Source organism: Prunus avium, chromosome 7 (assembly GCF_965620075.1).
Source record: "Prunus avium chromosome 7, drPruAviu1.hap1.1, whole genome shotgun sequence".
In the NCBI taxonomy this organism is placed as follows: domain Eukaryota; kingdom Viridiplantae; phylum Streptophyta; class Magnoliopsida; order Rosales; family Rosaceae; genus Prunus; species Prunus avium.
The window spans coordinates 7,625,568-7,769,746 of NC_142290.1; the positions used below are offsets into that span (position 1 = coordinate 7,625,568).

At 40.4% G+C, this 144,179-nt stretch overlaps 5 protein-coding genes, 2 long non-coding RNA genes, 1 other non-coding gene and 6 pseudogenes across 13 annotated transcripts in view; 7 read left to right on the top strand and 7 right to left on the bottom strand.

The window, feature by feature from the left end:
- The first annotated feature begins 15,315 nt into the window (after positions 1 to 15,315).
- LOC148292949 (putative pre-mRNA-splicing factor ATP-dependent RNA helicase DEAH5 pseudogene) lies at positions 15,316 to 17,731 on the top strand (annotated as a pseudogene).
- A 4-nt stretch (positions 17,732 to 17,735) lies between these two features.
- LOC110768234 (putative pre-mRNA-splicing factor ATP-dependent RNA helicase DEAH5 pseudogene) lies at positions 17,736 to 18,581 on the top strand (annotated as a pseudogene).
- A 1,748-nt stretch (positions 18,582 to 20,329) lies between these two features.
- Positions 20,330 to 22,037, top strand: LOC148292950 (uncharacterized). Its single transcript, XM_088244516.1, has 2 exons — positions 20,330 to 21,515; positions 21,589 to 22,037. The coding sequence occupies exons 1-2, from the start codon at positions 20,330 to 20,332 to the stop codon at positions 22,035 to 22,037; spliced, it is 1,635 nt and encodes a 544-aa protein (XP_088100642.1).
- A 51-nt stretch (positions 22,038 to 22,088) lies between these two features.
- LOC148292951 (uncharacterized) lies at positions 22,089 to 22,667 on the top strand. Its single transcript, XM_088244517.1, has one exon. It carries the CDS (start codon positions 22,089 to 22,091, stop codon positions 22,665 to 22,667), a length of 579 nt encoding a protein of 192 aa, XP_088100643.1.
- Positions 22,668 to 27,650: 4,983 nt separating this feature from the next.
- Positions 27,651 to 29,824, bottom strand: LOC148292952 (uncharacterized). Its single transcript, XR_015825867.1, has 2 exons — positions 29,718 to 29,824; positions 27,651 to 27,969 (listed from the first exon to the last, which is right to left on the bottom strand). It is a non-coding gene; the product is annotated as an uncharacterized LOC148292952 (long non-coding RNA).
- An 18,234-nt stretch (positions 29,825 to 48,058) lies between these two features.
- LOC148292953 (uncharacterized) lies at positions 48,059 to 48,923 on the bottom strand (annotated as a pseudogene).
- A 2,772-nt stretch (positions 48,924 to 51,695) lies between these two features.
- On the bottom strand, positions 51,696 to 57,913 carry LOC110768235 (GPN-loop GTPase QQT1-like). Of its 6 annotated transcripts, none has more exons than XM_088244291.1 (12): positions 57,522 to 57,913; positions 57,179 to 57,382; positions 56,958 to 57,002; positions 56,784 to 56,863; positions 56,323 to 56,397; positions 55,599 to 55,702; positions 55,332 to 55,488; positions 55,119 to 55,206; positions 54,964 to 55,036; positions 54,751 to 54,882; positions 53,254 to 54,289; positions 51,696 to 51,982 (listed from the first exon to the last, which is right to left on the bottom strand). In XM_088244291.1, the coding sequence occupies exons 2-11, from the start codon at positions 57,268 to 57,270 to the stop codon at positions 54,218 to 54,220; spliced, it is 918 nt and encodes a 305-aa protein (XP_088100417.1). In that variant the 5' UTR covers positions 57,271 to 57,382; positions 57,522 to 57,913; the 3' UTR covers positions 51,696 to 51,982; positions 53,254 to 54,217. The 6 variants fall into 6 exon arrangements, with proteins under 6 accessions (XP_088100417.1, XP_088100415.1, XP_088100416.1 ...); XM_088244289.1 differs by having other exon boundaries at positions 57,179 to 57,391; XM_088244290.1 differs by having other exon boundaries at positions 57,513 to 57,913.
- Positions 57,813 to 58,364, top strand: LOC148292954 (uncharacterized). Its single transcript, XR_015825707.1, has 2 exons — positions 57,813 to 57,954; positions 58,078 to 58,364. It is a non-coding gene; the product is annotated as an uncharacterized LOC148292954 (long non-coding RNA).
- A 312-nt stretch (positions 58,365 to 58,676) lies between these two features.
- Positions 58,677 to 59,714, bottom strand: LOC148292955 (uncharacterized; annotated as a pseudogene).
- An 86-nt stretch (positions 59,715 to 59,800) lies between these two features.
- Positions 59,801 to 74,439, bottom strand: LOC148292956 (uncharacterized; annotated as a pseudogene).
- Positions 74,440 to 99,791: 25,352 nt separating this feature from the next.
- LOC148292957 (small nucleolar RNA R71) lies at positions 99,792 to 99,898 on the bottom strand. Its single transcript, XR_015825971.1, has one exon. It is a non-coding gene; the product is annotated as a small nucleolar RNA R71 (small nucleolar RNA).
- A 6,040-nt stretch (positions 99,899 to 105,938) lies between these two features.
- On the top strand, positions 105,939 to 107,204 carry LOC148292958 (uncharacterized). The gene has a single exon (XM_088244518.1). It carries the CDS (start codon positions 105,939 to 105,941, stop codon positions 107,049 to 107,051), a length of 1,113 nt encoding a protein of 370 aa, XP_088100644.1. The 3' UTR covers positions 107,052 to 107,204.
- Positions 107,205 to 124,356: 17,152 nt separating this feature from the next.
- LOC148292959 (uncharacterized) lies at positions 124,357 to 125,861 on the top strand (annotated as a pseudogene).
- Positions 125,862 to 143,028: 17,167 nt separating this feature from the next.
- LOC148292960 (uncharacterized) overlaps positions 143,029 to 144,179 on the bottom strand; it is a 1,254-nt gene continuing 103 nt past the window's right edge. The window contains exon 1 of the mRNA XM_088244519.1: positions 143,029 to 144,179. This exon is cut by the window's right edge and continues 103 nt beyond it. Coding sequence (XP_088100645.1) covers positions 143,029 to 144,179 — 1,151 coding nt within the window.

Below are 144,179 nucleotides of genomic sequence, written 5' to 3' on the forward strand. Positions count from 1 at the left end.
TTACTTGATCTTTCTCTGCCAAAGATTGAAGATTGATCGATTCCTTTTCATTTTTGTTTATTATTGTGTATTTGTTTGATTATACTCCGACATTTTGGTTTTGATGGACGGATCTGATTTGATTTGGTTTCTTTTTGTGTTTCCAGATCATCAACGACCGTGAGATCGGGAGGTCCAGGGGCTTCGGCTTCGTCACCTTCAGCAACGAGAAGGCCATGAGGGATGCGATCGAAGGCATGAACGACCAGAACCTTGGCGGTCGTAACACTGAGGCCTACATTATTCATTAAACTTCTAGTGGTGTACTACTGATTACGATTTGGGTTCCATTTTCATAAAAAAAGTTGCTGGATAATTGGACTTGGTTGACATGATATTCTGAGCCTAAGGTTGAGCCCTCTTTCAAGTTGTAGCATTTGAACTTAACTATCTTTGTGCTCTAATGTCTTGGTCATAGAATCCTGACTTCGTCGTATTTGCATTTCAGGATATTATATATATATGCCTTTCACCATCTTAGGTACATGTGGCTGTAGAGTTTGTACTAATGTTAGTTGAACTAAATGCTTGCTTATCAGTTGCAATTGGGAGCACTTATCGCGCAGAATCTGGATGGGAGTGAGACTTCTACTTTGGTTGTGGTCGTGGTATAATATGTTTCTTTCTATTTCATTGGTGTCATTCCTTGTTTCCCCTGTTTGTGCTTTAATAGCCACACTAGTCTTTTCTTATGGTTATAAATCTGATAGAAGAAGATGCAATAAATGAGAAATGATGCATACAAGTGTTGGCTGCTGCTTAAAAGTATTATTTATTATTGTTCATGTGGTCTCCATGTCATATCTAATTCAGTCCATCACAGAATTGCAAATTCTGTTAAAACATCTGGGACTCTAAGGGAGAGACTGTTTCAAACTGCCTACAGTTCCAAGAAGCAATCCATAATGAGTGGTAATATACACTAATAACTTCACCTTCTCATAGACTATTACTTAATTCATGCTGTTGTTAAATTTCTCTATGTTAAACAATTATTTCAGGTTCGAATGGATCGCCAATATGGGACAGATTGGTGTTCAACAAAATAAAGGAAAAGCTTGGAGGACGAGTTCGTTTTATGGGATTCGGTGCTCCACCCTTGTCCCCTGATGTCATGGACTTCCTTAGAGTGTAAGTTGGCTATATCTTATAGAATGCAATTTAATAATTTGTTCATTTTTTTTTCTCAAGTGTTAAGGCCAATGAAATTTTTGCTGCATATGTAACGAAAATCGTAGGTGCTTTAGCTGTCAAGTAATTGAAGGATATGGTATGACAGAGACTTCTTGTGCCATAAGCATGATGGATGAGGGTGACAACTTATCTGACCACGTCGGGTCCCCTAATCCTGCCTATTGTGAGTTTACCAGACTTATCATACACAAATGTATATAAGAATTTGCTGTTAGATAGCATATTATCTGATTCTAAGTGTCACATTTCAGATTCTTCAATGTTTATGGTATGTGGAGTGATGAAGGATCAATTATTTATGCAAATGAAATGATTTAATTGATTTTGAGTGGTATGAAGTTGTACACTTTTATCGTACCGATTATGTAAATGAAATGATGTAGTTGTTAACTTCCAGTGACTGGTATGAACAGTATAACAACAGTTCATATCTTGCAACTGAGTTGATTTCTATGACATGGTATTAACAGTGTACTTCTATGACATAGTATTAACAGATTTTCAGTAACAAAGCATGCTCTATATTTTGCTCTATATATATGGTTGTGCACTTGAAGTTTATGATATGCAGAATGTGATTTCTACTAGGAAGATAGTTCTATGACATAGTATTAACAGTGTAATTTTTTTTTCTTGTAGAGGTATTTCCTTTTGCCTTTGCGATTGTATCTGGTGAAACTGTAGACAATTGGAGATGGTTTCTTCAAAGGATATCAGATGTCTTGCTGGGATTTTTTGGGTTTTTTTAAAATATAAAATGGTATTTATTTTTTATTTATTTTTTGTATGAAATGGTATTAACAATGGTTTTTTGTATGAAATTGTATTAACAATGTTCTGTTTGTATGAAATGGTATTAACAATGTCTTTTTGTATGAAATGGTATTAATAATGGTTTTTTTTTTGTATGAAATGGTATTAACAATGTTTTTTTTTTTTGGGTATGAAATGGTATTAACAATTTGTTTCTATGAAATGGTATTAACAATATGTTTCTATAAAATGGTATTAACACTGTACTTCTATGATATGGTATTAACACTATACTTCTATGACATGGTTTGCAGAGGTTCGATGGAGAAGGAAGAGTTGTGGGGACATGCCCTTGGTTTTCGTGTTTTTTTTTTTAATACTTAAGTTTGGTTTTTTTTAAAAGTCTGAGTTGGGCTTGTTTTGGGTCTTTTTGTGATTTTTGTATTGGGCTTCTTTTAAGTTAGTTAGTGGCAGTCATGTAATTTATAAGAAATTCAACACTCATTTTGTATGTAGTAAATGATTTTTGGGTATGTTTCTAAAGTGCATTTCACGTAGGGTTTTTTTTTATAATTTCAACCCCTATTTTGGGTATATTACTAAAGCTCCCTAATTTTTAAGGGACCAAAGCTGCATTTCTCATCACTTTAGGCTTTCACCTGATTATGTGCAATCCGGTTCAATATAATTTCATAATCCGGTCTAATGGAATTTCATAATCCGATCCAATGTAATTTTGAGTAGAAATATGAATTCAATCCAATTAACTAACTAAACCCACCAAAGAGGCCCTAGGTCTCGTAGTCGGCATGCAAACATATCCCAAACCCGATGTTTAAAGGACTTGAAACAAATTATCCATACCCAAAAAATAGGACTAAAACAAATTCAAAATCTCCTAAACTCGCTAGGTAAGTCGGAAAATTTAATCCTGAACCCGATATGTAAAGGACTAAAACTAAAACTAAATCTCCTAAACTCACTAGGTTTGGTTGAGAGCAGGCAAATATAAAATCCTAAACCAAATAGGCAAAGGACCATAAAAAGCCTTGAATCAAGTTCCAAAATCGTAAGTGTTCCGCTCATAACTCAAAATTTCCCAATTTTCTATTTCTAGCAAACCATCGTACGTGACCTTTTTCTTTTTCAAATCGATCAATCTCCAGTCAACAAGTATGACTGCTGCCACTGAAGATATTTTCACGAAGCTCGACCACCTTTCCTTGCTCTCCAAGGTAGTTTTAGAGCTCAAAACTCATACAGGGTTGGGGGACGTTGTTCTTGCAGAATTCATCACTGACTTGGGACGAAGCTGCGAGACTGTCGACGAGTTCAATTCCAAATTGCAGGAAAACGGTGCCCAGATGGCGGATTACTTTGTCTGTACACTCTTCACCATCATTCACGCAATCCGTCGTCCGAAGCCGCCGAAGCCAGAGAAGGTCTCGAAGAAAGATAGTGTCTTTGAGCCCGTGAAGTAAAATAGAAATTGCAGAGAAGTAGATGAAGAAGATAGACGTGGAGGCAGGAGGGATAGATATAGAGATAGTGAAAGAGATAGACATGAGACGCGTAGAAGTGATGAAGACAGGGAAAGAAGAAGGAAAGCGGATTTAGGCAATAAACGTAACAGAGATGGGTGTGAATTGTATACTGTTCACAAGGGTATGGTGGCTAGAGTGGTGGACAACGGTTGCTTTGTTCAATTGAATGATCAGGGAGGGAGAGGGTTTGGTTCTGTTGGAAAAATGGCTCACATTAAGTATGCAAGTGAAGGAGGAAGCGACCGGTCGCTGGGTATTTGCGACCGGTCGTTTTGAAGCAGATTCGAAGTCTGGAGGAGAAGCTGGAAATCGTGACCAGCGACCGGTCGCAAGGTGCAAGCGACCGGTCGCTTTCAGACAGATTGCAATGCGACCGGTCGACCGGTCGCCAGACGTGCTGTGTCGTTTTTCCATGCATTTTTCAAGGTGCATTTCACATGTGTTGGTTCCCTACCTAATCCCTCGAGCTTCCAAGAGTTTTATGGGTTCTAGGAAGTTTGGCAACGTGCCTTAGAAGCTGGAACACCATTTAAATGTTGTTTGTTGTCTTGTACCAAAGGGTTTTCTAGGTGGGAGACAAGGGGACAAAGGGTGCATGCTTTATGGCTTGTTTTCTGGTTTGCCTAGCCTTGTGTTTAGTTTGGTAGCTGAAAGCAAGAACGTGAAGGAGTAATTGCAGCCCTCTACTAAGTCCAAAGGTCTGCTTACAAAAGTAAACTAGATGCAAGACAACAAGTGTGTGGTTAAACTCAAAGTTGTCAAGTAGCTGGTAGCTATTGTGTTCAAAGGGAGGTTATCTCACCAAGGGAGGAAGAGAGAGAGGGCAATCAGTTCAAGAGAGAGCTGAGTTGGGTCTTGAGAGTTTAGACACCAAAGAAGGGAAACACCAAGTGTGAGAGAGTGTTCACAAGTGCATCAAAGTGTTGAGCAAGGGGTGAGAGAGAAAAGAGAGCTTGGGAGAGAATAGAGTTCTAAGGGGGTTTCTTTGTAAACCAAAGTTGTAACTTATTCTTTCATTAGTGAATTTCTCAAGGGGATCACCAAGAGGATGTAGGCAATTGCTGAACCTCTATAAATTCTTGTGTCACTTTGTGCTTGGTTGGTTTCTCAAGTGTGTGTGTGTGATTCATCCATTATTTTGTTTGTCACAAAGTCCATCAACAACAAGATCATTAGGGGAGGGTGAGTTGAGTTTGTTGCGTAGATTTAGCTCCACCAAAATGGATTAAGCTGCATCCTCAACTTGTGATACTCGCAAGTGCACGAACCGTTGGTAGTATAGCATATGTAAGTGCGAGGTCGATTCCACAGGGATTGGTGATTGAATGATCCAATTTAGTTTCCCTACACAAAACAGAAACAAAAACAAAGAACATAAAACAAGGAAGAAAGAAATAAGTAACTCAAGCAAATAAGTTCCCAAGTTCAATTTAGATTAATGGATTGATTCTAGCTAAAGTATGATTAAGCCATGGTGTGTGGTCATAACCTTGTGTTCCTAATTCCCTAATTTGATCATTTGTTGTCTAACCTAAAATTAAGCATTAGGAACCCATTAAGCATAGAAGAACATTTTAAACAACCAAGTATGTATCTAATCCCTGTTGTCGAATGTCCATACATACTCTTCCTATTCATAGTTCAATTCGAATTAAAGCATGGTGTATACTCTTAATTCAAACCAAGATAGCTAACATGCAAGCCTAAATGGTGATCAATCATTCAAACTAGCATATTAACTTATAAGCATAATGAATAAGAACAAAAACCATAATTGAAACTTGGAAACTAATTCAACTTGAAAACTTAAGAAAAGAATTTACATAACAAAGAAAAATAAATTACAACTAAGAAAACATTAAGGAAACTAAGAGAACTTTGAGGAAGAAAGGAAGTGTTTGAGAACTTTGAGGAGGGAGAAGAAAGTGTTTGGGAACTTTAGAGAATTTTGGAAGAACATGTGTTTGAGAGCTTTGAGGATTTTGGAAGGGAATGTGTTTAAGACATGGGGAATTTGGAAGAGAGTGTTTGAGAACTCGGAGGATTTGGAGAAGAAAGTAGAGAGGTGTTTTGAGAGCTTTGTGGATTTTGGAAGAGAGTGTTTAGGAACTTTGAGAATTTGGAAGAGAGTGGTTGAGAACTTGGAGGATGTTTGTGAACTTGGAGAATTTGAGAACTTAGGGAAGGAAGAGAAATGTGTTTGTGAAGTGTTTGAGACATGGAGACTTTTGGAAGAGAAGGGAAGTAGAGAGATGTTTGAGAACTTTGAGGATTTTGGAAGAACATGTGTTTGAAAGCTTTAGAGAATTAGAAGAAGAGAAAGGAAAAGTGTTTGATATTTAGTACAAAGAAAATTTAATAGAATGATCTTATTACAACAATTGAGAACTACAAAGGGAAACTAAGAGAATTTGAGGGAGAGAAGGGAAGGGAGCTCTAGAGAAGTGTTTGAGAGCTCCCCCCCCTTGGGGTGTTATTACAAGCTTAGAGAACTTCCCTATTTATAGGCCTAGGGGAAGTGAAAATCAGAATTCAATAAGACTAATGCATACAACACTTGAATTATAAAATCTGAAATGGTTGATGCACTTGTATTAGAAAATCTGAAATGGGTGATGCACTTGTATTAGAAAATCTTGAATTGGTTGATGCATTTCACCACTAAATCCCACCAGCAGCCCTAGCTCATCTTCATGTCACCATGACCAAGCTTCCAACCAGAAATGATAGCTCATACCTAGCTCACCATGACCAAGCATCCAACCAGCACATGCTGAGGTCAGCATGACCAGCAACTTCAAGGGCTTACAACTTGGGCTTCTCTTAATCAAATTAGGACTTTAAGCACTCTAAATTGAAGTTCAGAATGTCCGCTTTCCATCCATATGTTATTTGGGCCAATCCAAGGTCGGAGGAAGAAGTTAAGGCCGAAACAAATTGCTAACTCATTTTCCGCGCTGATAAGATCCATCCTGAGCATGGTTCTGTGTTTGCTAGGTAACGGACTCCAGATTTATCCAATGGGGCTGAATTTTGGATATGTTATAGTACACACCAATTGGAGCAACTTTCATGAAGAATGTGGCCTCATCCGAGCTATGTAGGTTGCTGAAACAAAGCTTGCAATATGACCTACGGAACTGGACTGGCAGGGGGCTGTAGCCATAATGAATTTATCTTTAAGCTCTTCATCAATTCATCCAAATTAGGCCTTAACATGCTTGAATTGCATGAATTATGTTCTCCAAAGCCATCATTGTTACCTAAAGCTCAATTAACTGAAAGATAAACACAAAAAGGATTAAAAGCACAAGTTTAACTCAAAAACATAACCAAATCATAAGCTAGAAGGGTAAGAAATAATATACAATTATGAACCGATCAAATACCCCCAAACCTAGATTTTGCTAGTCCTCGAGCAAAACAACACAAAACAAAGTTAAAAACAAAACTAGAAGTTAACTAAACCACTTTCGTAGGTAACTCGATTGCATTTAGCATATGCAACAAGCCTTTAAACCTCTAGGCATCCCTAGTAGGAGGAGTTGTGTCTCCTGAGGGTTTAACAGATACGATACCCACAAACGTTTTACTGACTCTGTAAAACAAAGTAATTAGAAAACTTAAAGATTGTTAGTCCTTAAGCAAAACCAAAAACAAAAACAAACACAAAAACACAAAGAACTTAAAACAATTTTTCCGAACATTTTCTGAAGAGAAATGACTCATGCACATGACTTAAACGTTTTAACAATAAAAGCTCAATTTTTAGACATTATTTACAAAGCGGCAAAGTTCTAAACACAATATGCTCAAAGTGTAGTAGTGTGATAGCCAAATGCAACAAATTCCCCAATCTTAGTTTTCACACAATTTCAAAAATCATACAAAGCATAAGTTCAACTTCAAATCTCACCAAAGTTGTCCTCTCACAAATGAATCACTCAGAAGAGGGCTATAATGCACACTCAGTTATAAACATGAGAATAGAGTTAAACCATAAGGGACTTAACTCGCAATAGAAATATGAAGAACTTGCATTAATATGATCTCAAGAAGGATGTCAAACACTTAAAAGTAGAAAAATGAATGCAATTCAACCACATGACATTTAAGATCAATTTAGGTCTTTAACATGGGTTGTAATGGGGCCAAGGGTGTAAGGTGAGTAAGAAATGAAGGATATGGATAATACAAAGTCCAAGGAACTCGCAATGCAAGAGCATAAAATAATTGTTTACAAGACTTCGAATCATCACGATTAGATTTTTTTCTTTTACCTGATCAAAACTCCTTATACCCTTCATTTACATTGATTCACTCCTTTCCTGAACAACCACCAATTTATTTTGAAGGCCCAAAAATGAAATTTCATTCAACCACCACTTAATCACAACTTTTCTCTTTTCTTTCACCAATTGTGTGAATTTTTTTTTTCTTCGAAATTCCCAAACTTAGTATGAAAAACACATCCCAATTCAAGCTCATGAGTTCTTTAGAAAGGTAAATATTTGTTTTTCAGGCTAAGGCGAGGAAATATAATTGGTTAAATGAAAGAAAAGGTTTACATGTAGGTTCAAAATAGTTAACAATGGAAAATCATGCTTAAGCATGCATAAGGTTAGCTTAAAAGGCACAAACGATCCAAAGAGGGCCTTAATATCACTTCTTAAATGTCGTGAAGTCAAATTGCATAAGAATGAATGACTTTTAAGTGTTCAACCAAATCAATAAATAATGAGATCAAACAACAACTTTGATGACAAGAAAATAAGAGTATGTATATAACACTCATGAATTGAAGTACAAGGCTCAAAAGCTCACTTTATATGGTTATATAAGTCTAATTTGTGCTTGATACAATTCTTTGGATCATGCAAATCCTTTAATTGGAAAATTATGAAACAAATGGCAAGTGTAAAGAAGGTTTCAAACATATCATGCTAGAACAATGCCAAATTTTTTTTTATTTTTTAATAAAGAAAAAAAAACACTAAAATAAAATGAAATCCAATTTTTATTTAAGTCATGCAAACATTTATCACTATCTCATCATAAGTGTTCGGAAAGTGACTCAAAACAAAAACAAAACAAAACAATACTTAAAATAAAAACAAGCAAAAAAATAAATATATTTTTTTTTTTCAATTATTATTTTTTTTTAATTTTAAGAAAAACCAAATTTACTTGCTAAACTCCAATACCCCCAAACCTAGAAATGAACATTGTCCTCAATGTTTAAAAATTAGCCACAACCAATGTCATAACAACAAATGAAGGGTATTAAAGCAAATAAAAATCACAAAACATACAAAAATAAAATAAAACAATTACAAAATAAAAATTACAAAACAAACAATCAAATAAAATAAAATAAAATAAATAAATAAAAAAACACGAAACAGTAAAACACTCAAAACAGTAAGCCCTAACAGATAGTCTTACACAAACTGAAACCCAAACAATTGAAAGCCCAACCCAAAATGAAATTAACCCAACAACGGTAAAACCCGACCCAACATGAAATCTGAAGCCCACACGTTTAAATTTAATTTTTTTCTTAAAAAGATAAAACGTGAATTATGAGCGCAAAGCGGGATTTCTAAAAAGAGGGAATGTGGTCCCTGATGTCGTTTCATGGATAGTCACGGGCAGAAAGCAGGAGCCACGTGTCGACGCATAGAGGCGCCGCAGATCCACAAGCGAAAATTACGGGCTCATGGAAAGGCGCGACAACTTTGCTGAACGCGTCCGTTCAGACAAAGCAAGTCGTGACAAATGTGTTGGAAACGGTTGGAAAGTGAGAAGGTTGTGGGACTCGAGGAACGCTGGATATTCAGAAAACGCTTAGACGCTGCAACGGCTAGGGTTTGTTTGTCAAAGACTACATCTATAAGAAGGAAAAAGAAGGGAAAAAAAACAAAAAACAAAAAACACACAAACTCAGAAACACAAAAGAGAAAAGAAGCAAGAAAAAGAAAAAAAAAGTGAGAAATCAAATGGCTTCTTCCTACCCCTTTTCGTTAGATCTCAACCTAGCTCCACCGACTCAGACACGAGGCCAAGCAGTAGCACCAGTATGGATGCCCTACTTTGCCTCCGCACGGGGGCCTGTGACTGTCAATGACTCAATACTCCTGGACAACGATGTTGCCATTGGAGTTTGCAGAAATTTAGTGACTCCCAAAGATATACGTGTGTTCGGGACAAGGGATGACAACCGGGTCACGAGTGATGCCCTGGCACTGAGCGTGCAGAGTACAGCATGTGTCGCAAGTTTGGGTCATCGCCTACTTGCGAAGTCCCATGAGGTAGAGGTGCTTAAAGCTCAGTTGGCGGCGGAGCGAAGTTTGGTTGAAGACTGTCAGAGTGCTATAAAAAGCTTGAAAAGGGAGAGGTCAAGGATTGTGGAGGTGAATCGACACCAGCTAGAAGTATTGCGAGACGAGAATAAAAATCTATCAAAGATGGTAGAGTTGTACTCTCGCGACATGAGAAAGCAACTGGAGGACCTAGACCGACCGGGTAAACGCAAGCAAGCGGATCGCGAGAGTAGTTACGCTCAAGCTAAGATTGCGATCTTTGGGAGCTCAAGTGATGAGCCCCAAGAGGCTGTGCGTGAAGCCCCGGAAGAGGACAGCCAGAGGGCCAAACTCAAAGCTCCTATGGTCGAGACACCGAGCGCCAAGAAGAAATGATTTCAGTTTTTATTTATTATTTAATTTTAAAGTGTATGTGTGTTTTTTTTTTCTTTAATTGGGAAATAAAAACGTTAGCTATCTCAAAGAAACGATTGACCCTAAATGTAAAGAACGACAATCAAACAAAAACACGAAGACCCAAACAAGATTTTTTTTTTTTATTTTTTTATTTTTAGTTAAGTAAATACACAAATAACTGCTTCTTCTTTTAAGAGAAAAACTTAAGGATGACCAGTTAAGGGCCTCAGAAAACACAGCCAGGGGTTCCGGGAAGGTTGGAGGGGTCACAATGGTCCCGCTTAAAACCCTAACTTCTTAGACACCGAAGGTGTCGCCTTAAAGAACTCCTAGACACTGTATAGACTGCGGTTGCTCACTGGAGTTACCAAAAATTTAGCTCCTTCAAAGAATATCCTATGAGTTTTAAATTATACTACCTAATTAAATAAAAAAAACAAAATAAATAAATAAATAAATAAACTGAAATAAACACGCAATTCAAACAAGAATTTAAAAGAAGAGTTGGGATTCTTGCACCAGGTGTCCAAGACGCATCTTTAATTTTGTCTCTTCTTCCAACTACATTATTAAGAAACCTGTCAAACAAGAAGAAAATAATTGAAAATAAAATAAAATAAAATAAAAACTGAAAAAGCAAAAACACAAACATCAGAAAACAGGGAGGCAAAAGTAAGTGAAAGTGTAGACATGCTCCCTTTTAAAAAAAAACGTGCTCGCAATTTGCGCCAGAAATGAAGGGATCCGAGAGAAAAGAGCACAGGATAGCACCCTCGAGATCCGAAGTGCTTTCGGCTCCCTCATCTGCATAAGTCTATTTAAACTCATCTCGGTGAAGTAGAAGAGCACCCCGCATTTCTTCCTGCAAATTTAGAGAAAACATCAAAAAATCCAAAAACAAAACAATGGCATCCTCATGCACTCACCTTGATGATCTTAGCCTTGAACTGTCCCTTGCACCACCGAATGCGCAGATAAGGGCTCCTCAAAACCATGTCTTCCCAAACTCCACATATCATCACGGTACGGCCTCAAACTTTGCTGAGGTAATACCGAACTTTTCTGAGGCAATGCCGAACAGAGCAGCGCTGCTTGGAGGCATGATTGGCAGCAAGCTCACACCGACAGATCATCTGCATGTAGCACAGAGGTCTGACAAAGCAGCGGTGGAGGAGTCCAATAATTTAACTGTTCTCCATGCGGTCTCGGCTACCAATTTGGGTATGCGATTGCTGGCGAGAACACGGGAGTGTGCCGCGATGAGCGAGGAAATAACTTCCTTGAAGGCTATGGTGGCGGACTTGCAGAAGCGGCTCTACTGTGCCAATCAGCACGTGGAAGCACTGCAGAGAAAAAATGAGGACCATGTGGAGCTGCTGCAGATTCTGCAAGTAAGAGACAATAGAGGCATGCCATGAAGATGAAGATGAAGATGAAGAAGTTGTTTTTATTTTTAATTTACTTGAATGTTTTTTTTGTTTTTTGTTTTTTTTGTTTTTTTTTTGTTTTACTTTTTTTTTTCTTTGTTTGTAATGTTTGAAATGAAATAAAAATGTGTTTTTAACACTCAGAAATAAACTAACTAACCACACCACGTAAATAAATAAACTAACCTAACAAAACAAAAAAAAGAACATAAAAGAAAACAAAGAACTTCCAAATTGATTTTTTTTTTTTTTAAATTTATTATTATTTACAACTAACTGACCACACAAAGAAAAAAAAACAACAAAGAAGTTCCAAATTGCAATTTACAAGGAAAATTAAATAAAAACTCGAATTTCAATTTTTTTTTAAACTTTTTAATTTTTTAATTTTTTAATTTTTTTTTTGTTTTTTTTTGTTTTTGAAAAAAAACACACAAATATACAAGCAACTCATGGATGACCAGTTAAGGGCCTCAGAAAACACAGCCAGGGGATCCGGGAAGGTTGGAGGGGTCACAAAGGTCCCACTTAAAACCCAAACTTCTTAGACACCGAAGGTGTCGCCTAAAGAACTCCTAGACACTGTATTGACGGAGACGCTCACTGGAGTTACCACGAGTCAGCTAATATAAAAAATCTTTTTTAATTTTTTTTTAATAAAAGAAATAGAAAATTAAAATTACTGAAGTAATAACAAAACAACTAAAGAGAAAGGATTGGAATACTCCCCATTGAAGCGATTAGGTCGAGCATGATGCATTTGGAGGTCGCGACTTCTCCCACTGCTCCACACTCCCCATTCTTATGATTGAGGTTGCCATCTCTCTCCATTTTTATTAAGCTATCATAAATTGCTAAAACGAACACAAAAAACTTGAAACAGAATTAAAGGATTACGAAATATAAAAAAAAACTAAAAATGAAAAGGAAAAATCAACACATGTCCAATTCCATGCTTCAAAGCAACAAGCACCAATGGGTTGTGTAAGCTGGGACTTAAACCCAGTTCTCTTGCTTGTTGGGCAATTGTCCTTTTCTGTTGGACTACAAACACAACTTGTCCATTAATGTCATTAACTTTAAAACTTGAAATTGTCCAGTTAAGAAAAAAAAAATAAAGTAGGAAAGCCAAATAGAATCAAACAATGTTACCGATCCCCGGCAACGGCGCCAAAAACTTGTTGCGTAGATTTAGCTCCACCAAAATGGATTAAGCTGCATCCTCAACTTGTGATACTCGCAAGTGCACGAACCGTTGGTAGTATAGCATATGTAAGTGCGAGGTCGATTCCACAGGGATTGGTGATTGAATGATCCAATTTAGTTTCCCTACACAAAACAGAAACAAAAACAAAGAACATAAAACAAGGAAGAAAGAAATAAGTAACTCAAGCAAATAAGTTCCCAAGTTCAATTTAGATTAATGGATTGATTCTAGCTAAAGTATGATTAAGCCATGGTGTGTGGTCATAACCTTGTGTTCCTAATTCCCTAATTTGATCATTTGTTGTCTAACCTAAAATTAAGCATTAGGAACCCATTAAGCATAGAAGAACATTTTAAACAACCAAGTATGTATCTAATCCCTGTTGTCGAATGTCCATACATACTCTTCCTATTCATAGTTCAATTCGAATTAAAGCATGGTGTATACTCTTAATTCAAACCAAGATAGCTAACATGCAAGCCTAAATGGTGATCAATCATTCAAACTAGCATATTAACTTATAAGCATAATGAATAAGAACAAAAACCATAATTGAAACTTGGAAACTAATTCAACTTGAAAACTTAAGAAAAGAATTTACATAACAAAGAAAAATAAATTACAACTAAGAAAACATTAAGGAAACTAAGAGAACTTTGAGGAAGAAAGGAAGTGTTTGAGAACTTTGAGGAGGGAGAAGAAAGTGTTTGGGAACTTTAGAGAATTTTGGAAGAACATGTGTTTGAGAGCTTTGAGGATTTTGGAAGGGAATGTGTTTAAGACATGGGGAATTTGGAAGAGAGTGTTTGAGAACTCGGAGGATTTGGAGAAGAAAGTAGAGAGGTGTTTTGAGAGCTTTGTGGATTTTGGAAGAGAGTGTTTAGGAACTTTGAGAATTTGGAAGAGAGTGGTTGAGAACTTGGAGGATGTTTGTGAACTTGGAGAATTTGAGAACTTAGGGAAGGAAGAGAAATGTGTTTGTGAAGTGTTTGAGACATGGAGACTTTTGGAAGAGAAGGGAAGTAGAGAGATGTTTGAGAACTTTGAGGATTTTGGAAGAACATGTGTTTGAAAGCTTTAGAGAATTAGAAGAAGAGAAAGGAAAAGTGTTTGATATTTAGTACAAAGAAAATTTAATAGAATGATCTTATTACAACAATTGAGAACTACAAAGGGAAACTAAGAGAATTTGAGGGAGAGAAGGGAAGGGAGCTCTAGAGAAGTGTTTGAGAGCTCCCCCCCCTTGGGGTGTTATTACAAGCTTAGAGAACTTCCCTATTTATAGGCCTAGGGGAAGTGAAAATCAGAATTCAATAAGACTAATGCATACAACACTTGAATTATAAAATCTGAAATGGTTGATGCACTTGTATTAGAAAATCTGAAATGGGTGATGCACTTGTATTAGAAAATCTTGAATTGGTTGATGCATTTCACCACTAAATCCCACCAGCAGCCCTAGCTCATCTTCATGTCACCATGACCAAGCTTCCAACCAGAAATGATAGCTCATACCTAGCTCACCATGACCAAGCATCCAACCAGCACATGCTGAGGTCAGCATGACCAGCAACTTCAAGGGCTTACAACTTGGGCTTCTCTTAATCAAATTAGGACTTTAAGCACTCTAAATTGAAGTTCAGAATGTCCGCTTTCCATCCATATGTTATTTGGGCCAATCCAAGGTCGGAGGAAGAAGTTAAGGCCGAAACAAATTGCTAACTCATTTTCCGCGCTGATAAGATCCATCCTGAGCATGGTTCTGTGTTTGCTAGGTAACGGACTCCAGATTTATCCAATGGGGCTGAATTTTGGATATGTTATAGTACACACCAATTGGAGCAACTTTCATGAAGAATGTGGCCTCATCCGAGCTATGTAGGTTGCTGAAACAAAGCTTGCAATATGACCTACGGAACTGGACTGGCAGGGGGCTGTAGCCATAATGAATTTATCTTTAAGCTCTTCATCAATTCATCCAAATTAGGCCTTAACATGCTTGAATTGCATGAATTATGTTCTCCAAAGCCATCATTGTTACCTAAAGCTCAATTAACTGAAAGATAAACACAAAAAGGATTAAAAGCACAAGTTTAACTCAAAAACATAACCAAATCATAAGCTAGAAGGGTAAGAAATAATATACAATTATGAACCGATCACCCAGCAGTTGATTGCCTCTGGTGTTTTGAGCGTTACAGAGTATCCAATGTATGATGAAGAAAAAGCAAATGGTATGCTTTATCAAGAAGAGGGAGCTGAGGAAGAGACTGAGGTTGAAACCAGGGAGGACAAGCTAGGGTTTTTGGAATATTCTTTGGACATGTCCCCTGTGAAGATCTTGAAGAATCTAGAAGGGTCATTGAGCCGCGCAGCTGCACTTCAATCTGTACTAGCTAAGGAGGATAGAGAAGTGTCCTTGGGAAGATCCAATGCCAGAGGCTAGTGAGAGGCAATTTGCACAAGAACTTAGAGGTGTGGGTTTGTCAGGCTATGAAATGCCCGAGTGGAAGAAGGATGCTTCAGGGAAAACCGTCAGTTTTGGGCAGAGGTCAGAGCTTTCAATTCAGGAACAGAGGAAGACCTTGCCTGTCTACAAGCTGAAGGAACAACTGATTGAGGCGGTGCGTACTAATCCAGTGCTCGTCCTCATTGGTGAGACTGGTTCTGGTAAGACAACCCAGGTAACGCAGTACCTTGCAGAAGCAGGTTACACGACAAAGGGCAAGATTGGATGTACACAGCCACGTAGGGTGGCTGCAATGTCTGTGGCCAAGAGGGTTGCTGAAGAGGTTGGTTGCCGTTTGGGAGAGGAAGTTGGCTATACAATTCGTTTCGAGGATTGCACTGGACCAGATATCATCAAGTACATGATTGACGGTATGCTTCTTAGGGAGATTATGATTGATGAGAACCTTTCTCAATATTCCATGGTCATGCTTGACGAAGCTCGCGAGAGGACGGTCGCTACAGATGTGCTTTTTGGTTTACTTAACCAGCTTTTGAACCGGAGATTAGACTTTCATTTGATTGCCACATCTGCTACTCTGGATGCAGAGAGGTTTTCAGAATATTTCTGCGACTATAAAATCTTCACCATCCTCGGGATGCCTTTTCCCATAGAGAAATTATACACCAAGCAGCCAGAAAGTGATTACCTTGACGCAGCTCTAATCACCGTCCTACAAATCCACTTAAAAGAACCAGAAGGTGACATCCTTCTCTTCTTGACTGGAAAAGAAGAGATTGATTTTGCATGCCAGACTCTATATGAGAGGATGAAAAGTCTTGGTAAAAATGTTCTTGAGTTGATTATTCTACCAGCATATAGCACCCTTCCAAGTGAAATGCAGTCGAGGAAATTTGATCCTACTCCACCAGGGAAGAGGAAAGTAGTTGTGGCTACTAATATTGCTGAGGTATCACTGACCATTGATGGGATATTTTATGTAATTGATCCGGGGTTTGCTAAACAAAATGTTTATAACCCAAAGCTGGGGCTTGACTCACTGATCATTGTTGGAAAATGGCTCACATTTAAGGATGCAGGTGTCTCAGGACGCGACCGGTCGCAAGGTTTGGGCGACAGGTCGTTTAGAAGCAGAATCGAAGTCTGGAGCAAATGCATGGGGCGACCGGTCGCTAGTTATTTGCTACCGGTCGCAGGAAGCATGAGCGACCGGTCGCGTGACATTTGCGACCGGTCGTAAAGAAACAGAATCGAAACTGAAGCTTCAGTCCAAAAGCGACCGGTCGCCAGTTCCTGGCGACCGGTCGTCCCAGTCGTGTTGTGACGTTTTCTTACGTGTTTTCAACTGTGTTTTCAAGGGCTATCGCTTTCCACAAGATTTCAGAGGCTTAGTGGGTCACTTCTGAGTTAAATGAAGGCTGACTACCTGCTGGATAGTTGGGAGAGCACTCATGGCTAATTGGTTATCTTATTTTGAATATTCTTCTCTCCATTTTCTGGTTTAATGGAGGTGGCTGAGTTGGATTCTATTTACCTACTTGATCTGACATTTAGTCTAAGTGGTGACTAAAGGGAGGAACGTGGAGGACAAGCTGATATCTTATCTCTTGTCCATTGGCTTGTGTAGGTAATGGGGTGAAGTAAGATAACACAAGAAGAGAAAACAAGTTGAATAAGAGGAAGTGGCTGAAGCAGAAACAAGGGGTGGTTAATCTCAAGGTGGTCAAGTAGCTGGGAGCTATTGTGTTCAAAGGAGGTTAACTCACCAAGGGAGAACGTGAGAGAGAGCAATCAGTTCAAGTTAGGAGCTGAGTTGGGGTCTTGAGAGTCTAGACACAAAGGGGGGAAACACCAAGGGTTGTGAGAGTGTTCACAAGTGCATCAAAGTGTTGAGCAAAGGGTGTGAGAGAAAAGAGAGCTTGGGGAGAGAATAGAGTTCTAAGGGGGTTTTTCTGTGTAAAACCAAAGTTGTAACTTATTCTTTCATGAAGTGAATTTCTCAAGGGGATCACCAAGAGGATGTAGGCAATTGCTGAACCTCTATAAATTCTTGTGTCACTTTGTGCTTGGTTGTTGTCTCAAGTGTGTGTGTGTGTGTGATTCATCCATCATTGAGTTCTTTGTCCAAAGTCCATCAACAACAAGATCTTAAAAGGGCAGTGAGTTAGTCATTAATTCACAACAATCATAACTCCAATTTCACAAGCGTCGGCTGAGCAACGAGCTGGGCGAGCAGGGCGTACAGGCCCTGGGAAATGTTACCGCCTCTACACTGAAAGTGCATACCGCAACGAGATGTCCCCAACTACAACTCCAGAAATCCAGAGGATAAATTTGGCATCGACTGCACTTATGATGAAAGCTATGGGGATAAATGATCTCCTGAAATTTGATTTTATGGATTCTCCTCCACGCCAAGCACTCTTTTCTGCCATGGAACAACTGTACAATTTAGGAGCACTATATGAGGAGGGGCTGCTGACCAGATTAGGTAGGAAAATGGCCGAGTTTCCTCTGGAACCACCCCTGTCTAAGATGCTACTCGCCAGCGTCGACCTTGGATGCAGTGATGAGATGTTGACCATCATTGCAATGACTCAGACAGGCAATATGTTTCACAGGCCAAGGGAAAAACAAGCCCAGGCAGATCAGAAGAGAGCCAAGTTCTTTCAGCCAGAGGGAGACCACCTAACTTTACTTGCACTCTATAAGGCTTGGAAAGCAAGTAACTTTTCATGGCCATGGTGTTTTAACAACTTTGTTCAGTCTCGATTCTTGAGGAGGGCACAGGATGTGAGAAAGCAGCTTATGGGCATCATGGACAAGTACAAACTGGATGTTGTCAGCGCAGGAAAGAACTATACAAAGATCAGGAAGGCGATTACCCCAGGGTTCTTCTTTCATGTTGCTAGAAAGGACCCGCAGGAGGAGGGTGGCTGCTACAGAACCCTGGTGGAGAACCAGCAAGTTTATATCCATCCAAGCAGTGCTCTGTTCCAGAAACAACCAGATTGGGTCATCTACCATGAGCTGGTTATGACCACAAAAGAGTACATGCGCGAGGTAACAGCCATAGACCCAAAATGGATGGTGGAACTGGCACCAAGGTCCTTCAAATTTGCAGAGGCTAACAAGATGAACAAGCACAAGTGTCATGAACGCATCGAGCCACTATATGACAAATACAATGAGCCCAACTCTTGGCGCCTCAGTAGGTGTCGTGCTTGAAGATATATATATTGATTTCTCTGTAATGTAAAAGGAGACTAGCACATATGCTTTGGTATATAATGTATAATACATTACCACATCTTGAAGTTTGAATTTCAAAGCTTAGTAGTATATTGCATTGCCATCATTCATCAAAATATGTAAAAGGACATGACTGGTTGTGGATCTTTAAAACTGATGATTTTGGAAGAAATGTGAACACCCCCAACCAATCACCAACTGTTTACTCTTTGTTAATTGCATGTCTAATCTGATTTCCATATTTCAAATCTGAATAAATCAATTTTTTTTGTTCCTTTTTCATATTTTAAGCAATATGATCTTTGAAGGTTGATTAATTTAATTGTTGTGGGCAAGAATTTCCTTCTTAAATTCCCAAGAAAATTTCATATGGTTATTACCATTAAATAATCGTCGTGGTACGCAGCATCTCATGGTAGAGGAGAAACGTGAAAATTGTTTGTTTAAAATGAAGAGGAGAAACGTGGAGTGGATTTAGTTAAGTATATTATAGCAAGGCCAAAGGACCTCCAGATTTCTCAAGGATTTGCATTCAATAAAATAATCTGTTGTAGCTCTCAGCTTCATCACGATGCGATTACGATATATTTTGTGATGAGCTTGATATCTAATTGTGGTAATTCTCATTGTTACACCAACTTTTATCGTAGGTGTATTGACCCATTGTAAGAGTGTCGTCGTACATCTCTTAATGTTTATCCAAAAGAAAAAAAGGATATCTGACCAGGCACGAATCTACATAGTGGGCTGTATGGGCTACAGCCCATGCGGATTTTTTTTTTATATGTAATACCATGTAATATCTTAAGAGAAAAAAAAATTAATGAAAATCGCCCATGCCAAAATTTAAAGCACAGCCCTGCGGCAGCCCACACATCAAACCTTTAAGTTTAGGGAAATAGCCCAAAATGCCACTAATTTTTTAGTTTTAAGTGGAAATACCAAGCCTCCCCAAAAATTTTGCAAATACCACCTATAAATATATATTTATTGTCCACTTACAGCCCACATAACACTTTTTCTGAAATTTAGTTCTCTCCCACTCTCTATTCGTTCTCTCTCTCTCTCTCTCTCTCTCTCTCTCTTAGGTCTATATTCGCTATCTCTCTCTCTCTCTCTCTCCCTCTCTCTCTTCGCTCTCTCTCTCTCTCTCTCTCTCATGCAGTTGTACCTGTTCTGAATTGTCCCCATCTCTCTGTTGTGAATCTGGAAACCCTACATCGACTCCATCTTCTAGGTAAGTCTTTTGAATAACATAAGGTCGCAGCTGCTTGCAACCTTGAAGCTCTACTCCATTGCTGACCTCCAATAGGCATTCTTGATGGTCATTTTCTTAATCTTTGTGGAATTCTGTGAAATTGGTTTACTTTTGATTGCTTGGGTTGCCATGAAATTGGTTTTATTTTAATTGTTTGGGTAATGTTTTTTTGAATCTTCATGCTCATCGATATGGGTTTTTACCAAATGCATTTAGATTGCTCTGGATATATGAATGTTGAAACTTCGGATTTTCCATTTGATGTAGTAGATTTGTATAGTTTGATTGTGATGAATCCTTGTTCAGTGTTGTGTTAGTGTTGTTTTAGTGCGGTTGTGTTGCTGTTATATTGCTATTGTATTGATGTTGTATTGTCATCGTGTTGCCTGGTTATTGTTGTTGTATTGCAGTGATTTGGTCGTGGCTTCAAATGTGTTAATGAAATGTTGTTTTGTGATGGTCAGAAATGGAGACAATTGTTATTCTAGTTTGCTACAATGGAAAATGGGTGACCTCAAAGAAGATGTGCAAATACGAAGGGGGTGACTCAAAAGGCTTAATAGTACCACGAAGCATCACATTTTCTGAACTGTTGGATCGTGTGCATCAGATTGGTAATACAAACAACAAGGAAGACAAGGTTTGCTTAAAGTTCTCAGTTTTGGTGGCCTCGAATGAGTGGAAGCATATAAAGATTGAGGATGATGATGATGTCAAATTTTTTATGAAGTACAATTGTGAGGTAACACCTTCAAAACTAGCTCCCTTACTCGTGAGTATAGAAGATAAAGGACTGAGAAATAATGTAGTTGATAGTATGCATATGACGACAAATAGTAGTCGGATGGGTCATTCTTCAGTTGCCATTGTTGAAAGCAATGTGGGAGGTGATGTTGAGACAGATTTTATGGACATGATTGATTTTAGCGAGGTGGAGGAGATGCATGGTGGTGATAATGGTACTGAAACAAATGAAGTGTCAGTGTACTCTACCCCTCCTATTTTGGGCCGCTTGAACACATCAGCCCAGTTGCCAATAATGCGTTTAGGGGGAGAATCTGAACCCACTCGTGAACATAATTTGAGTGAAATGAGTGAACAAAACCAGTACAATGTGGCTGGTGTAAATGATGGAGAAGCATATTTGGACACAGAGTATTTGCGAAGTGATTGGAATCGGAAAATTAAAGTTGGGCAAATTTTCTCTAGTAAGGGAGCCTTGTTGACCAACTTACGGTTCATGGCATTGAGAGGCCACTTTCAATTTAAGGTGCAATTCTCTTGCACTAAGAGGTTGCTTGTGGTTTGTTGTCAACGTCCATGCCCATGGCGGGTCCGAGCATCGAGAATTGGAGAATACAACTTCATGATTGTGAGGTGTACAACTGTCCATGAATGTGATTTGAGGTTCGTAAATGACAACCATCGTCAAGCAACCGCATCACTTGTAGCCACTTCATTGAAAAGGAAGTTGAAGGATTGTCGGACAATATACACACCAAGTGACATAATGAGAGATGTGAAACACAACTTTGGTTTGACCATTCATTATTCGAAAGCTTGGAAAGCGAGGGAGTTAGCTCTAATGTCCATTAGAGGATCAGCCGAGGAGGCATATTATATCCTTCCAGCATTTTGCTATGAATTGGAGCGTATGAATCCCGGCACAAAGACACACATCCATACTGATGAGAACAATCACTTTGTGTATTTTTTTTATGGCAGTTGGCGCATGTATTAGAGGGTTTCGTTCTTCCATGCGCCCAGTGATAGCAGTGGATGCCACTCATTTAAAATCCAAGTACAAGGGTGTTATGTTTGTAGCAAATGCATTCGATGGTAATCGAAATATATATCCTCTTGCTTTTGGGATTGGGGATTTGGAGACGGATGCATCATGGCATTGGTTTTTCACTAAACTTCATGAAGCCATTGGTGAGTGTCCCAATCTTGTTATCATTTCTGATCGCAATGTTAGCATAGAGAATGTGTGGAACAAAGTTTTTCCAAGAGCGCAACATGGCATATGCTTTTATCATATGAAGGGAAACATGAAACGCACTTGCAAGTTGAAAAAGCATGATCAAATGCTGATGCACTTTGAGCAGGCTGCGAAATCTTATTCAATGGCTGAATTTGATTGTCATTTTCGTAAGATCAAGAGAAAGGAATAGGTTGCTGAATATCTTGAACAAGCAGGGTTATACAAGTGGTCTAGAGCTCACATGGATGGACGCCGCTACAATGTAATGACAACAAATATTGCAGAGTCAATAAACTCAGTCCTTAGGTTTGCAAGGATGCTGCCAGTGGTTCATTTGATAGGGGAAATTATTAATCTGCTTGTGAAATGGTTCACCGAACGTCGTGAGTTGGCTTTGAAATGCACAACAACATTGTGCCCCAATTTTGGCGAGAAGAAGTTGAGGAATAGGTTGGATGATGCTTCAAGGATGAATGTCATTAAACTAAATAACGTACAGTATAATGTTGTAGATGGTGATACGGACGGCCTCGTACATATGACGAACAATAGTTGTAGTTGTAGGAAGTTTCAGCTTGAGCAGCTACCTTGCAAGCATGTAGTTGCAGTTTGTCGCTTCTTGAACCAAAATGTATACTCCAAGGCTTCTCGGTATTACACTCGAAATACCTGGTTGGATGCTTATTCGGATAGCATCTACCCGGTACAGCCTCAGGGAATGTGGGTTATTCCTGAAGATGTCCGAAGTCGAGTTGTGCTACCTCCCATGGCAAAGGTCATGCCAGGCAGACGGAAGAAGCTAAGAATTCCCTCACAATGAGAGAGCACCATTACAAGAAAGTGCTCAAGGTGCGGTTCCACGGGCCACAATAAAAGCACATGTAAAAACAATATTCCACTGCGTAATGTATCTTAGACAATATGATTTGTGTTGGTTTGTTAGGTACCGTTAATTTGAATTTTATTTAAGCTGGATTTGGTGTTATGTGGAATGTGAATTCTGTTAAATATGCGTATTCGGGTTGCATTGCTATAGAGCATGGCGTGTTCCCTATTTATATTGACAGTACAGCTATCGTATTGTACCTTTATTGCTTTCAAATTGCTATTATATTGTACTTGTATTGCTCTGGTATTGCTATTGCAATGTAAACTGTGTAAGTATGAAATTAATGGGCCTGAAATGTAACTTAATCAGAATCCACAATATTAAAGTCCTTACAATGCAATTATTACGTAATTACCGTGATACTTCTACTACACCTTCTTTTGTGATTACAAATTCAGACGATGCATGGGGCAAATACAAGGTGAAATGTCCTATGTGTTTGACTGGATATACCCAATTTCGTAATATATAGACTTGTCACTAACTCCTTCAACACAATATAAATTAGACAAGTTCCTATATATAACAGAAGCATAGGCACCATCTTCACGTCAAGTTTGGAAGAGACAAAGAAATATGTTGTCCAACAATTCACAAAATCTGAAGAATATAACCATGAAATGGTTGAATGTTTCAACAACGGCTTCTAGATGTTCCAAGATTATGCTTCGGTCGTCTCACCAGACTTCAATTGGAGCGAAATTGATGTAGCTAGTCTCTGGCAGGTGCTCAATACGGGTGGAGAGGGAATGGCTCATCATAGTCTCGTGCATGTGTTAAGCTCATAATTTCATACATATACATGCCCAATTTACTTACTTCTTTTGCTTAGTTTCCTATAATTCTGAGTTATTTGCCTCTATTTGTGTGTTTTGTAGGCCAATAGAGCAAGAGAGCATAATTCATGCAATTCAAGCATGTTAAGGCCTAATTTGGATGAATGGAAGAAGAGCTTAAAGACAAACTCATTTTTCCTACAGCCTCTTGCCAGTCCAGTTTCGTGGGTCATATTGCAAGCTTTGTTTCAGCAATCTACACAGCTCGGATGAGGCAGCATTTTTCATGAAAGTTGTTCCAATGGGTGTGTACTATAACATATCCAAAATTCAGCCCCATTGGATAAATATGGAGTCTGTTACCTAGCAAACACAGAGCCATGCTCAGGATGGATTTTATCAGCGCGCAAAATGAGTTAGCAATTTGTTTTGGCCTTAACTTCCTCCTCCGACCTTGGATTGGCCCAAATGATATATGGCTGGAAAGAAGACATTCTGAACTTCAAGTTTGAGTGCTTAAAGTCTTAATTTGCTTAAGGGAAGCCCAATTCGTAAGCCCTTGAAGTTGCTGGTCATGCTGACCTCAGGATGAGCTATTGTTTCTGGTTGGAAGCTTGGTCATGGTGAGCTAGGCATGAGCTATTGAGCTTGTTGGAAGCTTGGTCATGGTGACATGAAGATGAGCTAGGGCTGCTGGTGGGATTTATTGGTGAAGTGCATCAACCAATTCAGATTTTATAATGCAAGTGTTGTATGCATTAGTGAAGTGCATCAACCAATTTAGATTGTATAATGCAAGTGTTGAATGCATTAGCCATATTGAATTCAGATTTATCACTCCCCTCTCCCTATAAATACCACATCCATTCCACATTCAAAACACAACAAATCCTGAGATTCACAACCCCCACAATTCACTCCAACCATCCTCAAACACTCTCACAATCCCAAACACTCCAACAATCACCAAAACAACTCCAGCAAACTTCTCTTCCATTTCCCTACGAATTTCATCTTCCTTAGCCATCACCACTCACTCAAACTCATCCCAAATCACCTCCATATTCTTCATACATCTTTCTAGAAGTGGGGAAGCTCTTGGAGAAGCATTAGAAGTGGAGAAGCACTTGGAGAAGCCTTGGACACCACAAGAACTTCAGAAAAAGGGTTTTTCTACTCTTATTGCATTCATTATGTTTTCTCATTTCTGTTCAAGTCTCTTTTCCATTATGAGTAGCTAAATCCATAACTAGGGCTTCGATGTAACCTAACATGAATATTCTGGGTTTATAAGTTTGGAGTTTCAAGTTTGATTCATGATTCATGTTCTTATTCATTATGCTTATAAGTTAACATGCTTGTTTGAATGATTGATCACCATTAGAACTTGTTTGTTAACTATCTTGGTTTGAATTAAGAGTATACACCATGCTTTAATTCGAATTGAACTATGAATAGGAAGAGTATGTATGGACATTCGACAACAGGGATTAGATACATACTTGGTTGTTTAAAATGTTCTTCTATGCTTAATGGGTTCCTAATGCTTAATTTTAGGTTAGACAACAAATGATCAAATTAGGGAATTAGGAACACAAGGTTAGGACCAAACACCATGGCCTAATCATACTTTAGCTAGAATCAATCTTTGAATCTGAATTAGACTTGTTACTTGAATCTTTATAACCCAGAATTGAATTGTTATGGTGAATCGAATGCCCTAGTCTCCAAACCTGTGTTTTAACTTTCAAAATCACCCTTTGTTACTTTTGTTTACTTGCTTTCCGTTGCAATTTCAGTTTGTTCATTTCTTTCTATAATCACAAGCATTCTCACTTCAAAGTTCATTTTAATCTTGCTGCATTTGTTTTCAAACTCACTCTTGCTTTAAATTCTGTTTTAGATTTAACTTCCTAACTTCTTGAATTTGGTAATCTAAAGTACATAACTAATTTGAACTTCTCAGTCTTCGTGGGTACGACCTCGTACTTGTCTTGCTATACTACTAATTGCCCCGTACAATTGCGAGTTAACATATTATTAACAACAGCATGCAGCGAGGATGAAGGCCAAAACATGAATCTTTTGATGGACCTCTAATAATTTGCATTTGCCAGGGTTTGTGCAGCTGGATAAGGGTCACTGCTGGATCTGTTGATGTTGTGCTGGGTGATGCGATGCGAAAGTGTTGCCTTCGTTTTCCCTTCGCGGGATAGTATTGTTAGGGTTCGGTGGTGATTTATTTTGCATGTATAAAATGTAGTCTCAAAAGGATGTCTGGGTATTGAATGTATAATGACCTAATATTGCAATCCTATCGTATGTGTATTGTAGTAATATTGCCACTATATTGTCTATATAGTGTACTCATATTGTTGCCCTATTGCAAGTAAATTGGCTTATTATTGATATCCTATTGCAAGTATATTGCCCAGATATTGCTACGCTAGTGTATGTATATTGGGTCCTCAATGAGTTTAGGATTTAGGCAACCTCATTCGAAAAGAAGAACGAGAGGAGAAAGAAACAACATGCCTTTGAAAACAAGAACACGTTGTAAGAGATAATAAAACAAAAATACTAACTATGAAAAAATTATTTACAAAAAAAAGTATGGTATCAATAAATATGAAAATGCTTGGTGATGGGTTCAAGAAAAGCATGTTTATATTTGGTGGTATGATTATGTTTGGTGATATGATATGTTGTTCATCTTATTCTTCGTATATGTAATTGTTGTAGTAATAATTTACACAACTTAATCTCCTAATCATCCAATCATAAACTAGTAATGAGTAAAGAAAAGTACATGAAATGAAACAAAAGAAGAAACCCAAAATAAACACAAACAACAATTTCTAGAACCCTTTTATTGCCACTGTATCGCAATGGTAGCACCAGTTTATCGCGTTTTAGGCAGAAACGAATTATGCAATTCCTCAGTTTTTCAGTTTTGCCATATGTCCATTTTTTGACCTTTAACTTGTCAACCGATAATGACAGGTAAGTGTAAAAATGAAGAAAACTACACGGATGAAATGTAAAAAATAGATAAAAGAATGAGTAGAATTCAGTGGAAACAAACACAACGTTTCAAACAAGTAAATTGTTAAACCTCCATAAAACGCAAGTATGTTTATATATCGAGCTATACGAAATAGTTCACTTCACAATCTACATAATAAGTATGCTAACCACAACGGCAACTCAAAAACAAAACCCCAATTTGAAAACCGAATGAGAAATACATCCCTAGTGGTATTGATTAGACGTACAACCCAATTTATTTTGACAAAATTAAAATTGATGCATATTCCACATTGAGTACAAGTTATCTGCCATGTCTACAAAATGGAAACAATTTAGGGTTTAGGGTAAGAGAATTAGCCACCGCCACCACCATTATGGATCACCATAAAAAGCACCTCCACCACATCTTCCATGTCTGCATATTCATTTAAAGGATTTTCTGAAAGAATTAAGGAGCAGAGTGAATTCTCAAGTGATAAGTGAAGACTCAATTCATAAACAGTGCCACATTTACCTCATATATACGCGTCCCCCCTTAAAGCCTCTACAGCAAGCTTCAAACGGTAATATGCGATCTTCGCTAGGTCAATTTTATCCAACGAAATGCGCGCACTCAAATGCTCGATGAATTTCACAGTCATGATTCCGCACGAGGTGCTGTCGGGGCAATAAATATAATTTGTTTATTGCTTTTTGGTTGGCTTTCTTAATTAATATAATTTGTTGCAGGGAAAGCAACTATGAGTTTGATTTATAAAAAGGATGTGACTTCCTTAATGGAATCACATTCTTACAATAATAAATCATCAATAAAAAAGAAATAATAGAATCACATTCTTACACCTTAATGGAATCGCATTCTTACACCAATAGCTGAACACGAATCAATCATATTGAAGAGATACATATACGGTGCTTGTTGTACCTTATTTATATGATAATGAATAATGATTTGACATTTTCCTTTACAAATAAACTAATACAATCAAGCGTTTTCTTTTACAAAATATCCTTATAAGTTCCTTAACAAGACAGACTTGAAAAAACATGTGATAAGAAACAAATTTAAGTGCAATAACCAGGCAATACCACAACACTACAATGGCAATACGATGACAATACAAATCAATAGGGGAGCAATACAATGGCAATACAAAAACTCCACATTTCCAGTATAATTTCATTCCACATTCCCAATATATATTCATAATCTACAACATATTACAAAAAGGACACGACATCCTTAATGGAATCACATTTTACACTCCTACATCGTCAAAATACCCTCGAGCAAGGAATGGGCGGAGAGGCTTCTGTAAAAGTTGAGGATGTAAAAGATGTTCTTGACTTGAAGGTGGATTAGTTACTAGCCAAAGGCTTCTTAGGAAATTATTTTCCTTTCGCAACTCTCCCAGAGCTAATCCAGCCTGAGGGAAAAAATAGAGTCAGAGATACATAGGCATAACCAGTGACACTTGAGTACATTATGAACGACAAAGAACTCAAATAAATCACCAACATAATTATCCTTCATAGATTAGGCCTAACTCTATCTCAGCACCTTAACATGTTGATGGCAGGTGGTTTGAGCTTCAACCACTTCGTGAAATTAACCAAAATAAAAACCATTCTCCAAAATTGATACTTCCTCTTCCGAAATTAGAAAACTTACAATTTTGCTAAAAACGATTAACATTAGAAAAACGAAAAGCTGCAAACAAGGAATAACAACAAAATTTAGCAGGTTTTATAGCACAAGGAAGAGAAAAATCCCACGCCAATTAACATTAGTATTTCAAAATCACATAATTAACCATTAAGACTAGAATGGTGCAAAATATCCTACTAGATGCTGAAACAGCAATGATAACAACAAATTTACTTCTGCATTATTAGTCAACAACTAATTTAGGGCCTAGTGAGGTAAAGCTGTGTTATAATGGAATAGCCATTGCCACCACAATAAATTCCCACACTAAATATGCATCATAAAATGGAACTGAAAACGCGCATCACAAACGAACCAATCCTAGATGACAAATAGCAAATTGAGGCACTTCGTCATCCATAGAGCAAAATCAATCAGACCAATAGAAGTTTCATCCAAGCATGAAGTAATTCACAGTTAAAATACAGAAATTTCCAATCTCTCTAATTACTAAACTTCACAAAATCAGTCACATGTTAGTGAAATTATCCTTCTCAAATGAAAATCATACAAAAAGACAAACTAGTCAATAACAAATACAAAGCCCACCTTAGAATCACTCGTTTTGCGCACAAAGCCCACCTTTTGTCTGTACATATCTCAAATAAACCGAGTTCTCTACTTGAAAATACCTCTATGTTCTATTCTTGTTATTCTTATATATTTCAAAAGGTTTTATCTACAATGGTCGGTGATGCAACAACATCCAAAAAATATAATGTAAGGTTGGCTTATATCTATTTAATATATCTGTCACTTGTCAATGCATATGTGATTGTATGTGAAATTTAATTCTTCTAGGTAGAAATTCACAAAGAAGTTGAGACACTTGAAAATCACGTTATTATTCTCATAATTAGCGTCAATCCTTGCGTTGAGAAGAGGGCAAAAGCTGTTCAAGAATTTTAGGAAGGGGGAAGTTTGTCGCTGCCAAAGTAATCTTGTGCAGTATGTAATTCTTGAACAGCTTTTGTCCTCTTCTCAACGCAAGGATTGACGCTAATGATGAGTTAAGGTTCAGGTTCAGCCCCAAGAACCCTTTCCCACCTCACTCCATATCGATGGATTAAACTAAATGATTCATATCTTAAATTGAAGTCCAATTTCAAGATAGCAAGGGTGACTACTTCAATTATAGCCACTCTTCAATGGCCAAAAATTACATCCAAATATGCAGCAAAATGCAAATACCATCTTAAAACAGAGTAAAACATACCTCTCAAACATACCTCTTCAGCACGAAATTGAGAAAAACTAAGCAGCAGTCCTTACAACCATCACAGGAGAAACCCATAAACCCTAAACCAATTTCAGACTAACCCCTAAACCAATTTCAGAGAAAACCCTAAATTGTAAACCAATTTCAGAGAATCCTAAAATTTTTTTGAATAAACACCTAAACCAATTTCATAGAAACCCATAAACCCTAAACCAACTTCAGACTAAGAAAATGACGATGAACAGTACCTTTTAAAGGTGAATGATGGAGTTGAGCTTCGATGAACACACACCGCTGAGGGAGAAAGAGCACTGCATCAGAGAGAGAGAGAGAGAGAGCTGCGTAAGAGAGATTGAGAGCAATGTGCGATAAAGAAATATCGAAGAGAGAGAGAGACCTGAGCAATAGAGAGAGCTGAGAGATAACTCAATTTCAGAAAAAGTGATATTTGGGCAATAAGTAGATAATAAATATATATTTATAGGTGGTATTTGCAAAAAAATTGAGGAGGGCTGGTATTTCCACTTAAAACTAAAAAACTGGTGGCATTTTAGGATATTTCCCTTAAGTTTAACCTTTGTCAAATTTTGTGTCTGATAGAAACAGACAGCAAAGCTTCCTTCCTTGTTCCTTCCCTGAGAGAAGTGTGCACTGTTCGAGTTGCAGCAAGAAGAGAGCGCATCACAGATTCACAGCAAGTTACGAAGCCAAAACCTTCTCTGTTTTGTTTGTTGAGGTAATTTTCTTAACCCATAACTTGTTTGGGGCTGTTGAAAATCACAACCGAATTTAAAGCTTGCGAAGAGATTGCGGCTGGGATTAGAGGAGTTCACGGACGAGGTTGTTGGAAATCTCGGCTGGGTGTTGTAAGAGAATGAGTTGCGGCCGAAATCTTGAAAGGGACCTGCCAGAAGCAAGAGGAGTCTCAAATAGCAGAAGATGTACCTTGGCAACGTCTTGAATAGGGACGACCCCCAACCAGTGATACTCTTGGGTATCCTCAGAACCGTGGAGAAAGTGGAGAAAGTTGAGCAAAACAGCTCAGCTTGCATTGAGAGTGCTAGACAGAAGGAGCGGCCAAAGACATGTGGCTGAATGATTTGCATGGCCAAAGCTAATTACATTATATGTATAAATGCAAGTGGAGCTTAGGTTGGAGAAAGTGTGCGACTGAAGCTCCCTACTTTAAGTCCTCCATTCATGCTTTATGATAAGGTAATATAATATAATCTATATTATATTATATTATATATATATATATATATATATATATATATAATAGATAGATGAATGAGCAAAGTATGGCTGGAATCTCTTGATTATCTGCCTATTCGGTTGAAAAGCTGCGGCTGAAGAAAATTGGGCAGAAGGTTTTTGGAGTCCACCATATATATATAAAGTTGCGACAGAAGGGATGTCTGTTCAAAGCCTTCCTCATTCTATTGTATGCTTATATATATATATATATATATATATAGATAAGTATATATAAGAAAGCAAATGCAAATGTGCGGCCTAAGTCTTGGTGACATGCAAAAATGGGCTTATATATATATAAGCCCATTCAAAAAACTACCCAAGTCCTACACACAGCAGTCAATAGTCAAAGGATGGGGATTCAGTTTAAATTATCTAACGCTGATGTGCTTAATCAGGGTATTTGCTTTGAAACCCCTTTTGTCTTGGTGAAAGGATTAAACCAGTCCCTGATATTAGGAACCCATTTCATTAATATGCTTTATCATTTCTCTGTTTCTGAAGAGGGAATAAGAACTGAGGTAGAAGGTCAACCTATATTAATGAAATTCAAGAAAAGATAAAGAAGAAAGAGAATTATCTATATCACCTGAAAGAAGAATTGCAGTACAAAAGAATAGAAGAACAACTGCAAGAAAATAGGGTAAAAGAAAAAATAGAGGAAGTCCAAAAGATGTTTGAAAGTCAAGTTTGTGCTGAAATACCCAATGCTTTTTGGAATAGGAAAAAACACATAGTAGAATTGCCGTATGAGCCTGATTTTGATGAAAAGAAAATCTCAACCAAAGCTAGGCCAATTCAAATGAATGCTAGGCTAATGGAAATTTGTAAATCTGAAATTCAAGATTTATTAAGAAAAAAGTTAATTAGGAAAAGCTCATCTCCCTGGAGCTGTTCTGCCTTCTATGTAGAAAACGCAGCAGAATTAGAAAGAGGGGTACTTAGATTGGTGATAAACTACAAACCTCTTAATAAAGCCTTAAAATGGATTAGATATCCAATTCCTAATAAAAAGGACCTTTTGGATAGATTGAATAAGGCAGTAATTTTTTCTAAATTTGATATGAAATCGGGATATTGGCAAATTCAAATCGCAGAAAAGGACAGGTACAAAACAGCCTTTAATGTCCCCTTTGGACATTACAAATGGAATGTTTTACCGTTTGGATTGAAAAATGCTCCCTCTGAGTTTCAAAATATTATGAATGATATATTTAATCCTTACACAGCCTTCACCATTGTTTATATTGATGATGTTTTGGTTTATTCTAATTCTTTAGAACAACACTTTAAGGGCTCGTTTGGTACACCGTATTAGACTTTGGATAGGAGTAAATAGTCTATGTCAGGTGTTTGGTGTCAACTTGTATTATTTAATTACCCGACTATTTTATACGGGTTGGGCTTTTAATACTCTCCTTACTGACTAACTAATACAACCCACACACCCCGGATTAGATAATACACGCTTAATTATACGGCTAGGGAATAAGAACACGCGTTCTACGAAAAAAGACAGACGCTCTTTTCATCTTCTTCTCCCTAGGGTTCTCTGCTATCTTCTCCACATGTTATTTTCTTCACTCTTCTCCAGGTATCCATCTCTCACTCTCTCTCTCTCTTTTTCATACTCTCTCCAATATGCTTCTTCTTTCTTCTTCTCTATTCTTTATATATTTCAATTTTTTATTAAATTTTTGTGGAAATTAGGTTATTAATTTTTCTTTTTTGACATTTTTTTAATAAAATGTTTTCTTTGTATGTGATATATTGATTCAACGTTGTATGAATATTTAGATTGTTGGTATTAAACAGAGTAGTGGTAGTTTTCGTCCAAAAGCAAACAACTGTGCTAGTGTTGGTAGTTTAGTTGAATACATACATACCTGACGATTAGGTAGCAAAATTACAAAATTAAAATTGTATGAACTTGAATTCTAGGTACCTTTTTTTTTTTCTGGGCGACCATGGGCCCTTTATGATGTTTTCCTCTTGAACCATTTTCTTGATTGATAAATTTTCTCTCTTCCTTTTCTTTTTACAATTCCCAAGCTTGTGGCCTTGGCTCTTTTGATTGCATTGCTTCTGTTTTGCTGCTACTTTCTCCTTCTTCTTGTTGGACATGGAAACTTTGATGTCCAATACAGACATATGCAGATCAATATTCATAATACAATTCTAATAGTTAAACCACATATATTTATGTATATGCAATCGGGATGGTATTTTGTAGCCTTTTGTCATGTGTAGAATTCTACTTATTGTTGTATTATTCTAATTTCCAAAAAAAATATATATGAATCTTAACAAAAAAAAATTCATATCATTTGAATCTCAATTTCCATTAAAATTATCAAAGATTTTTTGTTTATTTTTAAAATAGTTTGATATGATGTTATCCGGAACATCACCAAACACAGTATAACTTAGTCAGACTATTTATCCGGAACAGCACCAAACGCCTTATAATATTATGGATAAATAGTCAGTACTCTCCGGAACAGATTAGTACTATCCGACAGAAATTAGTCAGTACAGTCCGACGTACCAAACGAGCCCTAAACATCTGAATATCTTCTTTAAAGTTGTGAGGCATGCAGGGTTAGTGGTAAAATTCATTTTTTGGGACACAATATTAATAAGGGACTGATAGTTCCTATTGATCAAGCAATATCCTTTGCTGAAAAGTTCCTTGATGAGATAAGGGACAAGCAACAATTACAAAGGTTCTTAGGAAGTCTTAATTATATAAAAGATTTTTATAAAGATTTGGCTCAAGATTCAAAATTGTTATACCAAAGGTTGAAAAAGAACTCAATTCCCTAGTCAAAAGAACACACTAAAGCGGTGAGGAGGTTGAAAATTAAAGTCAAAGAACTTCCTTGCTTAGCCTTAGCCAACCCCGAAGCCTTTAAAATAGTAGAAACAGATGCTTCAAAAATCGGGTATGGAGGAATCCTAAAACATAAGGTCAATAATTCAGAACAATTGGTTAGATTCACTTCTGGAGTTTGGAAACCAGCTCAAAAGAATTATTCTACTGTTAAGAAAGATATGCTAGCCATAGTCCATGCTGTTTCTAAATTCGAGAGTGATCTTTTAAATAAAAAAATTCTTGATAAGAGTGGATTGCAAGGCTGCAAAAGACATTATGTTTAAAGATGTGAAAAATTTAGCATCAAAACACATTTTTGCAAGATGGTAAGGAATACTTTCTGCTTTCGATTTTGATATTGAATTTATTAAAGGTGAAACTAATGCGCTCCCTGATTTCTTAACTCGAGAATTTTTGCAGGGTGCGAACCAAGAGTTCCGGGCAAATGACTCCAAGTAGGAGCTCTTCAGGAGCTCTTGCTAGGACATCCCCGTCTTATCCAAAGCCTTTGATGACTTCTTCTCCATATAATAAGGGTAAGGAGAAGCAAAGTGCTGAAAATCCATTCCGTGAGTATATGAATATGTCTGTAGCAATTATTGAAATGAATGATCTGGACAAACATCCGAATTTTCTAGCTGAAAAATATTTAAGGGATAACCTTCCTCCCTTAAATAAGCCCCGTCTATTCTATGAAACTCTCCTAATTGAAACTAAATCTGTTAATATAGTTCATCGTCATAGAGGTGAAAATACCAACACGATAGCCTTTTCCAAAATCCAAATTCTAAATGTTATTTCCTTGGAAGAATGGGGTCCTAGCCCTGAAAGGGCTAAAAGATTTATCCATCCTGAAATTAGGCCATATTCATATAATTTCTGGGATTATAAAAAAGCGTGGGAATATGTCTTATGTTTTCAAAATCAAAACTATTCTCATACTTGGTTTATCCAATTTAAGCTTCGGGCTCTGAAAGAACTCCCAAATTGGTTCAAGAGCTTTTTCCTTATCTGGGGTCCTACTATGGAATACCTTCCTCCTGAAATTAAGGAGTCTTTTCAAATGAAATTTTGTAAATGGAATAAGAATCATCCTGATCAGAGGACTTTGTTCATGTGGTTCATGATAATGTATGAGCTACCTTGGATATTAAAATGGGAATATGTTATCTCGGAAGACATTGATGAGGAATGGACCTATATTCCTAACTTAGTCCGAAGTATCTTAATTCGTTGGTGGGACAAATTCACAAGAGACCATTTAGTTCCTGTCAAGATTACCCTAGCAATTATTCCCTCTTTTGATCCTGTTGCTGCTCAGCCTTTGGTCACTTCTTCTGCCAGTCTAAGTGTTTCACAAAGGCTACATATGCTGATAGATCAGCCAGGCTCTTCTTCATCAAAAGTAGATTTGAAAAAGAAAGTCCTCGAGATCCTGGATTTAGATGACGAGTCGATGGCATCAGCTTCCGCCACTCAACCTGAAGATGAGGTGGACCCTTTTGCTAATGAAGACATGCTTGACCACTTTCATCCAGATCTTCATTCGGATCTTTATGGTGGGCCTAAGTAATATTATGTCTGATAAGAAGACAATTTGTGTTTACTGTAATTTTCGATAAAGCTTTTGACTTTTACGTTTTTCTCTGGTAAAAGCAAGATGCTCCTGCTTTTACTCTGTTTTTATTTTCCTTTTGTAAGAGCTTGCCTTTTTCCTTTTTTGGCCATTTGCGTGAAAGTTCAGCCAGAATCATTAAAGTGAAGATGCCGCTCTACTATAGGCTGCTTTGTGATCTTCTGTCTCTAATTGACACGTCAACAGCCAGGAGGCTTTAAATGAAGGGCTTCTCCTCCTCGGTGGAGCACCGAAAAAGATCGCCTCTCAAGCAGAAAATAAACTTTGTATTTTGAGTGTTTTGGAGTGTTTTGAGTCTTTTCAAGTGCTGCTTCTGCGAAGCTTTTGTTAAGCACTACTGCTTTCCCTGCTTCTATGTAAGTTTGCTGAATATTAATGATAGGCTTTTTATCACAAATGGTCCTTGACGTTTACGAAATTATCACGAATGGTCCTTGAGGTTTTTTTGTGACACTAATAGTCCTTAACGTTTGGACTTTTTATCACAAATGGTCCTTGCCGTCAAAAATTCTGTTATGTGTATGATGTGGAAGATAAGTGGAGCCCACATGTACAATCACATCATGACATGTGGATTAAATAAATAAATAAATATTTTTTTATTATGAAAATCCATTAAAAAAAACCATTTAGAGAGTAGAGAGAGAGAGAGAGAGAGAGAGAGAGAGAGAGAGGCTAAATGGTTTTTTAATGGATTTTCATAAAAAAAAAATTATTTTTTTATTTATTTAATCCACATGTCACGATGTGATTGTACATGTGGGCTCCACTTATCTTCCACATCATACACTTAACAGAATTTTTTACAGCAAGGACCATTTGTGATAAAAAGTTCAAACATTAAGGACTATTAGTGTCACAAAAAAACCTCAAGGACCATTCGTGATAATTTCATAAACGTCAAGGACCATTTGTGATAAAAAGCCTTAATGATATTACGTTTGATATCGTGTTTAATTTCTCTATATTATTATCCTTGGTTTTGGCTTTGTATGTTTGAATTTCTCATAATAATTATGTTTATTCTCTACGTCTCTACACTACCTTCCGCACGAAAGCTTAAAATCGATTGAAAAAATTTTGCTCTTAAGAGTCTGGGCCAGTACCTGGTATCAGAGCCAAAAGTCCCTAGAAGAGTTGTTAAGTTTAAGGTTCTAACTAAGTTGTAGGTTTAATCTTCTGGTTAGAACCTACAAAAATGGTATGCAATGATAACTATTGTTATTAATAAAACCTACAAGTTTACTGTTGAAGGACTGATAGACACTGGAGCCGATCTTAATTGTATAAATGAAGGTGTTGTACCAACGAGGTATTTTCAAAAACTACCCAAGTCCTACACACAGCAGTCAATAGTCAAAGGATGGGGATTCAGTTTAAATTATCTAACGCTGCTGTGCTTAATCAGGGTATTTGCTTTGAAACCCCTTTTGTCTTGGTGAAAGGATTAAACCAGTCCCTGATATTAGGAACCCCTTTCATTAATATGCTTTATCCTTTCTCTGTTTCTGAAGAGGGAATAAGAACTGATGTAGAAGGTCAACCTATAATTTTTAGGTTTTCTCAACCACCCAAGCATAAGTATATTAATGAAATTCAAGAAAAGATAAAGAAGAAAGAGAATTATCTATATCACCTTATCTATGCTATTGATGAATTTCATAGTATTAACTTGTTCTTCCTGTAGGGCTTCTCTTGTTACAGGTTCTATTTTTTCTTGAAATTCCTCCTTTAGATTTTCAAACTCTAATTGCTCAGATTTTTCTTCTGTATCTTTTTCTGAAAAAGGACGATAGAGTTCTAAAACTCTAACCCTATTTTTTAACTCTCTAAGTTCTTCTTTCACATCATGGACTTCGCACTGAAGGTCGTTGAGCGTAGGTTCTTTTTTATGAATTTTATCATTCATCCTGTTCACTATAGTTTTAAAACTATAGTTTTCAACTGGTTGTCTTACATTAGTTATGGCCGGTTGGGGATTATTTGGTCCTGTTCTAGCTAACGAGATATAACTTTCCAAAGCTTCTTACTTAAGTCTACTATTAGACTTTCTTCTTTTGTTAAGACACATATTCTCAGATCTTTAAATTGACAGGCGCACTCTTCCTCGCTACCTGAGCTAGTTTCAGTATCCGATTCAAACAATTCTTCATTCTCTAGTTGGGCTAGTTCGTCATCACTATCTTGTTCAGAACCGGTTGAATTAAGCATTATTTGGCAAAGTTGTTGCTTAAGGTCTTCACTAATGCTTAGGTTACTGATTTTATCCTTCATTTTGCATTCAGATTTATAATGTCCAACTTTTCCACATTTATAGCATGTTGGGACAGCTCCGTTCTTTCCTTTACTAGCCTTTTTGCTAGTTTCTCCTGTGTATTTCCTTTTTCTGAAAGTTCTGTATGGCTTCTTAGGTTCAGACTTATATTTCTCGTATTTTTTAGTCTTACGCCCCCCAAATTTCTTTCCCTTCTTGTATGTTTTATGTGAATATGATTTTATTGGTTCAAAACCAAATTGTTCACAAAAGTCACCTAATTCTTTTTTGCCTAAGGCCTTTTGCTTATCAAGCTGTTTTCTTAATTTCATATCTATGCAAAGAGCTAATCCTTCTGCTCAGATTTCAGAGGACAATTCCCCATAGGTGTAAGACCCATAAGGAATGACACCACCATTTTTCTCTTTAATTCTATTCCTAACCTTTTCAGCGAATAGAAGTGGTAATCCTGAAAGAAATTTCTCTTTCCAAAAGTCAGCATTACAGTCTTGCCTAGTGAATACCTTAGAGTAAAACACATCCTTATACCACCTAAAACAGGACAAGGTTGGACACTTAAGGTTCATCAAGAGTTCTCTAGACCTGTCGTGCTGTAATTCTGTAGTTCCTACAAAATGTAGAGTAATTGTGTAAATTAGTGAATTTACCGCATCTTCCTGGTAAATGTTTTCACTTTTGATTAACCCAGTTACCGGATCCTGTACATTTTGCTGACCAATGGCCACCTGAGCGTTCAGGATTTGGGCTCTTGCTGAGTCTCTTAGGTGGAAATCCCACCATCCTTTTAATTGACCGACAAAGCCTGCGATGATAGCTTCAGCCACCCTCTTATCTCCATTTCCTTTTATTTTAGAGGCTGTAGCGTACATCATCATATGTTTCATTGCATTAATGATCTGATATTCTGTCAGACCATCAATATTCCATTCTACTATGGAACTTCCATCATACTGAGCGGAATTCCACATTCCATCTTCCTCAAACTGTAAATCTACTGGAGTGGGTCTGGGATAGTAATTTCTTGTTTTAGCAGTTTGAGTGAATTTCTTTTCATTCGTTAACCTATTAATTTCAAGTTGTTCTTCTTTAAACATCGTTTCAAGGTCATCTATTTCTTCTTCAGTGAGAACCGACACTTGAGGACCTTTTCCTTTGTCCGAAAATTTTACTTTTGATAATTTCTTTGCCAGGACGTCAACAAAATTTTCATCTTCTGACAATGTTCTTCCCATCTTAAAGTTTTTATTATCGAAAGAGGGAGGTGGTTTGAAGAACACTTGACTACTCATTTCCTTGGTCCTCTTAGTTTCTGAGGGACCGGGGTCGGATTTCTGTTCCTTTGCAGAAACAGACGTTTCAATCCTAGTGACTTGCTTTCCTAGAGACTGCAGAAACAGGTTTGTGTAATTATTCTGCTGAATAACTGCGCCTATATCCTCTTTACTAACTGTGCGAAAATTATTGGCGCTATCATCAAGGAAAGTGGTTTCTTTGTAGGGAGCAGCTATCATATCTTTCTGCTTAATTACCATCTCGAGTGGATGTATGGCTTTTACTGACTTCCCATCTTTGGAAGTGTAAGTCGAGAACGGGCTTCCTATCATTTCTTTATGACTCCTATATTCAAGAATGTCATATTTCTGAGCACACCAATCTAACCACGTAAAGAAGAAACAATTGAATTTCTTTTCTTTCATAAAGGCGGTATGGGCTTTCCAGAGATGATCTCGCATATGCTCCTGAAAGGCTGTTTCAAACCAGATTCTTTTATTAATATTTTCAATACTCAGATAATTCTTTTTTATCTTTTCGTGTTCTATTTCAAAGGATTTTAACACATTTATTTCAAACTCTACATCCGAGAAGGTAGGCTCGGGTTGAGGTGGATTTCTCTTAATTCCTAGGTTTGGAAGGGTTTGTTCAAACATGTAGGCTGGCCATTGTATCTGTTCCTGCGTTCTCCTAAGACCTGCCAAGATCATTCTGTCATGGTCTAGATCGTAAGCTATATCAGAGGAGGTACTCGACCTATGCGGTTCTAGGTTGGATCTAGAGGGTGCTAGATCAATCCTAGAGGTACTCAACCTATGTGGTTCTAGGTTAGATCCAGAGGGTGCTAGATCAATCCTAGTTTTTCTGGCGTTGGAGAATTGTATTTCTACCTCTCCATCAGCGAATTGGGAGATTCGAGTAGGTTCTTGATTTTCAAGGGGCTTCTTTGGGACTACCTCATCCAAAATCTACTTTTCTGGTAGGGTTATATCACTCCACTTTATCATTTTTGGGACTGCTACGTTTGATTTTCCAAGGTTGGTTTGGAACAAGGTAGTTTCACCTTTACTGTCTAAATCTTTAGCTTTGGGACAGACAGTGTTCATAACCTTATATGAAACCCTATAAATGATCGCTAGATTTTGGGATCCTGGGTCCATATCATAACCCTGAGTTTGAATATTCAATGTTAAAGCTTTTAAGATATTTACGTCGGAAAGTGCAACATAAAAGTTTGGGAAACAGTTAAAGTATATCGGACCTTCCCCTAAGGTTGACTCAACTATTCCTAACAAGGAATCCGTGAACTTTCTATGTCTTCCATCTCTTACACAAAGCAAGATTGAACTGGGCAATCTTGTTCTGGTAAGTGGTTTCACCGCTACCTGCACCAATCCTATGTGCAAATAGTTATAATTTCTATCCAGATGCTGGTCGATTTGACTCTGGGTGAATAGCTGAAAACTATCATTTTTATCAATGACAGATATCGTTTTTTCAACAGTTTTTATTGCGTAATCAGATCTGAACTTGAAAGATCCTTTATAGTATATATCAGTGATGGGTACTCTGGGTATATCCCAGTTGCACAACTCCTTTTCTACGTCCCTCATGATTATTTCTTGAGAGTTTTTAACTCTTACGGTTCTATGGCTAGAACTGTTACTAGAGCTTGCTTCTCCAGAAGAACGGATAGACAAGATTCTCCTAAGGCTTGCCATTTTAATATTCTGGGTTTTATGCTTTCCTTCTGTTCTCCTCCTAATTCAAGGTTGCTAGTCCCTACCTAGGTCTCTCAACGCCTTAGCTCACCGGGCAACGGCTAACGAGCCTATCTGACAGCTAGACAACTCGATGACTAGTGAGTAAAGGAAACTTGACAGAAAAACCAGAAGATTAAACCTACAACTTAGTTAGAACCTTAAACTTAACAACTCCTCTACGGACTTTTGGCTCTGATACCAGGTACTGGCCCAGACTCTTAATATATATATATAACTCATTGATTTTTAACTAATTCTTGGAGATTTTAGGTTTCAATATAAGTCAAAGTCAAATAAGCCCAATCAATCGTGTTATCCAATTTGCAGATATCTTTCCTGATCAAATTCTAGAGAAAAGCCAGCTTCAGAGATTTTTAGGATCTTTGAATTATGTTTCTGATTTCTATCAAAATCTGAGAAAATTATGTAAGCCCCTGTTTGATCGTCTCCAGAGCAATCCTCCTGCCTGGACTCCGAGTCATACAGAAATAGTTAAACAAATCAAAGTTCATGTCAAGTCACTTCCATGCCTAGGTATTCCTTCAGCTAATGCTTTTAAAATTGTTGAAACAGATGCCTCTGAAACAGGTTATGGTGGTATCCTAAAGCAGAAAATTAAGCCTGATTCCCCTAAGCAAATTGTTCGTTTTCATTCCGGAGTTTGGAGCCAATCTCAAATTAATTATAATACTATTAAAAAAGAAATTTTATCTATTGTATTATGCATAAGCAAATTTCAAGATGATTTATTAAATCAAAAGTTTTTAGTCAAAGTCGATTGCAAGTCAGCAAAACATGTTTTGGAAAAAGATGTTAAAAATATAGCTAGTAAGCAGATTTTTGCACGTTGGCAGGCCATTCTGAGTATTTTTGATTTTGAGATAGAATATTTGAGATGTAGGGAAAACAGTATTCCTAATTTTCTTACAAGAGAGTTCCTGCAGGACAAACAAGCAGAGCCATGTCAAGCAAATAAAAAGATAAAGATAAGCAAAAAATGCAGTATGCTCATCCAAGCCAACCAAGTCCAAGTCAAGCCAGAGTCCTCCCAGCTACCTTGATGCCTATGCCAATTAAGCAAGAGTCATCTTCCCAACTTGTGCCCTTCCCAGGTTATTCTCCAATTCCAGTTAATAATAGGTTTAATCCCTTGAGCCAGCCTTCTTTGCACCCTAATTATCAGTCAGTTTTAGTTTCCCAATATGATCCTTTCATAGTTAACCCCTCTATTTCAGTTCCTTCCCAGAATCAAAGCCCAGTTAAAAAGACAAATTATGCCGCCAGAAGCCATAGCCATCTTTTTGTTGTAGAGTCTTATCTTGAAGAATTAGTTGACCCAGTTAAAAGTGCCAAAAAGTTCTTCCCTCCAAACCTCCACTATTTTCCAAGCCATCCTTCGAAGTCAATTAAGTTCTACAGAGACAGAGATATCCTCTATGAAACCCAGTCAATAGATATTAGGCCAATCAAGGATAAGGAAACATATGCCACTATTTACCATTCTCTCTACATACGCCCGAACAGTGGAGCAAAAACCCTTATGATCAGTTACCTCTCCAGTCAGATCCACAATTAGGCCTTACTTACAACTATGGTGATTATATTGATGCCTGGTATACTATTTTTTATCATCAGCACCCAGATTTCAGTCATTCATGGTTCCTCAATTTTGATGCCAAGTTTAAGCCCCAGTTCCCTTACTGGTTTCTCCAATGGTGGAATTTCATGGCCCTATTTGGGAAATCTTCCCAGTTGAGCTTCAACAATCATTTAATTATTTTAGCCATAAGCACAAGTTGACAAAGACAGAAAAGTTCTTCCCTATGCTCCTCCATTTTGTTGCCAAGTACAAAGTTCCTTGGATCATGAGGTGGAATTACCAAGTTAATTGGGAAACAAGAGTTCTAAGCCGCCATTTTGCAATTAAATGGTGGGGAAAAGTCAGGATTGATAACATAATATGCCAAGTCAATGCACAGTTCCCTCCTCTCCATGCGCCAGCCAAGCCAGTCAATGATGCCTCCCCAAGCAGTTCTAATGCCTCTCTCAAAGCAAAGTCTAAAAAAGAGTTAACAGAGTTAGCAGAGCAGCTCCTTGCCCAAGTTTCTCAAATGCAAGATGAAGATGATGAAGATGCTAGTCCAAAGTCGGAGTCTTCCTCGAGCCAGATTCCCAGTCAATCTTTCAGTCAGAAGCCCAAGCCAAGATGGTCAGACTATGTGCCCGACAGTCAAGATCCCTATGATCTCAACGAAGACTAAGTCTATTCAGCAGCCGAAAGCAAAGATGCTCTGAGTTAAAGCAAGTTACTCCAGAGTTAAAGAAACAGCCAAAGTTAAAGCAAAGATGCCCCGACAAGTAAAAGTTGAAAGCAGAAGTTAAAGTCTTTCACCCAAGTTAAAGTAGAAGTAATTTCAAAAGTTATCTTGTCTTCACTCATGTGCCAAGTCTTTAAATAGATGTCCCGAGTCAGTTGTATCCTCAAGCTTTGTTTAGTGAACATTGTATTTTCTTTCAGTTTTCAAAGTTCTCTCAGAGTTATAGACCTGAGGCAACTACAATAGTTGTGAGTGAGAGTGGAGTGTGAGTGTCCTACGTGGCATTGCTTGCTTACACTGAACTAAGATTTCTGTAAGTTTTTACTTTGTTTGTCAAAGCTTCCTCAGTTAATAATATTTCCAATTAATATTATTTTCTGAGTTATTTTTATATTATTTTCCGAGTTATCTTAATAATCCTTCAAATTCTAATTTATGAGTATACAATTATTCTCAATAATTTGTATTTTCAATTTGATTCAATCCAGTTATCTCATAGTTTTTCATTTATACAGTTTATTCTCTTATGTTCACTTTCTACTTCATTTATGATAGGTTTATATATTTATATTTTAATAGTGTGCATTTACTCCATTCTAAGTTTTTATTATCACTTGCTCCGATTCTTCAAAGCCTTCTTCTTCCTCCAAATTGAATATCTAAGTCATCACCTCCATTAGATAAAGTCTTCAAGTCATTAAACACATAAGCCAAACAAAAGTCAAGTCTTCCGCCTATAACTAGTTAAAAATCCTTTTTAATCTAGTTCTTCTAGATTATAGGTCCTAGTCCCCTTGTGGTATCAGAGCCGTAAGAGTTGAAAGAGTTGAGTCTAAGTCTGCTACTCATATCGCCCAAGTGGCTGATTTAAGTCTTCTGAGTTAGCAAGTCTCCCAAATTTCTTCAGAGTTAGTAAGTCTCCCAAGTTGCTTTCTGAGTCTTCTCCGAGTTATCTAGTTCCTTAGGTTCATCTCTCTCAAAAGTCCGTAAGGTGAGACCTTTTTACCAAACAGTAAGTCCCAGACAGAGGCGTGAGCGGTTAGGCACGAGAAGGTGAGAGAGAGAGAAAACCCATAGGTCCTTAGGTACCTTAGAGTCAGTCTTAGAAGTTACCCAAGAGTCTTTCTATACTTAGAAGTCATGTAAGAGCCTTTCTAATTTAGTTGATTTAAGTCTTTCATGTAAGCAAAATGAGTCACTTATTTAGAACCAATTTGATTAATTCTTCTAGCTCTAGAACCAGTTTATGCCCAGTGCCAGATGTAGTTAATGAAGAACAATTAGAATTTGAGTCATCTAGTAGTGAGTTACATTGTAATGATTGGAATATACCCAAAGTCCCTAGTAAAGAAATCTATAAGCAAAAATGGTCTATAAATGCATTTAAGCAAACTACGCATATTAAGACAGTAGAACAAGTCTATGCCTTAGGTAAAGAACATGAAACATGCCAGTTACTCAATCTTGAGTCCATTAAGAAACATAGGAAAGAAGGTAATAATTTCTTGCATATAGGATTAGTTCAAGTCGCAGTCAAACCCTTAACTAAGTTAGGACTTAATGTAGCAATTCTTTTAAGTCTAAGAGACGCTAGATTTAATGATTTCGAAGATGGAGTTCTAGGAATTATTGAGTCAAGCTTAAGTCATGGTCCAGTTCATTTTGATTTTTTTCCAGATTTCACAGTAAGCCTAAGTGATCCTCATATATTAAAAGTTTTAACTTTAAATATTAAAACACATGGTTATAATGTCTTACCAGGTAGCCAACCTTTAGCTTTAATTTATAGGATTTATTATAAAGTCACAGGTACAAATATGAATTTTCAGGCCCTTAGTAAAAGCCCAAAGAACCAAACACTTTTAATTCAGAGTCATACGTCTAATGCTAATATCACAGTTCCCAAAATGATTAGGTGGTCAGATATAAAGCTACCCCCAGATTGGTTTCTTACAACTGAATGCCCCCCTAAGCCGGTTCAACGCAGTCTAAGAGATTTAGATTACATTCAACCTTATTTAGACGGTACAGTTAAAATAAGTTTTGATAGGCCAGTTAAAACCACAGTTCAACTAGAACAGTTACCAATGCCCAGCCAATCTTTTAAGCTCCCTGCCAGACATTCGTCTGCTGAGTCATCCTCAATAACAAAACGCGATTTAGAAGCCGATAGAGCCCTAATTGATCTTAAAATTAATGAATGAAGAAAACAAAAGCAAGTAGTTCAACCAAGATACGGAAAAACCCCTACTGCCCCTCCTAAGCCAATTCAACTAGAGTCACCTAATTGCACAGATTTTGAAGGTTCCACCTTTGATGTTTGTGATGCCCAGTTAAGAGTAATTAGTAAACCATTTAAGATTCATTGGTCTAAGTTAGATGCCCATTTCCAAGCCCATGAAAATGCCGAAAGAAAAGCCAAGTATCATGATTCCTTCCCCAAAACTCAAAGAAAAGAAATTTTCAATGAGTGGAAAGAATATCTAAAAGCAACTAGGTCTGAGTCACCTTATCTTGATTACGTAGAAAGCAAGCAATGCCACGCATATATATATATATATAGGAAGGTGGATGCAGAGGTGCAGCTGGAGCAAAATGTGGGCTGGAAAGTTCTTTGTCTTGTTTTATTATATATATATATATATAATTAATCAAAGTCTAATGCCATATGCTGCCAACGCCAGACCAACATACCAAGATGGCTTCATGCAATATGAAATAAAGGGCTAAGAGGTCTGGTTGAGTGGGGAACCCATGCGGTGGACACAGTTGGAAATAAACCAAAATATACATATAAAATTCAAAGGCAAAGCTAAGGCCCTTGTGGACTAGCGGCCAGCACATGGCTCAGATGGGGAGCAGCCAACAATTATTGGAATATGCAGCTATTAATCATGCAGCCGATATCCAAATATTTGGAGTTCACATACCACTTAACGTTAGTGGGAGTCTTAACCAAGTCAGAAGCTCCAAGTGCACAACATCTCACCAAATGTCGAATCAAGTCCAAAGCTCAGCCTATGAAGCTAAGTTCAGAAGTTCCAGCAGAAGTCTCCTTGCAAGTTGTGGAATTCAAAGATGGGACGACTTGCAGCCAATACCAAGACTTATTGCATCTCAAATCAAGGGGAGAGTTTTCACAATCCCAATGACATTTTGAGCAGTTCATGCCTAGAGCTCCGGAAGACATTAATGTTGGAAGGATTTTCAAGACAGAATTAGTTGTAGACATTTAATGGCCAAAATTTGTGAGCTAAAGGAAGCTCTATAAATAGGTCATCAGAAGAAGAGAAGAGGACCTCCGACTGAACACACAAAATCTATCTTTTTATCCTGTACTTTTCAATTCATAGTCTAGGATTTTATCTTTCAAGTTCTTTAGATTATCCAAGTTCTTCGTTTTCCTAGTGTAAGCTTACTTTCTTGCAATTTAATTTCAATTGTCTTTACATTCGAGTTTAATTAAGTCTTTATCGCTTTAATCTATTTTATCGCATTTACATTTCTGTCATCTCATTTACTGCATTTACATTTCTCGCACTTAGATTTTTGTCATTTTGTTTACTGCATTTACATTCATTGCACTTATCACAAAAATCCTAAAAATAGTCATACAAAGCTCAATCATCCTTGACCTCAAGGAAGAAAAAGAACCTAGGCCAAGAGGAGGTTCCTTGCTTGGCTGATCAATCGTTTGATTAAAAGTCAGAATAGCAAACACACTCACACGATCTTTCCATCCAAGCCATCAAGTGGCTTGTTGGTGGCACGCCTACGCATCTCAAGAGAAGAAGGACCAAAAAACTCCTTCCATCAGCCTACCCGGCCGAAAAGAGGGAAACATAACTAAAGATTTTGTTAAAATTTTGGATATATTTTCTTGAAATTAGGAGTAAGAACAATATTTGAATTTGGGAATTTTAACCTCATATCATATGTGTTTGGGATTTTATTCCATTTCTGGAATTTAATTAAATTGGAACTTTGTTTGTTTTAGCTTAATTCTGTTTGTTTTAGCTTACCAGTACTAGAACTAGATATTGATTTTTGATAAGATTACATGTTCTATATATTATTCATAGGTTATACTCAATAATGTCAAATCATCATCGAAATCCTAAGAGAACGAAGAATATTTTGCATTTTTTTAAGAAAAAGAATGATGCATCATCATCAAGTAGCATTCCCTCATCATCTCCTCCAATTTTTGGATCGTCTTTCAGCCTTCAAGAATCTTGATTCCATTCCTGAATTGCTGAAGTGTTTACTTGACACTGGGTTAGCACACACCTACCATTTGGTTGATAGATTGATTCGTTTGGTGTTAACTCTTCCTGTTTCTACAGCAACAACAGAACGTGCATTTTCATCTATGAGACTTATCAAAAATCAACTTCGGAGCAAGATCGAGGATGAGTTTCTTGCTAATTGTATGATACTTCACATTGAAAAAGAATTTGTTGATAGTATTGATAATGAATCACTAATTAGTGATTTTAACTCTTTGAAGTCTCGAAGGGTGCAACTTAAATAGTTTTATTTTGTATTTGCATTGCATATTTATTTATTGTTGCCTTTGTTTACTAGTTTCTATCTTATGTATTATATGCATTTTGAGGGTTACGGCTCATTATGTTCCCCCCTGACTAGGTGTATTATTTTTTGTTATTAATTAAATTCACTCGTGCCGTCGAGTTTTAATGTAAGGTAAATCCAGCCCATGCCATTTTGAATTCCTGGATCCGTCCCTGTATCTGACCTCGAATTGGTTAGGAACATTGTGTTTTTTACTATTATAAGCAACGCCGCACAATTATACTCATGATGATAGCTTAATCCACAACCTAATCCATAATTAGCTTTTTTTGGGGAAATAATTCAGCATTAAAATAGAAGATCAAGACATAATTAACAACATAATCATGGAATTACCAGGCAGTTTTCACTGATTACTTCTTACAAAACCTCTATGCCATAAAGAGCTAACATGACATGGGCTACTATCTATATAACTCATAATTTACATTTACAAACATATCAAACAGAGAGTTGAATTTCTAAGTTTCAACCCAACCCCCTACAAGCAACCAATTAAAAAACAGTGCTTGTACGTACAGAGCAGCCAAATATTGACCCCAAAGAAAAAAGGAAAAAAGAAAGAAAGAACCAATTAACATATGGAGAAATTCACAAGTCAATTCATGGTCACTAGCTTTTCCGGCGACCGTGCTTTTGCGAACGGGGCGTCCCGGCGGTGGGGCTACTACTCTTTGGAGAATACAAGCCATGATGATCGGCTGCCATCTTATTATTGTTGTCACTGAATCTTCTAACGTGGTCTTTTTTCTTTGATGCTCTTCTTGTGCTGCTGCTGCTGCTCTCTTTCAACGTTGGCAATGCATACCAACCAATAGAGGTGCATAGTATGGCAACAGATCTCCCGAACATAGCCAACAGCACCAAAATGAAGACCATAACCATTGGCAAATAAAAAGATGGCCTTTTCCACAAGCCCAAGTTCATGTCACTGAAACTCCATGACCAAACGCCCTCCTCTTCTTATCATCAGTCTTGGGTTGCTCCTGGGACACTTCCTTGGTGGGTGTTGAGGGCTCAACGGTAAATTTATCGAGTGGTGTTACATGCTTTTCTTTTACCAGTACCTGATGTTGATCAGGCTTGCTGATTTTGCTGTTGTTTTGGTCTTCCTTTTTGTCCTTCACTTTGATCACGATCGGGACAGGGACGTCGTCGTTTGAGTCCTTACACAAAGCGGACAAACGATATGTCCTGTGGGGCGTTTTTGCATAAATCTTCTGCCTTTTCTCTTTAAGATCAGCTAAGAGTGCAGAGAACTTGTCAAGGCCGCGGCTTGAGTATGGGTTTTTGCTGTCCTTGCTGCTTCTTCTGGACGATCTTCTTGGAGTTGAACAAGGACTTGAACTTACGGGTTCATCGTGAACATCTTCTGGGTCGAAAAAGCCACAGCTGAAAGGGCTCAACATTTGAAATCAACTGAGTTTTTGAGAGAGAGAGAGAGAGAGAGAGAGAGAGAGAGAGAGAGAGAGAGAGAGAGAGAGCTGCTATGGTGGTGAGAGAAGGCAGATCCAAACAAAGCATAATCAATTGAAGGTTTGACAAAACAAAATCCTATAGAAGCTTCTTCAGTCCAGATGGATTTTGGTGTGGTTTGACTTCTTGGGGTGGAGGGAAAAACACAATGCCACGTATACACGTTCGGATTGTTCTTTGCAAATGCAAACCAAAGGATATCTATAAAATATTTAATTTTGAATTTTTACCTGGTCTTTTTGCTTGGAGAAGGGTATTATGGGAGCATTTTTGCTCACCACTTTAACCATAGGTGTACTCTCACTAGGGGTGGTTGCGGTTCGGTAACCGCGAATTTTTGCCTAAACCGCAAACCGATCGACTATTTGCGGTATGGTGATTTTTGAAACCGCAAACCGACCGCGTTTTGCGGTTTACCGCATTGCGGTAAACCGCAAAAAGCGGTCGGTTACCGTGAATTAGCGGTTTAAAACCGCAAGTTCTTTTTGTGTCATAAAAATCCAACTTCTCAAGTATATATAAATTCACAATCTCCTCAACTTCTCAAGCATTTACAACCTAAAGAAAATTAAAGTTCAATTTCAAGCATTCCAATTAAGGTTAAACTTCTCAAACATTCCAATTCCAAATTCTTTAAAGTTACAAACCAAAAGGAAAATGCAATGCAAAATGAATTAAAGTTACAACCCAAAAGAAAATTCAATTCAAAGTTAATTAAAGTTACAAACTAAAAGGAAAATGCAATGCACCAATGTTACAAACTCAAGTGTTGGTGGTGGTGAGTGGATTTGAAGAACCCCGTTGTGTTGTTTAAGCACCAATACTATCTACAAATAAAACAACATAAGTTTAGTACATTTTATTATAAGAAGAAGCATAAATAACATGAGCATAAATAAACTAATTACTTATTTATGCAACCTCATCATCAATCTCATCCTCTTTTGCACAAGTTGTAGAAAATATTGTATGAAATATGTTGTATGAAATATATTTTACATACAATATAATATAGATAATATTATTTAAAATATATTCACGGTTTGTGGTAACCGCAAGTTTTGAAAATCAAATACCGCAACCGCAACCGCAAATGCGGTTTGGTTCTAAATACCGCAAATGCGGTTCGGTTTACCGCAATTGCGGTTTCATTGCGGTAAATTATCGGTTCATTTTTGCGGTTTTTTGGTTTTTCGGTATAAAATGCCACCCCTAACTCTCACCACCATACTCAATGCTTGACACGTGTTCATAGGTATAATCATGATTCCATAAATATAAAGCAAAAATTAACTATGGTTATGTCTATGAACACATGTCAAGCATTGAGGATGGTGGTGAGGGTACACCTATGGTTAAAGTGATGAGCAAAAATGCACCCATTATAGAATTGAACTTTTTTTTTTTTAGTCTGAACCATGAGGTGGTCCTGGATGGGCCCCAATTATGGGTGGCACCTTTAAGCCTTAACCACAACCCAGACTAATCCCCACTCACATCGAGTCGGCCCGTAAGGGGTAAAGTGTTGGCCAAAGTGGTGACTCCGTACGAGAGCAGGGATCGAACCCCTGACCTCTCTTAAGGAATGAGAGTGCCGAACCACTCACACCAACCACCTTGGTTTATAGAATTGAACTTTTACCTGATCTTTATCCAATTTTTTAATAAGAATATATTTACTTTTTATTTTTATCAATAAATGTTGAGTGACGCGCTTATATTTGTCATCTAGAAGGGCCCCTGGCCCACTGGGACCATGAATTATTAGAATGGAAGTTGGCACGGTTGTTTTTGGTCAACAAAAAGCAAGTGTGATTTGGAAATTTCACACAACAAAGAAGCATATCTTCTTTTAAGTTAGGTTGGCATGTGAAAAACAAGTGGTTTATCCCTTATTCTATCCGCATTTCTGATAAGTAAATATGACATAAAATTATTTTTTGATTTATGACTTCTCATGCTTTTATTAACACCTACCGAATCAAAATAAGTAAATGAATCTTTAATTCAATACATGAAAACTCATAATTAGATTGATTAGAGGGGAGTATTTGATCTTAAACCTATTCTTTCTTGCTTTTAATTATGAATGTACCGAATCAAAATAAGTTAATGAATCTTTAATTCAATACATGAAAACTCATAATTAGATTGATTAGAATGGAGTATTTGATCTTAAACCTATTCTTTCTTGCTTTTAATTATGACTGTTCCGATTCATAACTTCCCTCATTTGATTGTCTTAAAGTGTTAATTTGAAAACAGTTTTTTAATTTTTAAAATTTGAAAACTTGTTTGGTTGAATTCTTGAAAACAATTTTTTTTTTAATTCATTTTTTTTAGTTAAGGTATTGATAAACATTTTTTATTTATACAATTAATAAACAGTATTGAAATTATACTAAACATACTAATTTTAAAATACAGTCCCGATCTCTTGGACTACAGGGGTCCAAGAAATTTGTGGTCACTAACTGTTGGATGTAAATTCAACGATTCACTCACTCTTGCACTCCTTTTAAGAAACTTTTTTGAACCGTTGGATTAATATTCAACGGTGTGTGACCACAATCTCTTGGACACCTATGGTCCAAGAGATCGGAACTGTTTTAAAATCAGTCCCGATCTCTTGGACTACAAGGGTCCAAGAGATTTGTGGTCAGTGGTCACTAACCGTTGGATGTAAATTCAACGATTCACTCACTTTTGCACTCCTTTTAAGAAACTTTTTTGATATTTTAATACCATACATATATAATGATCGTCAAACCCAATTGATCTTCAAGTCTTAAATAATACATATTAAATTAAAATATTTTAGACTAAATAAATTCTAAGACCAATGATTTTGAATATAATCCATCCACATTGCTCCGGCTATCTAATCTTTAGCATCACTAATTTCATTAGCATTATCCTCATGCAAATGGGTATGTACCCTGCTTGAGTCGCTCTAGAGCTTTCTTCATCTACCACATCAAGATCATGCAAATTGTGTAAAATTCCATTAGGGCCCCAATAATGTCACTTCAGACACCATCATAACTGTATATAACCAAATTGCAAATTTGAAATGAGAATAAATCTTCATAAGTCTCTAACTAAAATAGCAGATAAAGAATTCCATGATATAGCTGAGCCTGAGATACAAAATTGCTACCACACACAACACAATCCATGAATAAAGAATTCCATGGTAAGGTCTGCACTGTCATATTTCCTTCTTAGACTCTGTCAAATCTAACAAGCCTTCATAGAACATAATCTACATAGAACCCACTTTAAGCAAGCTCATGACAACTCTATTCAAAGCTTGATTTTTCATAACAGTAGAACAACTTATAATAACCTTCAATATGGTTCACTAGCCATATGCTTGACAATACCAGGAAAATCCAAACTATGGCCACAAAAATATGAAGAAACGATAAAACTGGCTGTATATAACTTAGAGAGAGAGAGAGAGAGAGAGAGAGAGAGAGAGATGTAGATGAAGAGAGAGATACCTCTGTAATGCTCAACCAGTCCAAAACAAAACTCACAAAAACAACAACCAAAGGGAACCCTACGGCTAAACATTGACATTTGATACCTCTGTGATGTGTCTATGAAATTGATCAAAATGAAAACTTGAGCTAAAAACTTCTTCTGTAACAATTCCTACTAGTTTGAACAAAGGTCTAAGAAAAAACTTGTGTACAAAATACATGATATTTACTGTCACATACTGAACAAGCTCTTATCCAAACTTGTCAAGTTAAGTGAAAAGATCAGTCACAATAAAATGAGTTAATTTTGACTGCAGAGCTCATACTATGGCAAGCTGATGTGCAAAAGACTACATATTCAAGAATTCTTTTTAAACAGAATATAGAAGTTGATTAACATATTAAGACTTCTTTTTGGACCAATACATGAAAAAAATTGCAGAGAAGCATCAAATGAACAATTCAACATAAGCAGGATCTCAGAAATTACAAGTAACCCAGATGAATAGTATCACTGAGCAAATATCATTCAGACTTCTGAGTACTAGAGACTTCAAATGAGATAAAAAAAAAAAACAAACAAAAACAACTGAAAAAACTGAAACCAAAGAATTCTATAACCAGAATAGGAAACACAGTGGACCCATAATGTCAAAATCTAAAAGCATTTCATCACTTTCTATGAAAAAATAATCAATCAGGTTATACACAAGAATTCATATAAATAAAATCGAATTAGATATAAATAAGCTATAAATCAAACATAACCCAAATGAAAAATAAACTCCAATCTTCAGTAACAAGGACAAAAAGGGAACTAAAAATTACCCGATTGTAGAGATCGGAGATGAGCAACTCCAGCTCATGACAAGCCAATGGTGTGCGCCTGTTCGGTGGCGTGTGACGTCGAGACTTCAACTGATGGAATCGCAGAGGAGGCGGCGAGGGCCGTGCTCAGATGCCCAGCCCTAAAAGTTACTGATGAGAGAGAGCGACGAAGAGAGAGATGGAGAAAGAGAGGGAGCAAGAGAGCTTCAAGCTTCTGCTATGGAGGCTTGAAGCTTGAGCTCGAGCAGAAGGAGCTCAGAGCAAGCATCGCTCGAGCGATGAGACGAGTAGAAAAAAAAATTCGAAAAAAAGAGACTTTTTCTGTTTTCTAATTTGTTGGTGTTTTTGAGTTTATTTTGGGTTCTTGTTTTTAAAAATGGGTCTACCAAACGAGTTTTTTTTTATTTTTAACTTAAAATCTGTTTTTGAGTTTATAAAATTGGATTCAAATCCAATACCAAACAGCCCCTTATTTTCTAGAAGTCTATAACATCTAGAAGTTCAAAGGCATCTTCTTCAACAAAGCAGATTTCCTGTGTGCGTGTGTACGCACACTTTTACATGAAGGAAACTTTGTTATCAACTCACTACTATGTACGGATAGAGAGTGAGCAGAAGTTAATAAATTCTTAATCAGATCATCAGCATAATCATTGGCAGTGCATAATTCAATCCCAGCCCCCATAAAACCACAGTTTTGTTGTTATAAAACCAATATAATCATATTGCTCAATGCCTAGTAAATTAATTAGTTCTATGTAAGTTGCATTTTCACATGAATAAACATGGCATGACTAAGAGAAATGCATATATCATACAAAAATAGCCACGCAAGAGCGAGTTGCCTAATTTCGTCAACACAAAGCATCTGCCACCTTGAGAGGTGCCTCACTGTTAATCATGAGGCAGAACGGGGGAACAATACAATGCTCACCAGAATCATTTTCTCACAAAATGAAGATTGTCAATCTCCAGAGTGTTCATCATCATCAAAATTTTCGTCATCCTTCATGTACTTCTCTTGCACCGCTGCAACTGTGAGCTACTCTGTTAAGCAAAACTCATTAAAACTACACCTTCCGATTTCTTTGATTTATATGCAACATGAATATTGAAATACAAAACCACACAGTTCAGATGTATCAACTAATCAAAAGAACTTCCTAGACATCAAGTTTTTTCAATTCAAATCAAATGCAGCATTACCTATCTGGACAGGAGGATCTCATACACATTCTGGTCCACCTAGATGTAAATGTAGAAACCCAGTGACTAGGTTGACTAGTTTAACTAATACCCAGCCAAACAAGTCCAAGTGATGGTAGATCAGAATTATTCTTTCAGATACTTAAACTAGTGGTTTAGTAGGATATTTTACACAAAAAGTGGACAAATTTGATTCTAAATTATGCTACAGCTTGAAGCATGCATCAAAAAGTGGACAAGAAAAAGGAATAAGAGAAAACATATTATTATAGAATCAAAATTAAAAGGATATCTGTAATAATCCCAATCAACTGGACCAACTGCAATCTTGCTGAACTCTGCTGCACTCGCTTCTATGCCAGCAAAAATGTATCCATTGCTCTTGTCTATCAGTTTAACTAGATTCCCCACACTCTCTTTATCCTGTAAAGTAGCAACTGAATTAAAACACCAAGTATAAAAAGTTCACGACGTCAGGAGTAAAGTGAAGAGGGATTGGCATGCCTGAATATCTAAAGTTGTAAAATTGACAAGACTGTAATCTTCTACTACATCACAAATCTCCTTAGTGAGCTTTCTGCAATACAAACAACAAACATTTTATTAATATCACAGAAGACTTTTCATAACTTTTCCACATGATCAAATGTTAATCACACCTGTACTTAGCCGAGCGAGGATCCTGATCAAGACTGTATTGAAGATAAGATAGATTCTCTACATCTGTATAAAAATCAAGGTTGAAAGCTGCAGACATCAAAAAGAAAATAGCAAAAATTAGCAAGGAGAAGGAGCACCGGCATTAGTATCAGATATTTTAAATGTTATGTATAAGAAGGGAACAGGAAGAAAAAAAAGAACCAGAGCCATACCTAGCTTTCCATAACTCTCTATTAAATCAATCTTAGACAAGACATTTATGTGTGGGAGTTCCATATGAAGCATGGTTGATAAAGAGAGAAGCAATGCACTAACATACTTCCCAGGGTCACTGCAAAGGTGGGCATCAACCAAATGAACTGCAGTCAACTGCATCAAATCAGGAAGCCATCAAGATAACAAGCACAAGGCACATCAACTATCATGGTCCTGGTGAATGGTGCAAGCTACAAAGATTGCAAAAGAAGATTATAATATACCCTGAGGTTTAACTTCTTTACGAGTTTCATGATAACATTCTTGGCGCTGGAGTGAAGAAAGAATAGTTCGACTTGGCCAGGTAAATCAAAGAGGAAGTAGTGATCTGCAAAGTTAATAACATTGTTAGGCAGGCAGCAAAATAAAACAGTTATTTCATCACTGCTCAGGGGACAACCTACAAGAACACTAACATGCCATTCCTTGCAAACAAACTATTATGATGCATAACTCTACAGGACTGCAGTTAGATAACCAAAAACGATGAAAAAAACATATCTACTTGCTTAATTGGTTTCAAATGATCCTTATTGCAGTTTCCCGAAGGCTTCAGTTATCATTTATACTCGGGCATCATTGGTCAAACATCAAGTATAATCCCAAACTACCACAGGAATAGCTCCAATTTGAACTGGTTCTTGCAATAACAATGCATATAAGTCCTTCAGAAGACACCAGTCAATAGATGCACACACCCTCTGAGAACTGTACAACTTCTCTTAATATAAACAACATGAAAAAAGACAGTTGTAACAAGTCGAAGAAGCAGTATTGATGTATCTCAAGCAAACATCATGACAGGACTGGACATCTCAAAAGTTTCGGGGGGATAAAAGTATGGTCAAGAATAATCATGACCTCTGGCAAACTAAAAAAGGATTAGCATGATCATAATTTCGAGAGCCTGAATATTTAAATACGTAAAGCAAGACAAAACAAGCAAACCTTTTACAAGAGGTTTCAACTTCGCCTCCAACCAGTCAATATTCTTCTCTAGATAATCCATGCAATATACAAGACCTGGATGAACATGACAAAAGAAACTTCAGAAGTTGCAGAACCAGAAAATTATGTTGATCAAAAAATCCCTATGTTGATCACAAAATCCATTAAAAAACTTCTAAAAGACTATAATATTTCCACACACACAAAAAAAAAAAGCATCATTTGTTGAGTCTAACAAAAGCACACTCTTAAGCACCCATTAAAAGGTTAATCATAACGCTGATTGCAAACCATCTGATAACAGCTGACCGTAAACTATCCAATTTTCTTTTTCATTTACAATTCAAACATTGCTAAAAAAAGAAAAACAAACATTTGCACATTTTACTTTATCCAAGTGATGAACCAAAAGTGTTTATAGATATTTAGATATACTAAATAAATAAAAAATAGGAGCTCACCTCCGTTTGGACCAAGACCGTGCTCCACCATCACATCACTTAGTTTTATAAGATCCTCTATGTTCACAGCACATTCATATCTAAATTTAAGTAAAGGCTTCACATACTACAAGGAAAGGAAATTACTAAACTGCAAAATATGAAGAATGAAAAGTAAACTAATGAGTAGGATACGGCAATGCATCGTTGGCAGGATCCAAATTGATAACAGCAACTTTTCTGCATGCCCAAAATGATATAGTTGTCATTGACGCCATAGGAAGGAAAACTTGAAAACCAGAGGCAGAGAGAATGGCCTCTTGACGCATAAATTTGTTTCTGTGTAGTCTCTTTGGTTTGGGCTTTGCCCCCTATGTTACCAAAGAAAAAAACCAGAAGCAGAGGTGAAAATATACCTTCCAATGAGTTGGAGAAACTGAGACATGCCATTGCAGTAGGTGGTCTTCCCTGACCCAGGTGGACCAATCACCACTTGCCCAAAAACCATTTTCACTTCGTCTTCGTTTTTTCGTTGTTGGCAAAACTTCGTCTTCTTCGTTTATGTTGTCGACTGGGTTCCAGATTGAGGAGGCTAGGGTTTGAAATTTGGGGGCGGGTAACTGTAGGAGCTTGAGGAGGCAAAAACAGTAAAAAAAAAACAATTAGGGTGCCTTTGGTATCCTATTTAGATAAGGAACTCAAAAACTTTGATTTTTCTTAAAAACAAAAAGTTCTCAGATTCATTCTTACGTCCCGCACCTCCTCTTTTCCTGTGTCTCCAAAACCCACCCAATTCACATCTCTCTTTTTCTCTCCGTTTCTCTATCTCCCTCCCAAGTTCTCTGGTTCTCACTCTTTCTCTCTCTAGTTCTCTATCCTTGGCTCTCTCTCCCTCCCGATCTTTCTCTATTTTCCCCTTCAACTTCAAAGTCGCAGATCTTCATCCCCTTCAATTGGGTTCGATTGTGTTTGATGTGGAGGTTCTATTATCTAGTTGTCTATTTTGGGTGTTTTCAGTCACGAATGCATAAAGTTGGATTAGTTTTTTTTTCTTTTTTTCCTGGTATGAAACTGGAATTCCATTAAACGCCACAGCCCTACCCAATAACAGAGATTCAACCCTTTCCAATAACAGAGATTCAACCCTGCCAATATACGTTTATATTTGTTTTGTTTCAGATTCAGTTAACTGGTTTGTTTTTTTTTTTTTTGGTTAAATACTATTTGTTTTGTTTTGGTTAAGTGTGTATGTGAAGATTAGAATCTGTTTTAAGTGTGTTGAATTTTTTTTTTTTTTTTTTTTTTTTTTTTGCAGCTCCCTTAACCGATACAAGTGAATCTGTTATGATCATTTTGCTTCAATGGAGGTATGACTTAGCTTCTTGGAAGGGTTCTGTTTGGATTTTTTTATTATGTATTTTGCAGTTGTTTGTATATGTTTATTATGTTTATTATGTTTATTGAGATAATGTGATATGTTCTGTTTTAAGTTAAAAATGGGTTGTTTTTAATGTCTTGATTGTGTTAAATCTTCTAGTGTTGTTATGCACAGTTATTCGTAAAGGCTTTTGAATGGATGCAGCTGTTGTTTTGTATTTTATATCTTTATATGCATTTTTATTATGAATTGTAAGGTGTTATATTTGTTTCGTTGGTTGATGATTGTATTAATTTCTGATGGATTTAGTTGTTTAAACACTTAGATTATAATTTAGAATGATGGATGAATTATACTTGAATATGCATGATTTGATATTCTAGAAAAAAAGAAAAAAAAAAAAAAAGGGATTTGATTTGAGTAAGTTTTAATAGATTTAGGCTTTAGTTGATGTTTAAGAAAAAAATATATGAATTGGGCCTGTTTTAATAGCTCATTTTTAAGGGAAAAAAAATTATTTGGGCCAAAGCCCAAAACCCAATAAAGAGCCATAACCGAATCGAACTCAATTGGGTCGGCCCAACTTTGGTTTTAAACTTTGACCCGATCCGACTCGAGAATCACTAGTTTGATCTGTTTAGCCCACGGGTCAGCCAAAATCTAACCCGACCCAAATCGTGCCCAGGCCTATCATAATTTAACTCTTCTCTTAGCAATTTGATTCTAATTTTTGACATTTTATGTTCATCAGGCATAGGAAGATAATGATCTTTTAAATAGCTAGATGATGCATTAAAAAGTTGTTCTAATTCAAACAAAAGTGAATTTTTTAATTCAAATTCTGACAAAATCATATTTGGCATTAGAAAAGCTTTCTGTAGTTTGTACAAAATGTCATCACACATATTTTGCCAATGAGTATCAAAAAGCAATTGGGGATTTCCTATATCACAAAACAAAATGATTATAACAAACAATTGTCTTAATTGAGAACATGAGGCTGTGTCCACAGCATTTGCTAAGGCCTTAATCCATTCTTTATCATCTCCTAACAAACCTAGGCATTTACATGCAGCATGATATGACGGTTGTGTGATACTATCAATAGTTTTAATGTGATCAAAATCCAAGGCACCTTTTTGCAAATTCAAAAGCATTCTCAAGTAATACAATTCACCAGATGCAGGATGCACATAGGCTATTCTACCTATTGCTCTCCTTTATTTCCTAGGTTTCCAAATTTTGTTGCGATAATCCCACACAAATTTTGTAGGGAATTCTGCATAAGTCAATATTCGTGCTTCAGGAAACATTTGGTTTGCTTTAAACCAACTTGTTAGCATTGTATCTTCAATACCCTTTTGGTTAACAATTGATTCAAGTGATTGATCACCATTGAAAACAACATTTTGTTCTAAAGGCAAATGTATTGATAATCGTTCAACAGCAGGCTCTCTAGAATGAATAGGGTATTGAAACAATCTCCAAACGGCTTCATATAGGGATATGTATCTACAATTCAAATAAGCTAATATTTCATCCTTTGGCTTCTCTTCAAAAACTGCTCTAGCCATATCTGAACCTTTGTTTATAGATTTAAAAAGATATTTTATAAGCATTGATTGGCAACATGATTCAACATTTAAGTGTGCGTTGTATCTCAATAATAATTCTGAATTGTAAGGCACCACAAAGCTGTTGTCAACCTTTATTCCATTTTTTAACACAAATTTTGTTGGATCTTCACGGCGCTTGTATGTAGGAAAACCATTTTTTTCAAAAACTGATTGGCTCTTATATTGTTTGGGAAAAGACTTAGAACATACACCTCCTCGCATGTAGGGAAAATTACAGTTCATTTCTCCGCAAGGAGCGTGGATCATAAATTGGCTCACAATATCATAAAGCATAGGATCCACATCCTTCTTTGGTAATTCTGCAGAAACGATGGAATCTATATTTGCTGCTGAGAAGCATTTATAACCTTGTTTCAACCAGACCAACATATGACAATGAGGCAATCCTCTTTTTTGGAATTCGATCGTACAAATGTCTGTTTGTGATCAAGGCAACAAATACCAAAAAAAAAAAAACCTAATAAGTTTTATTATCATTAAAAAATATAAGAAATTGAGGATAGCTGAAATTATGAGTTTGTAAAATTCACCTGCCTCAACTTCTCCAAAAACTTTTCCTGATTTAATATAACTGATCATATCATTGAGCTTCATTTTAAACACTCTAGAAATTAGATCTGGTCTATCCTCTCCCTTATATCTAGGCTTGTTATCAAGTTCTCTAGCAATTTCAGGCCATTTGACATTGCATGTAAAAGTAATAAATAAATCAGGATTACCATAATGCCAACAAATTGCCATAGCATCTTGATAGTTATTAAGCATGTATCTAATACTTCCAGTATATGAGCTAGGCAATATCACTTTTTGTCCAACATTATTAGCATCACTATCACCCTTTAAAATTGCATCATAAATACCTTTATAGACCTCACTTCTCAAATTCTTTTGATTTTGCTAATGTAATCCAATCGATCTTCTTCAAGTGTTGCATAAGAATCTACTAAAAACTATTGGAACAATCTTCCACCTTTTAACAATGTATCCAATAAAGGGCCCTCTTTCCTGAATCTGATAAGCTAAGAAAGCTCTCATAGGCACCCTTCCTCTTTTGGGTGCATGACCTTTGTAATCATTGCTCCATTTTAAATCAGGCCTATAACCATCTTCACCATAAGGGAAAAGAATAGGATATTGCAAAGACATGAACTTTGGATTTAATTTTGTGATGCGTTTCAACTCTCCAGCTTTCAACTCTATAACAATATCTCTATTTGAATCAAAAAGGCCTATATCTCCCACAACCAAACCACCAATTTCATCACATGTTGGTTGTTCATATTGTTTACTATCATTTGCTTGCCGACCCAACAATCTCAGTTTTAAAGGAGTAAGAGAACCCCCTTCAAATTTATCCCTGACTGTTCGAAAAAGTTTTACCAATTCATTTGATTCGTCAAACATCGTAATTAGACCTTGAACAATGTCTTCATCAAGCTTTTCATTCTTTTGTTTACAATTAACGGCATTAAGGCGATTCATTGTTTCATTATGAGTATCATATATGTATAGCTGAGCAAATTTTGGACATTCACCTTCAAGGGGTAACAAAGAACCAATTAAATGATGAACTTGACAACTAATTTTAAAAATATAAGGACTTGGTATATTGTCAATTGAGTGATCAACTTTGGCTCCCATTGAAGTAAATGCAAACATAGAATTATAGGCCCTGATATTCTCTCTAAACAGCAAACTTTTTGGGCCTCTATCCGGATCAAGTAAATTTTTTTTAAAAAGAGGTGTTGGCTTTGAAATCGGAAGTTTGATCTTTCCTTGTTGGCAACAAAGAGTAAAAAGAGGCTCATTAGTTGCATTTTTTTTTAATAGATTCTTTGAACCAAAAAAGTGCACCGCAATAAATGCACTTACAATTTTTATCTCCCAAATCCACATATTCTTCAATCATTCCTACAAAGAAACACAACGTAGAACAGGGCAAAAAGAGAGAAAAATAAGACAAATGTACGCCCCGAGTAATATAAAGATAGGGTTGAAAATAAATAGTTAACAGAGGAAAAAACCGTACTGTGCCTCTTCCTCTGATAAAATGCTTGACCCCTATTCATCTGATCAGAAGTGTCTGAAATCTCTTCTCTGGTTGTTTGACTTGTGTTTATGTGACGATAGCATATATTCTCAACACATTTTCGTTTCTTGTTCAAAGTTTGAAAGGTTTTTTTATGGCTTGTTTTGGAATTTTTTGTGTCTAGATGCTTATTTTCGTTGTGAGGATGACAAACATTTTCGCTAGAATATTCTATACCAACTGAACTACCAGAATCACAGGCTTGTGACACTATGAAAGCTCTATTGGAAACTCTAGCTTTTTTTTGACAGCATATGAGTTTGGCAATTGTTTTTATGACTGGTTTCATAATTTTTTTTGGCTTGATGCTTATACTCGGTATTAGTGCAATAAACATTTTCATGACAGATTTGTGTACCACTTGAAGTGGCATAAATATGGGTTTCCTGTGTCCTCAGGCTTTTTCTGGTTTTTGTAATCCTTTTATACATGATATTCAAAAATTACAAATTTCAACGAACAGATCGATATCTGGAAAGAAATAAAAACAATATGCATGAGTTAAATTATAATATTTTTATTACATCTATAGCCTAATAAAGCAAAATGGACGCACACCAACAATACTGCGGCTATAGAATTAAGAATTGTCAAACAATATAGCACCTGAAAACGAATTAAATACAATTTCTATAGCCTAACCAAGCAAACCAAATATAAGCAATAACATCACAACCACAGAAATAACTATTTTCAAATGACACAATATCCAAACACTAATTTGCCACGGTTGATATGCATGACCTCTTTAAAAGATGAAAAGAAAATTGACTCGTTGCCTAGCAACAATGAGAAGAGCTATCAAGCAGTCCAAAAAGCAATTACACATCACCTATAGAAAAACGCAAAAAGCGAAAAATGAAATAAAGCAACAATCAAAAGAGTGAAAAATAAAAACACAGATTCTGTTTGTGATAATGGTCTAAAAGCACATGATTTACGACAAATAAAAATTTTCGAAAGGAAATTAAGAAAAAAAGGAGCTACTAATATACATAAATCAAATAATTGTCTATAAGTACATGACTTCAATATAACGCCTTTATGCATGCACCAAGATGAGTAAACAGATAGGTTATCACATGATGAGAAGACTAAAAAGATAACAAAATTTCCATTACTATATGAAATCTTGCTCATATTTTTAACACCAACATAAATTTAGTTTTGTGTAAACAACTTCACAATTACAAATATCTATTATTCTATCAAGGAATTAACTGGATTCCATAACAATAAAATAGTATGCATATACTAATGTCAAGCCTAGTTAAACCGATATGCACAGTTAGCACATTCGACTCAAAACTCATAATCAATCAAGCCTACCAAGTCAAGAAATCAAGTGAAATGTTTGTTGGAAAAATGGCTCACATTTAGTATGCAAGTGAAGGAGTGAGCGACCGGTCGCAAGGTTTGGGCGACTGGTCGTTTTTACACAGATTCGAAGTCTGGAGGAGAAGCTGGAAATCGTGACCAGCGACCGGTCGCAAGGTGCAAGCGACCGGTCGCTTTCAGACAGATTGCAATGCGACCGGTCGCCAGGAATGTGCGACCGGTCGCCAGACATGCTGTGTCGTTTTTCCATGCGTTTTTCAAGGTGCATTTCACATGTATTGGTTCCCTACCTAATCCCTCGGGCCTCTAAGGTGTGTTATGGGTTCTAGGAGGTCTAGCAAGGTGCTGGAAAAACTGGAGCACCATTAAATGAGGATTGTTCACTTGTTTCAAAGAGTATCTACCTTATAGCTCTAGATAGGGTGGCTGAAGTTGCAGCTATCAATGCCTAGCCTTTGGTCTGCCCAAGTTGTGGTCCATGTTAGGTAACCAAGGGCAGAACGTGGGAGGAAAGAAGGAGTCTCTTCTGAAGTCCAAAGGCTTGTGTATTAAAGGGAAGAGGAAGCAAGACAGCAAAAGTGTGGTTAATCTCAAAGTTGTCAAGTAGCTGGGAGCTATTGTGTTCAAAGGAAGGTTATCTCACCAAGGGAGGAAGAGAGAGAAGGCAATCAGTTCAAGAGAGAGCTGAGTTGAGTCTTGAGTAGTCTAGACACCAAAGAAGGGAAACACCAAGTGTGAGAGAGTATTCACAAGTGCATCAAAGTGTTGAGCAAGGGGTGAGAGAGAAAAGAGAGCTTGGGAGAGAATAGAGTTCTAAGGGGGTTTCTTTGTAAACCAAAGTTGTAACTTATTCTTTCATTAGTGAATTTCTCAAGGGGATCACCAAGAGGATGTAGGCAATTGCTGAACCTCTATAAATTCTTGTGTCACTTTGTGCTTGGTTGATTTCTAAAGTGTGTGAGTGTGTGATTCATCCATTATTGTGTTTGTCACAAAGTCCATCAACAACAAGATCATTAGGGGAGTGAGTGAAAGTGTTTGTCCATTTTCACAACAATGTTTATTGAGAACCTCAGAGAAAAAACATTCAAAAGGAAAAAAAATCATCATTGAAGGATATTCTACTTCTATTCTTTGGGGCACTAAATATTGGTTAAGTAAGATAACTAATAATTTTAAATTTGATTAAAATTGGTTGAGTAAGATAACTAATAATCTTAAATTTGATGAGTGAGTTATTGGAGGGGTACTCATACCTCTAAAGTTCATGAAAGTGTCTCTCCTCTTGCTTTTTGGTGTAGCCAAGCTGTGAAATAAAGAAAGGGTCAAATTATATCCGAATATCAATTTGCAAGAGTGAAAGGAGCAGCAATAACAACAGCAACACATTTACAAACCAATATTCTGAAGTACAATAAAGAGAAATAATGCAAAGCAAACAAATGATTGAATTCTGACATATTGGGACATATACTAAGTTCGTCAATTCAATGAAAAATCAATCACACCACATATCTAAATCATAATTTCAATGAAAAAAACCTTTATACAAATACTATTCTCCTATGTTTTTCTCTCTCTTGCAGTCATCAATGTCCTCAGGTTGGTCTCTCTTTCTCTCTATCTGACACATCTTCATATATTGGTAGCAAACCACATCAAATAGCTATTGAGACAATTTTTAACATCTCTAACATGAAATCACCAAATGAATATACACTACACAAAATTAATATCAAAACATATGAACATAAAAACAGAAAATAATAAATAAATAAACTAATATTAACAACAATAGATCATTACACAATTTAGAGCAACCGATCAATAGCTGATGAATTGATTGTTTTTGTTGGGGATGAAAGCAAGTGTTTCTAAAACAGAGAATAAAAACATAAAAGCTTTTGAATCTTAGATTCCCTTTATTACTTTTTGTTCCTTTTCGTCTGTTTTCCCACAAAGCACATGAATATTATTGGGTATCCATTCCCATCATTTATCATAGACTACAACTAAACAATGGCTTTGAAACGCCGGCAAAAAAATTAGATATAAAAGAAAACATAAGCCAAAGATACAAAAAATTTCACACATTCAATCACAGAAAAAGCGTAAAATATGTAGCACCAATAAACACTATGACTCAAAAGAATCAAACTTCAGATAAAAATAAAAATGTGCAAGAGCTATAGAGAATTTCACCAAATCCAACACGTTAATAATTTCTTTTCCTTAAACACAAAAATAGAGAAAAGGGGGAAAAAAACAGTTCCACCTTTCCTTACATTTCCTATGCTAACCATTTTCAGTTTTGAAAAAAGTTGGGAATCCCATTGCTTTGTGGGTGGTTCAAAATAAGCAAATTAAAGAAAACAGAGGAAAAGATTGAATGTCAAGATGAAGAGTGTGTTTAAAAGGAGAAAACAAATAAAAAGTCTCAAGACTCTTAGGTATTGCATTTGGAATTTCCTGTTTCCACCACCAAATGTTGATTTGTGTGTTGGCTCTCTATGAGGTTGACAATTCTGTCATTCAAGTTTTGTCTTCTTAGTAATTAGGAGATAAAGTAATTCTTCACTTCTAAGTATTATTATTCCTCCACTGATCAGAAAAGCTTTTTCAAGTTTTTCTTCTTCTTGAGAGAGAGAGTATTGAATAAAAAATTCCACGAAAACAAAAGAAACAAACAAATTAAAAAACCAAAAAACACTAGAAAATCAGAGTCAGAACCACTTTGTTTATTTAGTTAACGTAGTATATGTTAATCACAACAGTTTCTAGTTAATACAAGTCTTTATTCCTTCAATTAGGGACGTGGATAATTATCTATACGGCGGTTCCTTTATGAATATTGACATTTAATACTCTTTAAACGTCTGTTCTTTTGTGTTTGCGTCGTCTTTAGTTAGTTACACGTCGGTTTTTTTATTTATTCAACGTAGTATAAGTTAACCACGACGGTTTCTAAGTATTTCTTTAATTAGGGACGTGAATAATTATCTCTACGTCCATGCCTATGTGATTATTGACATGTAATCTGCTTTAAAAGTCCGCTCTATTGTTTATGCGTCGTGTTTTATAAGTTAGACGGCGGTTTGTTTATTTATTTAACGTAGTATACATTAACCACGACGGTTTCTATGTTATACAAGTTGTATTCCTTTATTTAGGGACGTGGATAATTAGGTTTACGTCGGTTTTTGTTTTGTTCTTGACATATAACACTCTTTAGACGTTTAAGTTCTAATAAAACCGTCGTCTAATATTGTACAAGGTTTCATTTTACAATATAAATATAATAATTAGACATCGGTTTGTTATCTTTTTTGACGTTGAATGTCTTAACGACGTCGGTTACTATCCGTAGTTGTTTTATATATTAAAAAATGGCGGTCGATTTCACGACGGTTTGAAAATCTTCTAGATGACGGTGGATTCCCGTCATCTATTTCAATTTTTGTAGTAGTGAATGAAAAGGATACATAGGTACCCAGAGTCTAAGGACAGAGAAGGAGGAAGCTGGGCAAGAAGATCGCATGAATTTGTTCTTGAGTGCTGCATGGAAGGACTAGATAAACTGGAAAATAAGTTCATTTCCTCCATTAGTCTGAGTGTTCTCATCAACCCCAGAAAAACAACAATCCATCAACTCAATAAACCTTTAAAAAAAAAAAAAAAAAAAAAAACCAATCTAAAAATTAGTCACAAAGAGAAACATGAATTAGTAACTGTTAATTAAAAAGTTCCTCTAACCCTTTGTTCTTCACTCAATTTCCAAATAACACAATAATCCTAGCCTTTCAAACCCACAAGGGGCCTAAGCCTCTCAGTCAGATTTTGCATAATGATGGCATATCTACAGAGAATTTATTCAATAATGGATATTTCTTTAAAGAACAATTTATCGAATCTCATAATATGCAGAGATAATAATCTTCCAAAAGCCACAATAGACCTCAATTTCTGAAATTCTTGTTTGAATAATTCCTCAAAAGCTCCTTCACCCAGCTAGTCATGGCCAAAAGCTCCTCAATAGGCAGGCATGGCCAAAACCAAAAGTTCCAGCCATCTGCATAAACAGAAACCGAAAGGCATAAAAGTAAGACAATTTGTAACCGATATAAGTGAAAACAATAACCAATTACAGCTAGCCAACATGCTCATCTAATGATTCTATAGTAAAAAGTAGAATCCAACCACTTTACCCACATGCAAAATAAGAAGAAAAACATATTCGGATCAAACACTTTCCTCAAATTACACCAACCAGTAGTGACACAAAACAAACAACGAATTATAATGCAACTGCAAGCCCATTCCCAGATCTTTAATATTGACTGATATGAAATCCACAGTAACTGAGTCAAAATGGTACTCCTGAATGATATGGCATGAAAATTAGAAAATACTATCAAGTAAATGAGCCAAGTTTCGATCCCGCATTCATAACATTGTAGCAAATTCACAATCAGACCATTCAAACCAACAGGAAGAGAAACTAAAAAGAAAATCATTCTAATTATGGTAGCAAAACTCACAAGATAGAAAATAATCCCCAACTTACTGCTTCTGCTTTCCATTTCGTAACAAAAATAAAAATAACCAAATCAACTTAAATGTCTAAGCATCACCCAACAGAAGAATTCAGCAATCAATGCCCGAATGCACCACAAACATGTATAACACAATTATTGGATTAGTATAAGGTGATTTTAGCAAAACTACAACGACCCACATAAATTAGGCAAAAAGATTAGAGCTTTTCTCGTTTTTTTCACTTTCCAGAAAATTTTCTCAATAACTAAACAACGGAACTAGATGAAAAACAAAAAAGACAGATGCCAAAGGTTGAGTGGTTCGCACTGGAGAGGGGTCCATGGGACGTTGATGATCATGGATTTGACTAGCCATAGGGCGCAAAAGCCCAGGTCAAGATCAATCCAACAACTCAAATCCAAACATAGCAAGTGAAAGGCTAGGGGGCGAGAGGGCGAGAAAGAGAGAGGAAGAGGAGAAAGAGATCTGTTAACCTGAAACGAGTAGGTCAGAGAGAGCGACCCAAAGATAGAGAGAGAGAGAGTGAGGAGAGAGCTAAGAGAGAAGAAAAAGTGAGAAAAAAAATGTTAAAGTGGCCAATAAGTATGTATTTATAGGTTATATTTGCAAATGTGTGGGTAAATTTGGATTGCAGTGGCATTCAATGTTATTTCCCTTTTAATTTTATATAGACTTAACAGTGTTAACTTAGCCGTTAAATTGGAGTTTGATTTGTCATACCTTAAGTTGTTAGATTATTGGAACGATTGATATGTAATGAAATGCGGGTAAATGCACGGTCATTAAATGCAGAGGCTCGAGATCTGGGGGAGGGGGCAAACTCACACACACGGGAATCATGGGGGCTTAAATCCAGGACCACTTAGTAGCACAACAATGGGCTACACCAATCCAACTAACACCCCATTAGTAAATAGAATTTCTTATTTACATGTGCGTAAGTGACCCTTGCATCCGAACAATTACACATATAATAGTCACATAGATTAATTACTTGAAAGTCATTAGAAATCTAATACTTCCCTTATTATACTTAAGACGCAGAGTACAATAATTTTTTTATTTTAAACAATACATAAATATAGAGAACTTTGCTTTTATAGATGTGTCCTTTGCATACCAGAACAAGAAAACAGTACCAATAGTTAATGCATTTTATCATACAGATGTTGATAGGACCCGTCCCAAATTTCTCGGAATCCGCGACGAATCCTATAGTATTTTCGACATCAAAGTGATGCTGGGCCCACTTACTAATGTTAAAGCCTCTTTTACAAATCTAGGAAAAGAGGGACAAGACTTTCTACCAAAATTTCGGCAGAGTCTTCCTTAAAAAAGGGACTTTTCCAAAATTGTTAAACCTGTCAAATCACAATAATATAATCCCAACGGCAGCATGCACAATACAATAGCACACAATTACATAGTAGGCCTCCAGCCTTACATTCAACCTTAGCATGGGCGATAACAGAGCGATTGTACAGAATTTCAACGGAAATAAAAACAATTAAACGTGGCCCTATAGAAGTTCGGGGCTCGGTAATGCAAGTCTCGGCTTGGCCGCTCGGTTCAAGTCTAGCTACTGCCTGGGGGGGGGGGGGGAAACAGAAAACGTGTGAGTGGACAAAAACAAAGTTTGGTTATATTTGAAAAACAACATACTAACCCCACCGTTTGGAAAACTATACTAAAAACATGCAATTGAAACTATTCATATGTAATCAATGTGAAATCGAAGTACTCTCACATTCCCGATATAATATAATAGTATACAAGTCAAATCTTTTGACTTCAGCCCAACACATTCCCGCATAGGCTTATAAAACGGAATATGTAAGAATGGCTTTAAAATAGTCAACGTATATATATAGTTATATGCATATAGACCACAATATCTCATACTATGTAAATATATACCCCAAATTCCATAAGTATACAATAATATATATATATATATATATATATATATATATATATATATATATATATATATATATATATATATATATATATATATAACACGGGGATTGTTTGACTAGCCCACAGGGTTTCAACTTTCTACCCTGCGTTTAGGGATGAGCTGTCCAACCAGGGAACTACCACTTTACAGCACACACGTCAGAAAATCCAATGCCACGTGTGACCAAGCTCAACTAACTAAGTCCTACGTGCGCAGACTACCTTATCACACGCCGGATAATCCAACGCCACATGTGATAAAGTACTAACATAACCAAATGTACCCACATGTCGGATAATCCAACGCCACTTGTGGGTACAATAACCAGGGGAGGGTACTTAGCATGGTGCAATCATATATTCGCATAATAATCCACAAAGTACCCCAACTCATATCAATCCCTTACCCAGTTATTTAAATCATAGAGTGATGGACAATTTCTCAACAAATATAATCCATATTCAAATAAATCATAAACCTCAAATATCGAAATAGCCAAAATTTCCAAAATTAAAATATATATAATCACTCCATAGTCAGAACAATCCATTTTAAATGCATAGTAATTTAATCGTTAAAAATAATGCTATTTCAAAACAAAGTCCACTCATAAAAAATCCGACGCTGCGTGACCCTGATAGGGTCCTGCTTGCTGAGTGCGCTGACTCGGAGTACCTATTGAAGGATACGAGAACTAGATTAATTAAAATACTTCGAACAAGAACTTTAAAACAAACTCCTAGTTTTTCCGAGATTCAAGTGTGTGTGTGTGTACGACGAAGGAGAAGTTCCTAAGGTCCAACTACGTATTTCGAAAGGTGACATAACCTCGAAAGACGCTCGGTCAACCGAGTGGTCAAACATCCCAAACTTGGTAAACCGAGCCTGCAGGGCCTACGTCCTCCGATTTCTAATATGAAAGTTCCTATGGGTTCAACATAGTTTACTAAGTACGTCCTGCAAGTTTGGTCCAGATCGAGCAGTCGGATTGCTCGTGATGGCACGATCAGACGATCATCATTTTACGCAAACTTTGAGTCATTGAATCAGAGCATCCGGGACTCCAACTCTTAATCCGCGAATTCCTACACGATCCTAGAGGTACCTAGATCAACATATTTGGAAATGGAATTGATCCAATGGTTCGAACATATAGAACCCGGATAACGCCTAATATGCGTAAATCCGATCGACTACTAAATGATAACCAAATTCAAATCCGAGCATACCGTCATGCTTGGGACAACATGGAGAATATTTTAGAACCAAATGGGCCACCCAACCATGGCCCATGCACCTCCACACGCACCAGCAGCGGGTGGGTAGCTTGAGAAAATTCCGGCGACAAGAAAATTCTCAAAACACCCATCAATACCTATACCTATGTGATCATGTCAACTATTGGAACAACTTTTGTTCTTGGGCAACGGTCAAAAAGTAGCCGGAACTTGCCGGACACTCGAGTCGAAAACAGGCCAAAACTTAGGTTGTAAATCGAGTTTCAAAACTTCAAAATCGATCCTAACCAACCCAACCATCAGCTAGATCACGTTGAAAAAATGAGAAAGCATACTTGGATTGACAAAAATGGTGGCCAGAATCGTCGAAAACGATGGTGGAAAGTTTGAGTGAAATCCAACGGTTTTTTGAGCTTTTTCGACGGCTGGGGTGATGGGCTACGGTGGGGATGGGGCAGGACGGAGAGAGGGTGATGGGCTAGTTGTTTTGGTACCGACCCCGTCGCTTGGGGTGGCAGAGGAAGAAACTGCCATCCAAAATGTGGCTGGCTGGGGGGGTTTGTCGCGAGGAGAGAGAGGTGAGGTCTGGGAGAGAGAGAGAGAAAGGAATCTGAGGTTTTTAAAAATACAACTTCGAAATAATTACGGTGTGCCACTGCAATTCTGTTGATCGTAACTTCTTCGTTGCAACTCTGATTCAAGCCCACTACGTGACTATGAACTCGTATCGACGCGCTCTATGCAATGGTGCCATTCAATTCCCCAAAATCCTACCGGATTAGGAAGTGACCAAAATAACCCTATCCCAAGGGCAGAATTGTAATTTCATAATTAAATAAATTAAATAAATTAAATGGATAATTAAAATTGGGTTGGGGTGTCACATCCTACCCCCTTCTAAAAATTTCGTCCTCGAAATTTTCGTACCTGTCATTCGAAGAGGTGAGGGTATTTGGCTCGCATCTTCGAGTGTATGTTGTACTAAATTTGACAAATGTTGAATGGAGTTTTGAGGTGGCTCACCTATTTTAGCATTTCAAAATTGTTGAAGCTATTGAAAATGCTCATAGTATTTCCTAAAAAGAAACAGAGTATAATAGTTATTTAATTATACAAAAAAAAAGAAGTAATTTTTGTTAACATGTTGTTAATGACCCTTGCATGCCATTACAAGAAAATAATATAAACAATGGCACATACATTGAATTATAAGATATATACTACTAGCAAGTAGCAAACAAGGTCTAAAATATTGACGGTATCGAAAATATCGGTAGTCCAAAAACACAGAAATTTCGATGGAAATATCGAGATATTATCGATATCGATAAAAATTGAATAAAAATCACAATAATTGTAAGAAAAACTTGGAAATTTTTATTGAAACTTTGGAGGATGTTTATTTAGTCAATTATCTATTAGTTTATCACAAAAAATTGGAAGGAAATGCATTGCATGATGGGTTTACTACAATATTTTACACTTTGTACATTGCATGGTAAGATACATGAGTGACTTAGTACCACATTAAGTTCCTATGAGGTTTCAAATTTTTCACTATCTTCATCATCTATATGTGTAGAGTAAGTGTATTGTGAAGAGTAGTCATCAAATGATAAATCCCCAAAATAGTTTTGCATGTAATTGTTAACATGCCACCCATATGGATCCGAGTTGGTTGACGTTGTCCATAAGCAAAATCATTTGAAGATTGGGTCTTGGATTCTTTCCATGAGCCGTTCGATTCCATCCCAAAGGGAATGGGATATGAAGGGGTTCGAATCCACTTTGCGTGTGTGCTTTGCTTTTTTTCTTCCTTTTTTCCATTACATCGATATTTTTTATATTTTTGATATTATAGCGATATTATAGCGATATTTTGACAAAATATTTCTGAAGTGTGAGCGAAATTATTGACATCGATATTTTCCGATATTATCGTCGATATTCTCGATATTTATATGATATGTGTATGGCTACGTTCCGAAATATCTGTGACCTGAAAAAAAGATAATGTCCTCGATATTTTGTCGATATTATCGATATTTTAGACTATGGTAGCAAACAATTAGCAAAAAGGGCTACTTAACTTCGCTATTGTACATATAATATCTTATTTTTTATTAATCTCTTTTTTTTTCATCTTACTAGTTTGATTCAACGAAAAGAAACATCACCAATGGGGTATTAGTTGGATTGGCCTGACATTTGGTGTGCTTCGAAGTGGTCCTGGGATCAAGCATTCATGATACATGTGTAAGTTTTCCCCATCTCCCTTCCTAACTTTGAAAAAAAAAAAAAAACAATAGGAAACTTTTTGCCCCTAATTACATATTCCAAATTGGGAATTAAAGCATTGCCTAGTAGTTTTTAGGCATATTTACCAATTAATTTCGGGTTAGAATCACAATCGTATGCTATCTTGTAGTATTCTTATTGTGGGAACATATATTTCACTAATCAATAAGAACACGAAACGTGGAAAAGGAATATTCCTTAGGTTAAATTAATTACCCTAATTAATTTCTATTTAATTAGGAAAATTATCTTTGATTTAAGATAGGAATATCTCCCTAAATCAAGGAACCAATCTCAACCAAATCTTTTGGAGTAATTCCTATCATCTTTTTGGGGAAGAATAATCCTAACCAAATAAGGATTATTCTCCCAAAACCCTAGCACATAAGGAGCCTACAAACCAATTTGAGGTAACGCTTTCTAACCCGAGAAAACCCTCTTTCTCTCTCCCTGCCGTTGCCACTCTCTCTCCCCTCTCTCTCACATGGGTAAGCACCACCACACACGGCTTTGGCCAATTGACTCTCCCCATGAGAGAAAACTCCATCCATTTTAGCTATTGCCGCATCTTTTCTCAAAGATCCAATTGAACTAACTTAGGGATTAGAGAGCCTTTGGCCAACACCCCCGGGGTGTGGCCTATTTACTCATATTTATTTCGCAGGGATCGAGGAAGAGGGAGAAGGAAGATCGAAGGTCGAGGAATCAACCCACGAATACTCAACGTGTGCTCTTGAATCAAAGAAACTTGTTTCCTCCTTTTCATCACTCAATCGAATCCTTCCAATCAACCATGGTTGCAAGCAAGCCCATGAGGAGCAAGACCGCCGTGACAACTCAATCTGCAACGGATCCTAGCCTCTACGATGCCACGGGATCTCGACAGCCGCCACTTTCCTCCCTCTCGGCCCTGCGGCTGAGATTGCAGCTCCACCAACCATGCCACATCGCGGCCTTGTAGCCGGCTCTAGCAGCCATTTCCCTCACGACCAAGTGGTCAGATCCACCTCGCATCTACTGCACGCCATCATGGCTAGGTCCACCTCGCAACCGCACGACCCTGTAGTCGGGACAACCTTGTTGCCGTAAGCCTTTATTGCCGTATTCGGTGATGTCCACCACGGTGCCACTATCTACGGTGGTCCAACCGTTCACGGCGATCCCATTGTCGCCACGTGCCATGGCCCGATTTTGGAACAACATCATTCATTCCTCCCTTTGTCACCATGCTCGACATACACTCCTGTGTACACCTCCAACGAAACCTTAGCCCATGTGCAATTGGGCTCCACACAATTTTCTCATCCCGATCCACAAAGTCAAGCAGACCTCAGTCTTAGAGTTGACTAGCTAACTTAAAGAGTGGACGACCAAAACAACTTGGTTGGACAACTCCTAAACCAGATTGACTTGGTCCGAGACCTTGGCCTTGGACCACAAGGGGAAGGGAAAGGGATGGACGAACGCACTTGCAGGCAGTTTGGGTCCCATGCAGGTCAAGTAGGAGCAAGCAAATAAGGAGAAGGATAAGAGCGTGCTCAACACATTGGCATGTCGCAAGCATCCGCGAGCCAGGCTCAAAGCAGATCAAGTCTCCGATCGTGATTAAGTCCAAAGATCAATGTGCACGAGAGGCTGGGCCTACAATCCGATGTTCACACCCACTTAGGCCCTTAGAGAAGCGTTCACGAGAGACTAGGCCCCTAGAAGATCAGCCTCACGGTCATTCCCATGAAGTGCGAGAAGAAAGATGCTTACCTGCTCGGTTTGGAGGAGCCAACTCATGACAACAAGTTGCTGAGGGTCCCTCGCAAGCTAAGTCCACCAATACGCTGAGTAGGCAGGGCAGTCGAGGAGATCTGCTCCATAGAGACAACGAGGAGGTAAACCAACGACGCCCACATCATGGGGGACATCGACGTGAACCGCAGGCCATGAGGGTATAAGAGGTCATGGCTTAAAGATTGGAGGAGATTTTGAAGATGCTCTACGCAAGTAGGTGGACCAAGTGAACTCCTCACCATTCACTGCCGAGATCGACCATGCGGCTCCACAAAAGCAATTCTCAACACCTTCTTTCATACACTTCAAAGGGGATTTCCATCCTGAGAGCCATCTAAAGCACTTCAAAAGTGTTATGATTCTTTACAAAGCCGAAGATGCGCTGATGTGCAAGGTATTTGCCGTGACCTTACGAGGAGCAGCCCAGGATTGGTTCCATACCTTGCCATCCAGATCGATGAGTAGCTTAAAGGAGTTAGCTTTCGTCTTTACTAAGGAGTACACTCCCTCCAAGACTACATCTAGAGATTCAAGGCAGAAAAGGCAAACATCGTAGATTGCAATGGTCGAATCATATCCACTGCCTTCAAGAAGGGCTTGCCAATCGACTACTTGGCAAATGGAAATCTCCCAAAGGATAAGTTCAAAGCTAGGAAGGTCCAATAGAAAGCCACGAGATACTACATCCACTGCCTCATCTCACATGCATAAGGTACCCTCAAACACTTGAGGTACTCTGCAAAATTCACGACGACGAGTGCGACAACCATTTTGGGGGCATATCACTCATTCAAAAGGCTATAAGCATTGGCTATTGCGGCCTACCATGCCCTATGACCCCCATAAAAATGTCCTAAGGGAGACACATGACATCTTGAAGCGTCTTAAGGGAGACGCAGGACAACCAAGCCATCGTCCATAAGAAGCATCCGAAGGGAGACGTAGAGAGATTGCCTTGAAGCATCCTAAGGGAGAATCAGAAGAGCATCCTTGAAGCAAGCGGTGGGTAAACATTCAAGCATCCCAAGGGAAATGCGGAACCAAGGCTCCAATCGGCTACTCAAGAGATTAATAAGACACAATGCGAATTGAAGTTAAAGAAATAACTGAAGTTTTCATAGTAAAGTCACCAACCGGCCAAGTTCAAAAGAAAGAAGATGGTCAAATAAGACAAATTATTGCAAACAGAAAAGCAAATTACAAAGCTTGAAAAGATAAAAGAGCCTCCATCTACTGGTTGGCAACCTCCTCAACTTCCGCTTGATCAACTACACCCTCTGTGGCTCCACCTAGCTCAGCTATATGCTCATCAGATGCAACCATCTGCTCAGCAGCTCCAGTTACCTGCTTCGCCAAGTCTGCTGCCACCTCGTTAGCTGTGCCCTCCTTGGCATCATCCTCCACGGTTGCAATCTCGTCAGCCACCTGCTCTTCGGCTGTCTCCATATCCACATCATTGATCTGCACACCTTGAGCATGAGGCATGTTAGGTTAGAACATCTTAATATCTTCATCTTCAATGAGATGACAAGGAGTGGCCCTACTCTTGCAGTCTAAGTAGTCCAACTTGTATGCGTCGATGACAGCTTTAGACTTGGATTTGTTCAGCAGCCTTGTGGTAGGCGTCAAACTTGGCCAGAAGTTTGTCATAACACTGGGATATATCAGCATTCTAGCTCTCAAGATGAAATTAGGCCTCTTTGCGACCATGCAGGGCAGCAGCAGAAGAGTTGAGTTCACTATCTTTTTGAGTTAGGGAACTCTTTAGCACAGACATGCTGTCACGCCCCGATGGCCCAGTCAAGTGGCAGCAACACGTACCTCGAGAATCCCAAGAATACAACACTCACCTGCCCGAGTATCATACTCCCAAGTGTTCTCAAAATACGTTAAGCCCTCTTTTATTTTATTTTATTTTATGGTATGAGTTGGATCTGAGTATTTCAATCACAGCGGAAAATAAAACAAAATAGTTAGATACAAATATTTGCATCATCACCAACCCAACAGTTACAAGAGTTTGTGTTCCAAGTAACCAAGTTTAAAAGCAAAGATACAGAATATGAGGAGTTTAAACACAACCCTAAACAAACATAGTACAAGCCAGGAGTGTGTACAAGGTCCATTGAACCCAATTACAATATATTTCACAAGGAGACAAAAGATGAGTTTCTTGACCTGCAAGTAACGTGAAGCACGAGAAGAATTAACAAGTCTCAAATGTCGAGCCACGAACCTAATCAAAGTCTAGGTTGACAGGACCCGACCCAAATTCCACTTTGGAATTTGAGCCGAACCCTGTGCGTGTCCGACACCTGGCAGATGCCGGGCACTCTTGACCAAAATGCCCTTCTAAGTTTCCAATTTCTTTTTCTTAAAGTTTGACTTCTGCCGAAAATTCGGGAGTCTCCTCTGTACTTCACTCGATTCCCATAATTTTTACCTGTATAAAACATGATTTTTATAATCCCAAACGTTCAGCATGCACAATAAAAGGCTTCATGCAACCAAACATCACATCAATCTGGCCCCAGGCCTTTTTAAACCAAATAAATCGTTCTACCAACTAAAATTGATCTCAACTATTAGAACATCAAGAGTACGTTAACAAATCTCAAAATAGCTTAGCAGAACAACCTTTCAAACACTTGAACTTGCGGCTGCGCCTAGGAACTCTAGGTTTCCAACGTACCCTTCTGAGGGATCAAGCCACACATAGTTCTTTCACTTTATATATATATATATATATATATATATATATATAATTAAGTTGTTACAAGTAAGAAAATGAGAAAACTATTAAAATAGCATTAACTACGAGAACCTTACCAACGATTTAAGTAAAATATACTCCCCTCTTTCACATGATTTGTAGAAAATCCTTATAACTTTAAATTCTTGTCTCATATTATCAGAAAATAGATATTAAAACTTCTACTCAAAAATACCAAGATAAAATCATCAGTTTAGTTTAAACCTCTTAAAATCAAAACACTCTCCACCTAGGCGTACCCTCATTTGTGATCCGGCAATTCCACAAATTTTCCGTCAATTCCAATAATGTACCGTCAATTCCATGATTTTCTATTCATTTCCCACATTATACCATCAATTCCGATAATATTGGGTCAATTCCAAGTATCCTGTTAGTCTTATCCTTGCAGGCCTCAGAAACACAAAGTCCACCGAGCCGCATTCCTTGCAAGCCTCGGAAACACAAAGTCAACCCGATCTGCATTCCTCGCAGAATTCGGGGTACATGTAGTCAGCCCGAGAACACATATCCTCGCACTGCATGGTTCAGGCGTCCCCAAAACTCGTGGGGCATTATTATAAATGACAAAACTGTTTCAAGGCAACTTGGGGGGGGGGGGGGGGGTACTCCTGAGGTGGGTTTGAAAACCATATTTTGAATCTTATCTTGAAATTCCTCTTATTTCACAAACCATACTTAAATTCTTTTCTCAACTTTCCAGAAATCAGTTCTCAACTACCTTGAAATTTACATTACATACTGTTGAGAACTAGTGTCCATAATTTCGCATTTTCCCCTACTGAGTATATATATTAAATACAGATATGCACTTAATAGTAATAAATAAATAAATCAATAACCACAACCCCTAGAGATTTCACCATTTCCAATAATGCATAATCTTCAAATATCATAAATAAAATTTAGGAATATTATAAAGTACTATAATATAATCTCAAATATCAAAGTAATAGAAATATTCACAATTAGCAATCTATATATATATATATATTAATCAATGAAAAGTAATAACCTTTAAAGAAAATCCCATAACGAATCAATTTCCACTCTAAACCCATTATACAAGAAATTCCATACAATAACATAAAGACAAATCCCAAAATCCCTCCAAAATCAACATAGCTCCACTAACAGTCAAGACTCGTTAATAAGGTCGTTCAAGTACTTCTCAAAGGGTGAAGCTACCTCGGACGACTCACGGTCAACTGAGGGGTCAAACTATACAACTTGGTCAATCGGGCCCGCAGGGCCCACGACCTACGTTTTACGATCTGAAAGTTCCTATAGGTTCCACACACTTTCCTAAACCTAACCTGCAAGTTTGGTCCAAATCGAAAGGTTGGATCGCTCATGATCGCACGATCGGATGGTTATCGTACAACACAAACTTTAAATTATTGAATCGGAACATCCGGGGCTCCGATTCACGATCCATGAATTCCTACACATTTCTAGGAATGCCTAGATCAACATATATAAAATTGGAGTCGATCCAACGACCCAAATATATGTGCTTGGGATGACATGAGGATGATTTTAGGACTCAATGATTGGCCCAAAAGTGGCCCATGCGCAACCACTCGCGCCGGCAACGCATAGGTGTCCAAAGCGATTCCAGCGATTGAAAAATCTCCAAACAGCCGGTCAAGACTTATACCTACATGATTACCACATAGAGTGGAGCAACTTTTGTTCTTGAACCTACCCCAAAAAGTCGACGGAATTGAAGGCAAAAAATCGGCAGATTTTCAATCGCTTATTTAACCCCCTAAACGCAGAAATTTCTCCTATCCAACCCAACTAGTAGCTAGAATGTCTCAAGAGGTTGAGAAAGCATACTTGGATCGACGAAAATGGTGGCCGAAAGTGGGAGAACGAGCGACTGGAATTTTTCTCACGAAAATCGGGCGGTTTTCTGCAAAATCCGTCAGTGTCGCTGGCGCGGTTGGCATCAGAGAAGAGGTGGGGATGGACGACAGAGTCTGGCCGGTCATTTTGGGATCGGTCCTAGCTCCGGTGGTGGACCGTGGCCTCGATACAACTCCGATTTGAGCCCACTAAATATTCTTGGGGGTAAAATCGCCTTTTTCTTGAATAATTTAACATTTAACTATTAATTTAGGATTGGGTTGTTACATAGGTAGTTGATCTGATCGTAATCTACACCAAAAGTTGGGGTGTGCATTGCATACGATCATTTACTAGTAGGGGGTACCCCGACCAGGTTTAAAAATAATTAGGTTAATGTAATTCTTTTTAATATAGTACACCAAAGCATTTAAACCAATGCACCACAAAACATCTATTAGATTATCAGTTTGAAACACTTGGCATGCTCACACAGCTTTTCATAAACAATATTTCGTGATCCTAGTAACTTCATGTGATGACCGATCCATTAGGCCAACTACTCTTACCACGATGGGTAAAGTAGCGAGAGTATCCATTTTAATGGTTACACCCTATAGGCTATCCTAAGCTGTTTAAGGGCCTTGGACTAGCCGGTCAGTGTAACCCCTTCGGAGGTTTAAGGTATCGAAACCTAAGGTCTTCGGTACGTGACCCTTCATTCTCAGGTCATCCTAGTCAGAACACCGTCAACACCAAAGGTCGGTGCCCAAAAGAATATCAACACCATGCATTAATGCCAATCACAAACTATGCAGTTTCATCATGCATCAATATTTAATATAGTAGTACAAGCATGAAATCACAAGACGGGGAGTGAGCCCCCCTACATGGAGTCCACAACTTTAGCCAACACAAGCACCCGGCTTAACCGTCGTTACGTTCGCGTTCAGCTATTCGAGCTCCTAATCGGACAAGAAGTAACAAGTTAAAATCTGTCTTAGGGACAATCGTCACTAGCTAGGGTTATGTCCAATTTCACTCCGTTAACCCTAAGTAGAGGTCGGAACCCTGAGACGGAAACCCTAAGTCAAGCTCATAACCCTGAGACGGAAACCCTAAGTCGTAAAAACTTGTTTCCTACCCTAGAAGTCGAATTAGGGTTAGGGTCTAAGGTCTTGAAATAAGTTTGAAACAAATTTGGACAAGGATCGAAAGTTAGGGTTTAAGTTTGGGACTTGGAAGTATTTTTCAAAGGTTCAAAATAATTTTTAAATAATTAAAACCAAATTTTGGAAATTTTAAAACTAATTTCCAAAAGTCCAAAATAATTTAAAATCACTACATAAACTTATTTATTAATTATTAAATAATTTTCAAAAATTAAAGAAACAAATAAATGTTAATTATTTAATACAATACAATTTAAATAACACATTAAACAAATTAAGGAATTTATTAAATTAATTAACTAAATTGGAAATTATTTAAATTAGTTAATTAGAACTAATTAAAGTAATTAAATAAGTCTAAACTATTACTTGGATACAAAATTAAATTACTTTAAAAAAATTAGGAAATTACAAATTATGTCACTAAATTATAAATTAAATTCCAAATAATGAAATTAACTAAGTAAAACTACTTAATTAAACTAAAACAATAATTAAGACTAAGTAAACTAGAATAAAAACTAAAAACTAAATAAAATAAAACTAGAGAGAGATAGGAATATTACCTTAAGGAGGAGTGAGAGGCTCCCAAATCATAATGGGGTCTAAAAATGAGAGTGTTGGGGTATGTATAGACAAAGAGGAGGAAAACGGATGGTTAGGATTGAACAAATATAAAATTCAGACAAAAAATGGAAGGCTGAGATCAAAGGAAATGGGCGGTGCATTTTGGACCGTTGGATCTTCGCCAAAAATCTGAATGAAGGGTCCAGCTTGTGTCAAAAATCGAACCCAAATGACATGTCATACTCTGGAAACGACATGCAGCACAACGCGGGGTTCAGATCAGTTGATGACGTGGATCTTATTTCGGGTTGGGTTTGCTCATGGATAATTGACGATGTGCCACGCCAACAAGCGTCCTAGCTGTTGATCTCGCCGCGTCAACTCTGGTCGACTCCTCTAATCGTGCCACGTGTCACTCCATATTTAAAATTATATTTTCTAATTTTCTTTAAAACCTGAATTCACCAAAAATAGCTCTGAGCTCCGAAAAATTCCCCGAAAATTCCTATGGATTCATTTTCACCTATAGTATTTTTTCGTAGCCTTTACTTGTCTAAAATTCTTCAAAATATTTTCTGGAAAACCCTTCAACACTTGAAATTAATTTGAATAACCTCCAAGTTTCTTTTTCCCAAAATACTTCACATTACTACACAATCTCACTTACACACTTGTGAGAACTTCTAAAATTACAAAGATTTTCTTGGGGCTCACACATGCTCTCCTTCATTTTAGACATCCTCGTCTCTTGGCAGATCTACTCGGTCGAGAGCTTGCCAGTCATATCAACATTTTTCTTCTCCAACTCACGGAGCTGAGCAGAAGTGGGAGCAACAGCAGATGTGTTCCAGATGGCCTCAACAGCAAAACTACTTCTTTTTGAAGCAAATTGACAACTGCTTCCTTTCGCTTCTCCAAGGAAATACTTGAGAAAATGCTAAGATCACTAGCCTGATGGATATGATCAACCAGCTTGACGCAAGTAGACGGGCTTGACAGGAAGTTCGTCTTGACAGACGGGCTTGGACTAGTAGTTCGCATTTCTGAAGAACCATTCGCCCGAGTAGATGACTCTCTACCCTTCTTAGTCCCCGCCATCCTCACCTCCAAAGGATTCAACGACGCCAAATTAGCTCCATGTTTAACTGCTCGTGGCTCGGCAGATGAATCGCAATGTTTAGGTGGAGGAGCAGTCCTCCTAGTTCGATCCTCATCCCTTGACTGGTGCAAACGACTCGAACTTCGGGGAGGAATATCAACAGCTCTTTGTTTCTCAGTAGGCAAACCGGTTAGGGAACTGACTTCTTTGCAGGGCAGAATGTCCTGAACATTCCGCATGCCACCTATCTTCTTGCTATCCTTGCCAACAAGATGCTTGACCTTGGCAGACTACGTGATAGGACTTGCCCGGATTCCCCTTCAAAATCCGTGAAGAACCCTGTTGCCCGTCCGATATCTGGTCAATGATTTTGGCAGAGTCTCCTCTGTAACTGGAACATTTCCCAATTTACAGTACCTGCAAACAAGCGCCAGAACAAACCCAACTTCCAGCATGCACAAGGTAAAGGCACGCACAATGGTTAAGACTATTTAAATGGGCCTCAAGCTCTCTACTCGAACTTTAAAACGAGCAGCTAAGAGCAACGAAAGATTTAGTTTGCAACCCGAGAAAAATAAAAGGTAGAGAGTGATAGTAGCACACTTATACGGAGTGGACAACGATGATGCCTCATCGTGGTGGTTTCGACCTTGGATGCCTAGAACCTGGGGGGCGCAAAACAGAAAATGAGAGTGGATGAAAACAAAGAGTTAAACATAATTTTGTCTACCAGGCAGATCTCATGGCCTGGGTTTCCGGGCCGAGGGGATATGCGTTGACACGCGGCTTCCTGCTTTTGGGTGCGGTGTGGTTGTGCGCGGGCGTGCCAGCACGGTCTACCGTGCGTCGAGATGGTTGATGTGGATAGAATGGTTAAGTGGTGCACCTGTTTGGACTTTCACTTCTAATCAAACGATTGTAGCCGAGAGAGGAACTAATCTCGGCTGTTAGGTTCACGGCCTGAGCTACAAGGCCATTTAGTGATGGTGTTGGTGGGTTTTGGGCGGTGCTCCGACGCGCTGCTCAGGGAGCGACGGTCGTATGATATATGGGGTGAATGAGCGAATAACAAGGATGATGCTCCGGCGCCTTGAAAATCAAGGGTTGTATGATATATTGATGAATGAATTTTCCGTACAGTCTAACACTACTCCTAGGAAAATCAAGGGTCGTATGATATGTTGAAAGTGCATTACAGGAAAATATAAGTTGCTCCGTGGGAGGCTTTGGTTTGGTGTTTGAACCCTTTGAATGTATTTTGAGCCCTGTATTTATAGGAGTTTCTTGGAGGAGTAATCGAGGCTGAAATCCTACATAGTGGAGCCTGATTAGAGCAAGTGGGTAGTCCAATCGACATTTGGGATCATGAAGTATGGTGTTGCGACCCCATAAATCCTGGTGAATCTCGGCCGCCGCCCTGATCGTGGGTTCTGCGCTTCTGGCCGTGGAGACGCATTTATTGTTCTGATAGCTGGTGACCTAATCTCTCAAGCTGCAAGAATTCTTGTGAGAATGTCCACATCTAATCACTCTGTTTCCTGTTGCCAAACCCTAACTTCAGTCACTTCCCACCTTCCCTCATGCATTAAATGCTTATTCGTGGCCAGTGGGTTTGCTGCAATAAACAAAGGCATTACTTCATTAGATGAAGCATGGGACCCTGCTATCACGTGATGATTTGATTCTGATATCTCTGGCCGTGATTTTGCTCGGCCTCGGCTTACAATCGAGGCTGAGATGATCATGCCTTGGCAACTTTTCTTTTGTTTTCAGGAAGGCAAAACACCTTGGCGAAACGCTGCGCTTTAGCTTCTCGAGGAAGTGCTTAGGCCGAGAAAAGGGGCTCCTTCGGCCAGTTCATGGCCGTGATTTATTAGGCACAAACATTGCCCCCACATCTCTGGATCCTTCGGTCTCGGCGTAGGTAGGGGCCGAATGGATTCCAAGGGATGGACCTTAGCATTCCTCCTGAAGTGATTGACAATTGGGTCATTAAATGCGCAGGTCAGTCGGCGCATTTAATGCTTCAAGCACGTCGTGTTGGTCACCATTGCCCAGGGCGTCGCTTCGTTTTGTCAGAGGAACCGACGGCCTCTGGGCTTTTGACACCTCATCGCGCATGTTGAGCATGCTGACGGAACGTTACGTCTCCTCTGATTCGTGGAGGAATTCGATCAGGTTGATTGGTGAGTTCGGCTGTAAGGATTCCTTCGCCCAATGCTCCAGCAGTCTTTCTAGCAGGTCGATCACGGCCGCTGCTCCTTCTGTTTGTGCCTAATAAATCACGGCCATGAGCTGGCCGAAGGAGCCCCCTTCTCGGCCCTGGCACTTGCTCGTAAAACTGAAACGCAGCGTTTCAACAAGGCGCTTTGCCTTCCTGAAGACAAAAGAAAAATGCTAAGGCATGATCATCTCGGCCTCGAGTGCAGGCCGAGGCCGAGGCCAAGCAAAATCGCGGCCAGAAATATTAAAGTCAGATCATCACGTGATAGCAAGGACCCATGCTTCATTTAATGAAGTAGCGCCTGTTTAATGCAGCAAACCCACTGGCCACAAATAAGCATTTAATGCATGAGGGAAGGTGGGAAGTGATTGAAGTCAGGTTGTGGCGACAGAAGACAGAGTGATTAGACGTAGACATTCTCACAAGAATTCTTGCAGCTTGAGAGATTAGGTCACCAGCTACCAGAGCAATAAATGCGTCTCCACGGCCAACTGCGCAGAAACCACGATTAGGGCGGCGGCCGAGATTCACCAGGATTTATGGGGTCACACCACCATGCTTCACGATCCCAAATGTCGATTGGACACCCACTTGCGCTAATCAGACTCCACTATGTGTAAATTCAGCCTCGATTACTCATCCAGGAACTCTTCCTATAAATACAAGGCTCGAGCTACATTCAACGGGTTCAAACACCAAACCAAAGCCTCCCACGGAGCAACTTATTTTTTCCTGTAATGCACTTTCAATATATTTACTTGCTTTCCTAGGAGTAGTGTTAGACTGTAAGGAAAATTCATTCATCAATATATCATACGACCCTTGATTTTCAAGGCGCCGGAGCACCATCTCTGTTGTTCGTTCCCTCACCCCATATATCATACGACCGTCGCTCCCTGAGCGACGCGCCGGAGCACCGCCCAAAACCCACCACCAACACCATCACTCAACGGCCTTGTAGTTCAGGCTGTGAACCTAACAGCCGAGACTAGTTCCTCTCTCGGCTACAATCGTTTGATTAGAAGACGAGTTCAAACAGGCGCACCACTTATCCATCCTACACTCATCAACATCTCGACGCACAGTAGACCGTGCTGCACGTCCGCGCACAACCGCACCGCACCCAAAAGCAGGAAACCGCGTGTCAACGCACATCCCCTCGGCCCGGAACTCCAGGCCCTGAGATTCGCGCGGCAGACACCTTCTTCTTTAGTGGCTTTATCTGTCATCTAAAGGCTGGTGAGGTCGATCAATACTTCGCGCGCCGAATCCTGTCGAACATTCTTGGCGCCTAACTCCAGTACCTTCTGGGCGGTCTTTCTGGTTGGTCGGCCGCTTGCATCGTGGCCGGTGAGGACAACCCATCCAACGTCGTCATCGTAAATCCGAGCTTGTACGGCGTTGGCCTCAAAAGGTTTTTCGTCAGCTGGGTGTATAGCCACCTTCTGGCCGTCCCAAAAGAATAACAGCTGGAAGAGGGAAGACGGTATACACCCAGATTGGTGGATCCAATCACGGCCGAGCAATATGTTGTAGTCGACGCTGGACTCGACTACGTAGAAGGCCGCGACTCTTGTCTGGTCGGCCACGGTAATCTTTAACGGCAACACGCCGATGGTTTTAGACTTATCGCTGACAAAACTGCTCATGACCACGTCGCTGGGGATGAGGTCCTCCTTTGACTTGTCCAGCTTCCTCATCAAGGAATGAGGAAGGATGTTGACCGTTGCCCCGCAGTCAACGAAACCTTGGATACGGGCACACCCTCTATATGAGACGAGATGTATAATGGCTTAAGGTGTCGGTATTTGTTCGGCTCGTCTCTAGGTATTACTTCGTTAAACGCCATGGCCAATAACTCTTCCCTTGTCTTTGGCCTCTGATCAAGCTGCTCCTCGGCCACGTCATCATCCAGGCCGTTGGTATGTCCTCATGGGGCTGAAAACTCGGATGGTAGTACCAGGACCATCTCTGGATCCTTAGGCTCCTTAGGCTCCTGCGGGTTTCCCCTTCCAGCTTCCTCTTCGGCCACGCAGCCGTCTTTGGCGAGAACTTTTTCCTCGACCATTCCGAGGATCCCCTCATATTCTTCATCGGAGATTCCTAAGATGGGATTGTCTTCGGCCTCATGTCCGAAGAGAGGATCATCGAAACCCTCGATCATAGGCCTTGCAGTCCCCGGGGTACCAGCTGTGGATGCTTTGATCTCAGGGGGGTCCGAGGCCTCGACCTCCTCCTTGAGGGCACGTTTAGCCTTTGCCAGCGCGTCCCTGGCTGCTAAGTAATCGTCTAAGCGGCACACCCGGGCCTTTTCCTCGGTCGTCAAGCCAAAGACAGTGTCCGCCGGAGTCACAGTAAAGTATTGGCGGAGATATTCTAAATCGCCCTTGCTGAAGGGGACTTTAGCCTCTGATCCGCCAAGGTCGGATTGGTAACTTAGCAGACCTCTCGCTCTGGCTTCCCTGTTTGCCTGGTATACGGCCTTAATGGCCGAGTCAGAACTGCTGGTGATGAGGAGCCCTTTTGCCTTTGTATTCTTCAGGGCCAACTCCACGATTTCGCGGCTCTCAGAGGTCATGCCGTATAGGTCCGTGGCCGAGTGGTCTTTATGGAATTCCATGAGAAAGGACAGACCGTTGGCCGAAAAAGGGGGGTCCCTTCCATGGTAGATGTCGATGATACCCTCGTCTGTTCTTTCCAGGGCCGCGGCCTTCGGCTGAAACGAAATGGCCGCCGTTCCATGGGGACTCTCGTCCTGCCTAGGGCGCCACGTTCTTGGAGGCTTGGTACTGGCCGCTTTTACCGCCGAGGGGACGATTGGGGTGGATGGGGTCCCGTCTGCAGCTGCCATTTTCTTTTGGTGCTTGGAACCTTCGGCCTCGGTTGCCTGCATTCTAGCTTGCTGAACTTGTCTCTGCATTCTCCTCAGCTGGGTTTTTGTCAGTGGCTTGGCCCTGCCCCCAGGCCGTGCATGGTACCAGCGGTCATCCCGTATGACCGGTGGTTTGAAAGTTTTTACTGGCCTTGGGGCGACCTCGTCCTTGGGGCCCATCGAGGTACCGTCGGTTTGTGCCCCCAGTCGGTCGAAAACCGCCCTGCTGGCAGGCCGACGGTCGTACTGACCGCTAAACTTCTTCATGGCTGGTTGGGATGGCTCGGCGGCCTTCCTCTTGTTCTCCTGCGGCCTGGGCTGACTGATCTCATGCTTGCAACGCTCGCACAGCAATGGCTCTAATTCGGCCAGTGGCCCCTTTCCTTTCGCCGCCCGACGAATTTCCCTATACCCAGTAGGGAGTTGGGCGTCGACCATGTTGACGACGGGTGCAGGGAACGGCTTGGAGTCAACCTGCATGGCCGCCTTCTCCGGAAACTGGAGCTTCTTTTCGTCTATCAACTTATGGATGACATCTCGCAGGACAACGCAGTTGTTGGTGTTGTGGGACCAAGAATTGTGGTATTTGCAAAACGTCTTCCCTTTGAGCTCGTCGGGTTTCGGGATTTTATGGCCGAAAGACAATTTGACTTTTTTCTCGGCCAGTAGCAGATCGAAGATAGCCTCGGCCCTTGTTAGGTCAAAAGTATAGGCATTTGTTTCCCGCGTTGTGAACTTGGCGTCGGGGATTTTTGTGCGGCTATTGTCGGTTTTGACAAGCCCTTTGCAGACGAAGGGTTTGTCTATGCTGACTTCGGCCGAACTCATCTCTACCTCATCGCTCTCGGCCTCTACGGAGCCGTCTGCTTCAGCATAGCTGACGATGGGATTCCTGTAGTAGGTCTCTTTTAAGGCCGTCTTCTTCTGCATCTCCTCTTTTAACAAGGACGCATATCTGTCCACCTTGTTAGTCAAGTCATGCATGTCTCGGAATTCGATTCCCTGGAATTTCTTCGAGTACTCGAATTCCAAGCCCTCTTCGGCCATCTTGATAAACTCCCTCTCTGGTAGGTTCGTGCGGCACCAGTTTCTACATATTTTGAATTGTTGTAGGTAGTCGCGAGGTGATTCGTCTGACGCCTAACTCATCCTTGCCAGCTCGGCGACCGTTATTTCTCGGTTGGTTTGATAGAAATGTTCGTGGAATATCCTTTCCATATCAGACCAATCCCTTACTGAGTTCGGCGGAAGGTTTATGAACCATGAAAATGCCGCGCCGGTCAAAGAATGGACAAATAAACGGAGCTTTTGGGCGTCCGAATCGGCCTATCCACACTGGGCCGTGAAACGGCCTATGTGTTCAATGGAGGAGGTCTGCCCATCCCCGGAGAATAGCATGAATTATGGCAATCGATAGTTCCGGGGAAGAGGGGTCCGGTCGATTTCTGGCGGGTACGGCCTCGTATATCTTGGCGCATCTGGCCGCCTCTAGGCTAGGCAGTCTTCGATCATCCGCCGGACGTCTTCGAATCGTAGCCCTTGAGGTGGCGCCTCCTGCTGGGCCGCATACGGCCGCGGGGCCTGTTGCACATCGTTCTGTGGCCTTATCTGCTGGGCCATTTGAACAAGGGGCTCGGCCGGAACGACCGAGCTGGTTGACGCCAGATGAGCGCCGTGGGTTTGGCCAAGGTGCGTATGCGTTGCCGGTAGATTGGCCGAACCGTAGTGGAGGTGAGAGCCTAGCGGAAACAACGACGCCTGCGATGATGGTGAGATGGTCGGATTGCTCTGACCGTACTGTTGTGATGATACAGCGGTCGCGTTGCTTGGGCCAGGATGAGTTTGGATGGCCGCAGTGTGCACTGGGCCGAGTGGATGGATCGCAAGATGTGCGAGGCTGCCGTGCCCTAGTGATACGGCCAAAGCATGGAGTGGTCCACGCCCTGTCTCTACCGAGTAGGTTGGCCCAGAATTCGCCCATGTGGGCTGGGACTGCCCCCAGCTGTTTGTCGGCGGCAAAGAATGCTGGCCGTATCCTGATGCTTGGGTGTGGGCCGAGACACCGAGGCTGCTGCTTTCACCATAAGGCTCGATTCTCTCGCGCTCTTGCATCCTTGGTCCGGCTCTGGGAGGTGTCACGAGCGAGGCTACCGGAATCCTCTCCTGAAAAAGCATTCGCAGCTCTGAGGAGAACCTGTCCATTGCGGCCATGAAGGATGTTTCTATCCTGTAGGCCTGCTTGGACATTAGCTCCTCCACTACTGCCTGTTCCTGCATGGACTCGGCCGTACGATCCGTCGTTACTGGAACGCTAGCCGAGATCCCGACCGTATGCTCGGTCTCGGTGATAGTGATTGGTGAGGTGGACTCAGGAGTCTCAGAAGTCATTTCGACTGCTTTGTTTTTGAGCTTTGCTTGTGCCCTAGTTTCCACCATAAGTTTTGACAAGTATCCCACCGGGCGTGCCAAAAGTGTCTACCACGCAGATCTCACGGCCTGGGTTTCCGGGCCCAGGGGATATGCGTTGACACGTGGCTTCCGGCTTTCCGGTGCGGTGCGGTTGTGCGCGGGCGTGCCAGCACGGTCTACCGTGCGTCGAGATGGTTGATGTGGATAGAATGGTTAAGTGGTGCGCCTGTTTCGACTCGTCTTCTAATCAAACGATTGTAGCTGAGTGAGGAACTAATCTCGGCTGTTAGGTTCACGGCCTGAGCTACAAGGCCGTTTAGTGATGGTGTTGGTGGGTTTTGGGCGGTGCTCCGGCGCGCTGCTCAGGGAGCGACGGTCGTATGATATATGGGGTGAATGAGCGAATAACAAGGATGATGCTCCGGCGCCTTGAAAATCAAGGGTCGTATGATATATTGATGAATGAATTTTCCTTACAGTCTAACACTACTCCTAGGAAAACAAGTAAAGATATTGAAAGTGCATTACAGGAAAATATAAGTTGCTCCGTGGGAGGCTTTGGTTTGGTGTTTGAACCCTTTGAATGTATTTTGAGCCCTGTATTTATAGGAGTTTCTTGGAGGAGTAATCGAGGCTGAAATCCTGCATAGTGGAGCCTGATTAGAGCAAGTGGGTAGTCCAATCGACATTTGGGATCGTGAAGTATGGTGTTGCGACCCCATAAATCCTGGTGAATCTCGGCCGCCGCCCTGTTCGTGGGTTCTGCGCTTCTAGCCGTGGAGACGCATTTATTGTTCTGATAGCTGGTGACCTAATCTCTCAAGCTGCAAGAATTCGTGTGAGAATGTCCACGTCTAATCACTCTGTTTCCTGTCGCCAAACCCTGACTTCAGTCACTTCCCGCCTTCCCTCATGCATTAAATGCTTATTCGTGGCCAGGGGGTTTGCTGCAATAAACAGAGGCATTACTTCATTAGATGAAGCATGGGACCCTGCTATCACGTAATGATTTGATTCTGATATCTCTGGCCGTGATTTTGCTCGGCCTCGGCCTCGGCTTACAATCAAGGCCGAGATGATCATGCCTTGGCAACATTTCTTTTGTTTTCAGGAAGGCAAAACACCTTGGCGAAACGCTACGCTTTAGCTTCTCGAGGAAGTGCTTGGGCCGAGAAAAGGGGCTCCTTCGGCCAGTTCATGGCCGTGATTTATTATGCACAAACAAATTTATGTTCAACATAAATAACCCCCTCCGTTTTAGAAAATAATGCCCAAAACAATATGCAATGGATTTCTTCGGTAAACGTACGGAAATATCATCCAATACTAAAAAATATTTTAATTCAGTAAAATTTCATATCATGACATACGATAAGGAAAACCATTTAATTAATACTTCTCAAATTCTTGGATAACAATGTAAACTTGTTAATTTATTCCTTATTGTAAAATCATATATTCAACGCTACCAAAGTAAACCCGTTAATATAAAATATAATCATCAAAACACAAAATCCTTTTTCCCGCAACCATACCCTTGCAAAAATACAATATGCCAAGTGTTGAGGCCCAAAAAATCCATGGTTGGGCCCGAATAAATTCCTAGCCCAAAACGATATATTATTGGAAAAAGACCTGATTTGGAGTACACGAAAGTCTGCCATGCACAAGCCACACCTTGCATGCTATGCCGAATAAAAATCTGTCATGCTAGAAATTGAGATTAAAATGATAAAGATGCATTTAGCTCTACAAATCCATGCCAATTATCCTATCAAGCGTCATAATTAAAAGCATGTCAGACGACATGCCCTGCCAAGCGACATGCCATGCCAAGCGGGAAATTATTATTTCACATCCAATCGCACTACAAGCTTAAGTGGGCCCAAGCCACTCAAATACCCGAGGCTTGCTTGAGTGGGTTGTGGTATGGATGGTAATAAATCAACATGAGGCCCATTGACGGGCCGAGAAATGGAAGTCCCGAGTCGCTTGGGAGCCTCGGGACTCAAGCCCATTTCTTAAGCCCAAACATGTGGGTGAGCACAAGAGGAAGAAATAGCCCAGTCAAAATAGCCTATGGACCTTACCAAAAGCCCAAATGTTTAATAAAAATAGCCCAATCAAATCTAGCCATGGAAGGAGGAATGAAAGAAGTAGAAAAATAGCTGAAAGTGGTTGTCTCCCATTGAAGCTGCCGCGGGAAAGGGGGGTCTTGAGCTCCCAAAATTCCTAATTTCGTGCAAATAGATAGAGGCAATTTCACTGAGATAGGAAAGTCAAGGGAGGAGAGGAGAAATGAAGGAAAAGCTTGGCCAAATTGGAAAGAAACCATTAGGGTTTCTTGGGAAAGGATTGTTTCCCGCAGCTATAAAATGGGGCCTCTCCTACCCAACAAAGGCAACCCACACTCAGAGAGCAAGCTTTCTCTCTTACCTGCAAAAATCTAGCAATCGCATGGACTATTGACCCTTCTTCTCCATCTTCCTTTTCTGGCAGACAGAGTATCTGTTAAGCTGCAGGAGGAGCACTGTTCTTTATTTATCTCTTTTTAGCCAAATCTCCAACAAACCTCTCCTTACTCACCTTAACACTTTCCTTTTCCCCCCTAAGAAAGCCTAAATTTCCCCTCAGTGCTAAACTCATATTGATTTTGCTTCCATACCACATGCCTCTCATGCCAAGCCCAAAAGTTTATCTGTAAGCATGAAGAAATTATCTGTAAGTTGCTGTTGTTTTGGTTGGTGAAGGTAACCAAAATACTTCCTAAGGCCCTGCTACCATTTCGAAGCATTTTGGGGCTTAATTTTCGAACTCAGACAAAGGGGACAATTTCATCAGTCTAGCCTTTATGGCAGCCCAGCCTATTTATAGCTGCCGGAGGAAAAAGTCCTCTACATAAATTGGCAACTCTGCTAGGGATTAGGCCGATATCTTCACCAATACCTCCAAAGTCAAAGACCAGAAGCAATAAACCAAAGAAAATAAAGAGATAAGAACATTCCCTCTTTCTTTCTTTGTTTTTTCCTTTTGTTGATAGACTTTGCAGAATAAACATAATATAGATTACTCACATGCTCCCTTTGCTTGTGTCTTAGATCTCCATTCTCAAGTAAAACAAGATCTTGTAAGAGGACTGGGGGCTTCAGCCAACATGCAAGCCGCTGACCACCGTCGTCAATTGTTGAGGCTAGCTCTGCCGTTCACCTCTCCACCATAATACATCATCAGCAAGTCTAGCCATCGCCGTAAATAAGCTTCGTAGTAGCCCTCACCTCTTTAGAGTTGTGAAAATGCGGTGAGAGAGGGAGAAGGAACACTTGCTCAATGCTCTCAGCCTCATCTCTGCGAATGGCTTCACCAAGATAAGATTTTTATGCCTTGTTGATCTCAATATAGCATATATATTTGCTTGTTGTTTTAATACATTCATAAAATTTATGTTTCATTGAACAATCTCAAGCATAGACAAAAGCACGTGCATTCGGTCTGCTCAAGTCTAAAAAAAAAAGGATTGATTGATTAGTTGTTATTCATATGGTGCACCAGCTTGCATCATTATCTTGTTATGTATTAAACCACCTTTCAATTTTGCATCTCCAACAAAATTTCTCAGGGCCTTATTCCACGCATTGTTCACTTATCTTACTTCTTATCATTTCGTATCGATCCACCTTTGTGTTAATCAATCCAAGTTACACATTGCAATGTAGATGCCAACTATGCATGCTCAGTACTAAAATCATACCTGCTCAGCATGCTTATGTCAATTATGTTAGTTATTTGCAAGCTAGAATGCTTATATTATTTTTGTAATCACCGTATGCTTTGGTCATGCAGCATTCTATTGGTCATGTGCAGGGGACCCAAGCCTCCAAACAACAAACAAGAAAAAAAATGCTCTCATGTTTCCTACCCAACATCTCAACACACTACCATTATCATCCATTCCTTAGACAAATCTCTCTTTATACTTCCAGTCATAGAAGTTCAAGCACCATTGAAAGAGCCGCCGGAAGAGTGGAAGAAGAACAGAGCCAGTCAAAATCCAAACACCACTGCTGGAAGAGCCGCTGCCAGAAGCACATGCTACCACCGAATCATGCCAAATTGTCACCATTGCAACAAAGGGATATCCCAAGTTCATCATGCCATGCAATGACCCAAACAAATACTAAGAAGGCCATGTTGCAAGAGTTTTTGTAGCCTATGATGATTATGGTGCACTTGGGGGCTGAGGAAGGAATTCATTGCAATCACCACAGCAGCAATTCCAAAACCCCAAATGAGCTTAAAAATCCATTATTACAAAAACCACTATTCCCAGACCAAAAATCTCCTTGAAATTCCAATTATGTTACTATGACCTCCAAGTTCGCCATCACTTGTTGTTGTAACCCAACACATTTGCTGCAGTGACCACATGCAAAGCTCAAGCTTCAATAGCCAAGCCCAAGCTTGTGGTTCTTAAAACATGTTCACAACAGTTGCAACAAACAATACCTAAGTTGCCATAACTGATATGCTCCAACGCCTCAAGGACTTTCTAAGCCTTGACCATTCCAATGACCAAGTTTAGGAGTCAAAACCAAAAGGCTATCGGGATGTCTCAATTGCCACAATTCCATAATCAAGCATCATCAAGCCCCAAGCCTTAGTCAAGAAATCCAAGCACTATGCTTTACTCAAGAAGGAAAACATCTCAATTCATGGCAAATGAAAGGAAAATATTGCGAAGGTAGTGCTATGATACTGTTGGAAGAACCTAAATGCTGTCAAGATGAAGTTTATTTTACCAAGCAATTAGAATTTTTGAAGCGATGTCAAGCTTTCAAGAAAAGGGGTGCTGGAAGCGTATTTTCCTATATTCATCTATTCTTCACCTGCAACATCCGACCACTGCTTTCCATACTCTAAAGAAGATCTTGCACGCCGAGATACATGACAGAACTCTAAAAGGCAAGCTATTGATAAAGACCCCTTGCCAAAACGAAGGAGAAAGTAGATGGCTACTGTCATTACGTGCTTTGATGACTTGCTCGACGACGACGTATTGTGCCACCCGTGGAAGAATGACCCAAAGCCACCAGAGGCTATGTGGGAACCTTGTGGAAATATGGAGAAGGCCTACTGTTAAGCTCATAATTTCATACATATACATGCCCTATTTACTTACTTCTTTTGCTTAGTTTCTTAGATTTCTAAGTTATTTGCCTCCCTTTGTGTGTTTTGTAGGCAAATAGAGCAAAAGAGCATAATTCATGCAATTCAAGCATGTTAAGGCCTAAATTGGATGAATGGATGAAGAGCTTAAAAGACAAACTCATTTTGGCTACAGCCCCCTGCCAGTCCAGTTCCGTAGGTCATATTGCAAGCTTTGTTTCAGCAACCTACACAGCTCGGATGAGGCAGCATTCTTCATGAAAGTTGTTCCAATGGGTGTGTACTATAACATATCCAAATTTCAGCCCCATTGGATAAATCTGGAGTCCGTTACCTAGCAAACACAGAACCATGCTCAGGATGGATCTTATCAGCGCGGAAAATGAGTTAGCAATTTGTTTCGGCCTTAACTTCTTCCTCCGACCTTGGATTGGCCCAAATAACATATGGCTGGAAAGAAGACATTCTGAACTTCAATTTCGAGTGCTTAAAGTCCTAATTTGATTAAGATAAGCCCAAGTTGTAAGCCCTTGAAGTTGCTGGTCATGCTGACCTCAGCATGTGCTGGTTGGATGCTTGGTCATGGTGACATGAAGATGAGCTAGGGCTGCTGGTGGGATCTATTGGTGAAGTGCATCAACCAATTCAAGATTTTCTAATACAAGTGCATCACCCAATTTAGATTTTCTAATACAAGTGCATCAACCATTTCAGATTTTATAAAACAAGTGTTGTATGCATTAGCCATATTGAATTCAGATTTTCACTTCCCCTAGGCCTATAAATAGGGAAGTTCTCTAAGCTTGTAAACACACCCCAAGGGGGGGAGCTCTCAAACACTTCTCTAGAGCTCCCTTCCCTTCTCTCCCTCAAATTCTCTTAATTTTGCTTTCTAGTTCTCAATTCTAGCTTTCCTTTTGCTTCTTAGTTGTAGTTTGTTTTTCTTTGTAATGTAAATTCTTTTCTTAAGTTTTCAAGTTGAATTAGTTTCCAAGTTTCAATTATGGTTTTTGTTCTTATTCATTATGCTTATAAGTTAATATGCTAGTTTGAATGATTGATCACCATTTAGGCTTGCATGTTAGCTATCTTGGTTTGAATTAAGAGTATACACCATGCTTTAATTCGAATTGAACTATGAATAGGAAGAGTATGTATGGACATTCGACAACAGGGATTAGATACATGCTTGGTTGTTTAAATTGTTCTTCTATGCTTAATGGGTTCCTAATGCTTAATTTTAGGTTAGACAACAAATGATCAAATTAGGGAATTAGGAACACAAGGTTATGACCACACACCATGGCTTAATCATACTTTAGCTAGAACCAATCCATTAATCTAATTGAACTTGGGAACTTATTTGCTTGAGTTATTTCTTCCTTGTTTTATTTATTTCCTTTCTTTTTCATTTCGGTTTTGTGTAGGGAAAATGAATGGGATCATTCAATCACCAATCCTCGTGGGATCGACCTCGCACTTACATACGCTATACTACCGAACGGCTCATGCACTTGCGAGTATCACAAGTTGAGGATGCAGCTGAATCCATTTTGGTGCAGCTGTATCTACGCAACACCTACTGGAGCAAATATTCAAAATCTGCAAGCTATAACACCTCATGTCTACTTGCGGATGGATGGGAGGATGGTTCCAACAACGAAGTATTCACATTAGACATGCTGGAAAAAAGCCACTCGGGGGCTTCATTTGGTCAGCAAGGTTATCAAGAGACAGTTGCCATAACCTCTCATAACATTGTTCGGTTCATTTTTACACATGATTTTTCATGTTATTCACCCACTATTTTGAGTTAGTTCTTGACATTTTATAGCTTTTTACTTCCTTTTTGTGTTTTCTTAGATTTTACCTTGGTTGGAATGAAAATGAGCTAAAAGTGCTTTATTGGTTATAAACTTTGTTTTTGTTCATTTTCGTAGGTCAACTTCTTGGCCTGGGATCAGCATGCTCTGGTGCTCGGATGAGGTCATGATCTTCATGAGACTTGTTCCAATGGATGTTAACTACAACATATCCAAATTTGAGCTCCATTGGGCAAGTATTGCCTATCCAACCAATCCAGCATGTTACCACAGCTCTGAAATCCGAATTTGGCCAGCTTTTACCTCCTTTGTGTTATCTTGATTTTCTTGTTACCATAACTCTTGGTAACAAGAAGTTACCTTAGCTTTGAGATATTTTCTGAAGCAATTGGCATCTTATTGAGGACAAAGCTTCATCATGGCAAGGGGACAATGGGCTAAGGCTTTATCAAAGGTGGTAGTTTAATATTAAAAGGTAAAAGCTGGAAAGGAGGAGAGAGGGAAGCAAAGGAATTGCAATCTGAAGTTAGGGAGCCTTTTGAACGTGGGGAAGGAAGTCATTGAGAGATTACACAGAGGAGAGCAGATTTTGGAGAGCTTGGAGCTTGGAGAAGGCCAAGGTGCAGCCAAGCTAAGTGGAGAAGAAAGCTTCCACCATTGATGACCTTGAAGCTTTCATCATTTTCTCAAAATCTGTAAACTCTTTCTAATTTTATTTTGAGTTTGTATTTGGAATGAGTATGAGCAACTAAAATCCATAGCTAGGGCTTAGGTTGAAGCCCTAAACATGATTACCTTATTGTTTTGATGCTTGAGTGTATGAATTTCTAGATATTGTTGATGAATTCCAATTCACCAAATTAATCTATCCTTGATGTGTGTTTTTCCTTGGTTGGCCATCTTTGAAAGCATGCTTCTTGAGATTGTTGGGATTATGTGTATCTTCATGTTTTCCTAAGCAATAAATGGATGGAGTAAGAACCATCCATGTGAATTGGTTTCTTGAATACCTAATGTAAACACCATGCTATTAGGGTTCTTGTGATGTTCATATTCTCTTTGAACTTAATGGGTTTTTCTTGTAATTGAATCGAAGTACTAAGCACACCTAGATTCGATTATAGGGAAGGCACAAGTATTGTAGCACTCGTACTGCACTTTACGTACATTAGAGAGAATCAATGCGTCTTGAGCCACTCGTACTGGTCTTGATTGCGAACATCTTCAACAACACGTTTAGAGTTCATCACTTGAGTATCCATGAACATTGGTAGAATTGTTTAGGGTGGATTCCGAAACCCTAGTGTTTGTTACATCTTGATTCCACTCTTTGATAATTCATCTCTGCCATTCTCATTAAATTTCAAAGTCCATTTACTTTCACGCAATAGAAATAGGTCACATCAAACAAATCAAACCCCCCCCCCCCCCCAAATGTGTGTGTGAGTTGCGTGTTCGACAGGTTTTGTGTCTTTGTTACTGTTTTTATTTGTTTCCGTAATTGTTTTGGACTTTTGGTACGCGTTGTGTTCTTCCATTTTCTGTGCTGAATCCAACCGTATAAAGAACGTGAATTTTGGACGTATGGTTGGAAAGTTATAGGCAAAACACTGGACAGGGGTCGAAACGGAAAAAACAGAGAAAACGACTCTGCCCAAGAACGACCGGTCGCTGGTGTCTCACGACCGGTCGCTCAGCACACAATTTTGAAGTTTCGACTCTGGACTAAAACGACCGGTCGCTTTTACCTAACGACCGGTCGCCAGACCAAAAACGACCGGTCGCTCTTACCTCACGACCGGTCGCTGGTCACTGTTCACAGCACATTTCCTTTTTTTTGTGTGTTTTGTTTGTTTCTTTTACATTTCTTTACTTTCTTTTTAGTTTTAAATTTGCATTTGTGCATTGTGGTGTGTTAGTTAAGTGTTCTCTTTGTACTCGAATTAGAACTTATAGGCAACCGACAAGTTCTTCGTGGGATCGACCCCGTACTTACATAATCTATACTTCGATAGATTCATGCACTTGCGGGTATTTTTAATTGGTTGTTTGCACATTAAATTGTGTCCTTTTAGTAATGCAACAATTTTTGGCGCCGTTGCCAGGGAACTGGCACGGTTGCTTATTTGTTTTGTTTGAGTATATTTAGAGTACTTAATTTTATTTTCATTTTTCTTTGTTTGTCGTTTCATTTTATTTGAGTTTGATTTTGTTTCTTCTTATTGCAGGAACACTCTGTTTATGTCCCTCTTGAATTTGGATATTTCATTAGATTGCACAATAGAAGATATCCAAGCTCAAGCTTTGAGAGAAAGGAACATCCAACTAGCTGTGTCTACTCCATTGCCTTTGTCATTCTCACCGTTTTCATCATCACCCTCATCACCAAAAGTCGAGTCACCTCCACCTTCACCAATGGCAGCCCCAGTTGCCAATGCGGAACTTACTATGCAAGAATACTCTTCACCGCCAACAACTGGACAACCATCTTGCATAGTATATCCCACATCCACTTTGGAAAACTTTGAGTTGAGATCGGGCATGATACACATATTGCCTAAGTTCTTGGGAAATCTTGGAGAAAATCCTAATGCACATATCCTAGACTTTGAGGAAGTGTGTTCCACAATAAAGATCGAAGGCATGAGTAGTGATGAGATAAGAATGAGACTTTTCTCATTTAGTTTGAAGGATACAGCAAAGGAATGGCTTCACTATCTACCTCCAAATTCCATCACAACGTGGACGGATCTTGCTACAAAGTTCTTGCAACATTTTTTCCCAGCACAAAGGACAAATGAACTCCGAAGTCAGATTACAGGAATTCTGCAAAGGCCGGGAGAAAGCTTCCAGGATTATTGGGACCGTTTCAAGAAACTTCTAATCATTTGTCCGCATCATAATGTACAAGCTTGGCTTCTAATGCAACACTTCTATGAAGGACTTTTTGAAGCGGATCAAAATAATGTGAATGCAGCTGCCGGAGGAATTATAATGACCAAGACTCCAACACAAGTGCGAGAAATATTTGATCTTATTGCTGCAAATGCTCGCCAATATAATTCAAGGCAAAAACCAGTCAGAAAAGGGGAATCCTATGATGTAAGTACCCTTTCTAGTATGGAAGCTCAGATTGCAAACCTAACCAACATGGTGAAGAAATTGGCACCGGGATCATCCAAGGTTTGTGCATTTTGCTCCACAATTGGTCATGACACTGAGGATTGTCCCTTGGCACATGAGGAAGCAAATGCAGTGGGCTCATTTCAGAGAAATCAGTGGCCTAAGAATGATCCTTTCTCATAAACATACAATCCGGGGTGGAGAAATCATCCAAATTTCAGGTGGAGTGACAATTCGAATGTTCAACAAGGACCAACTCAACCACCTCAAGGGCCAACTCAACCACCTCAAGGCCAACAACATACTCGCCCATCTCATGGTCAAATGCACTACTACAATCCACCACAACCACCACCTCAACCACAATCTACAGGAAAATCTTTGGAAGAACTTGTTGCTTCCATGGCTAGAAACACAGATAGTTTCATCACTGAGACAAAAAGCTACATGCAGAGGAATGACACCCACATGCAGAAAACGGATAAGGCCATTGCCAATCTAGAAACTCAAGTGGGACAAATTGCTACAGCTTTGAGTCAAAGGGAACCTGGTATGATGCCTAGCCAACCAGTGATTAATCCAACTGGGCGGGAGCATGTTCAAGCAGTTACCTTGAGAACTGGTAAGGTAATTGGTGAAATTGATGGTTCTAAAGATTTGATTCAAAATGTTGATGACATGCAGGTTGAACAAGTGGCTGAGCCTAAAGAAAAGGATGAAAGCAACAAAGAGAAAGATAAGCAAGCAGCTTCTTCATCCGAATGGATCCCAAAGCATGAACTTGCAAGAAGGGCAAGAAAGGAGAAGGTAAGTCGTGAACCTACTGACGAAGAAATCTTACGTGCTCCTTTTCCTCACAGGCTTATGAGTTCCAAAAAAATTCAACAAGCCAAGGAAATATTGGAAACCTTCAGAAAAGTGCAAGTCAATATTCCTCTCTTGGATGCAATCAAGCAAATTCCGAGTTATGCAAAGTTTTTGAAGGACCTTTGCACCAACAAGAGGAGATTCCAAGATCATGAAACGGTTGCACTAACGGAAGGAGCTTCTGCTGTTTTGCAAAGGAAGCTCCCTCCCAAATTAAAAGATCCAGGAAGTTTTACAATTCCTTGCATTATTGGAGATAAATTGTTTGACAAAGCTTTACTTGATTTAGGTGCTTCAATTAATCTGATGCCTTATTCTGTTTTTGAAGCCCTTAACTTAGGTGATCTTAAACCAACTTCTGTCAGCATTCAATTGGCGGACCGATCAGTGAGATATCCAAGAGGAATTTTGGAAGATGTACTTGTGAAAGTAAATGATCTCATTTTACCAGCTGACTTTTTGGTGCTAGAAATGGAAGAAGCTCCTATTCCGGGTGCGGATCTTCCATTGATTCTTGGCCGCCCTTTCATGGCCACTGCAGATACTGTGATCAATGTTCGACAAGGAACATTGACAATGACAGTTCAAGGGGAAACAATAAAGTTCAAAGTATATGATGCCTTCAAACTCCCCAATGATGAACATGAATGTTTTCGTATTGATACATTGTGTCATATTGTGCAAAATACATTTAATAGTACTCATGGTACAGATTCATTAGAAAAGGTGTTGACACAAAATCCTCAAGTTGCTGAAATTGTTGATAATGAGATACTTGAGGCTGTGAAATTCCTTGATGCATGTCCAGCCATACCCACGTAAGTACACTCCAAATTTTATACCTTTGCCAGTCAATACTGAAAAGCTTGTTCCTTCTCTTGACAGGGCACCCGAGTTAGAGCTCAAACCATTGCCATCCCACTTGAAGTATGTTTATTTAGGTAAAACAGAGACATTGCCCGTGATTATTGCTAGCAATCTCAATGTGGAAAATGAACAGAAGTTGATGCAAGTGTTAAGAGAACACAAGGGAGCAATTGGTTGGAGTATTGCGGACATCAAGGGAATAAGCCCAACAAGATGCATGCATAGAATTTTACTGGAAATTGATTCCAAACCCACAAAGGATGCTCAACGCAGGTTAAATCCAATCATGACAGAGGTAGTCCGAAAAGAAATTCTGAAGCTATTGGATGTGGGTATAATTTATCCTATTTCCGATAGCAAGTGGGTAAGCCCGGTCCAAGTGGTTCCTAAAAAGTCAGGAATAACTGTTGTAAGAAATGAGGAAAATGAACTTATTCCTTCTCGTGTCAAAACGGGATGGCGTGTTTGTATTGATTATAGAAAATTAAATACCGCCACCCGAAAAGATCATTTTCCATTACCATTTATTGACCAAATGCTTGAACGTCTTGCAGGTCACAGTTACTATTGCTTCTTGGATGGCTATTCAGGATACAACCAAATTGCCATCGCTCCTGAAGACCAACACAAGACGACATTCACATGTCCTTATGGTACCTTCGCCTACCGGCGTATGCCATTTGGATTGTGTAATGCCCCGGCCACCTTCCAACGATGCATGATGAGTATTTTCTCCGATATGGTAGAAAAATATATTGAAGTATTCATGGATGATTTTAGTGTGTTTGGTCATTCATTTGAATCATGCCTTAACAACTTGTCTTTAGTTTTGCAAAGATGCCGGGAATGCAACTTAATTCTCAATTGGGAAAAGTGTCATTTCATGGTACAACAGGGAATTGTTTTAGGTCATGTGATTTCCAGTCAAGGCATTGAGGTTGACAGAGCCAAAGTTGATGTGATAAGCGGTTTGCCACCTCCCACATCAGTGAAAGAGATCCGATCCTTCTTAGGACATGCCGGGTTCTATAGAAGATTCATAAAAGATTTTTCTAAGATCTCTCGACCATTGTGTAGCTTGCTGGCCAAAGATGCAAATTTTGATTTTAATGATGAATGTTTGGCAGCTTTTCAAAGGCTCAAAACTCTTCTCACAACTGCACCTATCATTATGCCTCCAAATTGGAATTTACCTTTTGAATTAATGTGTGATGCATCTGATTTTGCAGTTGGAGCTGTATTGGGACAAAGAGTTGAGAAGAGATTGCATGCCATATATTATGCAAGCCGTACCCTTAATGATGCTCAGTTGAACTATTCAACTACTGAGAAAGAGCTTTTAGCTGTAATTTTTGCTTTAGAGAAATTTCGTTCGTATTTGATAGGCTCTAAAGTAATTGTTTTTACTGATCATGCAGCTTTGAAATATCTCTTGGCAAAGAAGGAAGCAAAACCAAGATTGATACGATGGGTTTTGTTGCTCCAAGAGTTTGATATAGAAATCAGAGATAAGAAGGGATCGGAGAATGTGGTAGCTGACCACCTTAGCCGATTGATCACTAACTCCAATACCGAAGAAGACACTCTTCCTCTTCGTGAATCCTTTCCTGATGAGCAACTTTTTGCATTACAAATTTCTGACCCATGGTATGCTGACATTATCAATTTTCTTGCTACAGGAAATATACCAAGGGACTTGTCAAGAGGTCAAAAGGACAAATTGCTGAAAACCACCAAGTCCTATGTGTGGGATGACCCATATTTGTGGAAGTATTGTTCGGACTCCGTGATTAGGCGATGTGTTCCCGAGACCGAATCTCAGTCCATACTCACATTCTGTCACTCGAATGCATGTGGTGGCCACTTTGGAGCCAAGAAGACAGCATTAAAAGTTTTGCAAAGTGGATTCTATTGGCCAAGCTTGTTCAAAGATGCCTCACAATTCTGTCTATCTTGTGATAGGTGTCAACGGATGGGTAACATTTCATCTCGAAATCAAATGCCTTTAAATCCAATTCTAATTGTTGAAATATTTGATGTATGGGGAATAGATTTCATGGGTCCATTTCCTTCATCTTTTGGAAATCTATTTATTCTACTTGCGGTTGATTATGTTTCAAAATGGGTGGAAGCAATTCCAACCAAGACTAATGATGCGAAAGTTGTTCTTAGCTTTCTTCGAGCCAATATCTTTTTTAGGTTTGGAACACCGAGGGCCATCATTAGTGATGGGGGATCCCATTTTTGCAACCGATCATTTGAGACCCTACTCAAGAAGTATGGCATAACTCACAAGGTGTCCACCCCCTATCACCCTCAAACTAGTGGACAAGTGGAGATTTCTAACAGAGAGGTGAAGCATATATTAGAGAAGACTGTTGGTCCTACTCGAAAGGATTGGTCTTTGCGCCTTAACGATGCTCTCTGGGCCTACCGAACTGCTTACAAAACTCCAATCGGTATGTCTCCATTTCGCTTAATCTTTGGTAAACCTTGTCATTTACCTGTCGAGCTTGAACACAGGGCCCTTTGGGCAATTAAGAAGTACAACTTCGACATGAAGGAAGCAGGAAATATCAGAAGGTTACAACTGAGCGAACTGGACGAACTTCGCAATGATGCTTATGAGAACGCAAAAATTTACAAGGAAAAAACAAAGGCGTTTCATGATAGGCATATCATTAGGAAGTCGTTTGAAATAGGGCAAAGAGTATTACTCTTTACCTCTAAGTTCAAGCTTTTTCCAGGTAAGCTTCGATCCCGTTGGACGGGCCCGTATATTATTACTAATGTCTACCCTTATGGTGCAGTTGATATCCGACATATTAGCACGGGAAATGAATCGAAGGTTAATGGGCATAGGTTGAAAGTCTACCACGAAAATGCTTTGCATCAAGAAGATGAAGTGCTCCACTTCATTGATGTACCTGCTGGGATGCAACACTGAGTTGGGAAGGTAAGTCCCTAAAAAAAATAATTATAAAAAAAAAAAAAAAAAAAAAAAACGACCGGTCGTTCTTCCATCGCGACCGGTCGCTCTGCGCGAATTGCTGAAAAATTTGAATCTGCCTAAAAACGACCGGTCGCTTTTGCCTTGCGACCGGTCGCTATTTTGGTATTTTGGAAAAAATGAATCTGTGAAGAAACGACCGGTCGCTTTTCTCTTGCGACCGGTCGCTCTTCGCGTATTTCTTTTACTTTGAATCTGTTTAAAAACGACCGGTCGCTTTTGCGTTGCGACCGGTCGCTCTTCGCGTATTTCTTTTACATTGAATCTGTTTCAAAGAGACCGGTCGCTTTTCACTTGCGACCGGTCGCTCGTCGCGATTTTTTTCAAAACCGGCTCCTTTTTCTTTCTTTTCTCTCTTCTCTCTCCTCACTTTGTTCTTATTTTTCCAGAACCTCTCTCTCTCCCTTCCTTTTCTCTCTTCTCCCTCCCTCTACATCCCTCCCAACCCACCCTAATCCTAACCCAAATCACACTTTTCTCACTTAATTTTTCGAGTAGAATCCGTTTTTGGCTTCTATTCCTTGAAATTTCAAGTGTTTTCTTCAATTTTGGAGGATTTTCAGTTAGGGTTACTGTTCACCAAAGGTAAATTTCGAATTTTTCTTTGAGTTTTCCTTTGATTTTCTTAATCTAATTGCTTTTCTTATTGTTTATTCGTGATTCTAACTTGTTTTTCTTTGTTTTTGTTGTTGATTGTGGTTTGTGGTTGTGTTGGTGTGATTTTGCTCAATTGGGTATGTTTTTCTCACTCTCAATCTCTTATTTGATCATTGTTGTTGTTTTTTGTGTTTATTATTGAAATTTTGTCATTATGGTTGATTGTTGGGAATGTTGTTTACATTTTGGAATTTTGGCATACTTGTGCATTGTGTTTAATTTTGTGGCATTGTGGAATTTTGCATTGTGATTGATTTGTTGAATCGTTCGAATTGGTGCATAATTGAATTGTGGCAAATTTTGGCTATGTGCATGCATTTTGGTTTTGATATTGGTATAATTGTGGCATTTTGCATATTTGGGAATTGTGGCATGATTTTTGTTGTTCTCTTGCTCTGTGCATTTTGGTTTATTTTCCTTAGATGTCTAGAGCTAAAAAGGGTACCAGAGGAGGTGCATCTTCTTCCGGAAGTGCACCTCAACCGGAAGAGGCAATGCTCACTGCCACTGTGGTTACTGAGCGTAACCTAGATCTTAGTCCCTCCATCCAAACCGCTGGACTTATTCAAGTCCGGCACCTTCTTAGGGACCGAAACCTCTTACCTTTAGCTCGTCTCTATAAAAAATACAATGAATCAATTGTGCGAGAGTTTTATGCTGCTTTTCCTAGGGGGAACTTTACAGATAATGAAGAGGTGCCCCTTACGGTTCGGGGAAAAAATTTTGAACTATCCACCTCCATTATCTCTGACGTTCTTCCCTTGCCTGAGGGGGATACTGAGGAGTGGAACCAATATGTAAATAGAGATTTTGATATGCAAGGTGCAGCTGAAACACTTTTTTATGCTGACCCTGCTGCCTTTGCATCTCAACCCAAAAAGACTGTCCTCATTCAGGGTAAGTTGACACCCTACTTTGCCATCCTGTGGAGCTTTGTGCGCCACAACATCTACCCATCCAGCCAACGGTCGGAAATTCCCAAAGTAGGAGTCATGATCCTGAAAATTTTGCATGAGGGAACTTTTTCCCTACCTATTGATGACATTATTTTTGAACGCTTAAAGGCTTGTGCACGTAAGAAACACATCATATATTATCCTTGCCTTGTTAGCATGTTATGTGAACGCTCAGGGGTTAGGGCTCGCCCTAATGATATATTTGTTGAGCCCATGGGTCCCATTTCGGACACTTCTGTGTCCAAGAGCATTTCTCAGAGGCGCCATGCACCTGCACCTGCACCTGCACCTGCTCCGGTGCCACACCATATGCCACCACCACCGCCACACAGGCCGGCACCACCACCGCCATTCCCACCTGCTCCCAGTATCGACACTTCTGCTTGGGACCCCAGTCATCAAGCCATCTGGGACATGCAAATGATGCAATACCAGCAGATGCAGCTCCAGTTTCAGCAGATGCAGAATATGAGCACTTCCATTGACGCCATTTGGACGCACCTCCAGATGCCAGGTCATCCCGGGACCTCTGCACATGTTGATGGTGATGATGATGATGAGACTGATGATGATCAATAGTAGCTTTGAGCTTTGTACCCTTTTGAACTTTTAATTTATTTTGTTTTTGGGTTATATTTTGAGACGGGTATTAGTTTGTTTGTTTCAACTTTTACTGTTAGTTCAACTTTTATTTGTTTACTATTTCTTTTTATTTTGTGATTATCCATCCCAATTTTTCTATATGGCATTGTTTAGTATTAATTCTCCATCATTTATAAACATTGTTTCATATAAGTTTGGGAAGTAGGTTGCTTTATGATTATGCACTCAGAATTTTGGCTCAAATGCTTATTTCATTCCAAAACATGTGATTCTACACACAAACTTTAAAAAAAAAAAAAAAAAAAACAATAAATTTCTGAATCACTTGTTTCTTTTGCATTTTGAGCTAGCTGAGGCTTCTGCTAATTGCCTCTGTCTGTTCTTGCTTGTAGAATCTGCAGCAGCTCTACATGATCTTCGTTCCTTTTCTGCAGCATCTCTACATGCTGGTTGGCGCTGTAGAGCCGCTTCTGCAGGTCCGCCACCAGAGCTTTCAGGGCCGCCACCTCCTCACTCAGTGCCCCGCACTCTCGTGTTCTCGCCAGTAGGCGCATGCCCAAATTTGTGGCCGAGATCGCGTTGAGCACGGTTAGATTGTGGGACTCGTCCACTGCCATCTGGTCAGACCTCTGCGCCACATGCAGGTGATCTGCAACTGTCAGTCTGCTGACAGTCATGCCCTCCGGCATTACTACCCTTCGCGGCACCACCTCAGAGAAGTTTGAGGCCGAGCCATGGTGGTATGAGGAGTTTTGGAAGATAGGGGTTGGAGGAGCCCTTATCTGGGAATTTGGTGGTGCTAGTGACAGCTCAAGGTTGAGATCATCAAGGTGAGTGCATGAGGATGCCATTGTTTTGTTTTTGGATGTTTTTGATGGTTTTCCTTGAATTTGCAGAAAGAAATGCAGGGTACTCTTCCGCTTGCAGAGGCATGGTTTAAATAGACGTCTGCAGATGAGAGATTTGTGGTCCAGCTGTTTGCCATTTTCTCTCGATACCTACGCTTCACGAGGATTTTGCGGTCGCATGCATTTAGAAGGGAGCATTTCTACTTTCACTTTAATTTTCTTTTTACCTCCGTGTTTTCTGGTGTTTTCTGTTTTTTTTTGGTGCTTTGTGTTTTGTTTTGTTTTATTTTAATTTTGGGAAGTGTGTTTTCCCTTTCGGCTGTCGTCTTTATTTTGTTTGGGAAGTGTGCTTCTTTTTCTTCTGCAACTTCATTTCTTTTATTTCTAAACAAAAAAAAACAAAAAACAAAAAAAAAAAAACATTTACACGGAAAGGGCAACACAAGCAGGCACACCAATAATACACTAGAATCACTTTTTCACAGTGCTTGGTGTCTCGGCCATTGGACCTTTGAGTTTAGCCCTATGGCTATCCTCTTCCGGGGCTTCACGCACAGCCTCTTGGGGCTCATCACTCGAGCTCCCAAAGATCGCACTCTTAGCTTGAGCATACCTACTTTCGCGATCTGTTTTCTTGCGTTTACCCGGTTGGTCCAGGTCCTCCAGCTGCTTTCTCATGTCATGGGCGTAAACACTTACCATCTTTGAGAGATTTTGGTTCTCTTCCCGCAACGCCTCTAGCTGGTGTCGATTCACCTCCACTATCCTTGCCCTTTCCCTTTTTAAACTTTTAATAATACTCTGGCACTCTTCCACCATACTTCGCTCCGCCGCCAACTGACCTCTTAGCACCTCCACCTCATGGGACTTCGCAAGTAGGCGATGACCCACACTTGCGACTGTTGCGGTGCTTTGCATGCTTAGTGCCAGAGCATCGCTCACGACCCGGTTGTCATCCCTTGATCCCAGCACCCGTATGTCCTTGGGAGTTACTAGATTTCTAGCAACTCCAAGGGCAACATCGTTGTCCAGCAGTATCGAGTCATTCACTGTCACGTGCCCCCGTGCAGAGGCAAAGTAGGGCATCCACACTGGTGCCACTGCTTGGCCCCGAGTCTGAGTCGGTGGAGCTAGGTTGAGGTCCAGCGAGAATGGGTAGGAAGAAGCCATTTGAACTTTCTTTTCTTTTGTTCTTTCTTTTCTCTGTTGTGTGTTTCTGCGTTTGTGTGTTTTTCCCCAACTCTTTCTCTTCTTCTTTTATAGAGTTAGTTTCTACGTAACCCTAGACACGGCGCTTCTGCGTTTTGCGCGGCCCTTACGGCCTATCCCCTTAGGTCACCTCACCTGGTCCCCAACCCCTTTAATTACAGTTCCGCCTTTCAGCACTTTTGAGAAACGAAAGTCGTCACACCTTCCTATGAAGCCAATAATTCTGGCTTGGGACCGAGAGAGAGACCGCTGCTTGTCGACACGTCTCTCACTTTGTATCCCGTGACTCACAGGTGCCGAGACTTCAGGGCCCACTTTTTTCTATTTTACTGAGTCCTCGCTCTTTGTGCTTCTGACTTGGTTTCTCTGTTTTATTTACTTTCTTCACTTTTGGGCTTTCGTTTGGGTTGGGCTTTCATTTTGGTTTGTGCGTTTCTTTGGGTTGGATTTCTGCATGTCTGAGACTGTTGTTAGGGCTTACTGTTTTATTTGTTTCTGTTTGGTTTCGTTTTTGTTTTTGTTTCTGCAACCGTGTTGTAGTTGTTTTTCGTGTTTGTTCTTGTATTTACTTGCTTTATTCCCTTTAATTCTTGTTATAACGTTGTTGATGCCTAAATTCTTTAACATTGAGGACAATGTTTGTTTCTAAGTTTGGGAAGGGATAGCAAGTCTTTTTCGTTTCACTTAAATTCTTGCTTTAATTTGTTCTGTTTTCTTTTCAGTTTTGAGTTTTTTTATTTTCAAGTCACTTTCCGGACATATATGATGAGATTGTGATGAATGTTTAAATGACTTGATTGAAAATGCTAAAAAAAAATAATAATTTGTTATTCACTAAATGGCATCGTTCTAGCATGATATGTTTGAAACCCTCTACGCACTTGCCATTTGTTTCATAATTCTCTAGTTGAGGGACTTGCATGATCCAAAGAATTGTATCAAGCATGAATTAGACTTGTATAACCATATAATGTGAGCTTTGAACCTTGTGCTTCAATTCATGAGTGTTATACACATATTCTTACTTTTCTTGCCATCTGAGTTGTTGTTTGATCTCATTATTCATTGATTTGGTTGAGCACTTAAAAGTCACTCATTCTTGTGCAATTTGATTACATGACATTTGAGAAATGATATTAAGGCCCTCTTTGGACCGTTTGTGCCTTTCAAGCTAACCCTATGCATGCTTAAGCATGATTTTCCATTGTTAACCACCTTGAGCCTATATGTATGCCTTTTCTTTCAAGTAACCAATTATTACTTCTAGCCTTAGCCTGAAAAACAAGAATTTACCTTTCTAAGGAACTCGTGAGCTTTAATTTAGATGTGTTTTTCATGCTAAGTTTGGGAAGTTTGTTATTACATTTCGAAAAAAAAAAAAAAAAAAAAAAAAAAAGAAGAGTACCTCACTCAAAGGGTGAAAGAAAAGGGAAAAGTTGTGGTTATGTGGCAATGGTTTCAAATTCAATTCCTTGTTTCTTGGTTGTTCGAATGGAAGGAAGGAGTGTGAATCATAATTAGTGGAGGTATAAGGCTTTGTGGTCTAATTGATCACATAAAAAAAAAATAATAAAAAAAAAATAAATGAGTGAAAATCTCAAGCGTGATGTTTCAAAGTCTTTTAGTCAACGATTATATGCTCTTACATTGTGAGTTCCTTGGACTTTGTTGTATCCATATCCTTCATTTCTTACTCACCTTACACCCTTAGCCCCATTACAACCTATAATAAAGACCTAAATTGATCCTAAATGTCATGTGGTTGATTTGCACACATTTTTCAGCTTTTAAGTGTTTAGCATCCTTCTTGAGATCATATTCATGCATGTTTTTCATCTTGCTAATTGTGAGTTAAGTCCCTTATGGTTTAACAATATTCTCATACTTACTATTGAGTGTTGCATTGTACACCTCTTCCGAGTGATTCATTTGTGAGAGGACAACTTTGGTGAGATTTGAAGTTACATTTGTGCTTGGAATGATTTTTGAAGTTGTGTAAAAACTGAAATTGGAGAATGAGTTCCATTTGGCCATCACACTACTACACTTGAGCATGTTGTGTTATGAATTTTGCCGCCTTGTGAATAATGTGTAAACTGAGTTTTTCTTGTGAAAACTTTTGAGTCGTTTGCATGAGTCGCTCTCTCCTTAGAAAGTGTTCGGAAAGTTTTGTTTCGAGTCTTGTTTTAATTTCTGTTTTGCTCGAGGACTAGCAAAAGATAAGTTTGGGAAGTTTGTTCGGTTCATTTTTACACATGATTTTTCATGTTATTCACCCACTATTTTGAGTTAGTTCTTGACATTTTATAGCTTTTTACTTCCTTTTTGTGTTTTCTTAGATTTTACCTTGGTTGGAATGAAAATGAGCTAAAAGTGCATTATTGGTTATAAACTTTGTTTTTGTTCATTTTCGTAGGTCAACTTCTTGGCCTGGGATCAGCATTCTCTGGTGCTCGGATGAGGTCACGATCTTCATGAGACTTGTTCCAATGGATGTTAACTACAACATATCCAAATTTGAGCTCCATTGGACAAGTATTGCCTATCCAACCAATCCAGCATGTTACCACAGCTCTGAAATCCGAATTTGGCCAGCTTTTACCTCCTTTGTGTTATCTTGATTTTCTTGTTACCATAACTCTTGGTAACAAGAAGTTACCTTAGCTTTGAGATATTTTCTGAAGCAATTGGCATCTTATTGAGGACAAAGCTTCATCATGGCAAGGGGACAATGGGCTAAGGCTTTATCAAAGGTGGTAGTTTAATATTAAAAGGTAAAAGCTGGAAAGGAGGAGAGAGGGAAGCAAAGGAATTGCAATCTGAAGTTAGGGAGCCTTTTGAACGTGGGGAAGGAAGTCATTGAGAGATTACACAGAGGAGAGCAGATTTTGGAGAGCTTGGAGCTTGGAGAAGGCCAAGGTGCAGCCAAGCTAAGTGGAGAAGAAAGCTTCCACCATTGATGACCTTGAAGCTTTCATCATTTTCTCAAAATCTGTAAACTCTTTCTAATTTTATTTTGAGTTTGTATTTGGAATGAGTATGAGCAACTAAACTCCATAGCTAGGGCTTAGGTTGAAGCCCTAAACATGATTACCTTATTGTTTTGATGCTTGAGTGTATGAATTTCTAGATATTGTTGATGAATTCCAATTCACCAAATTAATCTATCCTTGATGTGTGTTTTTCCTTGGTTGGCCATCTTTGAAAGCATGCTTCTTGAGATTGTTGGGATTATGTGTATCTTCATGTTTTCCTAAGCAATAAATGGATGGAGTAAGAACCATCCATGTGAATTGGTTTCTTGAATACCTAATGTAAACACCATGCTATTAGGGTTCTTGTGATGTTCATATTCTCTTTGAACTTAATGGGTTTTTCTTGTAATTGAATCGAAGTACTAAGCACACCTAGATTCGATTATAGGGAAGGCACAAGTATTGTAGCACTCGAACTGCACTTTACGTACATTAGAGAGAATCAATGCGTCTTGAGCCACTCGTACTGGTCTTGATTGCGAACATCTTCAACAACACGTTTAGAGTTCATCACTTGAGTATCCATGAACATTGGTAGAATTGTTTAGGGTGGATTCCGAAACCCTAGTGTTTGTTACATCTTGATTCCACTCTTTGATAATTCATCTCTGCCATTCTCATTAAATTTCAAAGTCCATTTACTTTCACGCAATAGAAATAGGTCACATCAAACAAATCAAACCCCCCCCCCCCCCAAATGTGTGTGTGAGTTGCGTGTTCGACACGTTTTGTGTCTTTGTTACTGTTTTTATTTGTTTCCGTAATTGTTTTGGACTTTTGGTCCGCGTTGTGTTCTTCCATTTTCTGTGCTGAATCCAATCGTATAAAGAACGTGAATTTTGGACGTATGGTTGGAAAGTTATAGGCAAAACACTGGACAGAGGTCGAAACGGAAAAAACAGAGAAAACGACTCTGCCCAAGAACGACCGGTCGCTGGTGTCTCACGACCGGTCGCTCAGCACACAATTTTGAAGTTTCAAATCTGTACTAAAACGACCGGTCGCTTTTACCTAACGACCGGTCGCCAGACCAAAAACGACCGGTCGCTCTTACCTCACGACCGATCGCTGGTCACTGTTCACAGCACATTTCCTTTTTTTTGTGTGTTTTGTTTGTTTCTTTTACATTTCTTTACTTTCTTTTTAGTTTTAAATTTGCATTTGTGCATTGTGGTGTGTTAGTTAAGTGTTCTCTTTGTACTCGAATTAGAACTTATAGGCAACCGACAAGTTCTTCGTGGGATCGACCCCGTACTTACATAATCTATACTTCGATAGATTCGTGCACTTGCGGGTATTTTTAATTGGTTGTTTGCACATTAAATTGTGTCCTTTTAGTAATGCAACAAACATCACAGAAGCTGAAGAAAGTACAATGGGTTATGAGCTGCAAATCACTCTTTGATTAGTTGGGTTATGAGCCGCAGGCAAGTAAAGCAGCAACTGTGGCTTTGTTAAATATCTCTGCAGAGCATGGCATCCTAGTACAACACATGCCAAATACATGCCAACCTAAGCCACAAGCTTTCATGCTATTGCAAGTCATGCACACTCCTTGGCTCTTTCATATTTGGGGGCTTGACTTGATTGGAGTATTAATCAATGCAAAGTGGCTCAAAGCCTTACTACTGTTGAGTTGCTTTTGCACCTATCCTTTTGTTTTTGGCCTGTTCAAATTTATTTAAAAAATGAACTCCTTATGTGTTTTCACCCTATGCTTTCACAACTTTTGTAAAATGCACCACCATTATAGCATGCCAAGGTGTAAGATGATATTTGCAATGAGAATGGAGTATTTTGGAAAAAGAAAAAGCCTCTAGAATTCTTCCTTGCTTTTACCTTATTCTGTTTTACCAAAACATGTTATTTGAAAAAAAAAAAAAAATAGACAAACAAACTTTTCATTAAAGCTAAGCCTCTCAGCAGTAACTATACCAAGCAAAGCCACTTAGATGGGATCCCGAACAGAAACAAGCATCAAGCCCAAGCAAAACGATGTGGGGCATGCAAAGTCAAGCTATTACAAAGAAATGAGCAGTAAAAGTGCATTTTGAGGCGCTGGAATAACGAAACCGTTGACTCCCAATCGGAATGCTCAAAAAACTTCACGACATCCGGGAATTCTTACAAGAGCCTTCGTGAAAATCATGCATACAATGGCCTGACCCTTTTAAGGCGTGGCAAGAGGGTGCATTTTAGGCCAAATGAGTAGACAAGCTTTGCAAAAGTTTTAAAGAGTAATGCATCGAAGATTTAAGTTAAAGGTCATGTCAAAATTTCGGCAGCATGTACCTTGTTTTTAAGGCTATCCAACCTGTCAGAAAATCTCAAGAAGTTCACAAGAATGAATTCTCCCAACCAAGCAATATATATATATGTATAAGACATGCGGATTACAACCTGCCTCAAGCATTCATAAATTAATACAAGTTCCAGCGGTTCAGTGTTACATTACAAAGTCATAACGACATAGTCGTTAGAGTATCCAAAAGGTACACAGCCACAACAAAAAAATAATAATAATAAAGTTACACATGCTGAAGATTAGTACATCCTATGGTTTCAAGAAGGATGGGAACTGTGCACCAAGCCAACTGACCCCAAGCCTAAGGAAACAACCTGCAAAATAAAATGAGGGCATATATCAAGACCAAATGGTGCTGGAAGAAGTAACCCAACAATAAAGGAAACGATGATGAGAAGAAAGACAAAGAAATGGAAAATCAGAAGTATTACGCACCTGGAAATTACGAAGAATTCCCAAGGAGAACGGAGGATGCCTTACGAGATGACCTAGCTGCTGCCTCCGCCACACATCCAGCACCATCAACAGAGACACCTTTGGTAAGAAGAAGGGCGTGCAATTCCCATCGCTGGTTCTCCAATTCCCGTTGCTTAAAGTTTAAAGCTACAGCTGCAGCTTTCACTTCATCAGGACCAGGTAACAATCTCATGCTATGGATGGCCCGAGCTCCGAACACAACACGGGCTAGGTTCCTCACTAAGTCAAGGAGAAAATCCACGTGAAATCCCAAAGTTATAGCCTCGCAGATTGCATCTTGCCAATGGAGAAGCCTATGGTCTGTGATATCCAAGAGCTACATGGTGTCCATCCCATGAAGCACCAAGCCAAGAGCTCAGAAGGCAGCACTCCTGGAGAAAGATGAAGTCACGCCCGTAATATCCACAAAGGTACTCTGGAACATTGCATATCCGTCAAATTGGTAACAAAGTGGAAGAAGTTCGTTGATAGACCGGAGAATCTTGACACCACCATCGAAAAGGGCTTTGAATGCAATAAAGGAATTTTCCCAATCCTGCCAGGATAAGCTTTTCTCTGATGAATGCCCCATGAAGGTACTGTTGGTAGAAACATCACCGACCTGGTAGCTACCATCAGTAATCTTACCACGGGCGGTGCCGTGGGAAGATGCAGGGCAGTGCCGGCAACTATGTCGGATGTTCCGAGAAGAAGAGGAATAGGAGGCAGCGCTGCTGGAAGGTGCAGGGCAGTGTTAGTGGCCATGTCAGATGTTCCGGGAAGAGGAGGAGCAGGGCAGTGCCGGTAGCTATGTCGGATGTTCCTGGAAGAGGAGGAGTAGGAGGCAACACTGCTGGAAGGTGCAGGGCAGTGCCGGCAGCTATGTCGGATGTTCCTGGAAGAGGAGGAGTAGGAGGCAACACTGCTGGAAGGTGCAGGGCAGTGCCGGCAGCTATGTCGGATGTTCCGAGAAGAAGAGGAGTAGGAGGCAGCACTGCTGGAAGGAGCAGGGCATTGTCTACACCTGCATTGGATGTCCCAAGAACATGGGGGCTAGAGGAAGCACACTGCCACGTGCTATCGCTAAGGCCAAAGGAAACACCCGCTCATGCAAACAGTCTTAGGAAAACGATATAAGCGCTGCAAGACAACATGGCTCATTCTTGTTAACATCTCTGAAAAACTGTATCCAATTGCTAAACCACAGAGAGGTGCGAGGAGAAGTCGGGGCACCCTTCCGTAAAGCCTCAAGCTTTAGTTCATCTTCTGGAGTCAGCGCGATGTGGAACGGATCTTGGCTGCCGCAAATTGGAAGGTGGAAAATATTGGCTACGTCCTCAAGTGTGGGCTCCCCATGAACAGATAAACGTGTGTGTCTCGGTGCTCCATCACCTGACCACATGACGGAGCTTCTTGGCTTCAATATGAATGTCACACGCCTTGGAAAAGAAAATCGCATCCAGCACCCCAGTCCGGCGTAGAATTTCGCAAGTAGAAGGGTCCCTCAATAGAATTTCGCAAGTAGAAGGGTCCCTCAATTCACAGTCAACCCACTCTGACCAACCCTTGCTAATGTCGCACAGATACTGAAAAAATAAGGGGACTGCCGGAAACAAACCCTTCTCTATGCAGCACCTCGATATAGACGCAGGATCAATCACTGAAGAAGTTTCCAGCACTGGCTCTTCGCTTACTGCAACATGTTCACAAGCATTCTTGAGCAATGGAGGGGGTCTTCCCCTCTTCAATTTATCATCCAGTGAATAAAGGTGGTCACTAATAATTGACGACGGGTTGGTGGATGCCATGGCAAGTCTTGACAAGCGATGAATCCCTGCAAGAATTGCCAACAAAGAATATGCTGAAAAATGGCAAAGCATAAAGCTATTTCTCTGTGTTAAAGCCAAGCAATCTCCACACTAGCATGCAAGCCATATGAACTTTACAAGCCAAGCAAAGCAAGCTATCTCATGCCAAGCGAAATGCATAAACAAAAAATATTTTTGAAGCATCATGCAATCTATTACTCGACTTCATGGTTAGCAAATTTCCCATTCCATGCTCAATCAATCATTCCAGCATACCATTTTTCACAAAGCAAGTGCTACAAACTGAACACTATTTACCTCATAGTAACCTTTTTCACAAAAACAAAAAAAACAAAATCCCTATGAGTTACACAGCATTCTTGCCGACCCATCATACACATGTTTATATATATCCCTAGAAAGCCAAAAAGATAAATAGTCATCCATGACCAAGCTTTAAGCTCATAAAAAAGAAACCAATTGTGCTTTCCTCAAGCTTTCAAACAGCCTTTGATCTTACATATTAATCATGCGATTACAAGCATACGCTCTCGATGCATATAGTTCAACAACAATCAAGAAGGGGGCCAAGAACGTAGCACACACAAAATTGTACTCAAAGCATGGCAAGTCAAGCTCATGCCAAAGGAAACGCTCAAGCAAATGCCCAAGCAACATGCGATTTACCCATGGCAAGCAAAATTCTCGTTCCATGATCGACAAGCAATTCCCATGGCAAACAAAATTCTCTCTAAAAAAAATAATATAAATAAATAAATAAATAAAAAATCAAGCATTGCAAGACATGCGTCCTGTCAACTTCTACTTCTTGCGGCCAGGAACAAACTCTACAATTAATCAAGCATATGTTCACAAGGGGAGTAAGCCTATGCCAAGCACCAGTCTATGCTTATTCCTAAAATACTCAAATTGGCAGAGTCACTTACCGAAAGACTAAAATGGAAGCCCAAAAATACAAGTTAGAAGGCTGGAGGATTCGAAGGTTCCAGCAGCAAAAACGTCAAAGCTTCCAGCACTTGCCTTCCCCCTACCTGTGTCTGAGACGTATACACCCACATAGAAAAAGCGCATCGTGCAATGTTCAGCCTTTTTCACCAGCACAAAGAGGGCCAACACATGATAAAAAAGGGGAAGAAAAATGGAGAAAAGAAAAGGATGCAATCCATACCAACGATTTCTTCTCACAAAGTTCGCACTCTTCCAGCAGCTTGCAAAAAGAAAGAAATCAAAGAGGAGATAACCCCAAAAACTGACGCAAACCCTTCCTTGCTGACGATTACTCCAACAAAAGATGGATGGGTTAAAAAGAGTGGGTGTTTGGCTGCCAAAACAAAGAACAAAACCCATGGGCATGAAGAACCCAACAAACCCCTCAATAAATTCAAGAAATTGCAAGAGAAAAGGGCAAACCTTGTTAATTCCTCAAAGGATAGCCTCAGATGCACCAAGAAAGTAGGAATTGGGAATTTTGGAAGAAAATTCTGCACAAAGACAATCTCTTCCAGCAACGGCAAGCCGATTTCCTCGTACATGAAGATGACGGAGTCGGATTCGGCTCGAACTCCCATCCAACGACTAAAAAATGGGTGGTTGTTGCCCGATCTCACTCTCTCTCTCTCTCTCTCTCTCTCTCTCTCTCTCTCACTCTGAGATCGTTGGAGGAAGAAAAAGGAAAGAGAAGATGAAGGTGATGAGGAGAGGGTTATTCTGGTGCGCATAAAGAGGAAGGAGAAGAAGGAAGAAATAATAAATGAAAAAGAAGAAGGAGGAAGTTGGTATCTGGGAAACCACAAATAGCTGCTGGTGCTTATAAATTGGATCTTTTGGTCGGTTTCGGCCCATTCCAGCACTTATCCATGGCCCTAATAATTAAGGGGGCTAATGTTGAGGCCCAAAAAATCCATGGTTGGGCCCGAATAAATTCCTAGCCCAAAATGATATATTATTGGAAAAAGACCCGATTTGGAGTACACGAAAGTCTGCCAAGCACAAGCCACACCCTGCATGCCATGCCGAATAAAAATCTGTCATGCTAGAAATTGAGATTAAAATTATAAAGATGCATTTAGCTCTACAAATCCATGCCAATTATCCTATCAAGTGTCATAATTAAAAGCATGTCAAACAACATGCCATGCCAAGCGACATGCCATGCCATGCCAAGCGACATGCCATGCCATGCCAAGCGGGAAATTATTATTTCACACCCAATCGCACTACAAGCTTAAGTGGGCCCAAGCCACTCAAATACCCGGGGCTTGCTTGAGTGGGTTGTGGTATGGATGGTAATAAATCAACATGAGGCCCATTGATGGGCCGAGAAATGGAAGTCCCGAGTCGCTTGGGAGCCTCGGGACTCAAGCCCATTTCTTAGGCCCAAACATGTGGGTGAGCACAAGAGGAAGAAATAGCCCAGTCAAAATAGCCTATGGACCTTACCCAAAGCCCAAACGTTTAATAAAAATAGCCCAATAAAAAATAGCCCAATCAAAAAATAGCCTATTGACTCAACCAAAAAGCCCACTTAGTTAATGAACCATCTTGGCCCATACAATTACCCCAGCTGGCTGGGAGAACAAAAGCCACGAAGGGGGAGGTCTGAAGACTTATTGAACAAAGCTGCTGGAGGTTCCAGCGCATGGGGGGAGCAAGTTCCAAGCAAGAAACATTCAAGGAGCCAAGGGGTATTAGCCTGCGAGTTGCCAGAAGCACCCTTTGAACCAGTATGTATATCCACTTCCTTTCCCTCATCAGATCTAGCCATGGAAGGAGGAATGAAAGAAGAAGAAAAATAGCTGAAAGTGGGAGTCTCCCATTGAAGCTGCCTCGGGAAAGGGGGGCCTTGAGCTCCCAAAATTCCTAATTTCGTGCAAATAGATAGAGGCAATTTCATTGAGATAGGAAAGTCAAGGGAGGAGAGGAGAAATGAAGGAAAAGCTTGGCGAAATTGGAAAGAAACCATTAGGGTTTCTTGGGAAAGGATAGTTTCTCGCAGCTATAAAATGGGGCCTCTCCTACCCAACAAAGGCAACCCACACTCAGAGAGCAAGCTTTCTCTCTTACCTGCAAAAATCTAGCAATCGCGTGCACTATTCACCCTTCTTCTCCATCTTCCTTTTCTGGCAGACAGAGTATCTGTCAAGCTGCCGAAAGAGCACTGTTCTTTATTTCTCTCTTTTTAGCCAAATCTCCTTCAAACCTCTCCTTACTCACCTTAACACTTTCCTTTTCCCCCCCTAAGAAAGCCTAAATTTCCCCTCAATGCTAAACTCATGTTGATTTTGCTTCCATACCACATGCCTCTCATGCCAAGCCCAAAAGTTTATCTGTAAGCATGAAGAAATTATCTGTAAGTTGCTATTGTTTTGGTTGGTGAAGGTAACCAAAATACTTCCTAAGGCCCTGCTGCCCTTTCGAAGCATTTTGGGGCTTAATTTTCGAACTCAGACAAAGGGGACAATTTCATCAGTCTACCCTTTACGGCAGCCCAGCCCATTTACAGCTGCCGGAGGAAAAAGTCCCCTACACCAAGTAATCTCCAAATATCCAATCTAAATTCCGAACGTCATTTCAAATGTTCATACCTATGCAAAGTATTCTTAATGCACATGCTCAAGAAACCTCAACCTAGAAATAAATCCACACATATATCCATATATCTACACACACACACACACACACACACACACACACACACATTCACCACACCATCGTCATGTACCGGGGAAAAACAATCCAACACGAGGACTTTTTAACTAAACCACATGGCAGAATCCTCCTTGCTCAAGTGACTAAGGAAGAGCAGTCCAACTGGGGGACTATTGCTCCCCAGACACGCACGGCATAATCCTCAATACATGTGCGGATGAAATAAGTCCTACGAGCGCAGACAGCCCTATCAAGGGCTCTACGGTACACCTTGTCAATGGTGCCCGGATCCCGACACCTCCAAAGAGTTACCGCGTGTCAAATGTATCCAAGTATCCACCATATCCAAGGGGAGGTACATGTAATGGGTGCAATCCATAATTCCAATTTACAAAAATACATTTCCAAATAATATATATATATATGTAATATATAAAAATAAAATAACACCCATAACCCATAATTCCTTTATGAAAACCATAAGGCAATGATAATAAATCCAATATACCATATTTTAAATTCCAAAACCATATAAACCAAAATCCCATGTTCAAATTTCATAAACAAACCCAAAATCACCATCGTCCAAAACCTAGATCCATATACTTAAGTAATAGTAATAATAATAATAATCATTAGAAATCCCATATCACATTGTAAAAACCGAGAGTAGCCTAATAATAAAATCTCATATCACATTTATGCAAGCAATTCCATATTTGAAAAACAATGCTCATTTAAAAATGAAAGTTCACTCACAACAAGTCCAATGTTGCTTAACCCTGAGAGGGCTCTTCTTGTGGAGTACACGAAAAATGAATATATATTTGAGGTTGGCTTAGATCCGACCGTTTAATTGAGACCAAACCTTCGAGACTTGTTTAGTAGACTTTGTTAGACTTATAGGAACTTTCGTTTCGAAAATCGGTGGTCGTGGCCCCAAGGGCACAGTTGACCAATATGGAAAGTTTGACCTCTTGGTTGACCAGGAGTCTTCCAAAACTCTCTCTACTCTTTCATACTATCTTAGTGAGGGATTACTAGCATCATCTTCTCACTAAGCTCATGATCTTCTTCTCAAGCTCTAGTTGGTGAAAAGACATAGAGGTTACCTACTTTGTTGACTTTTTGGAGAACCTCTCAAGGTGGAGATTTTGAAGGAGACATTCAAGTTTCAACAACTTTGGTGGAATTCAATCATAAAATTGAAAGCATGCACCCCAAGGGTAACTCCTCCTTCCAATCTTCTTAGAAGTATGTTATCGGAAAATAGTATATCGTAAAATAGTACAACTATCACTTGGCTTAAAAGATTCATGGGAAAAAGTTTTTGTTTTTGAACTCATAGATGCAAGCTTAAGCTTCCGTTGCCATGATTTTGTTTTCTATGTTGATGTTCAAATGAAACTCATGATTTTCTAAAGGTTTCCTTGAATTGGTATTAGAGCCAAGGTCAAGTAATAAGTTGTACCATTTTAGGTTTTTGTTTATGAATATGCGTAAAAGTTCTTTGTGGCATAAATGTTATGTGTTGTGATGCCTTGATTGTTTCATTATTTGAAAAGTCTTGCATCTTTAAGTGTTATAGATGTTTTAAGAGAAGGCATTAAATTTTTGAACAAATGGATAGAAAAGGGGTTTCGGCCATATTGGATTTTTGGGGGTTTTATGATGTTTCAATGCTAGCTTGAGCATTGTAAAATTTCTATTTTGATAGCCATATTTTGACACTTGAAAATATGATTTTTGTGTTTTGTGTGTTCTTGAGTTCATATGAATGTTGTAGTGAGTTCATAGGACGAATGCACGTGTTCTAGTTTTTGATCCATTTTGGTGGGATTAAATTTCAAAATTATGTTGTTTATCCAAGATTCCTTTCCGCCTTGTCCCCTAGTCAAAGCATGCTCCTCTAGTTTTTTTAGAAAATTAGTGTAATGACCCAATCCTAATTAAATTTTTAATTATTAATTTATCTAAGTAAAGAGATGAATATACCCCGGGAATATTTTAATAGGTTTAAAAGTTGACTTTTTGTTCGGGAAGGAATTTGGGAATTCTAGTTACATCGTTGCGTAGAGCACATTGAGACGAGTCCGTAGAGCACGTTGAGACAAGTCCGTAGACACATAGTGGACTCGAATTCGATCGTAACAAAAAAGATACGATAAAAAATGTCCCAGTGGAAAAACCGTAAATTTTTCAAAAAGGGATTTTAAAAACTAGTTTTTTTTTTCTTTTCTCTCCCTCTCTCAACCGTCGCGAGCCCCTCCCCCTTCGTTTTTTTTTCAGCATAGCCGGTGGCTTTTCAAGCCACCATCGCTGCCACAGCTCACTGCCGGCCAAGATCGAACTGTCACCGCCTCCTCTCCCTACCCTGGCTAGTCCCAGTCGTCATCAACGGCTCCAGCTGCCGGAATCCTCCAGAAATCGCGTTGGTTTTGACAGAAATTTCCAGCCGTTCGTTCTCCCTCCTTCGGCCACCAATTTCGACGAGTGAGTATGGGTTCTCATCTATTTTTCAAGCCGTATCTGATGGTTGGGTAGGATTGGATCGATTTCTAGCCTAGGTAGTTCGATTTACAGCCCTAAGTTTCACCGATTTTCAATTTGAAATTCCGGCCACTTGCCATCTGAATTGGACGTTGCCATAGTTGAATGAAGTGTTCCACTCGTCGAGTAGTAGCTATAGCCGGAAGGGTGGCCCTCAATTTTGAAGTTTTCCGGCCGCCGGTATCGCTTAGGACACCCACGCGCTGCCGGCGCATGGGCACTATAGCAGAGGTGCATTGTATCCCAATGTGATCTCCTAGTTGTCACGAGTGTGTAGGTGTGCTCGGATTCCAGTTCGAATGTCGTTTGAACCTCAAACGGATTTCGCCTATTATGCGTTATCTGGGTTCGATATGTTCGAACCGTTGGATCGTCTCCGATTTAATATATGTTAATCTAGGCACTCCTAGGATCGTGTAGAATTTCGCGGATCGTGAATCGGGGCACCGGGTGTTCCGAATCAATAATTTAAGGTTTAAATAATCGATAACCTTCCGATGGTATGATTATGAGCAATTCGACCGTTCGATTTGGACCAGACTTGCAGGGCATAGTTATTTAAATATGTTGAACTTATAGGAACTGTAGGATTGGTAATTAGAGGTCGTGGACCCCACGGGGTTTGGGGTTGACTATCTCGAGGAATTTATCTCTTATCGAGTCTTGGTTCTTTTCAGACCGTTCTAACCGTCCGAAATGTTAAAATGGGCCTAGGGATTTTCTTAAACTAAGTACACGCAGTTCTAGAAGCCAGATTTCTAGGTTCTGGATTAAATAATCATGTTGCCTTCGGTTATAATGTTGCCTCAGATATTATGTTGCCTTTGATTAAATTGTTGCCTTCCGATATAATGATGTCTACGGACATCCTAGTTGCCTTCGGTTGAGTTAGCACACATTTGACAATTGCCCCACGAATCTTAGGGATATTCGGACCGTGCAAAGGGAGGAATGCGGATCAGGTGGACTAATTGTCCCCTGAGTCCTGCGAGGATTGCGGCTCGGGTTGACTTTGTGTTACTGAGGCTTGCAAGGATGGGTCACACTACGTGACACAAGGAACTTAGGTTTTTGTTAGAAGGGAAATTTGGTCAAGTGTGTTTGGCACCTGCCAGGAGTTGGATACGCATAGGGTTCGACGCAGATTCCAAAGTGGAATTTGGGTCGGGTCTTGTCAATTAGAATATCAAAACATAGGCAAGCCTAGTGTGCCATTGGTCTTTGGGAATGTTTCCTTGGTTGAAGAAATATTCCTTTGCCTTCTCTTCTTTTCCTAGGAACTTGTTAGCTTAGGTCGGGTCTTGTCAACTGTGTATCAGAGCATTAGGTTTAAATACCTGTAGACTTCGCACCTTGTGTGCATTCCTGTTTTATTGAATTCATGTTTCTTGTGACAGAATCATGGGCCCTAAGCGTGGTGGTACTCGTAGAGGGACCCGACAGTCGTCCCAATTTCGGGGACAAGATCCCCGTCCTGAGCCGGAGAATGAGCCAAATCCGGGGCCAACACTGGAACAAGTTGAACAGTCTTATGTAGGAGGTTAGACAGGGGCCGTACAGGAGATGGCTACTCCACAAATGGACCCCAACTTTCGGCAGACACTGGAGTTATTGACTCAAGCCTTATCCAGGACCGGGCATTCCAGAGATCTATCCTTGAATTATGCTGATCAGGCTAGGAGATTTGGGGTAGTAGAGTTTGATGGTGATGGTGACCCCGCCATGGCTAAAGAATGGATAGAAAAGATGGAAAGAATCATGGATGTGATGGATGTTCCACAGGAGCGTAGAGTAGTGCTGGTTACCTTCTTCCTTTCCAGAAATGCGAGATATTGGTGGGAATCAGTGAGAAGACGGTACCAGGACCCATCGACCATCACATGGCAAGTATTTGGAACAGCATTTGATGAACAGTTCTATCCCTTGGCCTATCAGAATATGAAGATGGAGGAGTTTCTTCAGCTGGAACAGGGTATTATGACGGTGTTAGAGTATGAGAAGAAATTCAATGAATTGCCCAAGTATTGTGCACCACTTGTAGCGGATGAGAGAAAGAAGTGTCAACTGTTCACCAAAGGATTGAAGGCATCCATCCGTGACATCGTAGTGAGACAGCGTCTGTCTAATTTTGGAGACCTGGTGATGTCTGCCTCATTGATTGAGAGCAGTCAGATGATGGTTCGGGGACGAGGAGATTCTCGCAGACGACAGTATGACATGGGTGGTCCTAGTCAGGGGTCATCCAAGAGAGGTAGTTTCAGCTCCGGATCGTCCAGTGGCTGTAACTATGGAGGTTTTCTAGCTGGAGTAAGCTCCAGCAGAGGGTCTAATCAGAGTGGGAGTTCTGGATCCCGTTTCGGAGGTGGCACAGCCAGAGGTTGAGGGAGACAGCTGCTACAAGTTTTTAGTGGGAGGAATCACCCATAGTGTGCTTTATGTAGCAAGTATCATACTGGGCCTTGTCAGCAGGGCGCCTCTGGTTTTACCACTGTGAACAGTCAGGGCATTTTCAAAGGGAGTGCTTGATGCTTCTGTAGGGTAGAGAAATTACCGTTGGGCCAACCTAGGGGACTGGTGCACAGAGCAGAGTACCGAGCACATCACAGTTTTTGGGGGCCTCGTCTAGTAGTGGGGCCCAGACCAGTATGGCTAGCCGAGGTGGCAGTCAACAAAGGGGACGTGGTGGACGTTCCAGGGCAACAGGCAGGGTGTACAATATGATTCAACAAGAAGCACAAGCGTCCTCAGACGTCATCATAGGTATGTTACCAGTTTTTGGAATTCCTGCACGTGTTTTGATCGACCCTAGTGCCACACATTCTTTTGTTGCACATAGTTTTGCCCACAATGCGGATGTAGAACTCACAGCTCTACGGGATGAGCTTGCTATTTCTGTACCCACATGAGATATCTTTATGGTTGGTCTGGTGTACAGGGATAGCATGGTTTTAGTTGGGAATGTATTCTTGGAGGCGGATTTAATTCCCTTAGAAATTGTTGATTTGGATGTTATTCTGGGCATGGATTGGTTGGCCAAGCACCATGCTTTAGTGGACTGTTTCCGGAAGGAGGTCGTATTCCGTAGTCTCGGAAGACCTGAGGTGACTTTTATGGTGAGCGCAGAGTTCTTCCATCTTGCCTCATTTCAGCTATGACAGCGAGACGGTTGCTCATATAGGGGTGTTTAGGATACTTGGCTCACGTAATTGACACACGGGATAATGGATTGAAGTTGGAGGATATTCCGATGGTACGGGAATTTTCGGATGTGTTCCCGGAAGATCTTCCTGGATTACCTCCTCAGCGGGAGATTGAGTTTACTATTGAGCTCGTTCCAGGAACAAACCCTATTTCTCAGGCACCGTATAGGATGGCACCAGCTGAGTTGAGGGAATTGAAGACTCGGTTGCAGGAGTTGGTGGACAAGGGTTTCATCTGACCCAATTTTCTCCTTGGGGCGCGCCCGTTCTGTTCGTGAAGAAGAACGATGGCACCATGAGGTTGTGTATTGATTATAGACAATTAAACAAGGTCACAGTGTGGAACAAGTACCCGTTGCCTCATATTGACAACTTGTTTGACCAGTTGAAGGGTGCTAAAGTATTCTCTAAGATCAATTTGAGGTTAGGATATCATCAGTTGTGTATCAGAGAAGAGGATGTGCCTAAGATAGCTTTCCGAACGAGGTATGGACAGTATGAGTTTTTGGTGATGCCTTTTGGGCTGACAAATGTGCCAGCTGCGTTTATGGATCTCATGAACAGAGTGTTCCGACGTTACTTGGATCGCTTTGTGATTGTATTCATAGATGACATTCTCGTGTATTCTAAAAGCCAAAAGGTGCATATGAAGCACTTCGAAATTGTGTTGAAAACTTTAGGGAGGAAGCAATTGTATGCAAAGTTAAGCAATTGTCAGTTTTGGTTGGACAGAGTGAGTTTCTTGGGGCACGTGATCTCTTCAGAAGGTATTTATGTAGATCCCCAGAAAGTGGAGGTGGTAGTGAATTGGCCACGGCCAACTAATGTCACTGAGGTACGAAGTTTCCTTGGGTTAGCCGGGTACTATCGTCGCTTCGTGGAAGGTTTCTCTACCATAGCGACACCTCTCACTTGTTTGACAAGAAAGAGAGTAAAGTTTGAATGATTAGATGAGTGTGAAGGGAGCTTCAATGAACTCAAAACCAGGTTGACCACTACTCCGGTGTTGACACTTCCAGATGATAGCTGGAACTTTGTTATCTACAGTGATGCATCCCGGCAAGGATTAGGTTGTGTGTTGATGCAGCATGGTAGGGTAATCACTTATGCTTCTAGGCAACTCAAGAAGCATGAGTTGAATTATCCTACTCATGATTTGGAACTTGCTGCTGTAGTGTTCGCTCTAAAGATTTGGCAGCACTATCTCTACGAGGAAACATGTTAGATTTTCACGGATCATAAAAGTTTGAAATATCTATTCACCCAGAAAGAACTGAATTTTAGGCAAAGGAGGTGGTTAGAGTTGATTAAGGATTACGACTGTACTATTGAGCATCATCCTACGAGAGCTAATGTGGTAGCGAATGCTCTCAGTAGGAAGTCATCTGGATCCGTGGCTCATCTATGAGGGAGATATCTTCCATTGTTGGTTGAGTTGAGAAAGTTGAGAGTTTGGCTAGGTATGGATGATCAGGGAACCTTGTTGGCTACTCTATATGTAAGACCAGTGTTAGTGGAGCGAATAATTGAAGCCCAGTTGCAGGATCCATTGAGTTGTACCTTGAGATTAGAGGTCGAGAATGGTACTAGAATAGATTATTCAGTGCGTAATGATGGAGCCTTAATGGTGGGCACGAGACTGTATGTTCCTGGGTAGACCTGGCAATATCTTACATGACCCGTTAACACGACACGAATTCACACGAAAAAATCAGTATTTGGGTCGAGCTTAATGGGTCAGGTTGAAAACGGGTGGACCCGTTAGTCACCCGTTAGCTTAACGGGTCATGTCAGTATCATTCGCGAATCACCCGTTAACCCATTAAGAGGAAGGGCAATTTTGTAATTTACATTCTAAATCCCTAAAATCCTAGCGCATAGTCTTCGTCTCTCTCTTTTCTCGTCTTTGTCGCTGCTTCACTCACGCACAAATATCCCTTGTTTCACAAAAATTCGAGTCGAATGGGAGCTGGCTTTGTTCTCGTATAAAAAAAAATAATAATAAGATATGCCTTTGGGGTTGGAGTGTCTGGTTTTGCAGCAGCCAAATCTGACGGGGTCGCCTTTGGTCCAGTATCGCGTCAAGATTTGTAGAACTTGGTGTTGATAGAGTCACACCTTGGGCACCTCAGCTCAGCCCACTCAATGAATCACTTTTATTTCCATTACTAAATATAATACATAATTTGGATGGTGTTTGTTTTATTTGTGGTGTTGTTTTCATGTTGTTTCCCTGTGTCGCATGAATGCTTGTTGTTTTTGTTAGTTTGCTTCCTTTTCCTATGTTGGAGCTTTCCAGTAATGAAGTTTCATCTTTCTCGACCAAGAAGGAGGAGGAGAGTTTTGGGGAGGGTTTGTCTGATTTTTTCATCTTTTTTCAATTTTTTTTTTGTTATTTTTTATTCTTATCGGGTGAAACGAGTCGTGTCGTATTATTCGCGAATTTGAACGGGTCATGTTCGAGTCTAGTATTTCCCATCCATTAGCTTAACGGGTTGTGTCGTGTCAACCTATTAACTTAACGGGTTAACACGAACACGACCTGAAACCCGCAAACCCAACCCGTTTGCCAGGTCTATTCCTGGGGATGAAACACTAAAGAGGGAAATTCTTGAGGAGGCCCACTGCTCGGCTTTTGCTATGCATCCTGGTAGCATGAAAATGTATCGTACCTTGAGAGAGCATTACTGCTGGCCTTATATGAAGAAAGAAATAGCAGAGTATGTCAGTAAGTGCTTAATCTGTCAGCAAGTCAAGGCAGAGCGGTAGAAACCATCAGGATTGCTACAACCACTTCTGATTCCTGAATGGAAGTGGGAGCACGTTACTATGGACTTCGTGTTCAAACTTCCTCAGACACGGAGCAAGCATGATGGAGTTTGGGTAATTGTGGATCGACTCACCGAGACCGCTCATTTTCTGCCGGTGGAATTGACCTATACTTTGAATAAACTAGCTAAAATTTTCATAGATGAAATTGTTAGACTGCATGGAGTGCCAGTGTCAATCGTGTCAGACAGAGATCTTCGGTTTACATCCCGTTTTTGGACGAAGTTACATGAAGCTTTTGGGACTTAGTTGCGGTTTAGTACTGCATTCCATCCCCAGACTGATGGTCAGTCAGAAAGAACGATTCAAACTTTGGTAGATATGTTGAGAGCTTATGCATTGCAGTTTAGGGGAGACTGGGATGATAAACTATTGCTCATGGAGTTCGCATATAATAATAGTTACCAAGCAAGTATTCGAATGTCACCATATGATGCCTTATATGGAAGACAGTGTAGGACTCCATTGTATTTGGATGAAGTAGGTGAGCAAAGATTAGAAGTATCTGAGGATATTGAGGCGACGAAGAAACATGTGGAACTGATCAGAGAAAGACTCAAGGCAGCCCAGGATCGACAAAAGAGTTATGCCGACAATAGAAGAAAAGATCTTTAGTTTAAGGTTGGTGATTGGGTGTTCTTTAAGTTATCGCCTTGGAAGGGGGTGGTGAGATTCGGAAAGCGGGGGAAGCTAAGTCCCCGTTACATTGGCCCATATGAGATTTTGGAACGTGTGGGCCCAGTAGCCTACAGACTTGCTTTGCCTTTAGACCTTTCCAGATTACATCATGTGTTTCACGTCTCCATGCTCTGAAAGTATATTTCTGATCCTTCCCATGTTCTCGACGAGCAACCAATAGAATTGAAGGATGATTAGAGTTATGTGGAACAACCTGTTCAGATCTTGGATTGGAAGATGCAGTGTTATGTTCTAGAGAGATTCCACTTGTGAAAGTCCTGTGTTGGAGTCACGCTATCGAAGAGGCTACTTGGGAACCCGAGGACCAAATGTGGGATCAATACCCTTATCTCTTAGAGTGACAGGTATGGAAATTTCAAGGAAGAAATTTTATAAGGGGGGTAGATTGTAATAACCCAATCCTAATTAATTTTAAATTATTAATTTATCCAAGTAAAAAGATGAATTTAACCCGGAAATATTTTAATAGGTTTAAAAGTTGACTTTTTGTTCAGGAAGGAATTTGGGAATTCTAGTTACACCATTGCGTAGAGCACGTCGAGATGAGTCCATAGACATGTAGTTGACTCAAATCTTAGTTGTATTGAAAAAGATACAATAAAAAATGTCCTAGTGGCAAAATCGTAAATTTTTCAAAAAGGGATTTTAAAAACCTGATTTTTTTACTTCTCTCTCTCTCTCTCTCTCTCCCGTCGCGAGCCCCTTCCCTTTCGTTTTTTTTTTCAACACAACCGGTGGCTTTTGAAGACACCATCGCCGCCACAGCTCACGGCGGGCCACGAGACCGGCCAAGATGGAACCATCACCGCCTCCTCTCCCCACCCCGGCTAGTCCCATCCATCGTCAACTACTCCAACCGCCTGAATCCGCCAAAAATAGCGCTGGTTTTGACAAAAATTTTCAGGCGTTCGTTCTCCCTCCTCCGGCCACCAATTCCGACGAGTGAGGTATGCGTTCTCATCTATTTTTCAAGCCCTAGCTGATGGTTGGGTAGGATTGGATCGATTTCTAGCCTAGGTAGTTCGATTTACAACCCTAAGTTTGGCCACTTGCCGTCCGAATTGGACGTTTCCGTAGTTGAATGAAGTGTTCCACTTGTTGAGTAGTAGCTATACCCGGAAGGGTGGCCCTCAATTTTGAAGTTTTCCGGCCGCTGGTATTGCTTAGGACACCCACGCGCTGCCGGAGCGTGTGGTGGCACGTGGGCATTGTAGCATAGGTGCATTGTATCCCAATGTGATCTCCTGGTTGTCATGAGCGCGTAGGTGTGCTTGGATTCCAGTTCGGATGTCGTTTGAACCTCGAACTGATTTCGCCTATTATGCCTTATCAAGGTTCGATACGTTCGAACCGTTGGATCATCTCCGATTTAATATATGTTAATCAAGGCACTCCTAGGATCGTGTAGAACTTCGCAGATCATGAATTGGAGCCTCAGGTGTTTTGAATCAATAATTTAAGATTTAAATAATCGATAACCTTCCGATCGTACGATCGTGAGCAATCCGACCGTTCGATTTGGACCAGACTTGCAGGGCATAGTTGTTAAAATATGTTGAACTTATAGGAACTCTAGGATTGGTAATTAGAGGCCGTGGACCCCACGGGGTCTCGGGTTGACTATCTCGAGGAATTTATCGCTTATCGAGTCTTGGATCTTTTCAGACCGTTCTAGCCATCTGAAATGTTAAAATGGGCCTAGGGATTTTCGTAAACTAAGTACATGCACTTCTAGAAGCCGGGGGTCAGGGTTTTGGATTAAATAATCATGTTGGGCAATTTTTATTAATTAAATATTTTAATGGCTTAAATAGGTACAAGGGCACTGTCAGACCTGCAGGAGGGACCCTCAAAGGTTCAAGCTAGCTCGGACGCCCAGTGAGTGGACTTTTGTTTATAAATGATTTTATACAATTAAAATTACATTATTTGATCTTGAATAAGTGTTAATGACTATTGCTTTGCAAGCCTAAGTATTTAAATTCAAATATTTTTTGTTATATTTTGTTATCTGTAAATTGAGAATGGCTTGGAAAGTAGGAAGGATAATGGCAACATGATTTAAGAACGGATGAGAAATAATTTATAATTTTCCAGGAAATATTTTTAAACCACCACAGGTACCCATGTTGCCTTTGGTTATAATGTTGCCTCAGATATTATGTTGCCTTTGATTAAATTGTTGCCTTCGGTTGAGTCAGTGCGCGTTTGACAATTGCAGAGCGAGGAATGCAGATCAGGTGGACTAAATGTCCCCTGAGTCCTGCAAGGATTGCGGCTCGAGTTGACTTTGTGTTACCGAGGCCTGTGAGGATAGGTCACACTACGTGAAACAAGGAGTTGATGGAAATGAGGGAATTAAATATAAGCTCATGGAATTGACGGTTATATATATATAATGGGTACACTTAGGTGGAAAAGATTTATTTCTTTATAATGTTTTCTAAAAGTCTCGATGTTTTGAATGAATGCATGATTAATAATATATATGTAAATATGCATGTTTTAGGAATTCTTGTACGAATATATAAAAGGAATAAAATTGAATTTTCTAAATGGTTTTAACAGTGGGGTTAGTATGTTAATACTTTATTTTCCAAAACTTTATTTTTGTCCACTTACACTTTTAAATGTTTTGCGCCCCCAGGCAGTAGGCGTGAACCAGAGCACCACCACCGAGCATTCATCATCACTCTTCCTTCTCTTCCCACTATGTAGGATATATTTTCGTTTCCGCACTTCTTTTGTAATTAAGTAGATTAGTATTGCTCTGAAATTGCCCTAGAATTCTGTAAGGCCTGAGGCCGTATATTTTTGTTGGCTTTGCAAATCTCATGGCCTGGTGCTACGGGACGAGGGGATTCGCGTTAACACAAGTTGTCCTTCTTTGGTGTGGTGCGGTTGTGCTCGGGCGTGCCAGCACGGTTTACTGTGTGTTTGAGGATGATGCGGTTGGGTGAATAGATGAGTTTGTGCGCCCGTGTGTCTAGCTTCTGATCAGAGCGACTATGGCTAAGAGAGGAATTGATCTCGGCCGTTAGGTTCACGGCCTGAGCTACAAGGTCGTTAATGGTGGTGTTGATGGTGGGTTTCTAGGTGGTGCTCCGGCGCGTTGCCGGGTGGCAACGGTCGTATGCTATATGAGATGAACGGAAAGATAACAAGGATGGTGATCCGGCGCCTTGAAAATCAAGGTTCGTATGATATATTGATGAATAAATTTTCCTACAAACTGTCACTACTCCTAAGAAAGCTAGTAAAAGTATTGAAAATGCATTACAAAAGGATAAATGACAGGAAGTAAATGACAGGAAAATATAATCTGCTCCGTGGGAGGCTTGTGTTTGGTGTTGAACCCTTTAAATGTAGTTGGAGCCCGGTATTTATAGGGAAGGTCCTGAGAAGACAATGAGGCTGAAAATCTGCATGATGAGGTTGCTCAAAGCTAGTGGGTAGTCGAGTCGACATTTGGGAATGTGAAGCATGGTGGTGTGACCCCCAGAAATCCCGACCGCCGCCCTGATCGTGGGTTATGCGTCTTCGGGCTGGGCCTTGGAGGAGCATTTAATGCTCTAGTTTGACGGTTGGTGACTTAATCCTACAAGTTGTAAGATCTGCGCACCTAATCGCCCTGATTTTACTCGCCATATCCCGACTTCAATCACTTCCTTTCTTCTCTTGCACATTAAATGCTCTTACGTGACGTGGGTCTTCTGCTGGAGTCAGAGGCGTTACTTTATTAAATGAAGCATGGGACCTTGACACCACGTGGCGACGCCACTTGACTTTCCTATCTTGGCTGTGTATCAGAGGAGTTATCACTTCCTTCAGCCTCGGTCGAGATCACCGAGGCCGTGATGGCTTTGCCTTCACAGCTCACCTTTGCCTTTAACGAAAGAAAGCGAACAACGACTTGTAACGTTCGGCGTGGGTAGACGCTAGGGCTGAGAGGAAGTTCCTTCGGTTAGCTTCATCGGCCGAGATTTATTAGGCACAAACATTGCCCCCACATTCCTGGATTCTTCGGTCATGGCACGAATAAAGGTCGAATGAATTTCAGGGGATGGACCCTTTGCATTCCTTTGAAGTGACATTGACAGTTGGCGCTTTCAATACGCGAGTCAGTCGGTGTCTTTAATACGCAAGCACGTTGTTTAGGTTATCATTGCCTTGATTCGCACGAGTCGTCGTTTTGACTCATCAACTGAAACGACGAACTCCAGGGCTTCGACACGTCATCGCGCGTTCAAGTTTGTCGCCAGGCCTGTTCGTTTCGACTTCAAGCGCCAATATAAAAACCCAGCCTTCTTCGTTCTTTCTTACGCTTTCAAAACTTTCAGACGCCCAAGCTCTGCCAAAACTCTCTCTCAACTTTTCAGAAAATCCTTGAACTCGAGCCTCAAAAACCCGTTTCTTCCTGCTCAGTGATTCTTCGCCTGTGACGATTCTAGTCGTTTCTTCTTCTTTCTCTAACAAGTCATGAGCTTTTTAGCGGATTTCTGGGTATCCAATTTCTCGGTGTTCTTCGTGTTCGTCGCTTCTTCCCAATTCTCCCTCTAAACACTCGACTTTAATCAGTTTCAATGGCATCCAGCACCTCTTCATCTGTTGAAGCTCAGTCCCAAACCTTCCAAACTGGATTCGAAGACATCTGCCGAGAAATCCAAGGCTCGGTTCAGCCCAACATCGTCGTGCCCTGTACTGACAACGACGGCACCGCCACCGACTTTGGCATCCTTGGCCCTTATCTAGAAGGTGGCATGCCAGAGAGGCTGACAGTCCATCTTAAGGACAATTTGGTGGATGCCTCAGCCTTTGACAAGGGAGACTACCAGGACTGGAACGCCACTCGGCCACAGCAACAATGGCCAACAATCTCCAAGACTAGGAGAAGTGGCTACCGAGGATGGAACACTTCTTCGGCCAATAGTGGAAAGATCAAGGCATCTACCACTTGATAAAGCTGTTCGATCGGCCGATCATCATGGACCGGTCGCTCTTGGCCGTGGCCCTAAGCTTTTGGTCCTCGACCACGAATACCATGAACCTTCGGTTTGGCATGATGACGCCGACCGTACTTGACATGGCCGCCCTGTTCGGTCTCTCTCCTCTCGGGGTGGAAGTGAACGGCGCATTGGTTGCTCCTGAGGCCGAAGGGAGTTTCAAGGCTGCATGGCCCACAGTCGCCAAGCTTGCTGGTAGCAAGGCGAAAAATATGCTCAACTACTCCAGCTTCTACAATAATTTCGGTGTGGAGGATAGTGCTGACGACGACTCCATCGCTCCCCTTGGCGAAGTTGAGCACGCCGCGTTCTTGCTATACTGGCTATGCAAGTTCGTGTTCTGCACACAAGCGAACAAGGTGACCTTGGAGGTCACCCACCTGGCTGATTATATTGCGCAAGGCGAAAGGCTGGCGGTTGGCCCGTTCCTCCTCGGCCATATCTACCGCACGCTTCACGATGTTGTCACCGACGGAATGAAGCCGAAGCACGGCGGTCCACTCTGGGCCTTCTAGTTCTGGCTCCAAGCCTACTTCCTAGAGTTGAGGTGGGCGACTACAATCACTGATACCGAGCCGCTGGCCAACGCGTTCGCTCGGGCCCCCAGGAAGCATAACACAACGGCCTTCTGCTTCAAATTTTTCTACGAGTCGGCTGAGAGGACTGGGTCGCAATTTCCCGTGTGCCTCACTCGGCCCTTTCCACTATTCCTAGCGTACGACCTCTCCGTCATTCCTGATGGCGGGACGGAGAATGACTTGAAGGAGATCTGGGGCTCCTTCGTGGTCGCGCGCGACCTTCATTGCGGTCTCTCTAAGGCTGGGCCCGTGATTTACCTGTCGAACTTTGTGGCGCGGCAGTTTGGTCTGATCCAGACGGCCCCGCTTCCCCCGCTGTCAACCAACTAGCTCTCGTCCTGGAGGGCTAACGTCACCCAAAACCATGGCGTGGCCAGCATCTCCAGAAGGGGATGACTATGAGGACTTTATCTCAGCCAAGTTCGTTAGGCTTGTTGAAGAGGCCGTGAGGGCGGCCCTGAGAAATGCAGATTTGGACCCCCTCCCCCCTAAGACCAGCAGGGGAAAGAAGGCCCCCGCCGTGCTTTCTCGGTCGAATGTCCAGGCCGGAGCCACGTCAAGAGCACCAGCCGCGGCCTCAACCATGGTCCCGGCCTTAAGGGCGACGACTGCGGTGGCAACGCCAAGGACCTTGGCACTCAGGACCGTGCCATCTCCTCTGCCGGTTTGACCGAGCGCTGCTGTCGGTAAATACTTGCCCTTTTATGCTCTTTTTCGACATCTCTGACCTGTACCTGACCTTGTTCCTTTTTATAGCTCCAGGCCGCAAGAGGGGCAGAGAGGCCGCGGGTGCTGAGGCCACAGCAGGCGAGACCGCGCAAGCAGAAAATGCCACAGCCGAAGTGGAGGCACCAAAGCCGCCAAGGAAAAGGCTCCTCCTTGTTCTCTCAGAAGGCGAGGACGAGGAAGAAGTCCCTCCTGCTACCGTAAGTGAATCCCTTTATTTCTTTTCATTTTCTTCGGGCTGCATCCCTGTTAACATACTGATAATTTGGTTCTACTATCAAGGCGAGGTGGTAGTCGTTGAAACAGCAACTGCAGAAGTGCCGAGGTCGCTGCTGCGGAAGTGCCAGCTGCTGAGGCAGCTGTTGCAGAGCCATCACCGGTCGTGATGACCATGCCCTCGTTGGCCACCACGGCGTCAGTTGAGTCGTCCTCGGTCATCCCTCGTCGCCCTAGTGGCATTTTGATCCGCTCGGTAAGTGTTTGCCCTTGTCACGACATGCTTGTCTTTTTTTTAGGGTTCTCTGTACGTTTCCAACTAACAAACTTTTGCCCTCAGTCCCCCAAACCATCCTTGCCCTTGTCCACGATTATCACTACGACGAGCCCACCCGTTGCTTCGGTCGTCGTGCCTCTGACTCAAGAGCTGTCGGCCGAGGGTGAGCTTGTCGTCATTACCTCAAGCCCACTGCCAACTGCCTCGGTCAGCGTACTTATGCCGCAGATGCCCTTGACCCAAGAATCGATGGTTGTGACCGAGCCCGCGGTCGCCGAGGCCTCCGCTGTACCGCTGGCTGCTGAGATGAGTATTCTTTTAGCGCCTCTCGCTTCTTTCTTACTTTGTTGTTTCGTACTTAACTTCCCTCACCCTTTTTAGGAGCCTGCTTCCTCGGACGATCTCGCCGAGCTGTACGCCAGCCTCCATGAGGAAGGAGGCAACTCGGCCTCGGTCGCCCCTTTGGACGAGGATTCCAAGGCCGCCATTGAACGGCTTCGGGATTTTCTACATATGGGGGTCCACCAAATGACCAACGCCAAAACTTTTATGGAGTTCAGGTCTTGCCTGGATGCGGCCATGGCTCTCGGTCTGCTGGATTCGGCTCAATTGGACAAGCTACAAGTTCGCTTGGCCGAGGGTGAAGAAATGATCGGCCGGTATGCCGAAGCCGGGATGGGGATGACCGAAGGGTGTTCGCTGGAGGAAGAACTGGCGGAAATAAAGCAACAAGCCCAACCTGCTATGGCTCAATTGAAGGAAAATGACCTTATTATTCAAAGGGAGAATGAAGAGCTTGCGCAAGTTGAGGCTAAGATTGCTGAGCTCCAGGCCCGTCGCGAACTCATCCTCGGGCGCCGAGATCATGCAGTTTCGAGCGGCGCCGAACTGAAGTCCTCAGCCAAGCAACTCTTGACGGTGGCGGCCTAGAAGAAGAAGGCGTTGGCCGAGAGAAAGCTGATCAGGCCGAGGTGGCTAGCGGACATGGATAGTGGGGACATTGCTTGGAGAAGGATCACCTGCTTGATCTGGGGAATGTTCAACGAGGGGGTCTAGGTGGCTATACATAGACTTAGGATATATAACATTCTATATATATATGTACATTTTTAATCGGCCACAACTGATCGTTACTTGTTAATATGAACCCTCTTTAAATTAAATGAAGTACAAACTTTTCTTTTCGAATGGTTGACTGCACGTTTTTCCTTTTAGTTTTATCAAATTGCCATCCAGTCCGTTCGTTTTCCGCAACCTTCATCCTTTCATCTTGGCCGTCTCCCATAACGATGGGGTGTACTTCTTTAGGTATTAGCCGTTGATTGGCAAGTTGCAACGCTCTCCATCCCCATCCTTTAACTGAAACGCACCCCGGCCAAGAATTCGTTCAATAATAAACGGCCCTTCCCAATTCGGCGAAAATTCACCGAACCGCGGATCTTTAGTCCCAATAGGAAGTACGGCACGCCAAACCAGGTCGTCTTCGGCAAAAGTCCTTTGCTTGACTCTTTTGTTGTAGGCCCTCGCCGCAATTTGCTTTTGATCTTGCATCAGATTGTAAGCATCAAGTCTCGACTGCTAGGTCGCTCGGTAACACAAAGAGACCGCACCTTTAACTCCGTTGGAACAACAGCGTCATGGCCGTAGGTCAAGGCATAGGGAGACGTGCCGGTGGCCGAAAGCTTTGAGGTTCGGTAAGCCCAAAGAGTTTCAGGAAGTAAGTCATGCCAAGCCCTAGGTTTTTCTTTAATCATCTTTTCAAGGATGCCCTTGATCACCTTATTGCTTGCCTCGGCCTGTCCGTTAGACTGGGGGTAGTAAGGTATTAAATGAACCAATTTGATCCCCATCCTCTCGGCGTACTCCTGGGTTTCGGCCGAAGCGAAGACTGGGCCGTTATCGGCTGTGATAGTCTCAAGTATACTGAATCTGTGGACAATGTGGTTTTTAAAGAATTTAACTACCTGCGCGCTAGAGATTGACCGATAGGACTCCGCCTCGACTGACTTAGTAAAATAGTCGGTCGCCACCAGAATCTATGCGTGTTGGTTAGACGCAGCCGGATAGATTTTGCCGATGATATCCACGGCCCACCCTCTAAATGGCCGTGGTTTGGTAACCGGGTGGAGGGCTTTGGCCGGTACCCTTTGTATGAGGCCATAGATTTGACACTTAATGCACCCTCTTGCGTATTCTATGCAATCTTTTAAAATGGTAGGCCAATAGTAGCCGTGCCTTCGAACCAACCACCTCATCTTGATACCGAACTGATGAGCACCGCAAATCCCTTCATGGGACTCAGTGATGATTACTTGGATGTCCTCGGCGCTGGGACATAGCAGTAATAGGCCGTCTGACCCCTTTCGATACAACTCGTTTTGGTAAATCAAATAACACTGAGCCCGAAAGCGCTTAGTCTTTTCATGGTTACCGGAGGGATCACACAGATACTTGACTATAGGGTAACGCCAGTCTGCTTCGGCCGTGTTAACTTCGTTGGTGATTTCGGCTGAAGATACTTGTGTCGTCATTCCCCGTTCGGCCAAAGCCGGCAGGGTGCGCCTCTTAATTTTTATCACGCGGTCGTGGTCGCCGTTCGGAATGCTCACACCGGACGCCACCTGGGCCATCTCGTTGGCCTCGTGGTTTTCGGCACGCGGCACGTGGACGAAAGAGATTCTAGAAAACTCGTCGGCCATGTTGAGGGCCATCACGTAATACGTAGTCCAATTCTCGCCCGTGCATTGATATTCCCCAGTCAGTTGGTTGATCACCAGCTGAGAATCGCCGTAAACCAAAACGTGAGTTGCCTTCATTTCCTTCAAAATTTTGAGGCCGATGATGAGCGCCTCACACTCGGCATGATTATTGGTGCATTTGAAATCAAGCTGGAATGCGAATTGCCATCGTCCATTTTCCAATTTAGCCGCGTATGATCAGCTTGGTGAGCATGTACTTGATGAGATCGGTTTTGGAAATGATCTGAACAACCGAAGGAAGCATGTAATGACGCAACTTGGTGGCTGCGAAATAGAGCGCTAGGCATAGCTTCTCGACGAGTGAATAGTTTAGCTCTGCTATGTTAAGGGTGCGGCTAAGATAGTGTATGGCCTGTTCACACTCATACTCACTGTTCTGGGCTAGTAGCCAGCCGATAGAGCCCTCAGAAGCCGAAATGTAGAGCCTCAGGGGTTTCCCTTTTCTTGGTGGCATAAGGACCGGTGGTTGAGATAAATATCTTTTGATTTCGTCGAGGGTCGTCTGATGCTCGGCCCCCCAAACGAATCGCTCCATGTCTTTTAGTTTGAGCAAAGGAGTTAATGGCCGCATCTTGCCTGCCAAGTTGGATATGAAATGCCTCAAAAAGTTGACCTTGCCGAGGAAAGACTGGAGCTCCTTTTTGGTTCTTGGTGGAGGTGCCGCCATAATGGCCTTGGCTTTATTTTTATCTACCTCGATCCCTCGTTGATGGACCAAGAAACCGAGGAAGTTCCCGGCCGTGACACCGAAAGCGCACTTCTTAGGGTTCATCTTCAGGTCGTGCACTCTCATTCAGCCGAACGCCTGACGAAGATGTTCTATGTGGTCAGCCTTGGATAGGGACTTGACAACCATGTCATCGATGTAGACTTCGACGGTTCGGCCAATAAGATCGTGGAAAATAAGGTTCATAGCCCATTGGTAGGTTGGGTCGGCGTTCTTCAGACCGAACGGCATGACCACCCATTCGTAGGTTCCGATAACCCCCGGACATCTGAACGCCGTCTTGTGGACATCACCCTCGGCGATAAAGATCTGGTCGTAACCAGCATAGCCGTCCATGAAGGAAAGGAGCTCGTGCTTTGCGGCCCCATCTACCAAGAGATCGGACATAGGCATGGGATACTCGTCTTTGGGGGTCGCAAGGTTCAGATTTCTGTAATCGGTGCCCCTGGTCTTTTTCAAAACTGGAACGATGTTAGCCAACCATTCAACGTACCGAGCCGTACGAATGAAGCCGGCTTTAAGGAGCCGTTCAATTTCTTCCTTGACTTTTAGCTGTACATCGATCGAGAATCGCCTCAGTGGTTGTTGGATTGGTTTAAAACCTTCCTTGATTTTTAACTCATGCTCGACCAAACCTCTTGGCAATCCAGGCATCTCATGATAATCCCAAGCGAAACAGTCTTTATATTCATGGAGCATGCCGATAATCTCGGCCTTTAACTATGAATTTAAAAGTTGGCTTACAAAAAGAGGCTGTGGTTCGGCCTCCGTTCCTATATTTATTTCTAATAAGGGGTCCTGAACTTCAGGGTAGCCATCCTCCATCTCGGCAGGCGCTGTTTCCAAGTCGTCGATGGTCAAAACGTCCACATCATCCGATTCGTGGAGGAACTCAATTAGGTTGATCGGTGAGTTTGGCCGTAAGGATTCTTTCGCCCAATGCTCAAGCAGTCTTTCCAGCAGGTCGGTCACGACCGCTGCTCCTTCTTCCTTGGTTGCTTTGTCTGTCATTTAAAGGCTAGTAAGGTCGATCAACACTTCGCACGCCGAATCCTGTCGGACATTTTCGGCACCTAACTCCAGGACTTTCTGGGCCGTTGTCCTGGTTGGTCGGCCGCTTGCATCGTGGCCGGTGAGGATGACCCACCCAACATCGTCGTCGTAAATCCGCGCTTGTACGACATTGGCTTCGAACGGCCTTTCATCGGCCGGGTGTATGGACACTTTTTGGCCGTCCCAAAAGAACAACAATTGGAAAAGGGAAGACGGTATGCATCCGGACTGATGGATCCAATCATGGCCAAGCAATATATTGTAGTCTACACTGGACTCGACCACATAGAAGGCCGTGACTCTCGTCTGATCGGCCACGGTGATTTTCAATGGTAGTACCCCAATGGTTTTAGATTTACCACCGACAAAGCTGCTCATGACCACGTCGCTAGGGATGAGGTCCTCCTTTGATTTGTCTAGTTTCCTCATCAGGGAATATGGGAGAATATTGACCATCGCACCGCAGTCGACGAAGACTTTAGACACGGGTATCCCCTCCACATGAGGCGAGATGTATAACGGCTTTAGGTGTCGGTACTTATTTGGTTCGTTTCGGGGTATAACATCGTTAAAGGCCACGACCAACAATTCCTCCTTTGTCTTCAGTCTCTGACCAAGTTGCTCTTCAAACACATCATTGTCCAGGCCGCTGCTCTGTCCCCCTGGGGCTGAAAACTCGGCCGGTAGCACCAAGACCATGCTTATGCTCACTTCATTCGGTATGTGCAGGTTTCCTTTATCAGCTTCTACCTCAGCCGTGCAGTCATCTTAGGTGAAGGCTTTTTCTTCGACCATCCCGAGAATCCCCTCATGTTCTTCATCAAACAATCCCAACGCGGGTTCGTCTTCGGCCTCATTTCCAAGGCAGGGGTCGCCGAAACCGTTGATCACAGGCTTTGTTGTCTCAGGGATGTCACTCGTGGAAGCTTTGATCGCTGGGAGGTTCGGGACCTTGGACTTCCCCCTGAGGACTCGTCTAGCCTTCGCTAACGCGTCTCTGGCCGTCAAGTACTCATCTTATCGGCCGATCCGGACCTTTTCCTCGGCCGTCAGACCAAAGATGGTGTCGGCCGGGGTTACGGTGAAGTATTGGCTGAGGTAATCCAGGACTCCAATCTTCCCAAGTTGGGTTGGTAGCTTGGCATCCCTCTCGCCCTAGCCTCCCGGTTTGCTTGGTATACGGCCTTAATGGCCGATTCGGATCCTTTGATAATGAGGAGCCCTTCTACCTTAGTGTTCTTAAGGGCCAACTCCATGATTTCTCGATTCTCAGGGACCATGCCGTATAAGACAATGGCAGAGTAATCTTTGTGGAATTCCATGAGGAAGGACAAACCATTGGCCGAAAATGAGGGTTCCTTTCCACGGTAAACATCGACGATGCCCTCGTCTGACTCCTCCGGGGTCGCAGCCTTCGGCTCTTTGGGAGCATGCGTCGCTTCACGGGGGTCCCCGGTGGCAGGCTCCCTGGTCATGGAAGTGTCGGTAGGGAAAGGTGGTCGTGCGTCCATAGTCGTCGTTTCCTTTCGGCGTTTGGAGCCTTCGACCCAGGCAAACTGTGTCATGGCTTGCCGAGCTTGCCTCTGCATCCTCCTTAGCTGGGTCTTTGTCAATGGCTCGATCTTGCCCCCATGTCGTGTGTGGTACCAGCGATCATCTTGTACGGCCGGCGGTCTGAAAGTCTTAACTTGCCTTGGGGCGACCTTCTCTTCTTGGCTATACGGGTTACTAGGAATCCGTGCCCCCAATCGATCAAAAACGGCCCTGCTGACCGATCGATTACCGTTTTGGTCAGGGAACTTCTTCGTGGTCGACCGAGAGGACTCAACGGCCTTCCTTTTGTTCTCTTGTGGCCTGGGTTGTTCGATCTCATTCTTGCATTGGTCGCAAAACACCAACTCTGGTTTGGGCAACGCCCCCTTTCCTCTCGCCAGCTTTAGTGTTGATGTCAAGCTTCCTGCTGAGGCCTTCATAAGCCGATGGACTTCCTTATATTCAGCTCGGAACTAGGCGTTGACCATATTTATGACGGGTGGAGGGAACGGATCAGTGTCAACCTTTATGGAAATCTTCTCCAAGAACTGGAGTTTCTTCTCATCTATTAGCTTCTGAATAACGTCCCGCAAGACGATACAGTTGTTAGTGTTGTGAGACCAAGAGCTGTGGTATTTGCGGAACATCTTTCCTTTGAGCTCTTCGACCTTTGGGATTTTATGACCGAAAGACAATTTGACCTTCTTTTCGGTTAATAATAGATCGAAGATAGCCTCGGCCCTAACTGGGGCGTCGGGAATCTTCGTTCGGCTGTTGTCGGCCTTGACAAGTTCCTTACAGATGAATGGTTTGTCTATGCTAACTTCGGCCGAGCTCACCTCGATCTCACCGTTCTCGGCCTCGGTGGGGCTGTTTGCTTCGGCGTAGCCGACGATGGGATTCTTGTAATACGTCCCCTTTGTAGCCGTCTTCTTCTGCATTTCCCCTTTGTTGATTAGGTCATGCATATCCTGGAATTCGATGCCCTGGAACTTTTTCCGGTACTTGAATTCTAGCCCTTCTTCGGCCATTTTGACAAATTCCCTCTCTAGTAGGTTAGTTCGGCACCAATTCCTGCAGGTCTTAAATCGCTGCAGGTAATCACGAGGCGACTCGTCTGACGCCTGACTCATTCTTGCCAGTTCGACGACAGTTATCTCCCGGTTGGTCTGATAGAAGTGTTCATGGAATATCCTCTCCATGTCAGCCCAGTCCCTTATCGAATTTGGTAAGAGGTTTTTGAACCAAGAGAACGCCGCACCGGTTAGGGAGTACACAAACAATCGTTGTTTCTGGGTGTCCGAGTCGGCCTCCCCACATTGGGCCGTGAAACGGCCTATGTGCTCAATAGAGGAGGTGTGCCCATCTCTGGAGAACAGCGTGAATAATGGCAGCTGATAGTTCCGGGGCAGGGGCGTACGGTCAAACTCCAGTGGGTACGGCTTGGTATATCTCGGTGCTTCCAGTCGTCTTGGAGCCAGCCTGTCCTCGATCATTCGCTGAACGTCCTCGACCCAAAGCCCCTGAGGAGGTGGCTCGGGCTGGGCTGCGAACTGGTGTTGGGCCTGCTGTGTATCGTTTTGTGGCCTTGTTTGCTGGGTTATTTGAGCGAAGGGTTTGGCCG

Bases quoted from the DNA above. Each gene is read 5' to 3' on its own strand.
- LOC148292950 (XM_088244516.1), top strand. From the start codon at position 20,330: ATGGAGACAATTGTTATTCTAGTTTGCTACAATGGAAAATGGGTGACC. The intron at 21,516-21,588 runs GTATGAATCCCG...TTTTTATGGCAG, and splicing joins ATTTTGCTATGAATTGGAGC to TTGGCGCATGTATTAGAGGG.
- LOC148292951 (XM_088244517.1), top strand. From the start codon at position 22,089: ATGGATGGACGCCGCTACAATGTAATGACAACAAATATTGCAGAGTCA.
- LOC110768235 (XM_088244291.1), bottom strand. From the start codon at position 57,270: ATGGTTTTTGGGCAAGTGGTGATTGGTCCACCTGGGTCAGGGAAGACC. The intron at 56,864-56,957 runs GTATCCTACTCA...ACTTAAATTTAG, and splicing joins CCTGCCAACGATGCATTGCC to ATATGAATGTGCTGTGAACA. The intron at 54,883-54,963 runs GCATGCCAATCC...GCTACTTTACAG, and splicing joins TTACAACTTTAGATATTCAG to GATAAAGAGAGTGTGGGGAA.
- LOC148292958 (XM_088244518.1), top strand. From the start codon at position 105,939: ATGTCTAGAGCTAAAAAGGGTACCAGAGGAGGTGCATCTTCTTCCGGA.